Source organism: Thunnus maccoyii, chromosome 18 (genome assembly GCF_910596095.1).
Source record: "Thunnus maccoyii chromosome 18, fThuMac1.1, whole genome shotgun sequence".
NCBI classification, from domain to species: domain Eukaryota; kingdom Metazoa; phylum Chordata; class Actinopteri; order Scombriformes; family Scombridae; genus Thunnus; species Thunnus maccoyii.
This window is the reverse complement of record NC_056550.1, coordinates 1,263,123-1,381,936: the sequence shown is the minus strand read 5'-3', so window position 1 is coordinate 1,381,936 and position 118,814 is coordinate 1,263,123. Positions and strand designations below refer to the sequence as shown.

Genomic DNA, 118,814 nt, shown 5'->3' with positions numbered 1-118,814 from the left:
GACATGCATTTCTCAGCTACAAACAACTAACATCAAACCCTCTAACATACATCAACTAAGATACATTTTCTAAGGTAAATAACTCCTGTCACTTCTATTACTGTCTATAGTCTTTGGTCTACATCTGTCACCATTTTGTTACAACCCTTGTACAGCACAACTTTAAGTAAGCAGTAAAATAAATTCTGACAGTTTACTGATAATGTTGAAATTGAAAGAATTTGTGTTTTCATTTTCAGTGTATTTTGGCCACTGGTGCCTGTACTGATCTTACTTTGACTGAAGACCATCTTTGCACTGATTGTGCTTTAGTAGATGCTCTGGAACATTTTATAAAACCATTGACTCATACCAACATCAAGTCTGTTAACAATTGCCAGAGCCAGATGTGTGCTCAGCAAATGATTTGTATTTCTGGTAACAATGGAAATGAACTCATCGTGTGTGAACCTGTGCTGCTCACACATGCACAAGTCAACATTTTCAATGGCAAGGTGAAATCATGCAAAGAAGGATTGATGTGGACAGATGTGTATTATTAGTTTCCTGCAGCTCTTAAGAAATAAAGTGTAATGAACAAACACCACATGAACAAGACTAGGTCAAAACCTAGTATATGGTCAGTGTGTGGAATTGTGGCCAGTTTGTTACAGGGATAGTCAGTGGTAGTGTCTACAATGTGAATTCCTGTATATTAAATGTTCATCTGTAATTTTCACTAGCGGTCCCAGTAATATTTGCTGGTAAAGTAGCATATCACATGACATGGTTAAGCTATGTTTGAGTCAAAAAAGGTTATAAATGCAGTTGCAAGAACAATACTTTCCACTCATATCTTGGGATATTTGATTTGAAAGAGAACAGATTTTTTTTCTGTCTAATTATAACTATTCTAATTATTATTAAGTCCCCTTGCTCTTTCATCTGTTTCACTCTGCGGATGTCTCTTGTTTTTCACTCTCCATTGAGTGAAAAGTCAGAGTGATTGTTATTTGGGGTGTTCTAGCTATGTACTCTCCTTCATGCCTCTATACACCTTTTTTCTGCGTCTTTCCTGGTTAAGGAGGCTGAGGTTGGAATTATGAATGAAAGTTCTGACAGCATTTTGGGAGCAAATTCAGAAAGCTTATCTCCGCCCAGTTACCGCAGTTACAGTCAAATCAAGCGCACCTGCAGAGCAGCCGCCCCACACTAAACTGATATAACAGCCTACATGAGTCTCATGTTTTACTCGCAAGACTCGTGTTTTAATGGTATTTTTCATAGTTTGTGATGGGAAAACGTCAGAGAAATAAAAAGTCCTGGTATTAGTTCAGTTATAAAAATCCAAACGCACCATGGAGCATCTCTCCTGCCAGCTGAGAGGAGGAGACGACAGAGACAATGGTACACATCTGTTTAAACAGGAGTTTAGCCAACTTTGCTGTATTTAACACCAGAGCTAAGAGCGTCAGAGTTCAGAAGGGAAACATAGTCACTCTGCATCATGCACCTGTCCTCTGCTTCCATTATGTCGCGCTGATTCATTTTGAAAAAGCAACGGCCAATGAGGAAACGCCAACACTCGGCTGGCCGACCAATGGTGAAACTTCATCACTCATTCAGTCCAGCCAAAAAACACTAACTTTAGATTAGTTACACATTTACTGACATGTGCCAAGGACCACATACTAAACAAGCTTTTTCTGGAGCTCTTGACTACATTATCATTTACCAGCACTTTGAACATAAAAGATCCAGTGAGCCAGTGAGGAGGTAGATAGAGAGAGGAAGGTGCAGCAGATCCAAGGGGCACCCTGGGCCAATGGGTACAAGGAGATGATGAAGATAATCCTGACTTGAATGTACAGTGCTAACTCAAAAATCATCCAGTGGGACTCCTTTGCATGACTTTGTCACAACAGAGGAGCCAGAGGAATCAGCAGTTACCACACACCGTTCAACACTTAAGATTTCTCCTGGTACACCCTAAGACAGGACCCCCCCCTGAGTGGAAGACTGGAGTGTTGTATGACATCCAACCCGACCCAATCCATCGGCAGACAAGAATGTTGACAATGAACAGTTCTGTAAAATCCTGGAATTTCTTCAGTGATGATGCTTTGTTAAACATTCAATGGAAACATTTTTAGAATGCTTGCTTTCTACAATATCTTTGTGTTGGCAACAACGGTATAGATATGGTTAAAGAAAGATCACAGGTACGGCAAATAAACTGTGGTTAAGGTGAGGTTAATGTAATGCAACTAAAACACTTCATTAAGGTAAAGTTAAATGATAGGTTCACAGATTGATATCTGCCACATTTACAGTCTTTTTAGCATCAAATTCCCTCTTTGTGTTTCCTCAGACAGTGTTTCCCTGTTGAGCTGTGGTGGAAGTATAGTAACAAAAAGAGGAACTTTGGCACTAAAAAGACTGTAACGTTGAAAGATATCTACTTGATTTGACTCATTTGGACGATGAAGCTTCATATTAGCTTCAGATAAACTTTTAAATACATTTTTGCACAGAAGGAGGACTGTGGATTTTGTCCTCCATCACTTACATTGTAAGTGCATTATGAAGGGATCTTCTAATGGTCAGTATGAACATGAGGAATGATTACAGCAAGACAAACATGTTTCAATGTTCATTTGGGCTGTTGTTTTAATAATAATTAGTTAATAAAAAGACAAACATTAAATGCAGGTTTGTGAACTCTGGTCACCTGCATGAAAATCAAATGTGCTACACATGCACATACCACCTCAACCTCCACACCCTTACTTTTCGCTCCACTAAGGGATACTTCCTGTATTCTTTATTTGGATACTAAAACAAAGCGTCTAGGTCAGAAATTTGTACATCATTAGTGGCAGGAGGACTTGCAGAGCATGAGGACTTATAACCTGTGTACAAAGTGTTTGAAGGAAGAAAGAATCTGTAAGTTTAAGAAAGAGGAGTGAGAGAAGACAGCCTGCATATTGTACTGCAGTCTTTGACTCTCATTTATCAATCTAACATAGAAACCAGTGCAGATCCAAGTGCAGAAATAATCAGGGATCAAATCAGGCATCAAACAGGGTTCACATGTGATTCATGAAATGTTCATATCTCACACATATCACACATATCACAGCATAAGAATGATCGAGTGTTGATAAATGTGGCAGCTGAGAACAATTGTCATTGAAATATCATGCCCCTATATATTCTCAGTTTAGAGGCCTTGCCCCTAGAGTTTATGACATGGAGATGCAGAATATGGCCAAGAAGTGAAACTTCTCAGACCTTGAAACTAAAACCATAACATCACAAGTCCAATTGAACAAGTTAGCTCTATTTGGCAGCGTGAAAAGTTGCATCAAAGGAACTCAGAAAAACACAGTATGAAAAGAAATCACTGCTGTGGTCAATAGCATTGCCGTCAACAATCAAACTCCAGCTGAGGTTTGAATATTTAAGTTATACATCTGTGATATATAGCATATATATATATATATATATATATATATATACATGTGTGTGTGTGTGTGTGTGTGTGTTTGTGTGTATGTATAGGACCACAGCCTTGCATTGACGCAGAATGAGCAGCGTGTGGCCGCGCTCATCGGATTTACTTCAATTTCAGCCGCAAGTGGCAGAGGAGACTGTGTCCAAGCTGGATAATGGTAAATATTTAGTAGCCTAGGCTACTAGTATTTTTTGTAGCCTATTTAAATGTGCTCTCTCCATATCAAAGAAAGAAAGAATTACATGGTTGAAGACTTTATTTCCTCATTTTAATGAGGTTTCAGATCAATCAGAGCTCGGTTACACAAATCATAAGCTGTGAGAGGGGACATGTGTCCTCCACCCCCCGTGCTGGCCCACCACCATGACCCTGGATTCTGACAGCAGAGGTCCTGGAAAAACAAACCAAAATTTGTCTGTCAATGGTGGAGATAATTGCTCACTTATAGCCATCAACGACACTAATAAAAGAGATAAATGAAAACCTGAAACATGCATCACATAAATAAAATGTTTAACAGAACACTGTGCAGTGTCTGTTTCTTGTATTGAATAGCCTACTTGCCAGACATAAGTATTTAATACTTTACATTTTAGACGCGATGAATGAGGTTCTGTCTCCTTCGTATAGCCCCCAGATGCGGCTGTGCTGGCCACAGCTCTCTGGGCATAGGTTCATCTGGCTGCATCGGAACATCAAATGGCACTGTTATCCTGTGCAATATTGTGCAGAACCCCACCTAGCCAAAATAATTTTGCAAAGTTTTTCTGGCGTGCACAGTAGAGTTCCCCCCGCTGATCCTACACAGAGCCATCCGTCCTTAAGCAACCCGATGCAGTGCTCTACCATGGCCTGTGTGTGCTCTATTGATTCTGCGCTCCTGCTCTGTTGCAGGGTTTGCCAGTGGGGTTACCAGGTATTCCGTGAGGGGATAACCTTTATCACCTAGCACACGAATTACACCAAAATGTTAGAGTCATTGGAATACTTAAAGAATATTACTTTAACACAGTAGTTACTCACTGAGGAGATGGCTCTGACCCTGCAGTGCGCCCTCCTGTAGCCATGTCCCTACACTGCACTGAGTCATGCATCCCCCAGGCCACCGGGCTACCACATTTAGGAGCGATAGCCTGGTATCACAAATGACCTGAACATTTATGGAGTGATAGTTTTTACGATTGATGAATGCGTAATCATTCATGTGGGACGGTGGCTTCACACACACGGGTACAATCAATTGCACCAATCACATTAAGACACCCGCAACCTCAAACCCCAAAATTCTCTCTTAATCATGGTTTGCTGAGCATCATTGTATGGAAATGTGATGATCTATGATAAAGAGGCTTGTTATCGCTTGACCCACTGAAATGTCTCGGCTGCCAAAAACCGCAATGTGGAGAGCACTTGCACTGGCACAGGTATGGCATTCAAGCGTTGGGTTTCTCTCGTTAATTGAAGTTCCAAATTGTGGCATAATTCCAGAAGGAGATGCCTTGGGAGACAAAAGCGACTTAATAGCCACCTGTCACTCTCCATAAAAAGATCCCTGCAGTCCCGAAAAACCCTCTCATGTCTTACAGGCACGTAGAGGTCTTCTAACAGAGCCAGATCTGCCATGGCCAAGATTTGATGACTGTCAAGGCTCTTGTTTAAGTATATTCCTGAATAAGCATCTAACCTATCACATTGCAAATCGGTTAGCCTACCCGTTGCTTTCAATTAAGTATAATTGCTTGTAATTGTATCACCTGTAGCCTGGCCTAACAAGTAGACTATCTCAAAATAAAATGAAATGAATCTTACACAAAAAAACCCAAACTGTTAATCCTGTTAATTGCAAACAATTTTAAAAATACCTATTTATGTTAGGGATATATGACACATAGTCAATATATAAAAATCAGCAAAAAGATCGGCACACTGTACCAGTAGCTCCCAGCAATTTTAATTGAGCAACGTTTTGATCTATCAGAGATCTTCCTCAGGCATTGTCAAATCTCCATCACAGAGCAAGACAAACAATATGTAGGCACAAACACATTCAGCACTCAGGTGGTTGTGATCTGCATGACTGAGAGTCAGTCTGCTCCCAAGCTGAACCAATCAGGGCAGAGCTGGACAACACTGTCTGATACTCCCACATGTGGAACAGAACATGCTCTACGAAAAGGGCAAAAACAACTTGAAACAACAACAACATCAATATTATACAGGTGTATATGAAATAGAACACTTCAAAAGTTGAATCAAATATAGATCGTTATCCAAAAAGTTACCATAAAAGATATTACATAGAAAAATACATAGAAAAATAGAAAACAGTAATATATTACTTGCCCAAAAATTTTTTGGGGGAATGCAGGCAAGTTCAACCTAATAATCGCCTAGAATTTGTGTTGAAACCTACAACAGAAAAGGCAACACAATCAAAAGAAGAAAATGAAAAGGGAGGTTGCATCAACAAATATTAACCTACAGGAGAGACAATAATATTTGTTAAGGTATCTGTAAAAGTAAAATGGGGTCTATCAATCATACTTAGAAAAGATGTTTTCTTCTATCAACTATAACCACTTACAAAAAAGGTTTTAGATCAAAATCTCAATTTAAGCCCTTAGTTGATAAAGTATTAAGTATTAAGGGTAAAAATATAGAATGCCTCTCTTTTCAAAAGGATGCTGTTGATGCCTCCTTCCCTTTTCACATGTTCAATCCCAGTGTATCTCAGTGTGGATGGATTATGTTTGAATGAGTTAAAGTGCACAGCCACAGGGTTCTTTTGATCGTTAGTATGTACGCTACTTCTATGTTCTGAAATACGGGTCTTGAGTCAGTGTGTTGTTTTTCCTATGTAAGCCAAACCACAGGGACATTTAATCATGTAGATGATGTTTTTTGTGTTACAAGTAATGATACCCTTGATATTAATTTTTTTTGCCAGAATGCAGATGAGTAAATGAATGACATTTGAGAGTGAAATTACATTGTGCGCAATTTGCACACTTGTAGTTACCATCTGGAATGGCTGATAAGAAGTGAGTAGGTCGTTCAGATGAAAGGTCGGCTATGACTATGAGATCACAAATGTTTGGGGCAGGTTTGTAAACAATGCATAGGGAATCTTTAAAAACTGATTTAAGATTAGGATCAGATTTCAAAATATGCCAGTGTTGCTGGACAATCTCTTGAAATACTTTACCCAAAGGAGAGTATTGTATAATGCAGAGGGAGCCTCCATTATCTGAATCAATCCTTCTCTTGTTGAGACATTCACTTTGGCTGACATTCTTTTTCGAAACATTTTTCGAGAACTTTTCTGAAATATTCTGTTAATTTTAAACCAGTTCGAGGCCTGGAAAACAGGAATTTCATGGCCACAGTAATCAAAACACAAGCACAAGCTCTAGCTCTCACACTTTTTGACGCAAACTACTGGAGATGCACAAGGTGAGTTTGATATTTTCACCAAGCCTTGTGCGATGAGATCACGCAGATAGTCCTTCTTTGCTCTATATAATGGTTTGGGCCAACCCAGTCTGACAAAATGTGTAACAGCTACGTTGGGCCACAGTGCAAAACGTATGAGTTTCACAATAACAGCTCTAAAATTGTGAGATACCAATATTTTTTGGGTTTTTCTTTGTTTTTTTGGCCTATTCTTTTTTATTGGCCTGCATCCACGTCATGTGACTGTCAGGTCTCTGTCTGTCAACCCCCTCTGTGCCCAAAAAAGCAATATTTTAAGATAATCTTAGCATTAAAATGCGTTGATAACATTTCTAGCCAGAAATGTGCATTTTATTTTCATAATCTTCAGTCAGTGAATCTATATGTTTAGTTTGTAAGTTATTACAAGTTATTACTGTTGAGCTTCAGGTCATGAACAGATACCTTGACATTCTCCTGTAGAATTTGCTGGTTCAACTCAGAACTCATAGCTCCATCAATAATTGCAAGCTGTCCTGGTCCAGAGGCAGGAAAGCAGCCCAAACCATGATACTACCACCACCATATTTCACAGATGGGTTAAGGGTCTTATGCCGGAATGCAGTTGTTTGCTCATCACCAAACACAATGCTCCTCATTCAAGCCAAAAAGTTCGATTTTGGTCTCATCCATCCACAGAACATTTTTCCAATCGCCTTCTGGCTTATCCACGTGATCTTGAACAAACTGTAGACAGCAGCAATGTTCTGTTTTGAGAGAAGTGGCTTTTTTCCCAACTCTGCTATGCACACCATTGATGTTCAATGTTTTCCTGATGGTGGACTCATGAACATTGACTGTAGCCACTGCAAGAGAGACCTTCAGTTTCCTAGACGTTACCCTTGTGGCCCTCCAGACTATTAAACACCTTGCTCTTGGTGTTATCTTTGTACCTTGTAACCACTTCTGGGGAGGGCAACAATAGTGTTGGATGTCTTCCATTTGTACATAATCTGCCTGACAGCTGACTGGTGGTGTCCAATCTGTTTAGAAATGGTTTTGTAACCCTTTCCAGCTTGGTGAGTATCAGAAACTCTTCTCCCAAGGTCCTCTTTGTTAGAGCCATGACGCACTTCCTCAAATCTGTGTTGAGAAGCTCAGACTTTGATAGTGAAGACCGAGATTTCTCCTCTTTAAATAAGGCAGGGCCTCCCAGACCCACACCTGATTGCCATTCCATTGATTGAAACACCTGACTCTAATTTCCCCTTAAAATGAAGTGTTAATCCTAGAGGTTCACATACTTTTGCCAAGCACAAATATGTAACATTGTTTCATTTTCCTCAGTAAATAAATTAACAAGTGTAAGGTTTTTGTCTCATTTGTTTAATCAATGTCTCTTTATCTAGTTTTAAGACTTGCATAGAAATCTGATCATGTTTAGGTCATATTTATGCAGAAATAGAGCAAATTCTTAAGTGTTCACAAACTTTCAAGCAGCACTGTATGTGGTAATTTGCATAGTTATGGCATAAAGCGTGCCCGAGTTATTGTTATTTAAATATGACTCATTAAAGATAAGGACCAAGCATCCAGTCTACAGAAACTAGACAATGTTACTTTTCAAATGAAGCCTAATACATACATCTTGGCCTTACAGCTATCTGTTATAAGCTTTTCCATTTGGGTATGCCAAATGGGAGAAAATTCCAAAAAAAAGGGTGGATGTTAAGAGGCTACGCAGGCTTCCAAAAATATGCAAAACATCCACATTGTTGCAGTGTTTTTCCTGGAACACAAATCACAAATAGCATGTGTGTATGCTCTCTGCAATAAGCAGAACAACAGCTTTAATTTGGTGTATAGCTCCCCTGTATTGATTGTGTATTTGGCATTAGGACAGGCCTGAATTTTTTTGTCATATCAACACAAACACACAGTTATTTGACTTGGGACCTTTGAATGTTCATCACCATAGCCTTCTGTAGACCAACCCAAGGCCCTAACGCTAAGCCATCACATGGGGCCACCAAATAACCCAGAAAAATCCCCCTGAAACCTCTAGCCCCACAAAGTAAAACTCGCACAAGTTACCCCTAAACCAGAGCGGTGTGAATTTTGACAAAATAAAGCTTGAAGTTACCAAATTAAAAGCCTGAAAAATGAAGAAAACAAGAGCAGGTAGATCTTGCAACATGATTTTCACGATACTAAGTTATGTTAGTGTGGCGTGATGTTTCAAAGGATAAGAGGAAGGTAACCTCTCAGCTAATTGAATGAACTGCACCCATGGATAGACCAGGTACATTGAAACAATCTATTTACAACAACACTATTAAAACCACACTGTTACTACATGAACTAGGAAATTTAAAAGTGCAATTTCAAAAGCAAACAACAACAAAAACAACAAGCAGCAATGAAATATAAAAAAACAAGTATTTACAGATGGTTAGAAAAAATGACACCTGTGTTGATTTCACCTTGTTTTAGCGATTTCTTCAGCTCCTCCTCCACCTATGCAGACCCCCTCCTCTTTCTCAGTGCGGTCTTAATTTTCTCTCCTGAGAGGTCATCTAGGGAAGTGGCTCCTCTCAGCCTCCGTCCTGCAAGCCAGTTTGCTTGCGACCCTGTCCTTCTGTATGCAGCAGGCCTTAAGAGCTGAGATGGAATAATTGAATCAAGTAGTACACACAGCATGTCAGACATTTCAGTTAGTCATTCATTTTCATTTTGCTTTCATTTGATCAACATGACTTGTCACACAGAATCACATGCCCATTTATCTTTGTTAGTTACCTTTGATGCCAATTTCATCTATTTTCCAGTGGAAAAAGGCGCCCCCATCTGGCTCGGTGCCCCTATCTGGCTCAATACCAAGCCTGCAGTATTCTAATGACTTTTGTGGTAATGAGTTCCTTGACTCATATTCATCACTATACCTAACTCCTAACCCTAACCATAACCATAGAAAAGGGACAAGGTACAAGTATTTTATATTTACATTTTAAATGTCATGGCCTGCATAATCTCCAAACTTTGGGCCTAAAGAGTAACTATGAGTGGTCCACAGCTCCCCTTAGGACAGTGGAGAGGAAATGGATTTGATTATTAAAAAACTGATGGCTTAAAAGAAAAATATTAACAATAACAATGATTATGTTTATTAAAACTAAATTTTATAATAAAGGAAAAATATTTACCTGCCAAGGGCTCCTATCAATTCACTTTTAACATTTTTTTTTAGCAGACTTCTCCTGCGGTGAGGATATGCTTCCCTCTTCTTTCCTTTTTACACTCACCTTTTCTCTCCTTAACACACAGAAATCCAGGAGAAGTTCTCAATAATTTAACAATTGATTATGCTTTTCACCACTGTTCAATATTAAAAATATTTTATATTTTATGATTAACTGATTGTGTATTCTCTTATTTGCATTAATAGTTGTTTGATTCTATTGTATTCATATTTTATGAATTGCACTTAATTGTTCTATTGCATGCACTTTTATAGCACTTATAAAACTAGACAGTGATAACTTAAACTTGGCACTTTAACCCTCCTGTTGTCTCCTCATCGACCATGCAACTTTTGTCCTCCCGAGTCAAAATTGACCCGGGAGGACACACAGATGCTATAAATTTTAATAAAACACCCAAAATTCTATGAAAGTAGTGATCGTTACTTTTACTTGCAAAGTGTGTAGTATGGCACCATCCATGTGATTTTCAAGCAATTAGATGAAAGAAATCCATATTTCTGATATAAAAACATTTGAAAAGGGGTCAAATTTGACCCGAGGACAACAGGAGGGTTAAAGGGTTGGTGTATGCATATTATATATACACAACCCTTCTTTTGGTGATAGGTGGTGGATAGGTGGAGGTGATAATTCTACAAGAAAATATGATACCTCTAAACTTTATCCCTGATATTAACATCCAGGGAGAAGGACTTATGTTAAAAAAAACCTTGAGCAGGGAACTATAATACACTAACAAAATGGTAGCGGATATGGGAACAGTGGGCTGCAGATGATATGTGCTGGTCATTGCATTACCTTTGGCTCCCCATTTCAACTACCCAGTCGATGGACGAAGCAGGGGGGAGTCATCGAGATATATTCAAATTCCTAACCAGCCAGTGCCTCAGAAGACGGGAAGACGGGCTCTCTCTAAACTCCAGACTTATCCTTTCTTTTCTTTGGTCCTCAAATGAGATTTTAAAATGCAGGTGACATCTAATCACAACCACAAAATTGAATTAAAAACCAGTTGGAGGAAGACAATTTAAACTCTTTGCACAGCTGACTGACCTCAACCATCTTCACTCTGTGTTACTGGAAGAAACCTAGTTAAATGGAACTTATTCTGGCTCATTTCAGTGGACATTCATCAGAAAAGGGTACATTTCTTCATATAACAGCTGATGTCTCCTCTGTGATAATTGGAGGTTATTTCATTCCTGTCCACAAGGTGTCAGTAGTATCCAGATAGCACCTTATGGTCCTCTGTGATGGTTATGGGTTATTACACCTTTTGACCACCAGGGGTCATTAGTGAATAGTCATTAGACTTGGGGATATATGTATAGTCAACCTATAGGATGAGCAATGAAGTTTTTGGGGTGAATCAGACAAGAGACCCAGCTTTTCGTTGCATTAGTTAGATTAAATATCAGATACAATCCTTTAATCACAATAAAGTCCATCTAGATAGCGCCTTATGTTTTCTTCCAAAATCAAGTGGTAAATATAATCTCAAGTCAGTTCCAAGTCCACATAGCACCTTTTTTGTCCTTAAAATTTAGTTGGAATTGAAATATAGTCTTAAAATTAGATTCTAATCCAATACCAATTGTAGATTTATTCTTCCTTTGTTTTTCTCCTCTCTTCGCTCCTCTCCTCCCCATGTGAGTGGGGGAGTAGGAGAAGGTAAAGTGTACGGCCCGATCTGGCGGGGGAGAGTTCTATCCGATCAGATGTCTCTTCATGGCTCTGCCTCCCTCTTGCTCTTTGAACTTCTCTATAACCTTAACCTTAATCCCCAACACTGACCACAGCCTTCATATTAGATCAAGATAAACTTTTAAAGACATTTTTGCAGATTGTGAACCTATCCTTTAACTAAATCTCAGGAGTACCCCTTTAAACAATTTTGGTGGTTGTCATGGTAAAATTAACTAATTGGGACCCTTGGGGAAAAAATTGCTGCTGTGCTAGTGGCCCCAACGTACTGCCCTCATAAAGGTCCCTCTACAAGTAAGAGCAATGAGTTTAAGTAATAACGCAGGATGATCCTTGGTGATTTTGTTGAATTCCCTTACAAAGGTGCAAATAATCAAATTAAAAACTAGATGACACAGTGACCCTGGGGGCTTTTGAGACCACTGAGGGTCTGGGGCCCACAGGTAGTTCCCCACTTTGTAAATGATATTACAGCCTTAGTGATAGTGCAGTGAGAAAGGTCACAGGGTGATCAAAATCAATAGGTTTATTACAATGACTTCACACTAGACAGAGCAAGTGACAAGTATTTAATTGTAAATTAACAGTGTTAACATGTGTATCATTAATACTATAAAAACAAAGACAATAGCCATATAGGAACTGTTAGTACATACTGAGAATAAAACACAAGGGGTGGGAGGTTAACACAGAGCTTCAGGATACAGAGCAGAGCTGAGAGGCAATAAGACAGTAACACTGAATGTCAGACATCACATCAGTGAAACGTGACTGTGGAAGGTTTGTTATCATTGTGGATAATATGTGGCTTAAGAAGAAAACTGACATTTTGAACACCAGGTAGTTCAGCAATTACTTTGAAAAAAAGGAAGGTTTATCTTCTGTTCTTTGGTCACACAGTCAAAATGAAGTGACAGAAACAGGCAAGACCAGACCAACACTAAGCCTGATTACGCTCCAGTGTTTTCATGTTTCCAATGTATGTTTGTCATGTTTCCAGACTCCACACTGTGTCTCTAAGAATATGTTTTAACCTTCATTTATCCATGGAAAGATAGCTGAGCATGCTTCACCATTTTAACATTAACAATCGTTAAAATTTCATAAACCATTGTGTTGAGTTCAAATTCGAGTAGCTGATAGGCTTTTTTTTACAGGAGACATGTCACAGTAGAAAAAGCACAGGTGTGAATAATAATATTAATTATGGCTGAATTCCATTTAGCTGCTGGGATACTTGGATAGAATGGAGCCATCGTTAACGTGATTAGTAAGACCTGTGCTTTTCCTACTATAAGTCAAAATGTCTAATCAAACAGATTGTTACATTGATGTAATGTACATATAGAAAAGCCTCATCAAACTGCAAACAAATAATGCACACACATATAAGTGCAACGACTCATTACCATAAACTACACACAAAAGATCATCCCAACAACTCTCAGATCTGCTTTCACTCCCAAACAAATGAATTAGATTAAGAGTGTCCAACCTTTTTTGCACTGCTGGCCATTTTTATATTGACAGCACTGTTGCAACAGGTGGAATTGGGGGTGGAGGGGGTGTCACAACTGTTGTAGATGTTTGGCTTATTTAGAACATTACAGACTGCATGCCTTATGCCTTTTATCTCCACAACTTCCCTGCAGAAATTCTGCCACACACTGCCAGAGCTCTGTACAAGCCTGAGATCCGATCCTGGCCCATAACTACACCTGTAAGACCCAACCTGACTGAACCTGACTTTACTGTCAACTTTAAGAACCAAACCTGACTTGAGAGCCAAAGCTATATTTTGAATTGCATATCTACTGTCATGTGTTGCAAATATGACACACAGGGATGCAGATGATTGGCACAGACAGAAAGAGAAATTACTCAATAAACTAAGTTTGGACCAAGTTAACCTCACATTCTGACTTTAGTTCAACATCAGTACCTTGTTGTGGGCTAGACAGCTACAAAGGAGAAAAAATACAACACAGACAGATTGTGTACTCTGTAATAGCCTTCAAAGTTTTATCATTTTGTTGAATGATATTGTTTTCTCATTGTTAACAAATGTTCTATGGCTGAGTGGTTGGGAACTATTTTGATAACTGTGTTAAACTGGACTTGTTTAAAACATTCCTGAAGCTGTGTTGATAAGCTGTGTCCCTGTGTCCAAAATGACTATGAGGGAGCCAGTAAGTAAAATGTTAATATTTTCAAAACTAAGGCACGGATAGGATAAAAAATTGATACCTTATACATACAGTGTGTATCAACTTATCTGAGGGCAGACATTAAAGCTCCAGCTGCTCAGTGGCCACCAGAGGACTGGTAGCCATTGTGAATGCAGGATGCAAAGCAGAGAAAGCTTTCCTTGGATAAAAAAGTGATCTAAATTATCTTTGGAGTATATGAATAACAATTAAGAAACTGAAGACGAGAGATTACTAAATGAATAACTTGCAAATTGTCCCTCAATAAAATACAATCATTGAAAAAAACCAGTTAATACTTAACTCTCTGCTTGAACTCATGATGGCAGGATGAAAACATGTGAACATTACACACAATACAACAGTCAGAAGTACAATGATTATAGCGTATATTGAGCTGACTAAAGATTATGGAGATGAAAGTAATCAGTGCTGGATAATGAAGTGACAGTGAAGATTTAATGAGGATAAATCTTAAAATGCACTTTTTTCCCCTCCACTTGGCACTTCCCTCTACACTAAGCTGGCCATTTGTGACCATCCATGTTAAATGACCTTGTCATTTAAAGAGTAACTACACCCAGACTGAAAATCCTGCTCATGCTGAATGCTCTGTCCACATGCTGTGCACTACAGCACTCCATGGTATACTATAGCGCAATATTACATGCACAGTGGGGTGTGGTACAAAGTACCATGCACACCCAGCTGTAATGTAGTCAGAAATGCAACAGACAGTCTGTACAACAGTGTTTCTCCTCCTGACAACATGGAGTGTGGAGTTGCTAATACTGGTAAAGTCAAGGGGGCAGAAAGATAGAGAAAGAGAGAGAGAGAGAGAAGTCTTTTTGTTTGTTGAAAGGGTGTAAACCATCCAAACACAGTCCTTATCAGACAATGGCACCATTTTGACATTTGTCAAATGCCTTAAAGTGGACCTATTATGCTTCTCTTTATTTTCTGTCATATATATAATGTTACAATGTCAGATGTTCATATTAAATGTGGCCAAAATTTCAAATGATGAGGTAAACGTATGTAAAAGTGATCCCCGTGAGCAAAAAGCTCAGGCTTCAGACTGCTCTGAATACTAGGTTTCCAATGTTTTTTTATACTTTCACAATGAACTGACGTCAGCTCGTCACAGATTTCTTTATATGGTCATCTGCTCCAGGCACAGCACACATAGCAGTTATGCTCAAGCGAAGATATTCCAAGACAAGGGGCTAAAATGGTCAGTTTCAGAAAGTGGCTGAATGTAAGGGCTGCAACAGTATAAGATAGGAGTTTTTTGAACTGTAAATCATGCAAAGATATTGCAGTAAAGCCCTAGATTAAATATATATACATACATACATACATACACACACACACACACACACACACACACACACACATACATATATATATATATATATATATATATATATATATATATATATATAGATGCAGTGATGTAGAATTGTATTTCAGGGTGTGTCAGTACACCAGTGCTACAGAGCACATCTCTGACCAGACCCAGCGACTGTGGTGAGTGAAACACTGCTTTACATTACTCTTTGAAGTGTAAGTACGTCCTCAATTTCTGTAAGGACCTTTTTTTTAAATTTTTTTTTAGCATATTTAAAAAATGCAACAGAGTGGGAGTTCAGTGGGTGGGCAAATGTCAGTGGGCTTAGTCTCATGGCTACATAGCGTTTGATGACATATGGGGTATGAAGACACTCAGTGTAGGTAGTGTGAATGATGCAAGCCTGCAGTGCTAGTCAGAGCTAATCAACCAAGAGCAGCCACTGATGGGCTCTCTGACCTGCTGGAAAGGCACAGAGGCCAGCAAAGCTTTGGCATCCAATAAAAAAAAAAGATATGTATGGTCTCATTATGCTTCATCAACTTTTCGTCTGACCACAACTAAAGGCAAGTGTAATTATACCTGTTTTGAAACTTTAAGGCGAGGTGAAAAGCCTGCTGCGATGCACTGAAATGTACAAATGGGGATAATAGTGTTGACAGCGTCTCTCTGTCAACATCTGTGAAGACTTGTTAATGTCACCTGTTATGTGCCAGGCTTAAGTAGCATTAGTTCAAAACCACAGATCAGAGCTGCAGTACTGAGAAGATAGCAGAATAAAAGCCACTAAAATCTGCAAAATAATAAATGTGAAATATCACTAACAAAAACTATAGAAAAGCTTATCCCACTCAGAGTAAAGCTTGCAAATGAGAGTGGATCACGATCTTGAAAAATCAGTGACCAAGCCTTCATCAATCTGCTTTTATACTGAGTCTAAAACAGTCTTAGCCTAGAAATTTCTCTTGTACACTCAAACATCTAAAATTAATGCCTTCTGCTCATTTTATCCAGGTGCAATTCTGAGCTAAATTTGGACATTTCGCACATTATTCTCTCAACTGATGATGTAAATGGGCCCTGTTTTTGTGGCGGCACAACGAGCAGCACTATGACAGTTTGGTGGTTTCCTTACCTTGAAACTGGCTTTGCCTGTCTGTGTGGTATTTTGGTGTCTACACATGCAGTCGATTATAACTCTGTATTCTGCTTTTTCTATGGGAGACAATGAATTACCAGGGAACATTTTTCTTATGCATCCATTGCCTGCTTCACAACTTAGTTTTTAGCGAGTGATGTCTCATGTTTTATTCTAGAAATGCATCACAGTGCAAATGCTGCTGTCACATCTATTACAATATGATGTGAAAATTTACTACTTGAGATACTGTAGGATTTAAACTGACCCGATCAAACATTTTTAATAGCTATCATCACTGTACTTTAAATGTTTCTCCATTTGTTGAGCTAATGCTGTCATGCATCACTATCTGGCTCAGCTCAGCGATGAGAGTACATTTATTACTCACCACAACCTCTGATCTATATTCACCTGCACCTAGACCTTGTGCACTTTTGCACACACATGAACCAAGATTAAAAAAAAGTGTTCTTGAAGGCGCCCACACAGTCTGTGCACCCAACATCTAACACTTCGCACTTGCATGATTAAAGGAGAGCCCAATGACTAGTTTTGCTTTTTTCTATCTGTGTCAAATGATAAATAGATATAAACTACTCCAAAACATTTTGGGGTGTAGTTACTCTTTAAAAGAGGTAGAAAGTCAACAAATGAAGTATTCTTCTGTTGTTTTGACATTTTACTAGTGTGGGCAAACATCTTTAACATAAACAGTGTATTCAGTTTTATCCATGTGAGTGTGGACATGGACTTCTGCATGGAGAGAGAAGCTAGCAGACGTTTAAACTCAGCAGGGTGAAAGGTACAATACAGAATGTCCTCCAAACCCCTATAGTCTAATCATTTACTTTATATTTCCTACAGTCAGTTACATCTGCCATTAACTCAGAAAAGGCAACCTTCTTTTCATAAAAAACAATTTCAACCAAACATCATCTACCTCTCCACAGCATGTTGGAAGACTTGACTCTTACAAAGTTAGAGTACTTCAGATTAGAAGCTGAAGACAGTCCTTTTAGAAAGAGACAAAATGAACAGGGCAGCACCTAGCACAGCATCAGCTTCATTTTTTCTTTTTTTTGAGGAGGAGCTAATTGTCCTGCTTTAAATGCTGCAATTATTTTGGATACTGCTTGGTGTTCATAGTTGTTTCTATTGTCAATTGTCAATCGAAACCTTTCCTCAAGCCATAACATGATGGGTTTTTCCTTAGAATCACATTTAAACACATTTGACCTCAGCAAGAATGATACACTGCATTACCAAATGTATATGGACAACCGAACATTCCACCCATATGTGATCTTCTGGGAAGTTTTCCCACCAGATGTAGGAACCTAGCTGCAGGGATTTGCTCTCATTAAGCCACAAGAGCATTAGTGATATCAGCCAACAATGTTTGGCACTATGGCCTTGGCTATCCACATACTTTTGGCCATACAGCGTATCATTAATCTAGAAGATACCAAGATGCTTACATACCATTGGGAGACTTGTGTTTATGTTTCCTCTCATTGTTCCATATTATGCTGCTTGTTCTTCCCTGTCCTATATATGTCACCATACTTCCAGAAAATATATATGAGCTCGCATTCAAAAATATATCCATATCTGATGCATTTCTTATGTCTTACGTAAAAACTCAAATAGAATTTATCATTTAAAAACAATCCACTAGTTGGTCCCATAATGAACAAAAGGGAAAAACAATTAAAAAATCATTTTTCCATCCCATTTTATGTGGGGAAAATAGCTTTCTTTTTCCCATCTCTCATTCTGATTGGACAAGTAGCATCAGAATTCCTGGAGTAGGAGGCTAATGGAGGGATCAGAGGTGGCTCTCCGATTCGCATTTGTCAGCAGTTCCATTCTCCAGAGGCCAGGTGGACAGTCCCAGTTCACTGAAGTTCACGTTGCTCTCGTTGAGCCGTCGTACACGGTAGGTTTCATAGTGGATGTTGTGTGTCACCTCTTTCAGGTCCTGCAGGTGAGACCTTCGCAAGAAACACATACAGAAAGATTCACAACTTGGTATCTGATTAATCTAACACGACAATGATTCAGACCTGTGCAGTTCATAAATGGATCAGGTAGCGAGGAGGTCCTTCTGTAGGAAGTGATAACATTTTACATTTCTAATATGTCAGGAATTGCTTGATGGAGCTATCACAAGAATTAAATGATCCCTAAACTATTTGTGAGCGTGTGCAGTTTTGTATAATCCTTTCAATTACAGAAATGTTACTAAAATTCATTGCATGTTTTTTCTAAAATAGATGTAAACATTTTTGTAGACTTTTTGTTGCAGGTTATTTTGAAAGATAGCGTGCCTAAAAAAGATCTTAAGAAAATTTGGCTCAGAAAAAGAGGGCTGCGTTACAAGTCATTAATGACAAACTTTTAGCAACTGTAGTTAAAAACACTTGATAGAAGCTACGTTGTTTGGCAGACAAGGCCAGCAGAAGCTCTTCATCCACAAAATTCTGTCTATGAAAATCTCAAATGAATGAAAATCTATGGCAAGGCACAACCCTGGCAAAGCCCCATGTCCACAGGGCACATGCTTGACTTCCTGTCGAGAATGCAGACACAGCTCTCACTCTGGTTATACAAGGACCGGATGGCTCATAGTAATGAACCCAGGTGCCCCATACCCCTGAAGTGCCCCCCACAAGAGACCCCGAGGGACACAGTATAAGCCTTCTCCAGGTCCAAAAACACATACAGACTGGATAGGTAAAGTCCCATATCCCTCAGGTATTCTTGCAAAGATAAAAAGCTGATCCACCGTTCCATGACCAGGAATCCTGAATTTGAAGACTGAATAAGCAAGAGTCTCCTTTCCAGCACCAAAATGATCCCACTGAGACTCATTTGACTGGAATAAATGTAAAGAGAACTAAGAAGTAAAAAAGTTCCAACCGCTAAAACTCAATACACTGACAACCAGAGGAAGTCACAGTACAGGCCACACTGCTTGACTGACATATTCCTAAGGTGAATAAAGCTCTGAGGGGCATTGCAAAAGGTGTTCTGTATGAATGGATTATCTCCCTCACACTGCAGTAAGTAGTGAGTAATAGATTTAAACTTATGTAATGGATAATCCACAATGAGCCATGAGGATCCGAGGAGGGTTCGCCTTGGTTTACCTCATCAGGGATCAACCAACTAACACGAAGGTCACTTGCCAGTGATCAAAACAGATTCAAATCAGAATGATTCACTCACACTAGAGGAAAATGCATTATTATTATTACTGAATTAAAGTTAATTGTACACCCCGACTAGTAGAGATGCTGTGGCCTAGTAACAGCTGAAACAGCAGGCTTACACCTATGAGGATTTATTTATGAACTTTGAGGAGAATGCTGCGTCAGAGTTGTGAACACATCTCAGGTCAATAAGAACTGTGTATTTACTGTGCCAAAATATAAGAACTTAATCACCTTTTAAAGGTTTTTGGCAAGAACAATTGTCAATTTTCAAATACAACAACAACATTGGAAAAAGTTACCCCCTTGTATAACCACTTGTTATCACATGACTACATTTCCGTACCTAAGTCACATGATGACATCTGAGCCAGCTCCATTTGGTGATGAAGACCATGAGATGCAGTTGATGATCATGAAAAACTATGATCTGGACTTTTCTGTTACACTTGTGACACATTCTACAAGCCTGAGATTGCTTTAAACAAACCTGTATCCTCCCACCACATCTAGAGACAAAAGTGTTTCTGTTGGTTCTGAATGGCCACTCTAGAAGACGAGGTGAAAAGCCTGCTGCCATAGTCTCCTCGTGGCTGCATCCCACTGCCTCACTGATCTCTCTTCAAAAACTCTTCTGTGTCTTTATGGTCTCAACGCCATGAACTGTGCAAATCAGGGTACTAGCAATACTCTCTCGAGAAAATTGACAGAATTAAGTGTGTGAAAAAAGTTTAAGAAAATTAGAAAAATTGTTGGTCATGGCTAACCTACAACACTTCCACTTAAAACGTGTGCTGTGATGGCACTGCATGAGTAGCAACAAGCAGTAGAGTCACACTCTTGGAGGAATTCATTCTTCGACCCCTCTGGGCAGAGATGCAGGTACTCCTTAATTTTCCTTTGTTTCAAGTGCAATAAATGCACTTCATTTGCACTTAAACTGGACTGCACTGCTAAACAGCACTTTATTATTCTTACTTTGTTATATTATTTTATTTTATTTTTTTGGTTGTCTGCGGTAACTGTCATAATAAGCCATTACCACTGGTGAGCTTTATATGATACACATTTCAGCCACCACAAACTAGCCTGATTATGCCTTCAGCTGCTGCCAGTCACATGATCCTCACTTTGGATGTCATAGTGGTCCCTCCATTGACTTTTATGGTCCTCAAAAATGACCCATATCCCGTTTCTTTTATCTTTCATGATGAGCCAAGTGTAAGAGCACAGTGTAACTCACCTGATGAGTAGATCTCTCAGGTTGGCAAACTCACAGTGTGCCACATTTTCAACTGTGAAAAGAGAAAAACAAGGTTGTTAAAGTCTCTGTCTTATTGTTTATTGCTTATTATTGTTTCCTTTTTTTCCTTCTTGTTCTAGTTTTGTTATTATTATGTTTTATTTATACTTATTTTTACTCACTTATTGTTTTTATTGCTATTGCATGTTACTTCTTTAGCTGATGGTGTTTTATTCTGCTTTTATGTGGGACAATAAAGACTGAACTGAAGTGATGGTCAACATGTACAAAAATGGAGTCCATATGTAAAACTGAGGCAGATTTTCATAATGATGTCTTTGAACAAAAAATCTGTGTCTTTAATATGGCAGAATGTCCAACTTTCATTTTGCCAATAACTGCCACAGACTCAAGTAAGAAGTGCGAGGGATGTATTGGAAGAAATGGTAGTTTAAGAAATAAACTACCATTATATACTTTTTGTGCAAAAGATCAATTCATTTCAGGTTGGATTGAAGCAGCTGCTGCAGCTGTTGAAGCCTTGGCTGCACCTACTTATCTGTTTTGCCAAACATGAGATCAGAATCCACGTACAATGGCGACTGTAAGAATGAATGTTCATACCAGGTGTAAATGAGGTAACGCTCATGTTAAATTGCTGCCTTACCTTCAATGATTCCCCACTTTGTTTTACGGCCCAGCACCTTGTTTCCATTCACCTGGTGCTCCTTGTCGGTTCCCACCACAGCAAAGGGAATGCTTTCCTGGACACACAATATGAGCATGTCTCACTCAGGCTCATTCTTCAAATGAGCCTGAGTGAGACATGCTCACTATAATATGTGATACCCACAGTATCAGCCCACGGAGAATAAATGATTACAGGTACTAACCTCTGCACAGTTAAAACCATTAGCTTAAATAATGATTACATACTCTGTCATATCATATGAGATTATAATTTTCTGACTATGAAATTGACCATCTCCATGACAGTCACACCAAGCATGTTTCTAATGCTCCATGAAGTATTTATGTCTTTAGTTCATTCAGGCAGTCATCTGATTATTCCTTACTTGTGGCAGTAACTTGACTGTATAAATGCCCATCTAAACAAACAAAGATTCCCTTTTCAGGTGTTGTTAAGATACCTGTATATTAACTCTGATTTCCACCTCCCACTCTCTGTCCATTGTGTATAGTAGCTGGTTGCCTCCAAGTTCCCATCAAGTACAGTGAACATGTGTGTGCTGATTTGATTAAACCCAATTTAGGGTTAGGATTGGAGTGGTCTATACGTACATTGAGAGCCAATAGTAACAAATAGAATCTAATCCCTTGCATACATAAACATACTTGGCCACTAAAGCTGGTTATGATTCTGACTAAATGACAGGAGTGGATATGTTACCCTGATCCTGTCGTTGAGTATGCGCTCCTCTGGATCCTCGTCATACTCTTTCTGGGGGTAAACACGAATCCCATTTGCCACCAAGTCTTGCCTTATCTGTCAAAGGGTCAAAGGCCAAACACAGGTCAAACAGGTCAGTAAACTGGTTCACACTGAAGGCTATGTGTCAAGACAGGGAATATGAGGGCCAAATACATGCATGGTGTCAAATGGTGTAGTGAAGTGATTTTCTGAAATCACATTTTGTTCGTGTTTCACAATGAGAACAGCTGGAGGAAAAGAAAGTGATCTAAAGAAAACAAGCTTTAATGTGTGTGTATGTTCCCTCACCCTCTCCTTGAATTCCTGTCTTTCCTCAATGGTGAGTGTGTCTGCTTTGGCGATGACAGGAACGATGCTCACTACCTTTCCCAACCTCTTCATGAACTCAACATCGATGGGGCGTAACCTGGCAACAGACAGATCTCTGGTCAGTTTGAGATCTATGGCACAGAGGTGTAACACTGTATAAGGCTGGATACACAGAAAATACTTAGTTAGTATGATCAAGTCATTGCCAGTGTAAGTCTTTTCATGGGATTGTTGACAGTAAAATAAAAAAGATAGAATACCTCCTCTAACGTTTTAGGGCACTGAAGAAACAGAACACTCAGTAATTACTAACACTTGTCCTTTTACTATTTCTACTTTGACCAAATAAGAATTTTCTGGCCTTGCAAACTGACAAAAATGTTGGTGAGCAGTAAACCCAAACTCTTGGCTTTAAAAACATCTTTTCACAAAGCTGTTGCCCCAGTGAAGCAGCACATACAGTAATATGATGTGCTTTGTTTTTGTCTGACTTTGTCTTTTGGGGGTTATTTCACTCATTTGAAGAGTTCATCACTCTAGCTACAGCTCACCCACCAATGTCTTAATTTTAACTTTATAAAGTCAGGAGCGTGGGTCAGAGAGACCCAGAAGGTGAAGACATGTCAAGAGAAAAAGTCAAGGAACAGTACAGTTGCCAGGATGCGCCTGTTGAGGGACTGAGTGTAATTTTCTCCTGGTTGGCCTACCACATCGCTGCACACCTCGCTACCACGGGAGTGCAGGTTCACATCCAAAATATATTTCAGTGTTTGACATTTGCTGTATGCTGCCAGAAAACATTTTACGGGTCCATCCAACGAACAAGGGGTTAGGTGCTGTGATTATGATAAATATGATTCAGCACTTTGATTCTGATTGAATAACCACGTGTTTGTGCAGAAGTGTGATGCTGGAGCCAGCCATGAGTGAGTACTGACCTGTGTCCAGTGGCAGGGAGGAAGTAGATGCAGCAGTGGACTCTGGTGTCAGGTATTCTCCTCTTACGGTTGACATGCAGCTCCTCTCTAAGGTATTTCTCATACTGCTCATTGACGTACTTCACTATGGGCTCCCAGCTGGAAAGGAGTAACAGAGAAGAGTCAGTGAGTGATTTTATATATATTCTGGTCATTTCTTTAAGAAAATCATCACATTATATTTTTGTTATGTCAAAAAATTACATGAAAAGACCAAAACCAAATGAACCCAAAGCCCATTGGTTAATACATTTCGAAAACCTATGCAGCGTCATTAAAAAAAAAGTTAACTAAGCTGGCCACTGTGGTTTTAGCAAACATTACTCAACCACTTGAACACTGTCTGACTCACCAATGGCTAAATTCTAATTAAGATGCAGGCGATTTAACTTGTTTTCAGTGATACTGGTTATGTCAGGTTGAGTTGTGAGTAAATGCTTGTCTAACTTTTCAACTTGACAGAAGTGTTATATAGTTAGAGTAGGACAGTCACATGTTTTTCATTCTGTACTCATGCACACTGGATTTAAAATGAGACACTGACTCTGATGTGAGTCAAAATGCATCCAAAACTAGCATAAAGTGAAGCTGTGGTAGTTTTTTTTTTGGATTACAACAAGAGAAATTTTCTATAAATACTATGGCAGTCAGTTCTGGAAAGTGTCCTCTCCTTCTCTGCCTCTATCCCGTCATGTCTCCTCTCTTGTGCCACTCACCAATTCTCATTGTTGATCTGGTCTCCAAAACCTGGAGTGTCGATTACTGTCAGCTTCATCTTCACCCCCTTCTCCTCAATCACTAGACAGATAAGCACAAAGGGGGATGGGTTACATGTACATACAAAAATATATTTTCACATATCTCTGCTGTGGCTGAGAGGTGTACTGTTGCCAGACTATCCAGCAAATCATCATGCATGATTTGCTGCCAATTCACACAAATCATCATGTGTGAATTGGCAGCCAATGTGCAGCCTCAAGTTGGAATCAGAAATGGCCTTTTCATAGTTATTGTCATATGGGTTGATTTTGGCAGATTTCACAGAAGAGGCCTGGGAGAATCCTGCCATGATGAGAATTAGATAAAAGGCTCTTATTACACCTTACATTTTACACTGTAAAAATGCATATTCTTTAGCATAAATAACAATTATGTTTATAGGACTTAAAAACACAAATCAGCATTATCAGCATTTAAAGTAAAATTTGAAAACTGGTGCAAACAGTCTCTCTCTGTGCCAGTGGTAAGCAACCTAAAACTAAGGAAGCACAGTGATTGAGAGTTTAGCTTGAGGTTGGTTCACAATTTTTCAAGTTTTAAAACAACACTCAGGTGCCCCTATGAACAGTGAAAGAGGTTTTTGTCCTCCATCACTTCCATTGTAAGTGCATTATGAAGGGATCTTCTAATGGTCCGTATGAACAGGAGGAATGATTACAGCAAGAACAACATGTTTCAATGCTCATTTGGCCTCCTGACTGTTGTTTTAAGACAGACTTGAATAATTCTGAACCTGTCCTTTAAAATTGGGACGTACTATAGGATGTAATAAGAACAGTTTTTGGCTAAGTTTGGAGTAAAGCTGAAGGTTAGGATTGGCCGTGGGAATGGTAAATCCTTGTAAGCAACAGTAAGACAAACGTGTGTGGTGTGTGTACATAATGTGTGTGATGATGAGATCAAAGTGATACCTCCTGTATTTTTTACCTTCACTGAGTCAGTGTAATGTGTGAGCTCACGTGTTTATGTGTGTGTGTGTGTGTGTTTGTGTGGTGATGTGTGAATGTTCAAAAGGAATTGAGCAGCAGAGTAAGGACTATCATTTAAGTCCATTGCTAATGTTGAGTAAGCACACAGGAACCTCCTCTGAGCGGAAGCATGAGAGCAAACATCTGGAACCTGATCATTAAGATTTTCACTAACCTGCAATGAAGTACTACATGCACTGTCTAGACCAGTCAGCCAGTCTAGAACTGGTTTCACTGGTGCAAACACCTTCAATCAAAGAGCAAGAACTAAATATTTGGCTAAACCTGACAGGCAGTCAGAAGACTGTCAGAAAGAGCCAGATTGCTGTGATGTACTTTTCTTTCTGTCATTAGGAGCAAAGAAGAAAAACAATGAAATCACTGTTTTAATACTCACTGAACCTGCATATGATGTGTAATGGCTTGTCATTTTCCTTTACTCGAATGTGTTTGTGATCATGTTTTTGGGTTTTGAATTGATCAACCCATATACCTTAAAGGATAGGTCCATAATTTTTCAAGTGTGTCTTAAAACAACAGTCAGGTGTCCATATGAACAGTGAAAAGAGGTTTTCCTCGCTGTAATCATTCCTCCTGTTCATACTGGCTATTAAAAGATCCCCTTCAAATGTGCTTTCAATGTAAGTGATGGAGGCCAAAATCCACAGTGTGTCCACACAGTCATTTAGTGCAAAAATGTATTTAAAAGTTGATGTGAAGCTTATATTCAGCTTCAGCAGTCTGAGTTAGTCATATCAAGTGGATATCTGCCACATTTACAGTCTTTTTAGCATCAAATTCCCTCTTTGTGTTTCCTCAGACAGTGTTTCCCTGCTGAGCTGTGGTAGAAGTATAGTAACAAAAAGACTGTAACGTTGAAAGATATCTACTTGATTTGACTCATTTGGATGCTGAAGCTTCATATTAGCTTCAGATAAACTTTTAAATACATTTTTGCACAGAAGGAGGACTGTGGATTTTGTCCTCCATCACTTCCATTGTAAGTGCATTATGAAGGGATCTTCTAATGGTCAGTATGAACAGGAGGAATGATTACAGCAAGAAAATATGTTTCAATGTTCATTTGGGCTCCTGACTGTTGTTCTAAGATTATGCTATAACTTCAAAACAAAATTAAATACACCCTTGCAACATACACACACACACACACACACACACACACACGCACACACACACACACACACACTTTACTAGGTTTCTAATGGACTTTACATTTGTTAGAGGGAGACAATTGTGCAACTGTGTTTTGCTTCCCAAAATCTACTGGATTTATAGGCAGTGAGGTCAGAGTGGCCTCTCGGACAGCACATTGAGTTTTGGGAATGTTAAGGAGTTAGTAACTGCAGTATAATTCCAGATTTGAAGCTCCAGGGAAGTTTCCACCATAAAGTTTTTACAGAGACAAGAGCTGGTGGGCAGAGGCGATGAGACTGTAAATGTCTCTCAGTTTGTCCCTGAAGCAGTGATGGTAAATATAAAAACTCCCTGTAAAGGTCTGAGTGAGAGGTGTGACTGGGAAGGAAAATTGTCTTTCCTAACAAATTAGTGAGAATAACCATAATTATGCTGTATATAGTATACCAGAATGACTTAAGTGTTTGACCTTTAGTAAAGAGCTAAATGTCACTTGGGATTACACATATGAAGAGAAACACAGATCTAAGATCTAGTTTCATTCTGACAGTCCTGTCATGTGGAGGCGAGCTTCACTTCCTCACCTCCTCATCACACCACCTTGATTTCATGAACCTGGAACAGTAGTCTGTCCATTGAGCACTGTGGTCCAGAGCGAGCATGCTTCCTAATGATGTTGGGAACCCCCTGACCTTTTGTCTGTCGGGATTTCCCACTGATGATCCCACTGAACATGAATGTCCAGGTTACCATGTCATTATTTCTTGATCTTTATTGCCATTTGATCCCTTCCTCAAGCTCCAACATCAAGTCACATTTTACACTTGTACACAGGAAGTATCACAGTCTAATGGACAAACTTTGCTGAGCACATTCCTGCTCCCCTCATGATGATTTGATGTGATTTTCATGCCATCTCTACCCTGTCTTTACCTCTGGTAAGGCTCTGATGCCAAAGTTATCAGTCTGTCCAACACTTTCTTACCATGGGATGTAATCAATATTGCAGCTTCTAGGTGTTGCTAGCTGCCTTTTTTTTTTTTTTTTTTTTTACAATAACTGTACCCTGTGGTTTGAGTCACTTCACTTCACTTCATTATTAAATTACAGAATTACAGAAATATATTTTTATTCCCATGGTACAGCATTTCTTTCTATTACTGATTATATTTGACTGTATTAATTTCCATGAAACTGTTCAAATAAACCTGACCCCTTATTGTTCCTTTGTTTTAAATCCCTTGTTACATTCACATTGGTTATGCAGACAGATTATAAAGTTTTAACTCTGTCACTCTCTCTAAAAGAAAACAAATGATGTGATGTGCAGAAACCTGCTGTATGCTTCTGAATCATGACCATATTTAGGCTTTTTACTGCAATGCTGTCCTCCTCAACAGCCCACTCTGATGGTTACATTTAGACAAGGCTAGAGTTTTCTTGAGGAGTTTTCAAATGTTTTCTATGTTTCAGAGTGTGCAGAGCATAAATGTGACATGCATTTACACGTTAGAAGATCCATGTAAGAGTGCTGGAGATGATGTTTATGGAAGATGTCATGGTCTGCAGCTTCACATTCTTGGAGTGACAGTTGAAAAAGAGCATTCCTCTGACAGAGAGAGACAGAGATAGTGTGTGTGTGTGTGTGTGCATGTGTGCGTGTATGCGTGGAGGAATTTCAGAACATAAATGTTTCATGTCTGTGGCCCGAGGTGTTCTTTTAGGGCAACACACACACACACACACACACACACACATGCACGCGTACTTTGGATGACTACCTGTTTGTACTGGTGAGCTTTTCACCCCAAGTTCTTGCTGAAATGTTCCCCAGTGATGACAGCTAATCTGTGATTTTCACCACATTTGTAAATCAAAATTCTCAACCAAATAACTCTGCTAATACTCTGACTATGGGCTAAATATCTTGAGTACCAAAAAATTTGAATGTAAGGCCAGGAGGTAAAAAACCCACAAAAACAAAGCTGTCTCAATCAGTCTATTTTGATTGAATGCAGCTAATAAGTCTTCTGAAGTCATTAAAGTGCACAGTAAGATTAGACATTTCCTTATAAAAAAGCAAAAGCTGCAAAAATGTAACTTCAGTCAGGAAGTAGTCTTAGATAAATATGTGAATGTGCACAAAGTGTATCTTAAAGGACAGGCTCACAATTTTTGAAGTCTGTCTTAAAATAACAGTCAGAAGCCCAAGTGAACATTGAAACATGTTTGTCTTGCTGTAATCATTCCTCCTGTTCATACTGACCATTAGAAGATCCCTTCATAATGCACTTACAATGTAAGTGATGAGAGACAAAATCCACAGTCCTCCTTCTGTGCAACAATGTATTTAAAAGTTTATCTGAAGCTAATATGAAGCTTCAGCGTCCAAATGAGTCAAATCAAGTAGATATCTTTCAACGTTACAGTCTTTTTAGTGCCAAAGTTCCTCTTTTTGTTACTATACTTCCACCACAGCTCAACAGGGAAACACTGTCTGAGAAAACACAAAGAGGGAATTTGATGCTAAAAAGACTGTAAATGTGTCAGATATCCACTTGATATGACTAACTCAGACTGCTGAAGCCTCATATAAGCTTCACAGAGACTTTTAAATGCATTTTTGCTTTTCATATGGGCACGACTGTTGTTTTAAGACACACTTGAAAAAAGTCTGGTTATCATTATATACAGTCATACGGGGAAAATACTTTGGAGATCCTCAACTGTGACTTATCTAAAATATAAAGGAGTGCTTTTATTGACTGAATGGAAATGTGATAAGAAAAGGATAGTGAAGCAACACAAAGAGTCTACAGCCATGCTAGGTGGGTCTTTGAGCTGAATGCTAATGTCAGCATGCTAACATGCTCACAATGAAAATGTTAACATAATGAAGCTTTTAGCGCAAGTTCAAGCCGGAAGACAATTGTCTGCCTATGTCGTCATAACAACGAAGCTCCACTTCTCAACTATTATCCAATGATTTCACTGGGTTCTGTGTGCATGCTTGCCTATCACCAATGACCATCTGATCTTAAAAACACCTTACTTATTTTGTCTCTCTACATTCTCATTGCAGTCAATGCCGCTTTGCAGCTTCGCACCTCCACTGCCCCACCGCCACTGTTATTTGGACCATGCCTATTGCTCCCTAGAGGGATCTCTAATTGGCTATTTATAGGGCTCCGTCCCTATACATCTTTCTGATTAATGGGTCAATGCCAAAGTCTTTATCAAATAAAGTTCTCTCTTTAAAGTACACAATATCAGCCTGTGTTTAGTAGTGCACACTGTGAAATAACCCATTCAGGACTCATTCAATAACAGATATGCACACGTTTCGAAACTAAATTTTTTTCCCCCCCCGAAACAGCCACAGCCCAAGCTGGGATTCCTGCTCATGAGACAAGAAGTTAAAGGTAAGTGATATGAAAGTAGGATGTGAGAGCTGTCTCCCACTAGGTCACCAGTTATAATGTTTTCACACTGGCCTGAACTACTCTCATCAGTTGAAAGAAAGAGGAAAACAGAGAATAAAAAAACCTAATCTTTTTTCAAGTGCATACAGTTTGTAGAGTGTCTTGGCTGGGTCCTTGTGGATGCCCATATTCATCAATGTCAAATATGGTGAATGTCAAATGCGTGTGTGTCTGTGTGTGTGTTTGTATGTGTGTGTCTGAGCTGACATCGACTCTCAGGTCAACCATCGCCTGAGCTGTGCCTGTGGAACCTACGCCAGAAAAGAGTCTATGAAGACTGAGACCTAAAGGCCCAAACAAAACTCCTGGTCTACAGAGCTGTAGTCCTCTCCACCCTGCTATATGGAGCTGAGTGGACCAACTACAGCAGGCACCCTAGAGCCCTGGAACAACACCACCTAAGATCCTTACGAAAGATTCTGAGGATCAGCTGGGAGGACAGATGCAACAACTTCAGCGGTCTGGAGGAAGCCAACATGACAAGCATAACGACAACAATAATCTAGCACCAACTCCAGGCCATGTCATCCACATGTCCAACACACAACTCTCCAAACAGATCCTGTACTCCCAACTGAAAGAAGATCAGCGAGCCCCCGACGGGCAAAGAAAACGTTTCAAGGACAATATCAAGACCAGTCTGAAGAAATTCCACATCACATCAAGCAACTGGGAGCACATTGCACTGGACAAGCACTCCTGGAAGAAATCCTTGCAGGCAAGAGCTGCATGTCATGAAATGGAACTATGCCGTGCTGCAGAGACAAAGCTACCACCGCAGGGAGAGAGAGAAGAAGGCTCAACCACCACCAACCACCACCACTCTCCTCTGCCCACACTGCACCAAAGTATGCGGATTGTGATTTGGCCTCTACAGCCATCTAAAGACCCACAGACGACCCAACGGAGAGGATCGTCATACTCGCCTTGAGTGACTACCGATGAGGATGATGATGATGATGACGGTTATGTGTGAGTGTGTGTGTGTGCATGTATTTGTGGACTCACCGTGGCTGACTGAATGCAGTTTGACTGTTTTGGAGATCTTCTCTTCATAGTTGGGCGTACAGGACTTCCGGCTGACTTTGGACTTGAACAGAGTGTTGACCAAGGTGGACTTCCCCAAACCACTCTGACCTGCAGACACATAAAAATAATTCTGTTAAACACGCTTAGTATGCGAGTATGTGTGTAATAATATGCATTATTTATTCTCTGAGAAAACAATAGCAGATGTTTGTTCCAAGTGGCATAAAGACCTCTTACTTTGAATTCTGCCTGCTCCTGTGTCCATATATTTTCAATTATACAGGCATTGATTAGGAGGGCTCCCCCAAATAAAGCTCCTGTCCCTCCTGGCACTCGAGTTGCTTAAGTTGCACTAATCAATATTTTTATATTAGAAACTGATCAAGGGTTACTGATAGTGACAAAACTACACAGAATTATCACAAACTATGCAGTTCCCCTCAGCTCTACAGAGCTTTTTAGCCTCTTTAAGCTAATTGTTTCTGTTAAATGTACCACAAATTTCACTAATTTCCAATTTCCAGCAGCAGCAGGCAGCTGTTTTTAGTGAAAAAGATCTGATAAACTTCCTGTGCTCTACCACATTGGGTACGTTTACATGCGCACTAATATTCCACTATTATTCTGAATATGACAATATTCTGAATTTGATACGGGTCATGTAAACATGCATATTCCGTTTGGATATTCTGATTTAGACCTTGTTCCAAATGTAGCATTTTACGATTAAGACATGTGGGATATGCCGATATTGTTCTGGTTTTAGAAGCATTCTTTGGACATGTATAAAGCGCATTTGGAATATGTGTCTCAACCAAGCGGCAACCTCCAGGGCTGGAAAATGAAGCCAATGCAGAAGTGCCAAGTGCAGTTCCTTGAATGGCCATTTGAGGCTGGCTCCAAAAGCGAGTCAATCCCCATAGACCCCTATGTTAAAATGCCCAGATTTACAGCAGAAAGAAACATGTTTACAGCCTGGGACAAAAATGGTTTTGGTCTGGATGAATTTTTCTTTATAATTCACCTAATTAAATGTTATTAAGCCATAAAGTTATGCATAATTAAGGATGTGGCTACTCTGATTGACAGGTCGCTAGCCACTAGGTGGCTTGTTTCAGCAACAAGGCTTCATTCAGCCTGCCTCAGCTCCATCTCTTTGCACATTTTGGATTAGCCAGGAGTTAGGCAGATTCAGGCACTGCCAAAATGGTGATGGCCAGAGCCGCCCACTTTGAGCTTCAAAACTGCTCTTCAGAAACCAATGGGTTACATCACAGTGGTTACGTCCATGTTTTTACAGTCTATGGTCTCAACTGGGGTTTTTACCGAAGTTTGCAACACAAGGCCCTCGTGCCTGTTTACCCCTGTGCAGACAAGATGACATATTCTGCAGCAGGAAGGCAGACTGAGGGAAGAATGAGAGGAGAGTTTAGAGCTATTCAGGGCGGGCTGGAAAAGCAGAGTGCGCCTTCTCCATGACGGAGGGCTTTGGTTTTTACCCTGACTGACAGTAACGACTCGGAGTGATGCACCACAAACACTCAGTAGTGTAGTAAATATCATGGGCCAACCTAGGTACTGGATGTGCCTGTAACTATAAATTTATAATATCAGTCATATCACTGATAAATATCAGGCAGTAGTTCACTAATGTTTTTCACCTCGCTGGTTACTTCACTGCCTGTGGAGATCTTGTGATTTCCATTCCCACTGGAGCAGAGGGAAACCCTGAAAACCCTCTGCATGTAAACGAGAATATTAGCGGAATATTCATTTTCATTAGACATGTAAACAGCTTTGTAGGAGTATTGCCTTCTTCAGAATAAGGGCAAAAAATGGATTATTTTGCGCATGTAAACGTAGTCATTGTCTATTTTGGTCTTATATGACATTGTACTTGAGAACATGAAAAGATTATTGTTGTTAGCAAAGTGGCGATAGCATCGAGCTGCAGTTAGCAGAGCAAACAGTTAACATTCAGTCAGTGTCCAAGTTGTAATTGTTAAACAGGTGATGTTAGAAACCATCAATATGTAACACAAACAAACAAAATTAGCAACTAGCTGGTGAATATAATATTTAGCCCTTGAAGAGCTAGATATTTTCACAGGAGTTGGTGGAGACCAAACCAGAGATAAAGAAGAGTGAATGTTGGACTTATAAACATCAAATATGACTTCAAATAAAGCTTTAATTTATGGAATCGAAGCCAAGACAGCAAATATCAACTATACTGATCATTTCTTCATTATCTGACTGACAAAAATGGCTGTTTTCACATAATTCTCAACTCAATATATTATTTAGATACTGGTAGAATCACCTCAAAGGTCTTTTGTTCCCACCCGTCCTGGGAACTTATCATATCTAAAGCAACAGACTCTGCACTCATCTTTCATAGTAGTGGTGCAACGGATCGTACTTGATCCGTGATCCGTACAGATCACCCCCCATACTTCGGCACGCATGTGAACCGTGGATTACAAGATTGCTGTGAGTACAAGTCATGGACAGACAGCGCGTCGCTAACAGGGATTTTGAAGAGCAACGACCAAACCAGCATCTAACGGGTCCGTAGTGACATCTGCAGGTATGTTAACATGCAGTTTAATGTGCTGCAGCTGAGCAGCTAGTTAGCTACATAGCTGCTAACTGACATTAGCGGTGCACTTTTCCCCAGTGAATGTTTGTTTGGTGGCTTGTTCAACAAGCTAAGCTGTAGGACAAGACGTGTGTTCATGTTTGTAAGTAATCATCAAGTTTTGATGATGTGGACACAGGCTGTTGTTTCATTCACTACCATGTTTAAAGGAAGAAGGTGTCATGCTTCATATTGCAATTTAATTTAACAATTGAGCTTTGAATATTTTATATATTTTAAGATTTTATTTAAACATTGGACATCTTGAATGTTGTTTTCATTTAAGACCATGAGCAAAAGTTCCATGCTGTAAGTGTTTTACAGAATATATGGAAAACAAAGTTTTATTTGTCTCTCCCTTTTTTCTTCTTTTCGGCTGATCCGTAAAATCATCCGATCCGTGACTCAAATCCGTGATACTATCCGAACCGTGATTTTTCTGATCCGTTGCACCCCTATTTCATAGTATATTACCAATGTGGATAACATTCACATCTGTTCAGAGTAACCCACAGTGTATTGGACTACAGGTCAAGATTTTGGCATTCATCATATACTGTACATGGCAATGAGTGATGTCCAGTTTCCTCACAGACTTGACATGATGACAATGAGCACCTAATCTCACATGTCACAGTGTGACCCAGTCTAAAGGTCTGGAGAGCTGACATTTAGACAGGAGTGTGTGTATGCATGTGTGGAGGAAGTGGCCTAGACACTGTGAATCACACACTTGCCTACACAGGTAGACACAGTTAAACAACACAAACGTACACCTCTTAAAATTGTATTTTTCACTGTAAATGAAAAGAAAGCAATTACCATACTTGAATTAAAAATAGAAATAAAGAGTAAGCTTCCTGTTTTCAGTCAACAGCAGGGGAAGTATGTGGCAGGAAGAAGCAGGCAGCCCGAACTCTAAAAACCACATCCTACTCAAAAGAATTATACTTCCTCCTCCTAGTTGAAAAGCAAAATATATTATCTTAATGAGGAAGAGACACATTTGCAAATTACATTAACGATGTTAGGACTCAAATATTTACAGAGATCTTAAATATTCTTCGACACACAATGCCAGGTTACCTGTCAGAGCAGACATGGAACAAAATTTCTATAGCGGCCTGGCTCTTTTCTTTGGTAAGCTTGACCCTTTTCTTTGGTAAGCTTGACCCTTTTCTTTGGTAAGCCTGACATCATAACCCACTAACAGTCAGTGTGTGAACATGTCCAAGGCTGCCAAATGTCAGTATCACTAATCTGCATTCATATGCTGCTCACTGATGTTTGCTACCAGGGACTGATACTTGATCAGTTTATCAGAAAAGACTCGTACTGGTCAAAAACATGGCCTATCTCTAAGATTAACACTTTTTTTCAGCTTTCAGCCAGAAAAACAAAGTTAGAGGTGTTGGAGATGTGTTGGCATCACACGGGTTCACACCATATACATCATTACAGCTGTTGGTAACACCTCTTTGACAGCAACAGCAACTGTCATGCAGTATAGAGCCCTTACAGCCATTTACAATATGTGCAACTGATTCTAAATGTTAATCTGGCTTTCACAGTAAAGCAAAGACAAGCATGCACGCAGGTACACAGTCTTTCCAGAGTGAAAAGGGAAAACACAAGAACTCTATGTCATCCCAGTGACCTGGTGGCTATCATGCGAGAGTTCCCATTGGTCAAACTGTAAGCTTGCCATAGTGGAGAGCTTTGTTGAGTGGCAAAGAAGAGACTGACCTCTCTGTGCAGCTCTGTGATTGGCCAAAGCACAGCAGGGTGGCTGGTTTGAATCAGTGAAAGAACATTTTAGCGAAGGAATGTTGGCTCACACACATGTGCACATATTAGTGGACACACACACACACACACACACACACACACACACACACACACACACACACACACACACACAAAAACAAGACGCAAGACAGGCAGAGAGCTGGTGTGTGTATATGTGTGAAATGCCAAAGTGGCAGGTGAATGCACTACTCTGCTGAGGTGAGCATAAGTGGTACGTAAAAGGAAAAAGAGTTTCTTTGTTAGTTTTTATATCTTCTAGACAATTTTCTACAAATTAGGTATTATTTATATTACTGTTCACTTGTGCTGAACAATTGTTTTACATCAGAACCCGGAGCCCCCCACAGGTCATATGGTAGGAAAACTGACATGGAAATCTGCAAACTAAACGCACAGATTGGCAAATCATGCAAGTGTGATGGCCAAGATAGCCCATTAAACCTATTCCAGCCTGTCCCGCTCTCTGTGATCACCTATACTGCGTTTTAATGTAGCCAAACTCACAATATAGTTGTTCTCATTTGCATATATTTCTGTTGTTGAGTATAAAATTCGATCACAACTCATAAATACTACAGGATATGTCGACCAGCAGTCATACCAAACTGTTGCAGCTGCAGATAAAATCATAAAAGAAAATAAACAAAATACAGGTTAATGACAGCAGCTGTCAGATTTTAAAATAAGTAATAAGTGATTCTACAAGTCAGTTACAGCCACAAAACATCTGTTACCCCAAAATGCAATGCAGCCTGAAGCATAGATACATGTTTGTCACTAACCTGTACTTTTTGTTTATTTTGTCTGATGGTGTCATGATCATAAAACCACTGATTTTATCTGCAGAAGCACCTTAGTATGACTGCTGGTCAAAATAGCCTAATACGTATAACCTGCGACTGAATTTCTAAATAGTTTGCTGACAAGACACAGAAAAATATGTAAATGAAAACAACTAACAGCTGCATTAAAACACAGTTTAGGTGATCACAGAAAGCAGGACAGGCCAGAACAGAAGTTTAACAGACAGTCTCGGCCTTCTTCGCCTAACACATGTCCCCTGGGGCGGGCTTCGTAAAATCCTGTTTTAAAAGGTGCATTTTTTAAAACACGAGTCACTATTTTTATTATAATTTACATCATTAAAGTTGATGGAGGGCCAGGTTTGGACCACGGGCCCAAATCTTAAAAGAAAAAAAGAGTGCCAAGCGACAGGCTGCAAATCTTTAAATGCTCTATGGGCAGAGCGCGCACACTAGAGACTAACTTCCTGTTAGCCTTCTGCTAACTTGAATGGGGATAAAATAATTTGATCGTGCAGCTCTTCTAGACTTTCCAAATGTTCCATATAGATCAAATTCTGATAGTGAAAGAAGTCATTTCACAGGGGTTATGTGACGCTCAAAACAATTTATCCACCATTTTACAGATGCGACAGTAGTAGTGACGGAGTAGACTACAGCAGAGCCTACGATGTAAGCACGTGTCAACAGTGTTTTTGTAATTACTCTCACTGCCAGATGGGGGAGACAAAAGTTCCGCACGCCAGCTTTAACTCTTCAGTAAGGTAACCAACTGTGTGTCATGCTGTTGTGTGGGAAACTACTTGCACTGTGTGCAACATGTAATCAGATCATGGTTGCAATTATTTTTACTGACTTCTTTATTAAAGGCCCAGCACACCCCAACAGATGTTAAATTGTCCAGTTTAAAGGTGGGCAAAATTATGCAGGGATGTACATGAAGTCACCGAATTCTTCAAACTAATTAAAAGGATTGTTGTATTTTGTATCCAACCCTATCAAGTGCAACTAAGTTAACAAGAGAGTCAGGGCGGATGTCAATCGTACACAGTCTGCACACACCCAAACACACCTGAGAAGAGGTCTTATCGGCCAGAATAAGTGAAATCACCTGTGTGAGTGTACCATAGGTGAGCAGGGCCATTAAAACAATGTGAGTGTGTTTGGTTTAACTATGAACGGATACACCAGCTGCTCTTCTGTTTTATTTCTGACAAAGTAGATGTACAAGGAGTGTTTGCTGTAGCATTAAACCACACTTGCTGCTACCACCAGTGACCATGTGTGTCAACAAATCAACCAGGGCTGAAATCTGAAGGATTACAACTTTACTTCTTAACAAGCCTTAAAAACTTCACCAACAATATTGAGTTGTAGCAACTGTAGCTAATGAATTATTAACAGGAAGTTTAATTAACAAAAGATGGTTTCCTTAAGTAAGAAACACCACTGTATCATTTTGATGTCTGGAAAGATACAGTAGAGTGGATTGTTTGACAACACTTTGACGCTCAGCTATTCATAATCATTGTGTAGAAATGTCAAGTATAGAATAGGTACTAAAGTAATATATAGTGATCACGTTTACAGTGATCAACCCCTTACATGGATCAAAAAGCTCAGGACAGCATCATTCCTATACAAATGCTGTTTAAATTATTTGTTTATAGTAATCAAGAATCCTGCTTACAGTGTTCATTTTGGGTCTTTCATACATAACATATGGAAATTTTTTTTTAAAAACTACGGTAATTCTATTTTTTTTCACTTTACTCCCATGATACACATATGATTAGCACTTAGCGGCTGCGGCACCATTATTGCCCTGCGGTGACCTGTCTGCTTCTGGCTGGCTATCTGAGGTTGGTGCTGCATGCACTTTGAAATCATGACGGGAAAAAGAGTCATTTTCTCTCAATGAAAAACATAGTTACCTTGAAACTGCCAAAAACAAGCCAAGGAGATGCAGCAGTGAAACTGCAGCGAGATGCAGAATCGAAACAAGTGTTTGAAACAGCTGCACTGTATTTTGAAACCGACAATAAAATTCAGTATAATAGCGAAGCTGTCCATTTCATTACTTTATATTCATGTAATGAATTAGATGGTAACCTGCATCAGAAATAAAGAAAAATAAAAATAAAATTGGTTATACTAATCTTCCACTTATACTGATGAATTTGACCTGGACAGATGTGATCACCATAAGCAGTTTTCACCGTATCTCTGAGCTAATACAATTTTTCTGTTTAGAACACAAGTCAACAAGAAGCAATGTATCATTGCATCCATTTTGTTTTCATGTATAGTATAATTCATTATACCTTATGTGGTTTAATATTAAGGAGACAACCATCACAGGACTGAAATTGGACACAATTTCACAATATTGGTCAGAAAAAAATGCTAATAAATATTTTCCTCAAATGATTGAGGCTCACTGGTGAATATCTTCAGCAGCCAGCTGTAGTGTTTGAGGTGTGTGAAGCCACTGGTCTACACTCTTTTCACTTGAAAATCAACTTTCAGAAATGTTAAACTAGCCCTTTTGCACTCATGTGTCACTCTCTTGTCTGCTCTGATTGCTGTTATATTATCACTCCATGATAATCATATTCATGCAAATTCATTCAAAACCTGTGCACAGCATTAGCACAATGATGATGTAACTGCGATAACAAACAGGGAAGGTCTTATCTGCAAATGTAATAATCAAAATAATAATAATAAAACATGTCAATGTCTCAGTCAGTGTGTGTGTGTGTGTGTGTGTGTGTGTGTGTGTGTGTGTGTGTGTGTGTGTGTGTGAGACACTCACCAACCACCATGATGTTGAACTCAAAGCCAGCCTTCATGGTCTTGCGCCTCATCTGGTCCAGCACTGCCTCGATGCCTACGTAACCAAACAGGTCGCTGCCCTGGATGAAGCTCACCTGGAGGCCTGGCACAGACTGGCACACCTCCATCTTCACATCTGTCTGCAGATGCATCTCTTTCTTCATCTCTTCTTCCTCCATTCCTTTCTCCATCCCTTTCTCCTCCATCTCTGTATGAACCTCAACACAGTTCACCTCTTTTTCTTTCGTGGAATTTGGGGTATCGGTGCTGGCTGGTTGTCCTTCGCTCTTGCTCTCTTCTTCTTGCTCTTCTCCCATGATGCCTCTCTCTTTCTCCTCTCTCTCCTCCATCGGGGTGAGCAGGTCCGTGTCCAGCTCTCCAGCAGTTTCTGTGGGTGAAGAAGGAGATGCAGATCAGAGGCTTACTGTGAATTGATTTGGCTTTCTGGAAGTTTGTGTTTATATTTTTGGACTGAAGCGGCTGATAGCTGACATTCTGCAGTGGCAATCAATGTTTTCAATTTAACAGTTGAAAAATAAACTTGTCAGTGCTCTATGGTGGACAAATGATGTCATGAAGAAATTGTTTCAAACTCCAGTATGTTTATTCTGTACACAATCAGAAATGTGCTAACAAAGATCAGGTGTAGTGGCTGTGCATCCTGTCATCACAGTGAGGTTGCCACGTCAAAGTCATGGTGCCTTTACAGGGACCAAAACCAAACCTGTGCTCACCGATTATATCTGGAAACCTGCAATATAATGGAGACTCTGCACTGAAGCACTGTGAGGATGGATAAACTGTTGTTCATCAAGACATTGTTCTAGCACATTTTATGCAATTCAAAAACTGTCATTTTTACATTTCTGTTTGTGTGCAGACAAAACAAACAAGTTACAGTGTGTTAATAAGTAAATGGACTGTACTTGTATAGTGCCTTTCTAGTCTTCTGACCACTTGAAGCGCTTTTACACTACGAATCACATTCACCCATTCACACACTGAATGGGTACAGGGGCTACCATGCAACCTGCCCATCAGAGGAAATCTAATCATTCACACAATTTGTATCTCTCAAGTATCTCGACACATTGACATACGTCCTGGAGAAACAAGGAATCGAACCAATTAGTGGATGACCCACTCTACCTCCTGAGCCACAGCCGCCCCAGTGAGGTGAGTGTGACGTGTTTGTCACTTTCGACAGAGCCAGGCTAGCTGTTCCCCTCTGCTTCCAGTCTTTATGTTAAGCTAGGCTAACCACGTTCAAACTCCAGCTCTATACTGAACACACACACACAAGACTGATATTGATCTTCTCATCTCACTCTCAGAAAGACAGCAAATGAGTGTCAAACACTACACAATTTCATGTTATAAACTCTACTATACATGGTGCAGAGATTTTCTTTTTAAACATGTGGTCATGTGCAGCCTTATATGGTGCACATGATAAAATGTAATTAGTTAAATGTAGACATTTCTATGAACAAATTTCACATGTGTATACACAAATGAATTAGTAGTATTATAATTAGTATATAGTATAGTATATAGTATATTAGTATAAAACTATAGCTGGTTTCCAACGCTAACACAAGCATGTTCACACAAACACACACACACACTTTCCAAGACTTAACTGCCCACTGGAGTTTTTCTCTTCTCTTGTGTGTTTGTGTGTGTGTGTGTGTGTGTGTAGTCTGATCAGTACTGTAAGAGGATTGGATGACACTGACAATCCCCCTGAGAACTTGAAGCTGTGTGTGTGTGTGTGTGTGTGTGTGTGTGTGTGTGTGTGTGTGTGTGTGTGTGTGTGTGTGTGTGTGCGCGCACTCCCAAATACTCTTAAATACAAGTATGACATAGTCGTCTGAAGCCAGCATGACTTAAGCATGTTTGTGTGTATATGTGTGTACGTGTGTTTGTGTGCATGACTCAACAAGATGAACCATTTTATTAGGCCTTACTCTCACAACTTACTTTCACAACACACACACACACACACACACACACACACACACACACACACACACACACACACACACACACACAGGTGGTTAGTTAGTGTTAGTCCACATAATTTAATCAGCTATAAATATCCAACCGTACAACCATTGGAACAGAACTAATCCTCATGAGTCAGGACAGAGAAGGGCAGGGTGAGGGACACAGACAAGTCTAGGTTTTTAAGCATCATTAAACCTTATACTCTACTAAAGCATCAATTGTTTTACTTTTAAAAAGAGAATGAATAATAATAATCAGATGAATAAAGCACAGGTGGAGTTTTTGTTGAATGGATTATGAGTTTTAACACATCCTAAAATCATCCAACAGATTCTGGAACTATCTCTTTGTAGCTGTTTTTCACTATGAGGCTCAATCATGCTTGCATATATGTTAGTTGGTAGAGTGTTATGGATGGCGATTTGGATTTTAAGGTGTCATGTGCATTGGACACTGGATACATAATCTCACAGGGAGGATTTTAAGGCTAAATTGCAGTTAACAGTTAATATGTCTTCTGAGTATGTCTTCTGTGGCTCTGGAGGAGCTTTGTCAAATCATGAGAAAATAACCCTGATGATGTCATAGCAATGTTTTCAGGGTTATCTCAGCTTGGTCAACATATTTCTAACAGAAAACCTGTGTTACAAACTGAAGGCATGGAGTTTCAAATACATTACGTTTACCAGGCAGGGGGGATTGAACAAAAAGATGCAGTTGGTTGCATTATGGGAAATGTAGGATCCAGTGTTTTTGGCGCTTGGCTCATTCTAGAAACTAAAAGTCAGAATAGCTCTGCCTCTGCTATATTCATTTCGACCATTCTTTTTAAAAAATCTGTCGCTTGTGTGTCTGCCATCTTTATAGCAATAGCAAATCACTGGAGTACCCCTTTAAATGCCCATGTATCATACACTTTGAGACATAATACCTGGACAGAACAATGACGTTTTGGCAGATATGGCTTTTTTATCAGTGCCTTGATGAATTCTCATAAAGGTATGTGTCATCAGCTACATTTTATTGCAGTTGATACTGCAATAAAAATAAATATTTAAAAAATAAATATTTAAAATGCACTGAGAAAATACAATTTACACATTGCAGTAATATTCTAGATGAATAATATGTTTATCTAATATAAATAGACAAGTTTGAATAATTGTTTCCGATTATAGCTTAGTTTTACTCATTTCCTATTTTTTTGTGTCTCATTTTTTTGTGATGTACTTTTAATGAAATGTGTGTTGTTAAACAAAATGTCATTGAAAATCATCATATCATGAAAAATGTAATGGAGACATGGAGACGAAAGTAGGATGAATAAAGAGGAGACAGAAAAATTTGAAGACAAAGTAACCAGTGGATACACACTCAAACTCCCACAGAGTGTGTGAGGAAAAGCAAACAGTGTATCGGGAGATAGATAGAAACTCAGGCAGCATTTACTCAGGGAGGCAAAAAAAAAAAAAAAAAGCAGACAAGAAAAGAAGGGAGAGAGAAGGAGAGGTATGATATGCAAAAAAGGTCCACAGTTATGTATGTAACACATCTGCTGTCATTGGTATAATCAATAATACATTTCATGTTTCAGCTTGTTGTTTTATAAATTGTATTTGTTTAAAAAAGATTAAATAAGAGAGAGTGGACACATTTTCTTATTCACTCTGATGGAGCAAGTTTCTCCTCAGATTTGTGTCAGCAGCTGGAAGTAAATACTGTTTGTTTGGAGGTTGATGGTTCTCAGTGGCGAACTGAAACTTCACAGGTAACCTTCCGTTAAACAGTGACATCATGATGTTTATGTTATCAGCAGCTAAGATGGCTGATAGAGGGACAACCCACACAGATCATTATTGGCAGGACTGCAACAGTGACAGTAGCCAGCCCTACAAACGCATCTGTCCCTGACTGACTGACTGAGTGATGAAGTTACATCACTGGTTGGCCGAAGATAAGTATCCCAGAATGCATTTTGCACCAGCCGGCAGCAACGGTGCAGATTAAGCTGTTGTAATTTTCGTTGTAGGACTATTAATATGTAACTTTATTAAGTTAATATTTTTTTCAGGCCAGAAAGTAACCATTTACATTCCCAATATGTGGTCAGTTTATCCAAATAATGGCTGTTTGGAAATTTGCTGCAACGTTTTTGGAGATGTGAAGGGGCTGCTGGCTGGGTGAGACTGGATGTTGTGATCAATACAGTCATGTGATGCAGTTACATGATAGTGTAACTGTACACTTTGAAACTTCTGACGGGAAAAAGAGTCATTTTCTCTCAATGAAAAACGTAGTTTCCATGACGCTTATGACAAACTGCTAAAAATGAGCCAACGCGATGCAGCAGCGAAACAAGCATTTGAAACAGCTGTACTGTATTTAGAAACAGTCAATATAATTCAGTAAATACCGAAGTTGTCAGTTTCATTACCTTATATTCATGTAATAAATATACAAATGTCAATTGAACTGTAATCTGCATGAGAAATAAGGAAAAAGAAAAAAAATCTGTTACAATAATCGTCCACTTGTAGTGATCTATTTGACCTGAACAGACGTGATCACTATAAGTGGTTTCCTTTGTACTAGGTTTTGACCTAGTTTTGTTTATACTTAGCTCCACTTTTTCAATCTGGTTTAGCTTTACACATTAAAGTGGAGATTGAAGTCCTATTCCATGTTGTCCTTGCTGTTTCTTTTACCATTCAAAACTGCAATGATCCAATTTCCTCAGAAGTATCAACAGTGAAAGTTTGAAAGTTTTTGATCCTGATAGGACTATGCTGACAAAAAGCAAAATCCATGTCCCATACAGCACGGTTACAGAGGGGGGAAGTGTTGTTTACTTCACAATACAACATGTTCTATCCTGTACTCTTCACTAACTAAACAATATGATGACAAAGATCAGATAATGACAAAGAGTCAGTTTACCCACAGGACCAGCAGCAACAGCCTCACCCACTGTGTTCTTTAGAGGTGCTAATGCTCTCATGAATATCTAAATATCAACTTGGGGAGTTAAGAGAGGGGGAGGCCATCAGCCATCACAGTGTTGAAACATTTGGGCTGTGAGAATGATTGTTAACAATTACTGTAATGATTACATTTGCCAAATGGTGCAAGGGCACAGTGGTGCAGTATATCCTCTGGCATCATGGGATCAGTTGATCAAGTGGAAAGCAGTGTGATATTGATTAAAACTTTCACTGCTGGTTATAATAGTAATGTCTTATACCCATTAAGACAATACTCCGACTCTGATAGAGAAATGGTCCCTATTCAAAAACATGATTTAAAGGTCTTACTGACATGGTTTAAAAACAATCAGGAGTGAGGCGTAACATGGAAGATACTCTGTTCCACCCATTACATCACATCATTCTGTTTCTGTCTGAATACTGCTTTGGTCAGACTGCCTGCTATGGCATGCCCAAGCCAAACTGAACTCTGCCATGGGTGAGATGAAATGAATTGTACAAATGGGTATAACAGTGCACTCTTTCAGCCAGCCTCTCCTCAAAGACATTCAGGTGCTAGACTTTGTTGTACACACGAAAAATGACCAAAGTAGTTGGGTGATCAAAGAAAAAAAGAGATCCTGTAAAATTATCCTAAAATGCCCATCCCAGGCATACCCACAGTAAACTGAGAGCTGTTCATGAACCATTTGGAGTGCATGCATGGTTTTGGTCTCTTGTGAAAAGTAACACGCTGACGTTTTTCCCTCAACAGTCACAGTCATTGTAAGTGCTGGCATTGAGTAACAGAAGTTTGAACACACGGAAGTAGAAGGTTTTTATTTCCACCTGAATATTTTCATGCAAACAGATTCTGATGACCTATAGCTATGGGACTTATTAGCTGGAAAACACAATGGGACCACAGCATGGAGGCTTACTTAGTCCAAGTTCAAATTTAATAACATTATCCACTGAAAATGAATATTTTAAACATTTTTTTGTAAGGGTATGTCTAGGCGTTTTCCAAAAAAGGCCATTTAGAGACTCCAAATGACCCTTGCTTCAGAGTAACTGAAGCATAAACAAATTATAGTGCTTTGTTTCCTTCTTGAAACTAACTCAGTGCATATAAAAGAGTCAAAACAAGAAACACACAGCCAACTATTTGACCTCTTCCACTCCCCGAGGACGGCGGCCTCTGCAGGCAACATTACTGTCTTTCAGAGGCTGTAGCAGGCTCAAACCTACAGTGAAGATACTGGTGTCATATGAAACTAAGCGACCTAAGGAATCCATTGGTACCAACCATGCCATGCCAGCTTGTCGGGAAGGGGGCTTAATAATGCTCCAAAGTTAGGCTAAATTTTGGCAAGGGAAAAACTGGCACGACCATTTTCAAAAGGGTCCCTTGACCTCTCACCTCAAGACATCTGAATGAAAATGGGTTCTGTGGATACCCACGAGTCTCCCCTTTACCGTCATGCCCATTTTATGCTAATCCCATGCAGTTTTTTGCATGCAGTATACATGTTATTTGCGCCTATTCTACAATGGTGTATTTGAATATTTCTACATACTGGGGTCCTAAACAGTCTTAGAATTGCATAAATTTGGTATGACTGGAAAGCTGAGACCAATTGTATTCATGTGTGATGATGTCAGTCCCCATAGTAGCCATTTCACTGTAGTGAGACCATTTTTTGAAACTTGCCCTCACTGTATAAAATGATCTATTGTGACCTCTAACATAATCACAGTCTCACTGAACTTTACAACCACAAACTAGAGACCGAGGGCATTCAGAGAATTTATGGCTTTCCTTGGTATATTGACAATAAGGGGGTTTCTGAAGTATTTCCAGAACAGATGTGCTCACCACCTTGTCACCGAAAAATCCAATTCTTACAACAATCTCATCCCATCATATACTTCCATCATTATGTTCTAAGCCTTTCTACACTCTAAACTTTCAAAATTTGAATAGGCACCTAACCAAAAGACAATGTTCATTAGAGATTTGTTACTAGAAAAACTTGACACACAGGTGCTGAACTGCATCTCAAATTAAGCTACAGCCACATAAATGGGAAGAATCTTGGGGTCCTTTTTGACAACATCTGGACTCAACTTAACCTTATTTGTATGTATTTGTAGATTGGGTCCCTTTTTTTTTCTTTTAAATTTTGCGGGGCTGAAACTGATAGTCACTTGTGGATGATATGTGTTGTTTTGTGCTTTTGTGTCCTCGATATGTGGCCAGGATGAAATTTTCTTACTTTACTTGTATTGCCCATGTAACAAGACCATTTTTGTCAGAGTTTTATCGATCGGTAGAGTACTATGAGACTTCATAGGTGAGTTGCCCCAATTCTGTAATTGTTTGTTTTTTGGTGGTCTGACAGAGGCGAGTGCTGAAGTGTGCGTTAATGTCAGATTGTCTCCCAGGAAGGAAGTTACACAAATCATCATATGTGGCAAAGAACTTGAGTTTCAGATGCTGTCAGATAATTCAACAGGCACTTTGTTTGAAGCAGGCTGAGGGCTTTATTCAGACTCTCAACCATGACATGCCCAAGCCAAACCCGGCTCACTCAAGTCTTGTCAATGACATCTTATGGGTAAACCCACACTACCGCAACTCATTTCCCCCAAGGCATTTAAGTCCTGTTTAGCTTGACCTGACCCTCAGCATGAACTTCTGACACATGATGAGTCATGATTAGCAATAGCATATGTGTAGTTCCAAGGGGTGGAGCATTTGACTAAAATCCTAAAGAGACTAGAGTTTGGGATGAGGATTAAGTCTGAAGTAGACAAGATCAGACCTTGTCTGAACAGCTAGTACTAAGCTGACAGAAGTTCACAATGATTTGTTTTGCAGAGAACCTGCTAAGGTATGAAGCATGGATTTACATGTCTATAAGAATTGAGGGCCATGGCTTAGAGTGAAGTTCCCTGCTTCATCTGAACTCAAGCTGCACAAGTACATAACAGTCCAGTATCTTTATAACCAACTGTTACAGTTCATAAGTGTATGTTGTCAAAGGGTCTGTCCTCTGACAACAGACTTCCTCTTGCACATGAGTAGGAAGGAACCACACGCGCACACGCACTTTCCCATTTTAAGGGTTGCACAAGACAAACTGTCATCGTGTTTAGTGCTGACTTGAAAAAGTTTACAGTTAGCTATTACACATCTTGAGTCCTCCCAGCACAGATGACAGTTGACTGGACATTTTCAGAGATAATCATAATAATCCCTATAATGATCAGTGGAGAATATTGGCTTATAATTAGGTGCATCAAACACAATCAACGCCCACCATCGGCTCAGACTTTTGCAGTGATGATAACATGTGACTTGCAGAAATATAGTGTACAGTAAACTTTCTCAAAGTGTGACTACTTTGACCCAGACAAAGAAGAAACCAGATGGCTGATTTTATCTCTTAAGAGAAGTGGGGTTGTTGAACTATTTCTCTTTGGGAAAGCAGTAGCTTGACAGTTAATTCTAATTTATTTCAATCTACAGTAGGTCTCATTTTTGTGCTTTTGGTTATTGTTTCTTTAAGCTTTGATTCTATTGTACTCCCCAAATTAATTGCTGAGATCTGGGAACACGATGACCTCACTACAACTTAGTTAGATGAGGCAACAAACACGAGCAGTGAGGCCTTTTTACTGGTTGTAAACAACCCAGATCCAGATGATCTAAACCACTTTATTTGGTGAGGAAAACTGAAAGTGAGCACACCTGAACAGATGTTCATTATCCCATTGCGCAGGAAAACTGCACATAACAACAGTAAGTAGGATTTTTCCTTTACTTGTCTTAAATTGAAGTGACTGAATATCACTGAATATGAACTGAATATCATTGGCTTCTGGACTGTTGGTCAAAGTGTTAATTTTGTCAGCTATTTTTTTTATTTAGTCTTAGTCCTGTGTCAAATGTCCTTGTTACTTTTTATTATATTTAGTCAACCTCATTCTGTTTTTTTCTTTATTGGTCAAGTTTTAGTTGACTATCAGTTGGCCATTTTAGTCTTAAAAGAAGAATCAAAACTATTTTAGAATAGTTTTAGTCAATGAAAACTGTTGACATTTTAGTCTTTGTTAGCCATCAGATTATACTGAACATTTCAGTCAATGTAGTTAAGCCAAAACCATCATCTTTTGTCATTTTAGTCAAACTTATTTCACATAAGATTTTATCTTATTATCTGATGAAAAACACAGGTTGAAAGATTAAGAATGCAGCTTTGCAGAAAGTGTCTGGTCTGATGCTATCAATTTAAGGAATACATCCAGACATGGAACATGTTCTGATTTACATATTTATTTTGAACATCATTCAACAAATGGGGCCCAATACTCTTTTTCAAACTATTATAAAACAATAAGAGTTGTAAAGGCAATAAAATATTTTGAAACCAATTTTTTTGTTTGCCCAAAGAACAAACTTACCTTTCTGTTCTGAACAACGGAAACAGGAGTAGATAGCTTCATAAAATTGAAAAGAATACTGTCCACACACCAAGTGCAATCTGCTTGCATTAAATAAATAAATCTGAGCTTGATGTTTGCCCCATGGACTTAATAATGACATAAGGTTAACAAAATTGCTGTCTAGCAAGCTAGTTCACATGCATCAATATTAAAGGTTAAAGGCAAGGTTTGCTAGGATAACAACAACCATGATAAGGAAAGGTAACGTTATACACTGCTATTTTAATATATACAGCTCCTCCTCCATTTTGTGCATGTAACTACAGTCATTGGGCCTCATTCACAAACAGTGTGTATGCACTACTCTGTGCTTAAACCGTGCATACTAACATTTTAAGCACAAGTCCGGGATTAATTAATATGTTCTTACCTGACTTTGTTCTTACTCTGCGAACAAATTTAGAACTGCCTAAGATCATGCATACGCACAAATAATAAACGTCCCATGGTCTTAAAAAATGATATAGTCAATATTTATTCAATGTAAACAGTATAATATAACCACAATTATTTCAAACATGATTGGGCCTAAATATACAACATTTAAAAGTGTGAAATTGCTAATAATACACTATTTATTAATTAATAAACTTAATAGCTAAGACGTTGTAATCCATAAATAATCATTATAAATGTAATGAAATTATTAATATATTAAAATTGCCCTGTTCCCACTTTTAGATGACACTAGCTTACTGTATATATCCCGAATTTCCATATTGGAATGTGCAGCATCAGATGTGGCTGTGATATATGCAGCTGGTTTACCAGCAGCCTGTTCAGTGTCCTCACAGCCTGACAGTTCAGTAGTGGTACAGGGAGGGATGCTCTGCTTTCACTACATCACAACCTCTTGTGCACAGAGATGAAACACCATGTGCACCCGGTGCTCCAGTCGAGATTTATTTAGATCAGTTCAGATCTACATATTTACCAACTTTTTATTTTGTTACAGACGTACTTTGTGGTAGTGGTGGAACAGGTATGCAGGCTGTATACAGGATTCACAATCAGGCTGCACATGGTTGTTCCAGTGACATGTTTACCAGCCAAACCTGCCTTTTCTGGCTTCTACTTCTGAAACTATTGTTTGCTAGCAGCAAAGTTTTTCTATATTTTTACCATCACAGCCCTCTTTGTAATGAGAGACAGCTCTCTCCACTAGTGCACCGCTCCAACAGAGCTTTCCTTATATAGAGAAATGGGGGTGTGGTAATATGCACACACCTGTCAATTTAGAATGATTCTGATTCACTAACATGAGCATGGTGGTAAGAACAAAACTGGCCAATGTGCACGTGTCATGATTCCAGCGGTAATTTTGTGTGCACACTTATTTTGTGCGCAAAGTAAGAACATTTCTACGCACATATTAGTGAATGAGACCCATTGTTTATTGAGCGCTGAGTGCTTCCAAACATGGGTGACCTACACTCAACACTGCACCTGGACGCCTTCACTGTAGACACACAGACGGAGCACTTGCTAGTGCTGCTCTGCTAACATGCTCCATCTCCTCTTTTTTGTCAATGAAAATAAGAGATTTTGGCAAAGTTTTTATTTTTTTTAAACTATATTTTCATCAATAGTATTACATGTTGATAAAGTCACAGTGCTTAATGATGTCTCGTCATCGTCTTGTCTTAGTCATGGAAAAAAAGGTAGTTGACGAATATATGTAGTCATAGTTTTCAATAACAAAAATTAACATTAGGTCGAACAAAACAAGACATTTGATGATATCACTTTAGGCTCTAGGAAGTTGTGATGTGCATCTTTTAAAACTTTTTCTGATGTTTTGACTAAACAATTACTTGATTAATCAAGAAAAACATCTGCAAATTAATCAATAATGAAAATAAATTGTTAACAACAAGATAACTGTTTCTACTATATACTATGTTAAGGGAAAATATCTTAATAAAGAACCTTCCGCTTGATAGATAGTACAGAAATTAAAGAAAAAAAGCTTAATATTTATACAATATATATTGTACAGTAACAGTACATTTGGAACATGTTACAAAGAGTTGGATATGGATAAGTGTGTGAGGCATATAAAAGGAAATGTGCTTGTATTCATACAGATACTACAGGGTTCAGATTGCCCATATGTGTTTTAAAACCTGTCAACAGACCATAAGTTATAGCAATTACTGAGTCTTAAAAGCCACAGTGCACCTCACTTTCAAACAACTTTAAGAATCCGTTTGATTCAACAGTTGGTAAGAATTCAGCCAAGGCCTAACAACCCCCTCCCCACCTCTCAACCCCCATTCTGACCGCCAAAGTGGACCAGTCCTGTCAGCTTTCATTGTTAGCTCAGGAGACTGAGCGTATCCCACTGATCCACGGGGGATGCAAGAAACAAAAAGAATATTCCTACCTTCTCTCATTCACAAAACCCACTTGTGTGACACCCTCGTTGGCAGTAAAAGGCTCTCTGAAAACACCAGGGTGGAAGAGCTCTCTCTGGTGTTTTTAACTTCTGTTTCTGCAAAGTTTGTCCGCCGCAACAGTGATGGTCCTGCACTCTCTTTCAGTATCTTTCCCTCTCTGACCGCCTCTCTCCCTTTCTCTCTCTCTCTGGTTCTCCCTGATGTCAGCAGGAGTGTGAGGAGTGGAGAGAGGGTGAGAGACCAAAAGAGAGACATGAAGAGAGAGCGAGAGAGAGAGAGAGAGAGGGAGGGGGTGTTGGTGGCTAAAAGCAGCACCAAGATCCATTCACATGCAAATGGACCAAGGAGCTTCCACTAATCCCTGAGAGGAGAAGGACTACGCCTCCCCTTCGCCTCCTCCTTCTTCCCCCTCTCCTCCGTCAGAATCATTTACCCTGCAGTGGCTGAGCTGTCAGTCAGTGTGGATGGAGGTGCAGGGCTGCAGCCAACACACTAGTGGCTCTGTAACTGACCTATAAAAGCAGTTAAAGAGACTTGCTGTTTTCACTCCCTACATTTAATGCTTCTTCTCTCTCTTTATCACTTCCTCTTCAAAATTTTGTTTGTGACTCTCAAACATTTTCAGTTTTGATTTGGTCGGTAAAATATCTCTGTCTCCTCTTACTATCAAGCTCAGAGTATAAAAATGTTCATCTGGGTGTACAGTTGATGATTCGAGGACATTTTCCCCTGGGTTACCACTCTCAGGCTACATGCAGGCTGTCCTAACCATGTGTCTGGTGGAGAATGTTGGGGCTATTTGCAGGCAGAAAAGAGGAACTGCAGACACTACTCAGGGCTGAAAAAATGATTGCAACCTCTTCTGCATGCTTACCCACGATAAATCGATTTCAATCTATCTTTGAATTAACATATTACATGTGTAAGTGTAACCAAAATTGAACATCAACCAAATATAAAGCAGTATGGGACAGTAATTTTTGTTAGATGACCATAATAATGGAAATCACAATAACCTATTTCATCACAATTTCTTATTCCTAAATTGATACGTAATTGCATCTATACACTGCTGCAACAGAGATGTTTTGTTCACTTGGAGTTGTTCAGTATGCAAATGTAGCTTCCTGTTCAGTCAACAGCCTGTTCAGTCAGTCAGCACTGTGAAAGTAGGTTCAAGAAAGTGAACGATTTAGCTCCTGCTGATCCTGCGGCTAGCAGCCAGTTAACATTAATCCTATAACTGCAATGCAAATAAATGAACAAAAACTACAATATGTTACTTGTGATCCCTTCAGCAAGTTCTGGAGTTTCTTAGGATGCTTTCAGCCTTCTCAGTGTCGGAAGTTCAATCATTGTTTTTTGGGAAACATTTCTTAGGCTTTAAGAAGATTCATAAGTTGGATTGATTTTACAATCATTTTAGCCTTGAATGCTTTTGGGAAATGCACCCTGATCACTCTCACACATGTGGTAGTGACAACATCGAGAAAGACATTATGGTCAGGTCATGTGACATGGTTTCTGCACTTGCAGAGAGAGACAGTTGGCTTTGGTATGGATGGCCCCTGAGCAGCACTTACGCACCACTGATGTGTGGTTTTTGGTGTGAAGTTGGGGTTACTTTAATCTTGAACTATTATTTTTGAGTGTGATGTATTCTGATAGAAAGAAAACAGATGGACATGTCTCTTTAGACACAGGAAGGCACAGTGACAGAGAGAAATCTGAAAGTGACAAGTTAGAGAAGTAAAATAGGGAAGTGTGAAATGAAAACGATTTCCGTTATTTTCACATCAACTGCTGCAAAACTATAGTCACCATCACACTCATAAAACATCTCATTTCCAATAAGTCTGGTGAGCTGTAAAAAACAAGAGGACAAATGTTTCTACCTCATTCACCCACACTCACTGATTCATATTTCCAGCTAATTACCTCACTGCTCTGCAACAAACTGATCTGTCACATCTCACCTGATTACTCATCACTAGGCATTAGTGACTACAGGTTCTCACGTTCCCATCATGTACGGTAACTGTGGTCTAACTTAAGAAGCAACATAATACCATTGTACATCATACCAATCATTAGCTGTCACTGATGTGTTACAGTACAGACTGACAGTCTGACACGCAGTAATTCCATACATTTCTCTCTGTGTTATGACTGAACACAGCTCAAAAAATGATGCTGAGACACACTGAATTGGATTAATATCACAGGGGCATGAAATATTTACCCTGTTCCTCTGTAATTAAACTCATTCTTAAAAGCTGCACAGGAGTTGGTCCTGTATTCTGCCATGTGATATTATTAGTATATTATTAGTATTATTGCAGCATTTACCAATAATTAAGCAGGCAGTTGCAAACTGCTCAAATAGCACTTTCTGATTGCCTGTTGCATGCTGTTGTGTCATGTTTGAATCCTTCACATTGCAGATATTGCACAACTTTTTGGTCATTAGCAAATTCTACAGAAACCAAGACTCTTAAGATGATTTATCATTGTGCATTTTTTTTTTTTTTTTTTAGAAGATCTCACTTCTGCCATGTTCTTCAGAAACTAAATATGTTGATTGTGACCTTGACCTTGGGAACATGCTGTGATAAAAATTCTAAACTCAAGGTTCACTTGCACACATAGCTGTCCCCAAAGCCTTCAGCAGGTGCTGAAGAAGGCTGTGGGATATGGTCAAAAGCTTTGGGAAAGTAAACTTTGAGTTTTAGATTTTTTATCACAGTATAAATACTGTATATTAAGTTTTTTATAATTTCATCCAATTTGCTAACATCATGTACACAGTGTTCTGTTGTAAACCCACTTTGAACAGAGTCTTTCTCTGGCAAGAAGGTTAATGTGGAAATCCTCACCAACACAATTTAACATGGATCAGGATCATTTTAAACTCAAGTTGAAACAGTTTGTCAGCGTGATCAGTCATGTAGTCATAAATGATCACTTTTTTATTCTATCACTGCATTGTTCTGTAGGTGCTTTCCTGTTCACTGGTGTGTATTTGTATGTAGGGATGAGTAACTAAACTAAAAACTAGCTCAGGCTATAAATGCTGTGTATGTGGCACTGGTCCATGCTACGTACCTAAAAACCATTAATATTATTAAAAACATTCACAACATATTTACCCTCCCTTGACATGTTTAAAAATATGTTAAAATCAGTTTTTACAGGACAATGTTATTGCTTTTAACAAGTGCCATTATTTGCCATGAATGTCTTTAGCTCCTGACCGCTGTATGTTTTGTTTTGGTATGTTTTTTATGATGTTATTTGTCCTCATATGTACGTTTATATGAAATCTTTTTATTTTTTTCTGCTGCCATCTTGGGACTCACTTGCAGAAGAGATATTTTATCTCAATGGGACCTTTCTGGTTAAATAAAGGATAAAGAAATAAAAAATAAAACATTAAATAATAAGCATACACAACCACAGATTGACCATTTTAGCAGCCCAGCTGAGTTTCCGGGGTTGCTCTTCTCTTTTTTTAAATGAATGTTGGCGTTAACAAGCTACCATCTGTCAAGTGGTAGTCGTAGGAGTAGATTGAGGCTTTTTGTCCATATTCTCTATCTTCTGCCAACAGTTTGACCATGTTTGGCCATGTTTTCAGATCTTGTGTAATTAGTTGCTATGGACGGCTAACCCCTTACATCTTACAAAGTTAAACTCAGTTTTATAATAGAATAATACAAATGAAATAAAATAGAATAATGAGAGTAACCAAAGCATTCAGCACATCCCCTACACCCCCCCCCCCCCCCCCCCCCCCCACCACACACACACACACCATTACCCAGCATTACCATGAAACCACAATTAAGACAAATTAATGCATACAGTAAATACCTCCTTAGCTGAACAATATTTGACATGTCAAAATATTTATTTTATAGTAAAAGCATTAAAAAGTAATAAAAATAAAAGCTCTTATTACATATGCATTACTCTAACTTCTCATAACATTCTGTTAACACTACAGCTGAAAAATCAATATAGTGTATCCTGACAGATGCCAACATGCTCACAGTTGACAAGCACGCAAACTAGTTTTCACATGTTCAGATCTGAAGTGCCAACCCAGAAACACTTTCATCACAGAGCAACAAGTGCCAGACCAGCAGCGTAAAGCAGAACATAAAAAGAACGTGGTTAATGTAATAGAGACGAGTGTGGTCAAGTTAAAAAACAGTTTAAAAGGGCTGACAACAGGAAGGAAAGAGTGGTTCTTTACCTGGTGTGGAGACAAAGCAGTCAGCAGTGACACACATATACAACTGGGCAGGATGTCATATCACTGCCTGTGTGTGTGTGCAGGGGCGTGGCACTGTGTATAAGTGTGTGTGTCAGAGAATGACACATTTCCTGGCCTCTGGGGAAATCTGTTTCCTGGTTAGATCTTCTGCAAGCTGTACAACTCTGTCTCATACATACTGTTTGATATACGTACTCCAATGACAATATTACCTAATATTATTATTGTATGACAGTTATAAGCTCACTTTGTGACACTGTGGCCATTCAGAGGCTGCAAATGACTAGCAGTGGGAAGAAAATCCAAATTCAGTTAAATTCAACAAATGAATACCAATAAAACCTCTTCATCTTCTTCCCCTTTTCCTTCAGAATAGATTATCTGACCACCTGGGAGCAACACTCTCCTTTTAGGTCTGGTTTGAGCTCCACCAACTCCTAAGAAAAATATTAGTCTCTTCAGCTTCTAAATGCTTAACTATAGTTTCTAACTCTGTCTACTGTTTGGTGCTGAGCAGGTAGTGTACAGTGAGTTTATCAGAGCTTTTTCACTGAAAACAGCTGCTGCTGGAAACCAGCTTGATGAGAAGAGAGTATGTAGACTGGAAAACCAAAACAGAGAGCTAAAAGAGGCTCAAAAACTCAGTAGAGCTGAGGGGATTTGCAGTTAGTTACAATTTTTTGCGGGTGACACCTTTAACATTAACATATAATGATGATCCATTCGATCCGCTGTTGACAGAAAAACATTGATCAGTGCAGCTTTAAAGTTTGAATCCTCCAGACTTCAATCCTGGTTGATTTGGCGACACCTGTGGTTACTGGTTATATCTGCAGAACCTAGAGTTCCATTCCAGAGTTTATTGACTGCTGGGGGCAGCAAACATCCATTGAGCATCTACTCTGTCAGAAATGTAACAGAAGAAGAACAGCTGGTGTATTTGTTTTCAGAGCAGCCAAACAAACTGCTGGCAGAGAGGATTCATTGTATCTGAGAAGACTACACAAGACAGTGAACTATGTTTTTCCACAAAGTAATACTGATGATCCAATGTTGTCTTCTGCATGATGTGAAATGTGAGCATGCACTGGCCTTCATCTCCTGCATCATCTCCTGTATCCCTTCTGGATAAACCATGACCTGAATGACTGAGAATCTTCACAGACATATTGTTATAAATTAATTACCGCACACACACTGAATGCTTGCTAAAAAAAAATGACAGCCATTAATAATATCAAAAATGGGGTTTGAAATAATGAAAATCTTGATAACTTCAATCTGATTTTCAAACAAATCATGTATTGGGGAAATCTGATTATTGCCCACATTTATAAATGCTTCCATCAAAGTATTAGCTTGATCTTGTTATCAACAGTAATCTGATTGTAGTGTGTGTGCTTTTTAGACACTAACTATGTAGCTCCAGCAGCAGCTCCATACAGACACTTAATGTGAGACTGTAACTTTTGCTGAGCAGTGGCCATGGTGGCCACAATTAAGTTATAATTGTCAATGCTAAAACATAGTGTAATAGTAACAGTAGAGATCAGAAAATCATTGAATTCACTCAGTAATGTCAGTTACACATCGATGTAAACTTTGCTAATTAGTTAAAATTAGCCACCACAAGCTGCTGGTAATACCAGACAAGAACCCTTTCGAGGCAAATCCTCTGACATACTGAATTGGGTAGGGATATGTTTTGTTTTTTTTGTGCTTATGAATTCATTTCAGTTGTAAGAAGAAAATGGTGTTATTCCTTCTTTTGAACTTTACATAGTCTTGCTTTAATATTCTTTCCATGTTGAAAATGTTGTAATCTGGTGGAACGTTCATTTAAATGAAGCAGTGCAAAGCCAGTTATTGGTATTTTGGTGGAAATTGGGGCTTTGAGAATAGATGTCTCAGAACTACGTCTGTTTCCGGTTCAATGATTTTATCTACAAGAGCAAAGTTAATACCTGCAGCAAATGTGCAGCAATAACAGAATAATGCTTAAAATATAATTAACCATTTTAATGAAACATTCTCCAACCCAAAGATGCATTTAAATCAGCATGTGATTAAAGCAGGAACATCAGTAAATCAGTATGCATTGATCTATAAAGTAATATGACTGATTCTCACAGTATCTGTTGTCCACAGCTACTTAAACTGTGTGAGAAGTTTCTTTAGTTTGTTAAATTCCTGCAGCCTCTGACTTGAGAAGTACCACTGTGTTTATATTTGTCGTTTCTAATGTGTGATGGACTTTTTGTCAGTTATGTTTCTCCATGTCTCTTTGACTTTCTTTCCCCAGTGCTGCCTCTGCTGCAGTGATGAATATAAACACATGTCCAGTGTTAAGCCTGTTGGGCCTTTTTCTTCCCATAAATGACATAGAGTTGACTTAAGGCTCTCTCTGCTGGCTAACTGAACACTGAGAGGTGACAACATTCCTAAATCACCCACATTATACGATTCCCAGACACCTCACATTCCCATCCCACTCCTTCATCCCACACCAGATACAGTATGCAGCTGCTCCATTAACTTCCCATGGATGATCACATGACATGTCCAATACTTACTGAATATTCTGTGTAAAAATGTAGATACCAAGAGAACATATCATATAATTTATCACTTAAACCATTTCTTTCCTCTCATAATCTGCAACAGTCTCCAGGCTCTCCCGTGTACAGCTTCAATGACTCTTTTTGTTAGTTTTCAATAATACTGAATAATTGCAGAGTCCTAACACACACACACACACACACACACACACACACACACACACACACACACACACACACACACACATACACACATACACACACACACACACACACAGTGTGTGCATCCACTGATGATCTTTCTATTCTCTCCATTTATCCATCCAGACCAGTTTTCCTGGGTCTGGATGGATCCTGGGAAAGTCCCATAACTCAAACTTCACGTTGGGTGAAGTTGCCAGATTAGATTATAAAACTTAATTCACATGCTAAACTTCAATTCAACCTGGCATCCCAAAAATGACTCACTTTCAGGAGAAACATAAAAAAACAAAGTTTTCAGCTGTGTCATGTGCTCACTGTCAACAACTCAGTGTGTGTGAGGAACAAGCGGTAGAACACATGCATACTGTTCATTTCTATGTTCAATCCTATGATCCTTTCCCTCCTCTGCCAAAGAGCTTCTCTTCACTGTCTGTCCTGTTAGTTAGCGGGATATTTACATTGGTTTTGGATGTGGATAGTACTACTAGGTGTCTATTCATAAAGCATGTTGCATTTTCACTTTTTAATTCTAAACAGCAAGGCATTTGGTCTAACAAATATCCGTGCTTACTGTATGCTTTTAAGCTATTAGAACATTTTTTCATCCTACTACTAGGATGTTTGCCTAGTGTTCCCAGATGTTTTCATCCTACTGTTACATGATGAATTCAGCCATCACTCAGTGGTCATGAGTCTGACTCTACTGAAATGATTTCATAGTTCTTTCCTGTATAAATCCCTCATTTTCTGAAAACATATTATAGCAGAGGTGAAATAAAGACTGCCTCCACTAACACAGGCAAGCTCAATCCCCTTTACTAAAAACTCCCCAGGTTCTGAACACATGGTTTTCTTATCACTGTTTGCATTTTGAGGAAGATTTAAATCCAGATGCAAATTAAAAACTTTTCACATTTTCTGTCTAGTGTAGGAAGATTAGTATCAACAGGAATTCAGTGCTTCCCCCGAGTGGTGAAAAAGTATACCTGCACAATCTCTCTCTGTCCAACACACACACACACACACACACACACGATGAGTAGAGAAACGTCAGCGATCGCAGCTTGGATAGTGCATATTCTGTGTGTTATCTAAATGATCTGTAAACTCTCTGTGGAGCAGAACTAAACACACATATCATCAATGACAACATCAGCCCACTCATTCAAAATGTTCTCACTGGGTTTCACTATATACTTATCTTCTTCTATCTTATATCAAACAACATGGTATAAAATGAGAATGTGTTAATGACATGAAACTCTAAAGATTTTTCTTTCACTTTAGTCCTTCTCCCTGATCTCTTCTCAGCAGCAGGGTCATTAAAACCTGATGTACATTGTAATAATAATAATAATTCATACTGCTATGCTATTTATATAGCACTTATCAAAAACAAGTTACAAAGTGCTTTACAAAGACATAAAAACAAGTGAAATTCCCATATAAATATTAAATAAAAGTAGAATTGATACAGTAATGATAAGTGAGGTATGAATTACTAAAACATAGAGTAAAAGCAAAAAGAATAACTGATTCAAGAGAAAGCAATTCTAAAAAAGTGTGTTTTTAAGAGAGGAAATAGAGGTAGCCTGCCTGATCTCCTCCAGCCAACCCCAGACATGCTTTACAAGTAATCACTAAAATCTTACAATCAATCCTAAAACATACAGGTAACCAGTGTAGGGATGCTGAAATAGGCGTTATCTTTTGTGAGTAGTCTTGCTACAGCATTTTGAACTAGTTGAAGTTTGGGCAGGTTGTATTGGCTGAGACAGGAATACAGTGAGTTACAGTAGTCTAAGCAGGATGTATTCCTGCTTCTGTTTTGTTTGGTGGTATATTTTCATCTTACATGCGCCACCAGTGGCAGAATATAAAAATGATGAAGTCAGTCAGACTGTCCATGCAACACTGAAATATATCTTGACAACTACTGGTCATACTTCTCATAATTAGATAAAAGATCTCTAACGTTGTGGTTTGCACTGTGTTTCAGCAAAGCATCTCTCACTCCCAGTCAGTCAGCCCCCATTTTCGTGAAATATCTGCACATAAAATCTATTTTCTTTCACATTCTTTTATTCACAGATTTACTTGTGATATAAAGAAAAATGAAGAAGCCAAGTGCTTACTCAGTTGCATATGCAGTTAGTCCAGGAAACCTTAAAGTACCAGGTATAATAATCCGTTTTTCACTGTTTCCACCCTGACAAAGATTCTGTGACTGTGTGCCCGACTAAATAAAGGCTTTTAATATTACTTATATCCCTGCTCTGCCTGAAGAAAATGTTGTTTTCTATCACTTGTGATATAACTTGTGATAATGTGATATTTTCTGCAGTTGTAGTGACATGTTGAGGCAATGACTGATGCATGTATCATGTTTCCTTTAATGGGCTAATTTGTGGCTCAAGATTCTCTCTTCTCTGGCTTGTTCTGTGTCACATCAAATTATTTTTTGGCATTCAAACCATGCTGATTATGCCTAATTTTCTGACACTTGTCTATGCAAGTATTCACAACAAATATGTGTAAGACAGAGAGTCTGCGGTGTTCACTGTAGTGTTATTTGCAACTAAAGCCAACACATGAACAGTTTCTTATTTCTAGACATAGTGACCACAGTCACATTATGTCAAGACTGGAGACAGGTCTGGTATTTTATAACATATATTCGTACCTGAATATCACATACCTGCTTATTCCTACTCACTGTCACAAGGATGCTGAAGCGTATCCCAGCATGCTTTAGGCAACTTGAAGAAATACACTCACAAGTCTGCCACAGGGATAAACCAAGCGTGCATTGTGTGGACATGTTGCAATAGAGGCTACAGTCAAAATTGCAGGTCATGTGACCATATCAAGACCAAACATCTATCTGAACTAAGATGAACATTTCCAGAGCTTCCTACACAAATTATTATTTAAATAGATTACAGTGTAAAAAAAGGGGAAACATATCAAAACCTCCATTCAAATGTCCAAATGCAGCATAATCTTCTTATAAACCTCTCCACTATTCATCCATATGTTCAGTGTGCTCCAAAAGACGAGTGACTTCAGTAAGAAATCACTAAATATACAATGAGCAGCCTGACACATTTCCATGTTTTGAGATTTTTTGCAATCTACAGTCATAGCTGCTGTCCTCTGCAAAGGAGCAAGCTAGACACTTTTCAGAGCCATCTGTCAAGCCTCAAATGTAAATATTTTCAGTGGAATATCCCTTTGAGGCATTTCAACATCAGCGTCACCAGTAGACAGGGACTGGGTAGCCACTGATCCACTGTACCTCCCTACAAAGGAGACTCGCTGAACCTTAACCCTTGAAGTAAGAAGACAAGTGGAATCTGATCTGGACCATGACAGGAAAACAAGATTCAGATTCAGGAAACAACATGTGGTGGATGACCCAGTGTTTCCTTGGCTTTGAACAAACCATTGAACACTTTGTTTCCATTGTGTGTGTGTGTGTGTGTGTGTGTGTGTGTGTGAACACAATTTGCTTTGTAACATTTGTTCATTTGCTTTTGTGCGTATGTGCTCATGTTTCCATGTGCACAATGTGTACTTTGTGAGGGTTCTTCTTGTGTGTGATGGAGGACGAGACTTTTATTGTTAGACAAATGGAAAGACTAAAGACAGAAAGACCCTGACCGCTCTCTGTCTCTCTCTCTCATTCATAAACACAAACTATGTGAGAGGTAAGATGTGTGCATATTTGTATAATGAGTTAAAGTTAATTATTTCCCTGATCTATTCTCACACAGGTGCAGCAGAGGGGCCACAGAGGGCCAGAGTTGGATAGAATGACAGGTGAATGGACACCGTTTATTCATTAACCTTAATTCTGTTGAATATCCAACAAATCCTCCAAATTAAATGAGCAGATATGTGGTTTGAACATGTGACTTCAGAATGACACAGAGGAGTGTTTTCTAATCTGGCACACCTATCAGCAGTAATCAGCAGGTCAACATCATCTGTTTGTGCTCCAAAACCATAACAAATTATGTTAAAAAATAATGATGTTTTATGGTGTGAGAACGCTGTGGTTAAGGTCTGGGTTTTTAGGTTAGGGTTTAGGCACAAAAACCAGTTTGTTAAGATTAGAGAAACATGTGGTGTGGGTTACCTCATTGTCATGGCAACAATAATAACCATGGGGTTAAGGTAAGGAAATGATCATAGTTATGTTTTTTAAAAAACTGTCCTGACTCATGGTTGGAAATGTGACACTTGCGTTTGGAAACAGGAAACAAACAGTGGTCTCCTGTGACAAAGTCCACCAAAGTCCACTAAAATCCACTGTTGGGTTATTCCATCCACCCAACACACCACCTCCAAAGGAGGAAATTTATCAACTTAATTAGACAATATCTAAACTGCGCCACTGCTCTCGGTCATAATTACTAGACTACTAGATGGCATCGGTCACTTAAACGTAACTATATGTAATTTTTGGGCACCTGACATTACGACATATTGTGTTATTTTTCTTGGGAGGACAGACTCTCAGTTGATTAAATATAGACATCACAAGGTAGAATTGGAAATGGTGACAGATAAACCTGACTCATTGCATACTCTTTGACCTGTCAGTAAACTAAGCTAATAAATAAAAATGGAGGAGCATCTGAGAAGCAGCGTGTGAAAGTATTTTCGGGGCTACACCGTAGATTGCCAACAGGGGCTATTTGCCAGCTGTGTAATAAACAACTGCCTTATTCTACAACAACAGCAGCTAACTTACCACATGAGTGAGGCAGCGGATCAAACAAGTGGAGCAACATCAACTCTACAACTTTGTCTACTGCCTACTTAAGGAACAGTGCAATTTCAATACACATAGAGTTGACAGATTGTATGATTACCTTGCCAGGCAGCTGAATTTGCATCATGAGATCAAGAGACCACGTGAGAATGGTTATGCGCTTGTGTCTGAACCACAGGTGGTTCGGACCAATCAGTGTCCCATGAGGATTCTCGCGTGATCTCATGATCTCACGAATTCACCTGCCTTGGCAAGGTATGATGTTGATAGATGGTGATAGTATTTTTTGAAAGTGCCTGCCCTTTTCCAAACAGTTGCCAAGGACAACTTCTCAGATGGCTCTGGTGCGTCAAGTTAGTAGCATGACACCACATGGGAAAATAAAAGACTATATGGTAAGACGCTCTGACCGCTGATGGATGAACATCGCTGGCCATATATGCTGATGACAATCAAAGCATAGTGAAGTACAGAATCTGATAGTTGGTAAGTATATTTCAAGCAAAAGACTTAACAGGAGGAAAAAGTGCACATTCTCTCTTGGCAGTAAAACTGCTAAAAGCAGTGTGGCTCTGAGGGTCAAGGAGTTGGTGTGGCTGTAGACAAGAGCACACACACTGCATACAAACAGACACACCCAGGACTCTGCTGATACAGAGTATGTACACATGCAGCTTCACCTCCCTGCTGACCTACAACACACACACACAACAAAATGCAAATGTCTTATCTTGGGTATTTCTTCATAGTCAGGAAGTTTACGACCTGTTGATAGGCTGAGAGGTAATCTCTCTCTGTTTCTCCATCCATCTTTCTATCTCTCTATTATTTTTCTCTTTCTTTTCCTTCCTCATCCTTTGTTTTATCATTCAATGGAAGCATAACCTACAATGCAAACTGGGAGCGTGTGTCTGAGTTTGCTGAATGAAATTGTCATCATGTCCAATTCACCATAGTTTGCTGTTTGCTCAATCGACTCCATTGTCTAAGATGGAAACCAAAGAGCCAGAGATGAACACAAACATACACCCACATGTACACACACCATTCACACAAACATTTCTGTTTGGGATCTCTGCGCCCATGGTGGCATACTACAGTGTCAGTCTGTATCTCAGTGCAGACAGTGAGAATCAAGTACTAATTGTGGTGTATAAAAGAAAAGTAAGTAAAAATGCTTACTAATGAAAGGAACTTACTGCTATAATAGCAGTGCTGCTTTGGGCTGAACAGGACACTGCACTTGAAGCAGGGAGCTGCTCCCTGTTCACCTGCCTCTTAATAGAGCAGCCATCATAGTTTGCTAAATTCATTTGTCATTTTTCAGTGGCGATACAGCATATTTAGTAGTATGTAGTGTTATAGTGTTTATACACAACACTAATACTTTAAGCACTGCAGCTGGTTCACTGCTTTTTTCACTAGTAAACAGGACTGAGGGAGATTATATTTACTACTATAAATTACCTTGAGGAGTGTAACATTTTGTCTCAGAGCAATCTCTCAGTTTTACTTCTCAATCATTCAGCTACTGGGGTGTCCCAATGCTGAGCATGTTCTATACATGTTGCAAAGAAAATGTTCTTTGCTCCTGACCCTAGAATATTGGTTGAACATAAAACACTTTTTCACACAAGAGGAGGGTTACATTCAAAGAAATATTTTCAACTGCACCTCATGGTCTTCATCAGTAGGTGAAGTCTGTTTCAGTTGAAATGGCTCAGGCGGTGACTAAAAATGGTCTTTGGTGTCAGGCATGAATGTCCTCCTTGATTTTCTCTGGTCATCCACTGACTCCTGCTCGATGACCTTTGACCTCTTCTCAGTGGATGCTGTGAGTGGTTTTGCTCTGGTGTTCACAGAGAGCTGATGTGTTCATTCAGTGTCTTGCTCAGGGTCCTTACTGTCTCACTGATATAGTGTTCCCCACAGCTGTCACATGTGATGTAAAGATAATGTCATACACCACTCCAGTCTTCCTCTCCACTTTTTCTTTTTTACTCAATTTCATTTGCATCTTATCAAAATGCTCTAACAAGTCTAGTGTCCAGCCTTCTGTGAGTTCATTTAAATAAACTGTGGTAAAATATGTTTGATATTTTGTGTAACTTCAGATGCTTTGCTGAGCCAATCAGATGCACAGATTTGGAAAAATGTGACCTAAATCAAGTTTCAAAGAGTGCTCCTGCCAGTTAGTATTGCATTAGTATCCCATAAAGAACTCTCGAAAGATTTTAAGAACCTGATTGAAGCAGCAGAGGCCGAGATATCCTGACTCTGATATGGGTTGAACTCCAAAAATACTGGCTACTACACTTCCCATAACATAACTCAATATTGTCCCATCACCGGACCCTATCTGCCTCATAAACACTTATGTCTCTCCAACTCACTATAAATGTGTAAACTACAAGCCCAAGCTGAAATAAACCTGAGATATCACTATGGTATCATCGGGGCTTATTTTCTCAGACAGCCAATTAGTACTAACCATGATGTGTAAACCCGCTTTGATGTGTAAAGTCTGTGGAGTGCCCAGTCCATGTTTCAAGTCTCTGCTGTGGACATCAGAGCGGAGCCAGTTTGTCCTGTAAATGTCTCCGTACAGTTTGAACTCAGAGAGAACCATTATTAAACCAAAGAGGTTTTCTCACAAACAAGTGTCTGTGCCCCAGCCCCCACTCGACACACACACACACTGACAAATATGAACACACTCAGCTCCACAGTCAGAGCGTCTATTAAAGATGAGTCAGTCTCTAAAGCGTTGCTCAGAGTGGTACTTGAAGCTTTACAGTTTCCTGTTGATGTCAAGTTAAGTACAGTACTGTGTGGCCCTGGGCCCACAAGAAAAACCTAACATTAATACATACACACACACACACACACACACACACACACAGTCATTGCAGCCATTTTCTCCAGAGCCGACTTTCCTTGTACAATGCGTAACACCTTCTCGTGGCTTTTGGAGGACTGGCGGTCCTTGATAGATATCAACTTAAAATTTTTGGTGCCCACAATAAAGCTGTTATTTGTAGAGATGCACCGATTGATCGGCCAAAGATCGAAAAAGGCCAGTTTTCAGCTGATTGGCCATGATCAGCTCCGATCAGTGTCATATATACGATTTTTTGCTGGTAAAATTTACACGCACAATTTACATAGATGCACAAATTACATTGCTGCACAATGGTTCACGTTGCGCACACAATGGCACAGATGTCACAGCCACACACACACACTATATATAAATGATATGAACTGGAGCAGAGACTCGCTGTCAACTGGTAACATTACAGCACGTTGGCCACTGTGGCTCATAGGTTGAGCGAGTTCACCAGCCACTTCACAAATTCACTGACTCATTCACGTGACCGGCGCTAATTTCCATCTCTGAGACACACGCACACACACACAGCTCAGCAGCTGGACAACCTCCAAATATTTAATAATTAGGATCTTTCAGTCACAAGTCTATTTCTCTATTTCTCTGTGAAATAGGCAATAATTGTGAAAACAATCACAACTAGTAATAATGAAATAGTATTGAAAAAGCAACATCAAATGAACAGATTTATTCCAGGGCCATCTAAATATGTAAATATGCCCAAAACTTGCGTAGGCAGAGGTGGGTTTTAGTGAATGACCAAATGAACATTGAAACATGTTTTTCTTGCTGTAATCATTCCTCCTGTTCATACTGACCATTAGATTTAATGACCTGGTCACTGGACATCACTGACCCTTTATGATACACTAACAGTGTAAGTGATGTGGGACAAAATCCACAGTCCTCCTTCTGTGCAAAAATGTATTTAAAGCTGGAGTGAGGGACTTTTATATATAAACACCTGTTACATTCAAGCCCTTGCCAAATGAGTTCACACAATTAAGCCTCTGTATTTCACAGTATACCTGAGTTTTTAAATCTGGTGTCTGTGGCAATATTCCCAGTGCTGGCACACCAATAGTGGTGAATTTTGTCAACCAGCAATGATTGGTTTGCCAGAGCTGAACAGCACCCATAGAGCATGTGTCTGAGACTTACGCCAGCCAAGCCGGCTAACTTCTGGTTTAGCCCTCTACTAACTTGAGGGATAAAATAATTTAATCATGTGGCTCTCCTTGACTTTCCTAATGTTATCAGACTGAATGAATCAAATTCTGTTAGTGAAATGAGTCATTTTGCGTTCGGTTGTGATGCTCAAAACAATTTATCAAGTGTTTTACAGCCGCAACAGTAGCGACTGGGGAAAATGTACTTATAAAACTGCTGTTACTTCCAGGTAACTACTATTTACTCTCACTGCCAGAAGCGGGACAGAGAAATTCTGTACTGCAGGTTTAAAGGTTTATCTGAAGCTTTGAATAAATCAAATCAAGTAGATATCTTTCAACGTTACAGTGTTTTTAGTGCTAAAGTTCCTCTATTTGTTACTGTACTTCCACCACAGCTCAACAGGGAAACACTGTCTGAGGAAACACAAAGAGGGAATTTGATGCTAAAAAGACTGTAAATGTGTCAGATATCCACTTGATATGACTAACTCAGACTGCTGAAGCCTCATATAAGCTTCACATCAACTTTTAAATGCATTTGTGAACTAAATGACTGTGTGGACACACTGTGGATTTTGGCCTCCATCACTTAGACTGAAAGTGAATTTGGGGGATCTATAGTCAGTATGAACAGGAGGAATGATTACAGTGAGGAAAACCTCTTTCAGTGTTAACATGGACACCTGACTGTTGTTTTAAGACACACTTGAAAAATTGTGAATGTGTCCTTTAAGTTAATGTCCATAATTTCCTGAAAAACTACTGTAATTTGGTGCTAATAATAGGAAAAATTGAATTTCCTCCAAAGAGAACCCAAGTAAATCTATATTCATGAATTTATTACTGGAACCTTTATTCCTTATATATGTGGAATTTTATGCTTGTTTGTAGACAAAAGTCACAAGTTTGCATGTTCAAGTGACCTGGACTGATTGAGCTCATAATCATTAAATCTGTTAACATTACCTTATGGGGTATTATAATTTATATTCTACAAAAGTTCCCATTTTTCACTATCTGTGACCACTGACCCATAGCATAGCCAAGTGCAGCTTTACTGGGGGAAACATTTCCACTTGCAATCAGCAGCCTTCTGCAACCTGTACCACTGCTCTGAACATGAACAGACGGGGTGAAAAAGAATTACGCTACAATTTATGATGTTATAAAAGCAATTAGTTCCAGCAGGACAGGTTGTTGATGTTCCCTGCAGCCCATTAGGTGGGTGTCACTGATAGGATCCCACTGAAGAGGATTATAAATCATCAGGTTTTCCACTCCATACTAAATCACACACACTGTATGAAGAAGTGAAGATCGTTGCGACAGGGCCAAGTATTCTCGCCAATTTCTAACAGAACGTTACTTCCCCTGAGGCTCAAGAGGAAATAATTTAACTCTCTTTCTTTTCCAGTCATTTCTTTCATCCTTTCACTTACTCTTCCATTCCTCTCTGTCTCTTGTACTCCACTCTGTCTTTCTTCTTTCCGCCCTGCTTTCTCATCTACCTTCCTCTTTAACCCTCTGTCTGTCTTACATTAGAGGGATTAGAATTGAATGCTGGCCCCCTGGGGCCAAAGACCACATTATGAGGACCTGCCGATGCACATCATGGGAATGCCCTTGTGTGAATCTCAGTGGAAAAGGGATAATCGTTAGGGATAATGGTAGCTATGTAGGTTAGGGTGGGGTGGGCATGAAAAAGGTCAAACAGGGGATGAAGAGTAGAACCATCAGTGATGTGACATATCTGAAACATGCACAGATGCACATACATGATGTTCAGCAGATTATCAGCACTCTCAGTGTCTTCAAGGAGCACTCACCTTCTGTCTGATATGATGCTTTTTTCCCCACATTTTCCACCCTGAGTTTGGTCTGGACCTGTATCTATCAAAGCACTGAGAATTACACTCAGGAATACAATAAATAACCAACTTATGAGTAGAAAAGTTTCTCAGTAAAATTGAAGAATAAGACATTTATCAAACAATTCAATTCTTCTTATAGCAAGGGAGCGACCTTTAAAGCTGTAAGGGCCACTGTTGCAAAATTATATACATAACTTTTAGCTACCCTAAAAAAATATGTAAATGTTTTTTTTTTTTTTTTTAAAAAGACCACATTTACATAGTCAATGGGCCCTACTGTTTATCCTCACAACGCTATCGGATAGTAAATACATTTATAGGTCCGGCCATCTGGCCATGAAGTCACACAACCTGCAAACTTACCTTCATCTCCTTGTTTTATTGGACTGGATTTGTCAAGGTTCAAGTAAGTAAAATGCCTTAAATATTTTTTTTGTGATTATTACAAAGTTTAGAACATGAAGATACTTAGTTATTGTGGAATACATTCATTAAATTTGATTTTGAGTTTGTTACGTCTATGTTGCAATTCTACAATGCTGGGTTAGGGTGGTAGTCAAAATAGCAAGTGCACCTTACACATTACACGAGGACATTGCACTTCTCACATGTTCACATATCATCACCTTCCTAAAATAATGGCCTAAGTAAGTTTTTGGCAAAAATTATTATTTTTTGCCTAAATCATCTCATGATGCTGGCCACCTCTGGTAAAATCGCCTACATCCTCAGTTGAACAGATCATGCCATTCAACCGCTGTAGTATAACGGCCTATGTGTTTATAGTTTAGATGAGAATTGAATAAATGGATAAATTATTTCTGGTTGCAGTATTTGAAACTCTATCTGTGGCAGTATTTCAAACTGTATCTGTATCTTATTAGTTAAAAAATACATTGAACTGATCCTGTGCTTTTTTCTGGGCTTTGTTTGTTTGCCCAAATAGTTGCCTGTTCCATTAGGCAGAAACAGCTTCTGAATGTTTTGTTTTGGGGGATGGTTGTTGCATTGGTCAGGTACAGGTGAGAATGGTCCTGAACGAGGGGATGTATGTGTTCTGGGGGGGATGCAAGTGTTCCTTTAAGTATAATAAGTAGAGAGCATAATAGGCTAGTCAGACATTTTAGTGTGAATTTAGTAGAATGTGTAAACAGGATTAGGATTAATTTGCATCGATATTATTTAGCCTGGAAAATTACTTATACTAATACTCTATCCTGAACACTTATTCCACCAGCATATCTATTCCTTCAGGTTATCTAATACAATATAATACTCATACGTATTATTTATACACATTTATTATTATCTTTTTACTTTTTCCTTTCAGAATGCAACCAGCAAAGAGAGGTCTTCTATACAGTGTGCAGGATGTGATTTTTGCCATCCAAAATGGAGAGAGTGATTTTGAATTGGAATCAGACAACACTGATGTGAGTGATGAAGAGGCAGATGAAGATGGATGAAAAACACCAACAACCCACTGACTTCCCAGCCAGTGATGATGTGGACATCGAGCCTCAACAAAACACACCATCTCCTGTGACAAGGTATGGCTGGCTGAAAAATGAACATGGCTGAACACTGGGATGAAGACGAAATTCAGTTTTGTAAATATAATTTTATCCTGTTTTTTTTTTTAATTGATAAATGATTATTCATAAAAAATATGACTGTTGTGTGATTATCACTCATAATATATACTGTTATGGGGCTAAAAAAGCAATCAATCCTGCAAATGAACCCTTAGTTGGTCTGTATATTTGTTTAGAGAATGTGACAAATACAGACATTTTGCTCCCAACTAGGGCCAATGTTGCAATATTACAACATTTCCCTAAAAACTTACTAAAATATAAAGAATTTGAAAACCCTCTAATTTTTTTTGCTATATTTGGGCTTTACATGGTTAATAGTTACAAATGTTTTGATTGTTTTGTCTGATTTTGAAGGTAAATTAAATTAAAATGATTTAAAAATACATAATTTATTCTTATTTATTGAATTCTTACATATCTCTAACAGCAATTAGCACAAATGAAATGAACAAATGGGTTGGAACGTATATCATTCAAATAATAACAATAATCATATAAATAAGTACAGACAAAAAATTTATATGACTATTACATTGTGCAACGATCCAATAAATGTTTAAAAATTCAGCTCATCATTACTTTCATATGTGGACCCCAGGAAAACTAGCAACCACTGTACGAAATGTATGAAATGTTATTGTGTAATGTGTTAAGGTAAGGTGTTGTTCAAAGTGACCATATTGACCAACCTACAGAGAATTATCAGCGACTCTGCAGCTCCTCTTGGCTTTACAGAGCTTTATAGCAAGTTTCAGCTCATTGTTTAGCTGTCCAGCTGCAACTTTACTGTTTTTACTCACTCTCAGCGCTCTCATAGCGTCATTTTCGGCCGCAGCAGGCAGCTGTTTTCTGAGAAAAAGCTCTTAAAAACCCACTGTACACTATCTGCTCAGCAGCAAACGGTAAACAGACACAGTTACAGACACAATTAAAATATAACACTGAAGTCAAATTTTTGAAAGAATATTTTATGACCCATGCTTGGCCCCAGACTACACTTAGAGAAGCACACAGGACTGTTTCCATGCCTCCTGCTTTCAGCTGGACAAGCCAAAGGGCAGCCATGTTAAAGACAGCTGAACAGATTGGAAACAAATCTGAGCCAAGCCCAGCTGCAGGCGCCTGATGCAGACGCATATGCAGTGACCAGTCTGTACAAGCCTCCAAACAGAAATCCGCTCTTCTTTCACACATGGCTGCAGTGAGTGAGAGAGACACATCCATGATGAGGTCTGTGTTTTCTGACCCTGAAGTCTAAAACATTCTCTACAAAAGTTTAAAACTACCACTGGGACATGTACTAACCAGCCTCTAAACCTGCTGTTTGGCAAGCAAACAACAACACAGCAAATATGTGAGAAACAAAAGATCCCTCAACAGTTTACCAAACAGAAAGGAAGAGGAAGGTGAGGGAGGAGGATTTCCTCACTGCTGACTGTCCTCCACTGCTCTGTGTCACTCCCCCCCCCCCCCCCCCCCCCCCCCCTCCCAATCCTCTAGACATTTCATTCTAATATCTATTTTCATTACTCTGAAGAGAGAGATGGGAATATTGACTTTTGAAGAAAAGTAAAACCAAACAATGTAACACATTCTTACTGCTGGACAGTGTGTTTACCTCAGGAACATGCACAGCTGGTTAGCATGCAAAAACAACTAAATAGGGAGGATATGATGTCATGAACAGCTGTACAATCTCATATGATGGCAATTTACACTTCTATTAAGCTTGTGATATTTATATTGTGTTGCCAGTGAGGCGCTTAATGATTTCTGTGTAGCTTGTGGTCTTATTGTACTGGATTACATCATACATTTTTCCTATAGTGCAAGTGTCTTGGTGTTTATACGCAAGAATGCCAAGGACTTGACTATTCAACGCTTAGATCACCTGAGGTAATGGAAATGCATTTCTTCAAACATATCCAATGTGACAATATTAGAGCTGTAACTGAATATGGACAGATTGTTTGGATATGAACATCTGCATTTGTGCAGATCTACTCTTTTTTCCCCCAGTTCACCAGTCACCCAACTGACACCATTAGCCTCAAACTTATATCTCATCTTCTCAGAGTCATAAAACAGTCAAATCTGAACTCACTCTTTCCAGTGATAACGGTATCCATGTGCATCACAAATAAATGCCTACGACCTCCTTAGAGATCATGTCAGTAGCTTCCCTTTTGTAAACACACAGACACTTCAGACCGGCTATATTTTCATCTGGGCCTCATCCCATTAAACCTCTAGTTTCTACAGAGAAAATAATGCAATATCAGCTGTACTTTTTTAAGCTATTCATTTCTACCATTAACAATTACACAGCTTTTGTTTAGATTCACTTTAGACTGACTTTAATGCTTTATAATTTGACAAATGTACATACATGGTTCAAATGCTGTGGTATTTTCTATATTTTGCGAGGAGCTAAATTCATACATTTATAAATAGTATGAATGGCAGAAGAAAACAATTGAACAAAGAAAATTAGGCAGTTTAGATGATTCAGGCCGTGCCTAACTCTGGTATGAATGACAATACAGATACAAATACAGATATTTCTGTGATTTAAAACAGATGCAGGTACGCATACAGATGGTAGCTTGGCGTCACATCCCTCGTCAATATCCAACATCTCACTATCTCCTCAAATACAGTCTGCAGTTGGGCTTGCCCTCTGGCGATCACATTACCTGTCCTTGAACTTTTAGCACAAAGCATTGTTTGTCAGTGAACACTTTGCCACATGACTCAATTTTCCTTTGGTAAAAACTAAACCCAAACAAATATCACAGCCCAAGTCATTCTATAATGACAGAGGTACATGTTTATGTAGACACACACACACACACACACTGACCCTTATGACTCATCACCACAGGACTGTTGTGAAGTTCTACTCTTTTAAAGCCTCTAATCCACCATTTGCTGATTTGTGGTGCTTTGATTTACTGTGCACTCATTAACTCTGGAGTCTAATCTTTACTTCTCACTGCTTGTCATGTCACATCCACCCTGCTGCCTGCCTGCCTCACACCTTTGAACCACAAGTCATTGAGTCATTCATTCTGACTTTTTCTTTCTTTCTATCCCTGTATTTAAAATGGAAGTTGCCTTTAAAGATTATTCAGAGACCTAATGTGTGTGTGAATTCTTGTGAGAACCGTTTTACAAAGTGAGGTCATTCTGACTGACCCTCACCTTGTTTGAGGTTATAGTTAATCACTGGAAGTCTTTCAACTTTGCCTGTCACCCTAACCATTTACCAGTCATCAGTGTCTTCATCACTTGTGCATCCTGATGTGTGTGTGTGTGTGTGTGTGTGTACTCATATGACAAGTCAACCTAAACACCCAGGGCGAGCTAATCTTATCTGGTGCAGGAAACACATTTCAGGGCCCTGCACCAAACAACTGGACAGGAAACGGGAATCTAATCTGAGCTGGTGGGAAGGACAAGCGAAACAGCAACAAACAGCAGAGAGGAGGTTCTCTTATGAAAAGACCTGATTGGTTGTTTCTTTCATTATTTGTATGTGTTGGAACACACATTTCTCCTCTCCTGACCTTAAAGATGAAACACAAAACTGTACATCACAAACACTTAACTTTCCTTCTGCTTCCTGTCATAGATCCACACTGTAGATTTAGAAAAATATATATATCTATAATTAGTAAGTCAAAGAAGCCTATAGAACGAGTGCAGGAAAAAAACAACAACAACAACAACTGTTTGGTGACCTTTGACCTCTTCTCAGTGGATGCTGTGAGTGGTTTTGCTCTGGTGTTTACAGACAGCTGATGTGTTCATTCAGTCTCTGGTTCAGGGTCCTTACTGTTTCACTGAGGTAGTCTCTAGCCAATTGCTTTAAGTTACAAGCCATTTAACACCTTGAGATCTCTGCTCGAACACCCTAAAGACAGAACCTCGCTGAAAAGAAGACATCCTTAAACACATCAGTCAAACACCAAGGAGCCTAGATGGTTCAAGAAAGGTCGTTCACATCAGACATCAAACACGTCCAGTAACTTCCAGGGTTTCAGTAATAGACATGACAACTTATCACATGACGTAAACCTGCTAATGAAGACTGTGAGAGGAGGTTGAAACCTCTGGAAAAAGCTAGTAAGTGGACCATGAGTTAAGATGGTCAAACAACTATTTCGGTTCAAGAACAAACTCAAGAACAAACTTTTACTCTCACAATATACATTGCCATGGAGTCAGTCAGTTAGCGGTGGGCTACACCTGAGCCACTTTTTTCACCTAATGTTTTGCATCAAGTCATGCTCCTGTTGCCATGGATGTACAATCACTGCATTACTGTTGATACTACGATGATGATGATGATAATCATCATCATCAGGACTATGATGCAGAATCTGAAGTTATAAGGATTGACTACTGTGCAAAGGTTTTAGGCACTGTAGATGTTTAAGTTCTTTCCATAATGCAATACCATCATGGAGGCATCTGATCAGTCCCACATATTTTCTGCAGCATGACAACAAGCCCAAACATCCAGCCAGAGCCATAAAGAAATATCTTCAGCCAGAAGAAGTGATTTCTGACACAAATTGTATCATTTTATTTAGAGGGTTAAAGGTGTGTTTCAATTTCACCTTTCTGTTGTATGCATAGGCACCTTTACCTTCAATAAATAAGAATCTGTCCATTAAAGATCTGGTATTGTGGCCCTTTTGAACTCATTTTTATAAATACTGAGTCTATTTTAAACATATCTGTGACATTTTATTCAACCAAAGTTGTTCAGATTTCTCTAAATCCATCTTTCGTTGCAGCCAAGATTCCCCTCAGTCCTCTAGCAGGCTGTTTCAGAAGCTAATCACATAAAATCAGCATTATTTATGACCACTTGCTCCAACTGGCTGGAGGTGCAGCCCCCACCTTCAACCCCAGCCAATCAGTATACCACATACATGAATAATGCAAAGTCCCTTAGGCTCCAAAGTTTGAAGATGAAAAAGTAGAAAATTCAGCAATGTACTGAGTCTCATTAAACAGACAGTCAGCTGTAAAATGTGGCGAACACACACACACACAACCGCTTGCCGATAGCGTTGGGAAAATTGTCTCCAAAAATGAATTTCAGCCATTCCTGACATAATTTCCATCCTCCAGAAGGCTGTAAAGGCTTTTTAGCTGCTGAACAACCAGCAACACTTCCAGTGTGCTGCTTTGCACATCATCTGGCTGCGATGCAAACTGCGACTACAGAAGCACACCGCCACCCAGTGTAGCGCTGGGTGGCGGTGTGCTTATGCTAAAGCTGCCTACATATTTTATTTGATTTTCTGGTGTGATGTTGTAATGAGTGCTGCTTCAACACCCCTTGCTCTTGAGGCGCAAATTTCAAAATTTTAAATAACTTAAAAAGACAGTTGAGACAGACTTGAGTAATTTTACAGCACAGGAGTGCCCGCCATCACCCTAATCCATCCCAAAGCTCATTTTTCTTGTTTTCCACAATTCCAGCCCTTTAACTCTCTGCCCTAACCCCTTACCCTTCAAGCAACATCCCGTCTTATCGATCTACAAAAGTCCCCTCTTTGTGACAGAGAGGATAAAAAGTGAGAAGAGTGGAATGGGATGGTGGCTTAGACATCTGCTGGGGAGGAATTTATTCCCTAAATCACTGTCATTAAAGCTTGAATCAGAAATAGAGAAGGGATGGGAGGGGGAGTCCAGACAAGCCTGGGCAGGATAGCTAAAGAGAGAGAGAGAAAGAGGAGGTTGGAAAACTAAGAATGAGTGAAAGAGCAGAGAGGGAGGAGAGAAGGAAGTTATTTCTTGATAATATTGGTGCTGGTTGTGGTGTTTGGACACTACACATTTATCATGACAGTCATGCCTATTGAATAACTGTTTAGTTGACATACGGGATGCAGCATGACGTGAGAGGGGAAGATATAGAGGAATGCAGAACCAATGAAGCAAAGAGATGTGAAAAAATGAAAGGAGAGATAAGAATGCTTTCCCAGGGAGGAGATGTGGAGAGAGATACGAACAGGGAATAGTCTATGGGGTGAGGGCAATAGAGAGAACAATACTGATCTTTATTCACTACATGATGACATACAGTGTTGACTGCATTAAATTATTGGTTGGATTCCTACAGTTTCACTACTGGCTGATAAAATAAAAAAAACGTATTTTCTACTTTAAAACACTTCACTTTAAAACTCTGTGTTCCTTTTTTAACATCTGACTTCTCTTTTCCTCTGTGTGTTTCTCTAAGAGCAGAGGAAGGGAGTAGAGGAAAAGGCCCCGGGGCCTCTTTTCATGCTTTTTATGGGAAACAAACCATCTGAGTAAAGCACTGGGTAGAGCAAAACAATCATTTCACTGTGAACACCCATTACCACACATTAGCCTTTTATTTACAATGTGAACAGAGATGACAGCAGCGACGTTCACGTGGGCACTGATGAAAGTGTTGCCAAAGCTCAGACTGTAGCTGCACACTTCGAGAATGTTAATTAAAAATCACAACACAGGTTTTCAACAGAGAGGAATGTCCCATCCTTCTAGTGAAACTAATGGTGTCATGTCCATTTCACAACTCTATATCTCCCAGTTAAAACTTTAATTCATTACATATGAATAAGCTGATCACCTTCATAGTTCTGATTTAGGACCTTCAGTATCTGGAGAAAGCACCTTAACCCTAAATCAACATTACACATGGGCTACTAAAACCTAAAACTATGGTAATAGTTAAATGATCTGAGTTTTATTTAAATACTGTACAGTATAACTCTAGTTGCAAATGTTGAAAGATGAACATAATTAGATTCCATAATAAATTTTAGGGATTCAGATTGGCTAAAATGCTCCTGAATCCCAATACCACTGCATATCACATAATGCAGCTTTAAATCCTTAAGATTAATCAGTTACTTCTTATTGCTACTTGAAGTGTGCTAATATAAGTCTGCATTTGATGTGTTTGTGTATTACTGTGTGTGTGTGTGTGTGTGTGTGTGTGTGTGTGTGTGTGTGTGTGTGATGAAGCTCAATACAACAGGAAACTATTACGAGGGGTGTGGCTTCTCAGCTCATCTGCTAACCTTGACTTGTCTTCATACACCAACATGAAAACATAAGGAAATTCCCTGTCATCGTATGTTGAAAAGACCTTTGCACTCACACAAGCTCATAAAATGGACCCTGGAATTGTATTACAAATGTTTCAGTATTTCATGATATGCGTTTTCCATGTTTTGCTTCCCCAACCTTTTCAATGGTCTTTCAGAGTTTCCAGGCACCAACAGCTCTTCCAAAAGCTGCATGTGCAGACAGATGGATGTTTGCAATAGAGCATTTAATATCAGTTACACAGTAGCATAATATATTTAATATGAGTTATTTTGAGTTAATATCTTTTGAGTGGGTAAGGTTTTCAGTGATTCGTGGTGGGTTGTATTATGACATAGGAAGCTGCTCCAAGGTTTATGGCACACAATGGGAGCAGAATGTTTTGTTCTCATAAAAAATTGGAGTAAAATTATAACTTACAGGGTAAAAATTGCTTTCAATATTTTTGAACCACTTAGTTTTTATTCCCTGTGGACCTGTACCTGGTGACTGTCGGTGAAGATGTTGTGACATAAACAGATTTCTATCTTCAGTGAACTCAATCTGCCATAAGCGTTTGTCTAAATTCAAGAATAAAAACAGCATGAAAGCAGTTTTTATAACAGTACAATAACTATGCCTATCAACAATGAATTGCTGACATGGTGGATACTTTTGTACTATAAAATTTAAAAAGCAATATTCTGCATAAATACCATTACAAACACACAAGTACCTTCATACAGTTGTAACATCTGACATCTTATCTGCATATAAATCTGCATATACATGAACATGAAACTGATCATCAGATTTCTCCCCTAACCCAACACTATTTCAGAAGCATTATGTTCATCATTTAAATGTGGGGGTAATGGCCAGTCTCACCAGGAAGGCATTCAAACAAGTCATGACACAAAAAGTACCAGAATGAAAACATGAATGAAAAAAGCGCTTGAGAGAGAAGTTAAAACCCTGCTTACATTCTCAGCTCCACACACCTGCTGGAGATGAGAAATTGTTACAGAAATTGATAGCCGTAGGCTCCTCAAATTCTGACGTCAGTAAGGTGTGGTGGGAGGGGGTTTCGGAAGCTGTGTGACCATCAAACCAGCAGTTTTGATGGAGTATACTGGTGCCTTTACTCTGAAAAAAATGTGCTACGTGTTGTTTTTGTGTGACAATGATTGTAAAAAAGGACAAATGTTGCAAGGCAAAAACTAAAGTTTACAACAGAGAAAGTGAAGGTAATCACATTCACACACATGCAGATTCTCCTGATCTTATTCCACTGTCACAAGTTATTTACCACAGACTGAAATCCCTCCTGCCCTTTGGATTGTCTGGCACAGAGAAATGCACATGCAATCATTTATGGCGATAAAAAAGGGGAAAAGAGAACAAATGTGGCTTTTTAAGCACTTTCCAAAAACCATCTTGTCCTACCTTCCTGTTTCTTCTTCCCCTGTCTCCATGTGGGCACAGGCATGGTCTCAGCAGGACCCTCAAATGCAGATGACAACCCTCCATTGCTTTGGACTTTAGGGGGCTGGGTAACAGCTGCTGGGGTGGCATCAGTGGTGACAGGCCGGGAGAAAGAGGCGATCCTCTGTAGGATGGAGCCTACACTATCTCTGACATTGCCTGCACCATCCTCCAAAGACCTAATGGCTCTGGGGCTGGAGGGGCTGGAGGGGCTGGAAGAGCTGTTATAGTTGGGAGGATTGGGGACCACTTGAACAACCTGGGGCTGTGAGACGATCTCCAACTGGGGGGTCTGGGCTGGAGAAATGGGCATCGGTGAGCAGCTCACCACTGGGACAGGGAAAGAGCCATGTGAGGGAGTTGGAAAACGTGTGGAGAGAGGCAAAAAGGGATGATGGAGAGAAAGTGGTGGAGTGTCAGAGGAACTGTCCAAGCTGCTGAGAGAGGCTGATGGGCTGGCTGAGGTGGATGGTGGGTTGGTATGGTGCTGAAGGCTTCCTGTGCGTCTTGGAGGAGGCTTGGGGGCATTACGGCTCATGGATCCTCCGTGAGTCTTCGAGGGGGAAGTAGCTGAGATGGTGCTCACCAAACTGTCCAGGTCCAAGGGAAACTTGTTGAGACGTGGAGTCTCTTTGGCCTTGGGCTGGGGAGCCTGGAGGACCTGGGGCCCTTGCTGCTGCTGGTTGTTGGAGCCCTCCTCTCCAAGGGCACTGGCATTATGGAGACGACCATTCCAGTTGGCATTAGCATTGGCATACCTCAACCCTGGAGACATCCTGCCTCCACCTCCACCTCTTTGCATACCCATCATTTCTCCTCCTCCATCACGGATTTGGAGGTCTAGGCTGGGCATGGAGCCATGATTAATCCCGTGAGGCTCTGGAGCCCCCAGCATCATTCCTGGCCCCTGGTCCAACTCAGAGTGGAAAACGCTCCCATGGGAGGAAAACTTCTTCAGGTTGTGGTTGCCTGTGATACCTCCTTCTTGGTGCTGTTGTGGGAGCTGGGGCTGGGTTCGATGGTACTCACCCTGAGGTGGAGGGCTGGGATATGATGCCAGCTTGTTTAGATGGAGGGGACCCCCACCCCCCCCAGAGTACTCCAAGCTTGACGTGGAGCTGTGAAGGCTGTCGTTGTCACTGCCTGGCCCAGAAAACATGGAGTAACTATTTGGGTTCAACCTGCTCTGGAAGGATGCAGCTCTGTTCACTGAGGAGCTGTTGTTGTGGATGGCCGGCTTGTTCATGGTTCCTCGATTGAAGGAGAGGCTGCTGACCACCGTGCGGGACTTAAGCACTGGGCTGGGATTGGAACTCCGGCTGATGCGGGAGGGGTATACTGCAGAGCCCAGGCTGTTGTTGTTGTTGTTGAAGGCTAATGAAGCGGACTGGCCACCTCCTCCTCGCCCCTCACTGGTTTTGTTGTGGTTGAGGAAGAAATGGGAAGAAGAGGGGCAAACCGGGGAGGAGACAGGAGAAGCTGATGAGAAGGATGGTATGTCGTCCACATCTTCAATGTCAAAGGATCTCTTCAGTGCTGCAGGTGGGAAGAAAGAATATATGAGTTCATAATGAAATCAATTCTAACTAAGACCTAACCAGTGCATCATGGCGCATGTCAAACATGCATCTGAGTAAGTGTGGACTTGTTGAAATAGAACATATTCTGTCAGATGGACAAATGACAGACATCTAAAATAACTACTGTATATCCATGTGTCTGTCAATCTTATGCCACATCAATGACATGTCAGTGCTACTGTAATTCCCCCTTAAAAAGTCATTAAACACAAATTTAATGAATATAGTGTAATACTGCCCATGTTTTTTAATGCCTTACACCACCAACTCTGTAATCATATAACCACCTTGTGTTGTCCAGTGATCATCTATGCCATGATATGAACTACATTAACATGTCTCCTGCTGCACTGCAGCTACTCTTCTCTGCTCCCACTGAATACTCAGCAGCATATGACCCCTCACACAATCTGAGCTTCCTGTTTCAGCCTTTGTTGTTATAAATCTGGGTTTAGAGAAGACAGTGGTCAAAGTTACCAAATGGACGCAAATGACATGGTGGGGCATGGTCTATAAACTGTGATGGATGTTTACAACAGACAGTTTAGGTAATAATTTTGACAGTGGCCTTCTTTTCAAATAAGTTCAACTAACCTGACAGTTTGTTTACAACCTGTCTGATCGTTTGACTGATTGTGTTTGAGGCCTAAAACAGGAATCTTTAACTTTTCATATGCGGTCACCCTCTGCAGCAATAAGACACATCTTTATCTTTCAACCTGGACACAATTAAGTTTGTTTTCAAATTCAACTATTTTATCAACTTGAGTGTTTTAAGCATGTTAAAAAAAACTATCTACTATGTACTATCAAAACAAACATGAAATACAGAACATAAAATCATACTGAGATAGTCTTGTTTTTTAGACACCTGTGCTGCCAGCCACTACACTTCACAACCATAGGATCCACAGTGTTTAACGGTTGCAATAGTTGTAAAACCCACACCAGAAATGACACACCTGTATATGAGGTATATTCAGTATATACACTCTAAATCATATATACAGTATGTGTCTCTGCTCACAAGATTATATTTAATCTCTCTCTCGGCCCTGAATGATATTGGCTACTTGCCTTTGTATGGGAAAGTGTCTCTTCCTCTGTTGAACACACACTCACGCACACACACACACACACAATTCCTTCATACTGCAAACACAAAGGATGGATTGAGGTCAGAGTTGGAGTTTTTGTGTGGTTTTGTGTTACAAAAACCAACCAGTGCAACGTGACACACCATGAGAAGGACTGGGTGGGTGGATCACAGGAGCTGCTTCACAGCTGCTACCTGTAACATTTTGTGACATTTGCACCTAAATATCTTTCTGATACAAATTCATCACAGTTGGCTAAGCTGGTTTATAGTGATATAATCGTCTTTCTTGCCCTGTTGGACATATTTTTAGTGTTCTGAGTTTTCTTTGGTGAATATCATAACAGAGAATCAAAGGCCAGAGCCATAAAAAATAAAACCTAAGTTGTAATACACCACAAATTTCCCTTAAAGCACCTTTAAAAAGTGAGAAGCACTACAAAATACACACGAGCCAGGGAATTCACACTGGTTAAGATGAGGCGAGAGTGTGTGTATGTATCCATACTGCTAAGCTTAGAGAGCAAGGGTGTAATTACAGGTCTCCTCACGTCATTAAGACTCAAAGACAGTCTCTATATGTTGTATGACCAGACCAATGACCTCTCAGTGACACACACACACACAGCATTCACTGGGTGTTGAGTGCTATGACCAATGCTGGCCTTTGAGCTGCCTCTGGAGTGTCTTTGTTTACAGAGGTGCATTCACATCCTGTTTGGTAATATTACAAAATGGTAAATGAAAGCTGTTTAAAATGGACTGAAGACTGAAGTCATAAACAGAAATAGTATTTGGATGGGCTCATTTTCCATTAAAGTAAATGAAAATCACATATTATTAGACTGTTAAGTGGTATAACCCAGCAGATCACTGTAGTCCCAGTTTGAATGTCTACAAGCTGTTAGGTGTGAACGACTGGTCGCTGTATTCTTATGTTCTACTGTTTTATTTTGTTACTGTTTTAGTCAGAGAATCCAGCAATTAGCCAGTATAGGTAATAATCATATCCTCATAATGTTGAGTTGCCGTAATTTCTCCAATAGTGACTAAGGTCTATATTTAGAAAGAGAACCATTTATTTGAAACAGGCTTCATTTCTAATGTTGATTTTATTTCATTATATTTTAGTAAGAAGCCTCCCTGTTTCAATTTGTTGTAAGCTTTGCACTTTCTCTTTATTTACCTATTTTCTTGATGCAGCATAATGAAAATTTCCACTGCCCTTTTCCACTTGCTTCCATTCTACCTTTATTTTTTTTAACCACTGCTGTGCTGCCTACAATGCGACTCAATACCTCCTTCTGCCTTCCAGTGGTTCAAAGAGCAGAATCCTGTGTGATAGCAGAAGAGTGGTGAGTATGACATGACTCTGTTGTTGTACTGATGGACATGAGGTGTAATAATACAGGTAATTCATCCATTGTCGATACTTTTTCTTACCTGGCTTTTATTTGCTCCTATCGGGCATTATTTCAATACTGGCTTTTATTTGAGAATTTGTCAGTTTATTGTACCTGTACATTACTGTACCTGTACATTACTACATTACTGTACCTGTAATTTCACAGCATTTGGCAGCTGATGTTACCCAGAGCATTTTACAACAATGTTTAGTAATCATGATTATGTGGCACTCAAGTGTGTGCAAGGACAAATTAAGGCACATATTTAGTGGCAAACAGTCAGACCTGTCATTGGTTTGTAATCATTGCAGCATTATTTCCATTTGAGCTGAAATGATAAGTGGGTCAACAGAAAATGATCTGTTTTTTTATAAAAAGCCTCATTGTTTAAGTAATTTATCGAGCAAAAATGCCAAACAATCAGTGGTTGCAACGTGAGAATTTGCTGTTGTTCTCTGTTGTATATCATTATAAATGGAATATCTCTGTGTTTTCAAGCAAAGAAGCAATATAAAGACATTACTTTGGCACTGGCAAATAGGGATGAAATATTAAAATATTTTTGACAGTTAATGGACCAAGCAATGTAATGACATGAATAAAATCAAGAACAAAAATAAACATTGGTTGCAGCCAGGCCTTACATCACACATCTACTGTAAAAATTCAGTTGCTACCTGAACAAGCTTATAGCTCATGGCCCCAGTAGGCTCCAGGCAGGCTGGGAAGGGGTATGTATGTATGTATGTGTGTGTGTCCTGGGGGGAGGGTTATGTGGACTCGGCTGGGTTCGCTGAGGCTACAAGTGTGAACCTGCCCTCCATACAAAGATAAGGAGCTCTGGTATCAGGTAATTGCTGGCACCCTGTTAAACACTGGAGAAATAATTACGGTGGCAGTGGTGTGCCCTGTCTCTGCTCTGCTCTATCTGTGTGTGTTTGTGTGTGTTGTCTACATTTGGCTCCACTCCCTCTGTTCTCACAGTTGTGCAGACCCTAATCCTCTCCTCTTACACAATGCCTCCTAAATCTGATAAAGAGAGATGCTCAAACTCTCTCTCTCTCACACACACACACATGCACCAGTGCACACCCAAGCATTCTACATTCCCTCACAACCATGTCTGAGTTTCTGGGAAAGTGTATGTATGCACATGTTCATGTGTGAGGCATCCCTTTATGAACACTGCAGGTCAAGTCACCAGGAAAGAGGTGTGTGTGTGTGTGTGTGTGTGTGATGATAGCTTGCTTCCTGTAAAAACAGTCTTGCATGTGCACAGTATCATGCTTTGTGCCTCATCTTCCTCCATTATGCTTCACTTGTGAAGTTTATTTTTTATCTAGTTAAGCAGGGTTTTAATAGAATTTCTGCGTTTATGATAGGAGAAAAATCTTTTAGTGTAAGCTTCATATCACAGAAACACTGACGATACAATGAATTTAAAACACACCCCCTTTGTGTCACTTACACATACACCACGTATTGTCACCAGTCAGCTTAATTTGTGTCTGAGAAGTTCTAAACTCAGGAAGGTGGAATTGTATTTTCAAAATGTGTCCAATACCAAACATTTCATGTTTGACAGCTGCAGTTTCATAAAGATATTCCCTCATTTGGTGTTTTGATGATGGTGGTGGAGAGCGCTGTCTAAAATGTCAGTCCAAAATCTCCCATAGGTGTTCAACTGGTTGAGATCTGGTGACTGCAAAGGCCATAGCATATGATTGGCATCATTTCCATACTCATCAAACCATTCAGTGACCCCTCGTGCTCTGTGAATTGGAGCATTGTCATCCTGGAAGAGACCACTCCCATCAGGATAGAAATGTTTCATCATAGGTGATGAGTCAGAACAACTTTGTATTGATTTGCAGTGACCCTTCCCTCTAAGGGGTCAAGTGGACCCAAACCATACCAGCGAAATGCCCCCCACAGCATAACTGAACTACCAGATCCCCTCACTATAGGGGTCAAACATTCAGACCTGAACCAGTTTTTCCTTTAATTTGTCACCCGTCTGTATGTACAGTATACATTGCTGGTCTCTGTTACGTATATGTTCGTTATGGCTTTAATCAAACATAACAGGACATTTACAGAATGAACCATAAGGCTTGGTGATATTTGGCACCTAGTGCATGACATGTAGCAATGTTACTGTTTGGAACAGCAGTGAGTTGTAAATTAAAGATATGAAGGAAGAAGAGTTTTGTGTTCTCTATCAGTGATTAAATTTAAATATCTTTTTATCCATTGAAGCCTTCTGCCAAATTTAATGTCCTACTTAACTGAACTTTCAAATCCAAGGAGATGCAAACAAGCTTCTTTTGAGCAGAAAAAGCAGTTTTCACAAACAATGTGTGTATTGTTGGAAAAGAACAAGAATCTATGTGACTCTGTGTACAGAACAAAAACATAATTTAGTGTGAAGTTCCTCTTTACCACAGCATGCTGTAGCCTTTATGCTAATCACTTAATTCACTCGTAGCGTGTTGAAAGTGTTCCAGAAATGTTACAGATCTGGCTTCATCAAATTGTCAGGACTTCAGGACTGTCAGGACTTACACATAAAGATGGTGTGGTCGCTTATTCAGACATGACACCAGCATATGAAATTGCCATTTCAGTTACGTCATGAGGTTCATGTCTGAAATGGGTCTTCTTTCTGTGACGTCTGTAAACACTGGCGAGTGAAGAGCTGCAGTTGTTGCACCTTTTGGCAACAAGCCAGAACCCCAGAAGGAAAACATGGAACAACTGGCCTCTAGTTCAGTTGGACAGGATCACATTCCCTTCAAGAGGAAATATGCTCTGTGGGTGTATGTGTGTGTGTGTTTTCATCTATACTTACAAAGACCAAATGTCCCTGCATCTCCATTAGAAAGATACAGTAAAGTTTCACAGCAAAGGCATGTTTTTTTTTGGTCCACAGACTGTGGAGGTCTGAACAATATAATCATGTGTTTCATAGTATTTGGCAAGTCATTACAGTAAATACATGAAAATGTACTCAATCAGGTCATTCAAAATGATAAAACAACAGATATGGGGTCATTATTTTACGCAGAAGTCCTCTAAGGTTTACACAATTGTTTGTCGCCATTTTTGTTTCATGTTCTTTTTCATTCAGTCAACATTCTTGATTAATGAAATCTCTTTTCTGTGACCCCTCTGCTTCTCATTCTTCATATGTTTTGTTTTGACAAAAATGACCAAATTTCAAGTACAAAAAACACTTTTTCACTAACCAAGATAATCCCAAGTACAATATGGATTTCGATAGTTTAATTGAGATAATGAAAGAGAGCTGAAATGTTAATGGATGGGTTGGACCACCTGATGAAGGGATTAGGGATGGAGGGATGAAGTGATGGGGGGAGGAAAGGGTGAGGGTCGAGGGATGAGGGGTGAGAGTCGAGGAACATAGGACGTAGGGTTGAGGGGATGAGGGTCGATGATGGATGTATGGTATTTGTCGATTAGACGATGACTGCTGATGGTGGGAAGGTATGAAGGAACAAGGGGGAAGGTCGAGACTCTGAGTGGGGGAGCTGTCTCTCCAGTCAAGTGCGAGGACTTGGTGGAAACTGTGGGACAACCGCGTACAAGAAAATGGATGATCTGGCAGTCTGGATGGTTCTTCGGGGGCTAGTAGTAATTTGCGCTTTGGGATATAGTGGTGTCATGAAACATGCTTGGTGGGGTTGTGAGGGCCACTGCGCCTGACATGGGCACCGCTGCAGGAGGGATACTGTTACGCTGTATTTGCTGAGGAACGTTGACCACGAAGCACGGGCGGGAGGTAAGTGTTTGCTATGCAAGTCTGTCACAGGTCGCTTGCAAACTGAGACAAGATGGGAGAGGAACGGATATGGTGTGCCTAAATACTCTGTTGTGCGGAAGTGGGATGTGTAAGACTTCTTTTTATCTCCACTGTATTGTCGTGTGTTGCAAAGTTTTGATGATGTCTAGCTACAGAAGTTAAAAGCACTTATTGTAAGTAGCTTTGGAAAAAAGCTTCTGTCCAATGTATGTTATCTGATGTAATGTCCTGACATCATCTCCAGTTTAAACTGCTGTTCCACTAGCTTCTGTAACTCATGTCATTCGCACACTGACCATTTCTTTCATCAGTTTTTGTGAAAAAGTATAATGTTCCTGGGGTTTACTATCCATTCTTAAATGTGTGTCTACAGAACTCAGAAACCTTTGTGAAACAACCATTCATTTATTAGCATACATTCAGAACAGACATTTAACCCTCTCTGCCTGACCTAGCTACCACTAATCTCTTCAGACTGAGTGACATTAAATGGGTAAATGCACTTAAATTGCAATTAAATGTTGCTAAAAACAAAAATATTAAATAAGCATTGATATTAGATTATTTAAAAAGTATTCTTTATGTATACCTGTGTAGTGAACCACATGGCATACAGTTGGGTATAGTAATGAAGTAGGACTGGATTCTGGACTTGTGTACTTACAAATGTCCATGGAATTTTTAACATTTTCTTTACAGAAATGTTTTCTAGAGCAGAAACTGCAAGTTCTGGTTTCACAACAGCTCTCTGTCGGGGTTGAGGCAGAAATCTAAAACATGGATATCTCAAAACCTGGGCAAATAAAAAACAGCCTATAATTTTGTTTTTATTTTCTAAGTGGGAATGGAGTGAATTGACCTTTTAAACATGAAGCACATATGTAACACACACACAGCACACACAGCAGTAGTACCATATGTCTCAGGATATTTATTTAGTTAAGTGATAATCAGAGCAGTACACTTGAAAATAATGTACATGCTTGCTTCAACCAATCAGAACCGACTGCTCGATGATATCAAACAGTTGTGGAAAGTAACTAAGTGCATTTACTCAAGTACTGTACTTAAGTACAATTTTGAGGTACTTGTACTTTACTTGAGTATTTCCATGTGATGCTACTTTATACTTCTACTCAACTACATTTCAGAGGGAAATATTGTACTTTCTACTCCACTACATTTATTTGACCACTTTAGTTATTTTTTAGATGCAGATTTGACACAAAGGATAATATAACAAGCTTTTAAAATACAACACATTGTTAAAGATGAAACCAGTGGTTTCCAAACTTTTTGGCTTTTGACATCTTACAAAAAGCAGTGTGTAGTCGGGGTCACATTTCACATGTCTATGAATTGTTAACAGCTCCAACAAATAGTGATTTTCCCTCTAAACTTCTCACATGCTTTCATTTCAATAAATGTTCAAATGATCCAATATTTCACCAAAAATTAAAGATCAAGGAAAAAGTTCAAAAACTGAAAACAGATTTGTGTATCAGAACTGTTTTTTCTTCTTTCCTCTCCCATTAATCATCTCACAACCCCTCAGATTTAACTGGTGACCCTTTGGAGGGGCCCGACCCCTAGGTTGGGAACCACTGGACTAAACTAGCTAACTGTATATAAAGTAGTTGAAAGTAGCTCCACCTCCAGCAGCTACAACAGTAACATGCTGCTCTAACACTGATGCTTCACTATTAATAATCTAATGATGTCATATATAATAATATATCAGTCAGAGGGACCAAACCACTACTTTTACTGCAATACTTTAACTACATCGAGCTCATAATACTTATGTACTTTTACTGCAATACTTAAAGTACATCAAGCTCATAATACTTATGTACTTTCACTGTAGTAGGATTTTTCATGCAGGACTTTTACTTGTAATGGGGCATTTTTAAATCGCTGTAATTAAGTTAAGGATCTGAATACTTTTTCCACCATTGATATGGTAAATGGACTTTCTAGTCTACTGACCACTTGAAGCACTTTACAACACATCATTCGACTAACATTCACCCATTCACACACACATTCGTATACTGATGGCAGAGGATGCCATGCAAGGTGCCCACCTGCTCATCGATGTATAGCAATATAGCACTTTTTTATCCAAAGCGCTTTACAATGTTTCTAATGTTCATTCACCTATTCACACACACACACACACACACACACACACACACACACACACACACACATAAGCCATCCTACTGTTGATGGTGTTGCAATATTTATGTATATGGTAGCGTCAAACTGTTCAAACATAGCTGATATTAACAGAATGAGGAAGGATTCAATGGCAAATACAGAGGAAAGAATTCTCTTCGTCCTTAACAAAATGAACTACTCTCATGATTAACCAGCTGTGGGCCAGTGAGATGGGTTGATTTGGGAACCAGTAAGCACTGGAGGCCCAGTCTGTCCTGTGGACACAAAACGAGGGGAAGCCCCGTCTGGGCATGTCCACATCCATCCTCCCCCCTCCCTACATTCCATACAGGTAGAACTCTGACAGACGAGACAGCATGTGCATCGACACGTGTGAACACACGCCCGCACACACACGCCTACAAACCAATACAATGCTGCATCCATACTTTGCAGCCACAAATCTGTGATAACACTCAGTCACTCTCTCTCTCAGCCACACACATGAACAACACACATTAAAACAACTTCCACTTACTAAAAGCACATCTGGAAGACACATTCCAAGCAACTGTTTGCAATGTTGTAACGCTGAAAATAACACAGTGCCTGAGGACTCATAAACACGCGCACCTACACACACACACACAACAAACTAGCGCTTACATCACCGTGTTTCAGATGTCTGGCTACTATTTGCCTCATAAGCACCTGTCACCTGAAAAATATTAGACAGAAGCTGGAGTCTATTAAAGGGACAGTGTGTTCAGATTTTAACTGCCAGTGCTTCGTGGCTATTTCAAGGACAGAATAGCACAGTGGTTACAGGCAGATGTTGCATAAATGTCTCCAACTACCCCCAGTGGTACTCAGCCATGTAAGAAACCCCACCTCCCCAGAAATACAGTAAGGTTTTCATTGAGAGGATAAGATACACAGATGCTCTCTCTAAGACATTATTATGGTGATGACACCAATCAGCACCACAACCAGTGTTGGGCAGTAACACATCACTCTGTAACACATTATAGTAATTTAATGACATTTTTCAGTAACGAGTATTGTAAGGGATTACAATTTGAAATTCAGTAATTATATTACAGTTACTAATTCCAGTAATACTCCATTACTTTTACACTTGGGGGTCAGTGTGCTGTCTGTACCGGGATTAATGGAGGGTTGATATCACTGTGGTCTCAGCAATCAGCTGATAGACGTTTCAGAGGAGGAGAAATGTGACTCGTGGTAAGTCCAAAGTAGCTACATCCATATCTGAAGAGCTGTTCTGAAGCTCAAAGTGGGTGGCTTTGGCCATTGCCATCTCTGGGAGTGCCTGACTCCGCCTAACTCCTGGCTAATCCAAAATGGGCAAAGACGTGGAGCTAAGGCGCACCAAATGAAGCCTGGTTGCTGAAACAAGCTACCTAGTGGCTAGCGACCTGTCACTCAAAGCGGCCACGTCCTTGATTATGCATAACCTTATGGCTTAATAAAATTTAAACTGGTGACTTAGAAAAAAATTCACCCCCTGTACAGTTGTCATGAATGGGGAAATTAGCTATAGAGACCCAAACCGTTTTTTGTACCAGGCTGTAAGCGTGTAAGCGTTGGGCATTTTAACATGGGAGTCTATGGGGATTGACTCGCTTTTGAAGCCTCAAGTGGCCATTCAAGGAGCGGCACTTTTTGGCACTTTGGCATTGGCTTCATTTTTCAGCCCCAGAGGTTGCTTCTTGATTGTTCTAAGCAACCGGAGTCTGCCATGCCTGCAACATCAAGGCAGGTCGCCATGTCATCGGACAAGAATGCCTTTCAGTGCTGGAAATGAGATTAACAGTGAGGCTTAAACTGCCTGGTTTAAATTCAACTGTAATAAATTACATTACTTGGATGAAGTAATTAAAATAGTTAAATTACATGTTTAACGGGGTAACTAGTAATCTGTAACCTATTACATTTCAAAGTAACCTTCCCAACAACTGGTCACCTGACACTTGCTTAGTTCAGAGTTGGAGGGTGTGTGACTCGTGCAGCTGAGGTCAGGACTTCTGTAGTACTGTGTGCAGTAACTGAGGCCACACTAACGCTAGCTGTTGGATGGTCAGTAAATCCTTCCAAACTATTTTCTGCCTGCTTGTTAAACCACAACGTCTCATTTTCTCTTTCTACATGTGTTAAATACAAAAGATGGAACGTGTGTGTCTGTGTGTGTGTGGAGGATTCTGAGTTGTTTAAAGGGAACTTTGACAAAGCTGACGGCCAAGTAACAAAAGTAACATAACAAGTAATGCAATGTGTTACTTTTGCTGCTGAGTGATACGTAATCAGTAATTATCAAGTTTACATTTTTTGGTACTGATTAGCCACAGCCGCCATTTATCTTAGTTACCAGCAAATGAGTATATTTGGTGAACATTTAAAAATATATGTCTGCACAAATAATTTAGATGCCCAAGGAATACAGATGTGCCAAGGGAAAATTACAAAGTCCGTTGATGATACTGAATTTGAACAATACAGATTTTTTCTTTTCTGATCAATTCAGTTCAGGTCAGTTGGAGATGATTGTTTTCAGACCGGAGTCTTCGTACTTTACCTGCAGTAATAGTTTTGTCTCCATGCTCTCATTGGTTCATTAGAAATGATCCACTGTGTTTTAAGGGCCTGACAACTCCAGACACATCTGAGTACCAGACAGCCTGCACTGATATCTTGCCAAATTCTAATCCATTATGGAAGAATGGCTTGGCAGCAAGCCACATCAAGTGCTACCTGTCTGTACGTGTGTATGTGTGTGTGTGTGTCTGTTTTCTGTATGACAAAACTCAGATGTCTACTTGTGGTGTAACAGAACATAGTTGATCTGTGATCTGTACGGATCGCCCCCACTGTTCGACACGCATGTGAACTGTGGATTAATTGCGAAATTTAAATGTCTCATTTGAGACAAAGTAAACAAACTGCTGTAAGTACAAGTCATGGACAGACAGCATGTTGCTAACAGGGATTTTGAAGAGCAACGACCAAACAAGCATCTAACGGGTCTGAAGTGACATCTGCAGGTATGATTACATGCTGTTTAATGTACTGAAGCTGAGCAGCTAATTAGCTATCTAGCTGTTAACTGACGTTAGCAGTGAATGTTTGTTTGGTGGCTTGTTCAACAAGCTAAGCTGCAGGACAAGACGTGTGTTCATGTTTGTAAGTAATCATCAAGTTTTGATGATGTGAACACAGGCTGTTGTTTCATTCACTACCATGTTTAAAGGAAGAAGGTATCATCCCTCATATCCCTGCACTTTAACAATTGAGTATTGAATATTTTATATATTTTAAGATTTTATTTAAACATTGGATATCTTGAATGCTGTTTTCACTTAGGACCATGGGCAAAAGTTCCTTCCTTTAAGTGTTTTACAGAATAAATAGAAGTTATATTTGTCTCTTTTTTTTCTGATCCTAAAAATTATCCGATCTGTGAATCAAAACCGTGATACGATTCGAACCGTGAGTTTTGTGATCCATGGCACCCCTAATGTCTACTACTGAACAGAAAACACACACTGGCAGGTCTGGGTCCTGGATTGCTGTGCTCCACTGCGTTAATGCAGACTGGAATGTTAGAGGGGGACCAGCACTTTTGTTTTTGATTAGAGTACCACTTGTCATGAGCAAAGACAACGGGCTGTGTGTGTGTGTGTGTGAGTGTGTGTGTGTGTGTGTGTGTGTGTGGTCACTGGGTCAGTAAGTCATGGGACTCTCTCTGATCTCTGCAGAGTTCGCGCCCTGCTGGAGTGCAGTACCAGGATGGGACAGGGCTGGGAGGAGGAGCAGCTCTTACCCCCCCCCGACCTCCTCTAATCTCCCATGTCACCCAAAGGCCCAAACACACACCTTCCACTGCCTTCACTTAGTTTTTTGACTATTTGACTGTCCAAAGGCTTTTATTATGTACAGCACCAATGCAAGAGAAGTCCCTGATTGTCCAAATACCATCAAAATTCTGATAAGACGTTATGGATCTCTGTGGCCAGGGGACTGAAGATGTAAATTAAGTGTGTGCATTTAATGCTACACTATGATGATTTAGCGATGGAGCAACTTGATGTTTGTGACATCACTTACAATCTTCCAATAAAGGCAAAGTCTCACACATGAAACTGCCGATTTAGAGTTTAATCAGTAAAATATTCAGCCAGAGGGGAACTGTTTGGTATTTTTGATCTGATAAACACAACACAGTGATACATCCAAAGCAAAGCCACACTTTATAAGTTTAGACAAACACTTCTGTTGCTCAGCAAAGCCCTGATCAGAGAGCCTGGCAAGCTGTAACAGTAAGCAGATATTTATGACCTTCTGGACAAAAGTATCTGGCATTTTATTAAAATTCAACTCACTACATGTATACAATTCTGTGCATTGATATTGGACAATCCTGGAAAACCTCAAATTACATCTATTAACAGTTTTGAATGCCAAGTTCATTTTTACAAAGTGGAATTAATCTTCTGCTCTGCTTTGAGTGCATACACACACACACACACACACACACACACACACACACACACACACACACACACAAAACCCCACCATTTTAATTCTTTTCCTTAAATCACATGTCTTTAGATGGTGGCTCCTATCCATCTGATTAACACACAAGTCAGCAATGGAGATGAGGCGCCATCTTTCACCCAGCATTCCACAGCTGGCTGGCCAGCCCAGCATCAACAATTGCTCCACTGTTACTAAATCTAATTTAGATCCACCACATCTGATGATATTCTCCCGCTACATGGACTCTCAGCCAAAAGCAAGCTGCTGAGAGGACGACTCAGTGGGAGGTAAACACAGGTTAATGTGAAGCATCAGTGATTGTTGAGTTGTAGCATAGAAGATTCAGATCTGTCAAGTGCTCAGAGTTGACACCATATGTTTGATTCTCAGAGCTTATTTTTTTTGTTTTTCAGGCATTTGTTTTTGTGTATTTAGGTAGTACTTTATTTAAAAGATAATTTTTCAAAAATGATAATGACTAATCTGTACAAATCTTTTATTTCTTTGGCACTTGGCATTTTTAGAGACTAAAAGCACTGATTGTCCTGTGACAGTAGTTTGCGCTGTCAAATAGACTTCCACAGTTGTCCAAAAAGCAGCTAGAGTGGCAGTCTGTAGCTGAGGGCTAAACTAATTTGTTTAGAAGCACAGATCAACACCTGTCTAAACAGAGGAATGTGGAAAGGGAGTAGGAATGAAAGGAGAGAGGGCATCTTTTGTTGCAGTGTCCCTGCAGGGTCCTGGGACATGATGGATCACCCTGAGGAAGAACAAAGTCCATTCTAACATCTTGTCTCTCTCTCACTGCCCTCACACCAAAGATGCTAATATGAACATTTTTGTTCTTTTTTCCTACAGGTTTTCCCTCAATCTTTGCAATGGTTCAAATATGTCTAAAAAAAAATACCTTTAATAAGACTGACATCAGCTGTATTCTGTGATGAGTTCTACTGAAATTCTGAGTAAGTGCTGACAGATAGTGAGGGGCGACAGGAAGCATTGCTGGGAAGCGGATGTACACTGACTAATGTTTTTGAAAGGTTTACAACATGACAAACAGATCATATGTCATCATGTATGTCATTTGTATTTTTTTTCCGTGTCAAAACTGTGACGTAAGACGTTAAGCTTTTCAAATGTACAAATGTAATCGCTTGGGAGTGCCATTTTCAAAACATCGTGCCAGGGTGACCAGCAAAATACAAACCCCTGTATATTGTAATGTGGTCCAACAATCCAGCATCCTATTTTTTCTGTGTGTGTGAAATGTTGTTTTCAGACGCATATTATAAAAGGGAGGTGTTTCTAATATTTTTGCTTCCACACATGTAAATGGGGTGCAGTAGACAAATTATGGCTCATTATGATACTGAGCAGAAGGCCAAAACTGAGAGAAAAATATCATTTTTTACACGTTATAATTATGCTATTTTACACTAACTGCTCTCAAGAACAACTAGTCCTCCAAATTCAATGTCCGATTACAGTATTTGTGCATGCCCTCTACAACAACACAGCAAAGTGTGTCCTGATCTGATTTGTCAGTACCTTCCAAAACAAGTCACTGTTGAAATATGTAAATATTTTTTATGATCTGACAATGCAATGGTTAAAGTTTGGTTAGATTTAGTGAAAGATCATGGTTTGGGAGCATTGCATAATACCCATGTGGTTAAGTTTAAAAGACTGTGGTCATGCCTAAAACAAAAATGATGCTGTGGGTTGGAAATGGGAAAGGAACGTGGTCTCTTGTGTTTAAGTCTGATGTTTTGTTGAACCAGCCATCCATCCTGACCTCCTCCCTACACAGACTCCATTGCTTGATAACCATGTCACTTTACTTCCTCCTTTGATCCTATGTCACTTGAATGTAAACATATTTCATTTTGAGGCACTTCCTGAGATGAGTGATGCTGTAATTCTTTTTGGGAGGACAGTCTTCTTCGCAATGCAGTGCTGGCTGATGCAGAGTAGATTTAAACTAGAGCAGACCAATACTAGAGAGGTGCCGGTTCGAGCTAAATGCAGATAAATTGGCATTGGCTGGTTAAATAACCAAATATATAAAGTAATGGAGATACAAAGACATGTATTCAAGCTATTTTATTACCATCTTTGCTACTGTGTAGCTTGTTCACCAGAGAGCACTGCGACTCCACTGTTGGCGAGACACTAATAATCTCCATAAATTCACTGAACGCATCACAGCTCAGCTGACTGCTGCAGAGCAGAACAGAGTCAGCGCTTGTGTGTCTGTTTTGTGTCTTAAAGGTAAGGTGCTCATGATGATAATGAACCACACAACCACTATAAGCTTAAGAATCCTGACAGCAGTGTGTCAGCCGGGTTTCGCTGCAGTAAGCGGTACGATCAGTCACCTCCCCTCAATTGAGTGGTGTAGGTTTATTTGTGAAACAGTCAATAAGACAGTTCTAGTGAGTAAATGAACAGTGGTGCTATCACTTACAGTCACCGCAGTGGAGACCAGTAGTTTTGTTTTACCGGTAGTTTGTCTGAAAAGTTTAAGGCTGAGAAACAGTGCCTTTTCAGAATTACTAATCCCCTCATTTAACATCTGATGATCACATCATGTAAATGTCAGCTAAAATATTGTTAGTAGAATTTTTAATCCCTAAAATACCAAAATCAGCATCAGTCTTAAAAGTCCTGTATTGGTCAGGCTCTAATTTACACAATATTAGCTTAGAAAAGTAATTCCAGTAATTCCAAGTTTATGTTTGAAGTTATTTTGAAACAGTGGGCCCTATTTTAACGATCTAAAGTGCACGGTCTAAAGCGCATGGTGCAAGTGCATTTAAGGTGTGTCCAAATCCACTTTTGCTAGTTTAACAGCAGAAAAATGGTCGCAGCACCAGACGCATGGTTCAAACAGGTTGTCCTTAGTCTCTTAATTAATCATGAGTGTGTTTTGGGCATAACATGCCATAAACCAATCAGAGTGTCATCTTCCATTCGCTTTAAAAGCCAGGCGCACTTGCACCTTGGCATATTGCTATTATATTGGCGCATAAGGAAACGGATCTGCTTGTGCGCGAAGTGAAAGCACACAATCCATTACAAGCACACTGGCCCCTGCTGCTCCTGGACCCTCCCTCCCCAAAGTAACAGGTCAAATCAGCAGGGTTTTAATTGCTGAAAGTATGGAAACCTGATCACCGTAATCTCAAAAATGTTAAAGAATATTTGTTAAATATTGATCAAAAATGAAATCATTCATTTTAATCATGTAAAAAATCATCATACACAGTTGTCAGGACTTGATCAGCTCTCAAAGATACTGGTCCTGCTGCTGGCAGCAGCTAGGAGCTGTCCACAGTTCTTTCCTTCTTTAGTTTAATAATTGTTTTCACCTCATTTATTTCCCCATGTGTTCCTCATGTCCTCCTGTATTGATGAAGCAGGAAATCGATCTGTGTCTGATCTGTTGTTGATATCAGATTGCCTTGACAGACACCCTCAACCTGACAGGTCTGTTTAAATACCTACATGTATTGCCACAATTTGGTCAAATAATTAAACAATTTCATCATTACTGCGATTAGTTAATTCTGATAAATATTATGACTAACCATTATGACATGTATTTTTAAAAATATGTTAATGTACACAATAATAATCTTTAACATTATAATCCTTTTATTTTAATCTTTTGCATATCTGTGCGCTGCTGCGTGTCTGTGTGTGTGTAACAAGCAGAGTGTACACGTGTTGTGCAGCCGCCTATGAACGCGCATATTACTGTCTTGATAATGCGCCCTTAAAATAATAGTGAAACACTGCACCATTGACTTCAGACCAAGTTTTTGTTGGTCAATGGTGCAATCACTTTCTGCTGCCTCAAGATAGCAATACGCCAACAACGCGCCTGTCCACACCTGATTTTAAGACCAACACGCCCATGGGTGCTCTGATGGGTGCAAGTGCATTTGCTATTTAAACAATGTGGGTGCTGGATGGGAAAATGACAACTGTGTCGATCTTAAACTAGCAAAGACACTTGCCGGGTGTAAGATAGGGCTCAATGTCTCCATTGCATAGTTTGTCCAGCAGAAAGCACTGACAGAGTTTGTACTTTGCTCACTACATATCATGCTAGCTATTCTTAATTAACCACACAGTCTTAATTCTTTATTAATGGACCTTATTCATTCATCAAAGCCAAAAGGGGTTCATGTTGAGCCTCTTTTGTAACTTTTAATTCACTCATTCCATTAAAAATGACACTGTAGGACACTGTTGAGGTTAATTTTGATTTGTTTAGTTTTTTGTTGAACATTCTGTGCATATGTTTTTGGGTGATTATTTTCTAGTTATTTTCTCCTTTTAACCATTTTTACGTACATATGAATTTACTGCATTATTGGACTGTTTCATGTACTGTATACTTTTATAGGAAATAATAAAAATGATCAAATAAAGAAATGGAACTGATGTTTAGCTGAGGGGCTTCAAATTAGTCTCCTGGTCACTCCTCATTTAGTGCACCAAGAGCCGACTCATTCACCAAACTGAATTTACTGCCTGAGAGAGAGAGAGAGAGAGAGAGAGAGAGAGAGAGAGAGAGAGAGAGAGAGAGAGAGAAGCCCCTGCACACACAGAAAGCTTTTCAAAGCTTTGCTTACACTGTGTTATTAGTGCTGCTCTCTCTTACCTGGCTGTTTAAATCTGACTCCAGTAATTATACTATAAGTCTCCCTCAGAGGCATACAAAACCAAACAGTTTGAAGTGACTGGAACAACGAATGAAATGAACTGGAATGCTTGTAGAACAGGGATATAGTGAAAGTAAGACAAAAATATCTAACCATTTATTCTACATTTTCTTTCTTTTTTTGCATACTACCACATTTTTAGATTACCTGTTGCATCCATGTAAGCAAGTGTAAATGTAAACTGTGACTTATTGTAGCTACACAATAAGTGGTAAAAAAAAACTAATGATTTTACTTTGGTTGCGATTGACAATTAGCCTGTAGCCTCCTCATTATCCATTAATCTGGCAACTGTTTTCTCAATAGGTTATAAAATGTAAGAAAACTATGAAAAATGTCTTACACTGAAAATATTCTATTTACAACCAAAAAAGTCTGTGAAAACCATCAAATATTTACATTTTTATTTCATACAATTTTCTGTTGAATAACTAATTCCTTAATCGTCTAATAGTCTCTGCTCTAGGTCGAACAAAAACCAACAACATTGTTATTGCAGGCTACTGGTGGTTTCTAGTATATTTGAGTGTTACTGCGCACCTGTCAACAAATAGTTCATTTCGTTGGAAAAGTAAGAAAGAACAGCAGGTCACGCTGTTGTAACTCAGCCCTGCTGCAGACACGAGTTTTCTCTTTGAAAGGAGAGGGTAAAACAGCCTGAAGCGACCCCCATTTGGTTTTATTACACGCCAACAAAACAGGCAGCAGTAAAGTAATTCTATATTACAGCCTACATACCTTCAAAATCTGATAAAATCCCTTCGAGGTGGTCATTCACGGAAAGTTCCGACATCCTGTCTGAATTCCGAAGGCTCCGTGATGCCGCTCCAAGTCAGATAAGAAAATCGGAACTCTGAGAAAAACTTGAAATCCCTCTCGAAAAGTAACGAAAGTCGTCCGCGTTGATGACCAGGAGCGGCAGGAGTGTGTGCAGGCGGGGAGCCGGCTGAGCAGTGCTATGGCCCGGCTGTCCTGTCGGTACTGTGTGTCCTCACCGTCCAAGCGCGCTGAAGGAGCATCAGTGAGGCGGCGTATCGCTGGCCCAGCCCCCCTGCTCGGCTGCCTGCAGCCCAGACCCAGGGGGACAGGGGGCGGGGGACGGATGGCCGGTGGGCGGAGCCGCATGCAACACCTGGAAAAAATCCTCAGTCAAATTTCTCTTTTCTTCGCTTTCTCTCCTACTCCCGACTGGCTTTCCTCAGGGCAAAGATGTCAGATGGACCTTGAAGTTTGTAAGAATCACGGACTGCTCAGTTTCCCAACTAACCAGGCAGCAGTGAAAGGCAAGTCCCAGATAGCATACGGTAGTGGGCCACTTCAGGCAATGATGCGGCACTGTTTGCCTACTTGTGGCCTGGACAAAATGGATGTGAGCCTGAAATGGCCCACATGTAAAATAGTAAATATGGCCCAAATATCCCAAATGAAATGGGGGCCTTTTTTGGTAAAGATGTGGTGCTCTCGCTGGATGTGGGCCAGTTCTGGTTTATCTGGTTTGTTCTTGGTTGACATACGGCATTGCTATGGCTTGTTTGTGGCCCACATCTGGGAAACAGGAGCAGACCTTCCAAGTGCCATCATTCCACACAGTATGTGGGTCTGGTGTGGGCCGAATCTGGGCCACAGCAATTTTGCTATCTGGGATGTAGGCTATAGGCCTACCTGTACTCCTGTTTCTGCACTAAAGGAAGGACATGAGTAGTAAATTGTTTCAATCCATTGACTTACTCCTAGTTTTACACTAATGACCAGATTGTCATACACATGCTGTGGCTATTTCATCATCCCCAGAGGAATCATACCCAGCAAACATTGTTTGGATGGTGACATCATCTCCCTGGCCAAAAATGGTTGCCAACTATTTTCAGTGGGAAGTAGCTAAAGCTTGCAGAAAAAGTCGCTAGATGTCGCTAGATGATGCCAAGTGCTAATTTACATATCTATGATGTCATGACATAATTACATACATACAAGATTTTAAAAATTCTAAAGAAAATTAAGTTAAATTTAAGTTAAACTAAACTGACTGTGACTAGTTACATCATTAGCTATTTTTTTCAAGCAGCTCCTCAATGTACATCTAAATCTACCTCTAATATTAAAAAAACTTTTTTATGCAGGCTGTTGTATCGACTCTGTTACTTAGGCTAAGTATCATGAATAGAGAGATGATCATGCACTGGAATAAATTCACTATTGTTAACTCTGTTTATTTTGACAAAACAAAATCAAATTTAGATAGTAAAGTTAAACGAATATGCAAATATTGTTCATATCAAAAGAGGAACTGCTGGACACAAGATGAAAAGGCTGGAGGCTTTAGGTTTCCACATCACTTTTGTGTAAATTGCATACTGGACCATGTTCTCTCTCTCTCTCTCTCTCTTTCTCACACACACACACACACACACACACACACACACACCAGTCTGTGCAAATCATGAAAAGCCACGGTGACGTTAATCCTCCCCAATTCAGAGCCACAGGGCTAATGAGAGCCCCCCAGCCCTCAGTACTATTAGGAGTGTGTGTATATGTGTGTGTGTGTGAGAGAGAGAGAGAGAGAGAGAGAGAGAAAGAGAGAGTGACAGAAAGCAAGAGACCAGAATAACTTCAATAATAAAATTTTAAAAATCATAGAATCATGAATTATGAGGTGCACATCTGCAGACATAATTAACAAGTTGACGCAAGTGTGTATATTTCCGAGCACAGGTAAATGTGACTTTGTCCATGTATGAGTATGTCTGTGTGTGTGTGTGTGTGTGTGCATGTTGTGGTGCCTGTGGGAATTCAGTCACATGGGTTTGGCTCCTCTCTCTCTCTCTCTCTCTGAGACTGCTTAATTGGCCTGTTTCCTGTGATGGGCTCGATAGTTCCAGACGGTGCATCTGTGTGTATATACATGTCTGAGTGTGACTGCAAGTGTGTGTGTGTGTGTGTGTGTGTGTGTGTGTGTGTGTGTGTGTGTGTGTCAGAGGAGGCTGGTCCATAGAGGCAGAGGAGATTGCCCCTCCTATTTTTGAGAGGCCAGAGGAAGATCAAAATACAAAAAAAGAGTAACTGGTTCAAATAAACCATTTAAAAACACAAATCAGTATCATTTATAAATATTTTTTTCTGTCTTCTCTGGAAAAAATCAAATATTTAAATTCTGATTAAAATGCTTCAACAGCGACACCTGCAGCAAGGCGAGAGGGAAAAGGGCAGTGTGTGTGAGATGGTGAGAGGAGAGCAAAGGAGGACGGGCTCCTGCTGTTCTCCTTAGGGTGGGATCTTCTTCATTTTTCTTCATGCTAATCCGTTATTGGCCAAAACACAAAAAATGAAAAACTCCAACAGAGGAGGTCCTCCCTAATCAATCAACAATCAATTAAAACTTTTTAAATACTAAAAGTAACTAGAATAACAACAGTAGTACAGTCAGCTTTGTAAACTACTGTCTTGCATATAGATAAGAGTGTGTAAATCATATATTTGATACATGTATTAATACTTTTTGTTGAGAACATAAATCTGTTGTCACAACAGAACAATACTAAACATAGCACAAAAAGTAAGGAATTTTGTGTTTGGTAGATTATTTCTTTGTTTTAACAATGTTTCTTGGCAATAAATCTTAAACCGTTGGAAAGCCTGTTTTCCCTTTTAAATGGTGCCACATTTGTAAGGAACATGCATTTGTGGGATGAGCAGCAGAGCTGAGAATGTGGGTTGCACCCATGAAAAATATGCCTTCTTCTCTGCCAATGCCAAACAGCTTACTCTGCCATTGACTCTTGTTTGGCGTTTGGTGGATAGGATGATTAAAGTTTGAAGAAACAAGATATGGGATTGCCAATGGTTGCAGAATCTCATCTCGATATCTCTCTGCATTGAGGTTGCCTCCAATGATGACAAGCCTCGTTTTTCCAGTGAGGAAGATGCCGCCCCACACCATCACACTGCCTCCACCAAAAGATGTTACTCTATCGGTGCAGCAATCAGCATAGCGTTCTCTGCATCTTCTCCACACTTTGACCCCAACTGCCATAGGCAGAATCTGGACTCATTGCTGAACATAACGTTTCTCTACATGTTTAAGTTCCAGTGCACATGTTGCCAACACCAGCACAAATGGGCCTGACGGAGAAGGGCAGTCATGGCAGGCCTCCTGGCAGCCCTATGAGACCAGAGATTGGCTGAGTGCAGTCTGTTCCGGGTTGTCTGGGCAGGGAGCCGTTGGCCATATCTTCCTGCAAACCTTGACTGCAAATCTGTAGAACACAGCCAACGGTACCTAAGTGCTGACAGGATGAGGAAACGGTCTTCTGGGGTACCAGAAGCTCAAAACAAGAGTCAATAGCAACAGCAAAAGAAGCTGTTTGGCATTGGCAGAGATTTGGCATATTTTTCATGGGTGCAACCCACATACTCAGCTCTGCTGCTCATCCCACAAATGTATGTTCCTTACAAATGTGGCACCATTTAAAGGGGAAATAAACAGGCTTTCCAACAGTATAAGATTAATTGCCAAGAAGCATTGTTACAACAAAGAAATAATCTACCAAACACAAATTTCCTTACTTTTTGTGCTATGTTTATAAATTTGAAGTTAACTTCGTTTAACTTTGTTGGTAAAATGACACATTCTGAACCACTGCAGGGCTAAAATGAGCACTTCTTTGTTTAGAAACAATATATATAGATGTCTTTATAGAAGCAGCCTTTTCACCACTCAGGGTTTTTGTTTTTGAAAGCTAATTGTTTTATATGCAATTCAGTGAATGGCATATAAAATTGTCACCCCCTCCGATTTGTTCAGCTGGGGGACAATGATATAGTATGATGCGGTTTGTTGTAATATTCTTTTACATTCTGTTTGAATATGGGTTGCTATAATTCAGTAGGTCATGCTATAAATTATGTTGGTGTGTGGTGTTTTAAAATCTTGTTCCATGTGCCCCTTTTTAACTTTGAACACCTGCCTCTGTGAAGGTCTCTGCATAGCCCTGCATTTACACATAAGAATATAACATAGCTAACTAACATAAGAAAGTAGAGATAAGTAGCCAACTAGTGTAAAATAACATGACGCTGTGGGTTGGTTTTCCTCCTGTCCTCCCCAGTTTTTTGAGTCACCAGCTGGTACTGGTGTGCTGGTGTGTGTGTGTGTGTGTGAGACAGAGAGTGTGTGTGTGTGTTTGCTCGTGCTCTGACTCGCCTGAAGGAATCTTCTTGCACAGTGCTTGATGTCTGTGGTGAATTGTCAGGGCCAAAAGAATTCAGGCACCACATACCAATTTAGATAGGCTCATAGATATGATGGAATATGATAAATGAAGCATAGCATTAGCTTAAAGGAAAATTCCTATTATTCTTTTTTACAACCTGGGTATTATTGTCACAGTTTTTTCCATCAGGTCTATTGGATGATAAAACTTCATCCACCAGTTTCATTGCACAGTTTGAACATAGGAACACCACTACACACAGCTCAGCAGCATGTGCATCAGGGCAAACCCCCCCCAAAAAACTCTTAACAAGTTCAATTTAACCCAGTTATCTTAAGCAGTTTTCAGGTTTAGTTTTCAAGCATAAAGCTTTCTCCTTTGAGTCATAACTGAACATAACTGTCATCTTCATCATAAACATCCACCACATATCTGCGTAGAAATAACAGAAAAAAGACGGTCCCTATAACTCCTGAGAATTGTCATGTTTGTAAGTTTTCTTCAGTATCAAAGTAATTCAGTGATAGTTGTGTGTACATCCATAGCTACACTGCCAACAGAAACTGCTAATAGCAAATTCAGCAGACCTTTAATGGAGATAGTTTGCCAAAATGTAAAAAATTATGGGCCACAAAAACAGGGCTCAAGGTGTAGTCCACAGTTAAGTCACTTAATCTGAATGTTATACATCCTGTTTACATCGCCCAGAGCATTATGGAAACTGTAGTTCCAAAAGCATAGAAGCATGATTATCCTGCAAATCCAAGTAAGACATGAAAAAAAGAGTTTGTGAGCTCCACCCATTGGGATGGTCTGCAGCTGAGTGTAAACCAGATGGGATGAGAATCAGGAACTCTGCAGGAAAATAGTGGACCGCTCCCATCAGGTTGGAGTGAGTTGCTGCCTCAAGTGAAGATGAAGTATCTAGGGGTCTTATTTACAGGTGAGAGTTAGATGGATGAGGAGACAGACGGATTGGTGCAGTGTTGTGTTTGGTGTACCAAAATGTTGTGGTGACGAACTATGTCCCAACTATCACCTATCTAGTGGCTTCAAAGATGGCAACAAAGAGGACTAACTTACAGGACAAGTTTACAATTTTTCAATTTTTTTCTGTCTTAAAACAACAGGTGTCCAAATGAGCATTGAAACATGTTTGTCTTGCTGTAATCATTCCTCCTGTTCATACTAACTATTCATACTAACTATTAGAAGATCCCTTCATAATTTTGTCTCTCATCACTTACAATGTAAGTGATGAGAGACAAAATCCAGTCTTCCTTTTGTGCAACAATGTATTTAAAAGTTTATCTGAAGCTAATATGAAGCTTCAGCGTCCAAATGAGTCAAATCAAGTAGATATCTTTCAACGTTACAGTCTTTTTAGTGCCAAAGTCCCTCTTTTTGTTACTATACTTCCACCACAGCTCAACAGGGGAACACTGTCTGAGGAAACACAAAGAGGGAATTTGATGCTAAAAAAATGTGAATGTGGCAGATATCCACTTGATATGACTAACTCAGACTGCTGAAGCCTCATATAAGCTTCACATCAACGTGGACACACTGTGTATTTTGGCCCCCATCACTTACATTGAAAGCGCATTTGAAGCGGATCTTAATAGCCAGTATGTACAGGAGGAATGATTACAGCAAGGAGAACGTCTTTCACTGTTCATATGGACACCTGACTTTTGTTTTAAGACACACTTGGAAAATTATGAACCTATCCTTTGAAGTACTCCTTCAGAAACCTCTTGCTGTTACACTTGTCTCTCTGTTTTGCTACTGTATTTGGTGTTCTTGAGTGCAGTTCTGCAGTAGTGGACTGATGCCAACATACAAATCTTGATGTTAAATGGCTTAAACAGAAGTATATTTGTGGCAAATAGCTAAATGACACCTATGGTAACATCACATGCCTGTTTGTGAATCAATTCAGCGTGTCCACTAGAAGCAGCTGTTGTCTTTGATCTGTTCTTTTAGGGATTGGACCTCAGAGTCTGCATTTGTCATCTCCCATGCAGATATTTTACCAGAGACCATATCCAAAATAAGGTGAATGCACAGTAGCTCACTTATTGGTGAATGGATACTCTTCTCTCCTGTAGGCCCATTTTGTGATTGAAGCCGATTAGACAGCTGGATTCTGACATAAAAATCTTACCTGGAGCACCTTTACAATGCATAAACAGCTGCTCGGGGGCCTTGTAAAAGATAATAATAAATTCCTAACCTCACACACACTGCACACATGCTCTTTGTATGTACTGTTCATATGTAAATAATCTCACATTTCTGTCCCATCTGTCCAATGATAGGAATCTAACTAGAAATGTCATGAATTTAAGTAAGACAAAACTTTACCCTAAAAGCACTGAAAGGAGAAACGACACAAGATATCTAAATACATTGGAATCAAATTATATGAAAACATAAAAAAAACTGTTCTTAAGTCTGCCATGCTCAAATTTTATTTCACTCAAAAGACTAATTTTTCTTATGTGTGTGTGTGTGTGTGTGTGTGTGTGCATATGGGTGACAAATTAAAGGAAAAACCAACATGAAGTAAGGTGTTGGGCCAACACACCCTGCCAGAACAGCTTCAGTGCATCTTGGCTTGGCATTGATTCTACAAGTGTCTGAACTCGCCTGGAGGGATGAACACCATTCATTAAAAATATATGTCCTCATTTGGTGTTTTGATGGTGGTGATGGAGAGCGGTGTCTAACACGTCAGTTCAAAATCTCCCATAGGTGTTCAATTGGGTTGAGATCTGGTGACTGTGAAGGTCATAGCATATGATTCACATCATTTTCATACTCATCAAACCATTCAGTGACCCCTGTGCCCTATGGATGGGGGCACTGTCATCCTTGAAGAGACCACTCCCATCAGGACAGAAGTGTTTCATCACAGGATAAAGGTGATGACTCAGAACAACTTTGTATATATTTGCAGTGACCCTTCCATCTATGCCTGACGAAGTGTTCATTATCAGGAATTAATGGACGATGGGGAGGCCAGAACGATCCGACAAACAGCGGAGGCCTTTGCAGAGTCCATTAATTCCTGATAATGGACACCTCGAAGGGCTTTATCCTGGTTATACCATGGTCACTTGCCAAAGAAAAAAATAATAAGACCATTAATTTATTTTGCAAGTTTTTCACAAGCCATAACTCCGTTTCCCTGGTAACACCTGAGAGTTTGACTAATACCTAGAACAGTCATTACCATAACGTATCCCATAAGGTGCTTATGCAATGGAGACGTTGTTCACGATTCTAGTAAAGAGAAAGAAGCTTAGATACGACTTGGCAACAGGAGATATTTCTAGTCCGCTCAGCTCATAGAACTGTTTGGCCCAGCTATGAGTCCAGAAAGCTTATGTTATGCTAGCAAGATTTAAAATCAATAACATTGCGTACAGTTGACAAACAGTAAATATAATTTGACAGTATGTTTAACAGCAAGACTAGCTAGCTATCCAGCCATGTCATTGTCCCCAAATCAATACCAAGATTTTCACAAACAATTGATAGACCATGTGTACTGTCAGCCGCAGCTTGTTCAGCAAATCGAATATGAGATGATCGCTTTAAAGTATCAGTAAGTTCAGAGGGCAGTGTACCTCTTGCAGCTTGTGTGTTACAGTCGCCATCCTGTGCTGAACATAGGATAAGTCATTGAAAGACTACACTCTGTGTTGCAAATAACATATTCAAATTATTTTTAATTTACTTAATTTCTATTTTGAGGTGTCAGCATGCCTTGTTCAATAATTCTCATGGTGTTAAATCCTTGTGCTGTTTCTCCCTTTTCTTTTCAATTTCTCTTCCTTCAGCTGCATCCCAGTTATCAGAGTTGTCATATTTTCCAAATAGGTTCAAAGAAATGTTGAAGTCACTCATTGTGGTATTTAGATGTTAGCTTGTTAACGTGTTGCAATAAATTGCAAACGGAGGCTTTGACAGCATCCATGTTGCTATGGTTACTCATTTTAGCCAGCGCATTAATTTAGAAAGGTGAACAGATGTTTCACTTGAACAACTTAGTAGGTGTCCATTATCAGGAATTAAACCCTGCAGCCAATCAGAACTGAGTATTCACCCAGACCATGATATATTATCTTTTTAGGGCCAAATATTTGTTTCTAGTTTCCAATAAGTGATGCATTTTTCTTTTTCCTTACTTTAAATCTGGTTAGGTCTAATCTGAGTGAAAACGATTTTGCTCAATCATTTTATAGTAAGGGGCCCCGTACCTCACTGCCATACAATGCAATTGATTCTATAACTGATTTAAACATTTTAGCCATGTCCTAGTTGGAATTTGGATTTGAACAGAATTCTAGATGGCACAGAAAGCCCTTTTTGTCTTCTCTTTTAGTTCCTTCACAGCAGAGCAGAAGTTTCCCGTGGAACTAATTTGTAAACCTAAGTAAGTGTGGGTATTTATTTGTTCTATTTGGGTCCCACCTATTTAAATGTTGGGTCATTTCTTTGTAACCTTGATCTTTTTGGGAAGGTGATAATTTTGGTCTTTTCCATGTTAACTGTGAGGGCCCAGTCTGACAGTACTGATGGAGAAGGTCCAGGCTCTGCTGAAGACCCTCTTTAGTAAGAGACAGTATGACCAGGTCATCTGCATAAAACAGACACTTGATTTCTGTGTCTTGAAGAGTGAGACCAGGTGCTGGTGATTGTTCTAATAACAATGCCAGTTCATTAATATAAATATTGAAGAGGGTGGGGCTGAGGTTGCAGCCTTACTCAACCCCTCTAGCCTGTGTTTATCTCCCATTTTGACAGCCAATTTGTTATTTTCATAATGGTTTAATTACATCAAAAGACTTGCCCCCATACCACTTTCTATTAGTTAAAAAAGTAATCCCTCATTAACAATTAACAAAACAACTAACAATTAACAAAACATGCATGAATCATGTCTTTATTTTGATTTACATATTTATCAATTAGTGTGTGTAGGGTGAAAATGTGGTCAACTGTTCTATAATTTGGAAGGAATTCAATCTGACTTTTGCTTAAGACACTGTGCTCAATGAGGAAGCCTATAATTCTTGAATTTAGTATACTGTCAAATAACTTCCCCAGGTTATTACTTACACAGATGCCTCTGTAGTTGTTGGGATCAAATTTGTCTCCATTCATTCATTCCTTTCAATTGGAAGATCAGCGGTTCAAGTCCCGGCTTCTCCAGTCCGCATGTCGAAATGTCCTTGGGCAAGATTCTGAACCCCGAATTGCTCCTACTCTTTTCCATCAGTGTGTGAATGATTAGATTCCCTCTGATGGGCAGGTTGGGACTTGTCATACAAAGTGATCTGATAGAGGTGTTTGTTCTTTCACCTCTCAAAGAAGTTTGGTCTAATTCTGTTATAGCATAATCAACAGTGCTGCTGCCAAGTTTTGAACAATATGTATAACGTCCAAAGGAGTCCCCTCACAGCCCTCCATTGACAATGTACAGATCCAGCACTCTGCAAAGCTGCAAGACTTGTTTTCCACTCTTGTTTGAGTTTTTGTCATAATTATTCCTGTTGGGAAGGATACGGAAGTAAAGGTTAGCTCCAGTACTAGCACCTTCAGTGATAGTAAAGTGTAGTTCCTCACCAGTTTTACCATTTAAATCTCCAGTGACCAGCACAGATCCTTGGGCCTTGAAATGACTGATCTCTTCTTCTATGTTGGTGAAAATCTCCTTATTGTAATATGGAGATTCTATTGGGGGAATATAAATTTCACATTAAAAAAGATATAATTTCCACTGAAAAACCTATTTTAATCTTTTACCATATATAATGTTTCCCTTTTTCATCATTTCAAGTGAGTCTGCTATCTCTGACTTATACCATATCAACATTCCCCCTGAGTCTTTACCCTGGGTGACCCCATTTAGTTTTGTTGGAACTATAATCTCTCTATAGTTAGGGTGGCAACCAGTGGGGGCATCTCCTTTGCACCAAGTCTACTGCAAAATAACAATCATTCAATCAATCACACAAACATCATTAATTTTGTCTAAGAAATCAAGGTTTCTACATTTTAAACCAAATAAATAACAAACTGTAACTTGCAACTGTAACAGATTGTCACTTGAAAAAGAAAAGAAAGAAATAGCTGTTTTGAACATAAAATAAATGTACAATGTGATGGTTATATAGATCATAAATTTCAAGTTTTTAACTTGTGTGTACAAAGTGTTTAGTTAAGTTATGGAGCTTTTGTTAAAGAACCACTACTTTCTTATTGCCACTGACGATGACTGTGGCCCATAAGATAAGAGCATAATGTACTCAGTATGTCCTGGATGGCTCTGGGTTCACTGTGAGCAGGGCTTACTGCTCCTCTGACCACCTCAAAATAGGACAGACTGCCTGGCTGGATCTGTTCCTGCTGCTGATGTGGTGGTGGTGGTGGTGCAAAAGGTCTGGGAGGTGGCGAGGTCCTGGGCCTGGGGTTGGTTTGGGCAGAATGGGTATGGCTGATGATCTCCTGAGGTCTGAGCTGTGGTGGTGGTTGTAAGTGCTGCTGCTTGGGCCTGGGTTGGTAGACTCTCTTTAGCATGCTGTTGACAGGTCCTGGGAGGTACCTCTCTGTTGTTGGAATGCTGGGGTTCCTGTGTTGCACCTCCTGTTGAGTGTTCCTATTTGGTTCAGTGTGACATCTCTTTCAGTGTCATAGTGAACAGTGGAACTGCTTCCTTGAAGAGGTGTACATGATCATAAAGATCTTGTACAGTGAGAGAGGGATAGTGGGCAACACAAGCATTTGGTGTCATGAAGAGTAGAAGGAAATGGATCCACATACAAGAGACTTCAGGCTCAGCAAGGCTGAAGAATACATTTTTTATTAAGGCTTGAGTGGAGGTAGAGCTAAACTGAATAATGCTGAACAGAGCAGAACAAACTGAGCTGGCTGAACAAAGTAGAACAAACTGAATAGAACAGAGGATCCAACAAAGACTGAACAGAAAACTAGGGCTAAAATACAAACTGAACTAATGAGGAAATACGGAACAAGTGACTAGACAGGGGAACAGGCAAGGAGCTGGTTCACTGGGGGAATCACCAAATGGCAACCTCTGGGGCTGTAAAATGAAGCCAATGCGGAAGTGCCAAAAACTGCAGTTCCTTGAATGGCCACTTGAGGCTGGCTCCAAAAGCGAGTCAATCCCCATAGACTCCCATGTTAAAATGCCCAACTTAACAGCAGAAATAAACATGTTTACATCTTGGTACAAAAAACGGTTTTGGTCTCTATAGCTAATTTCCCCTTTCATGTCAACTGTACAGGGGGTGAGTTTTTTTATAACTCACCCGTTATAAAGTTATGCATAATGAAGGACATAGCTGCTTTGATTGACAGGTCCGCCAGCCGCTAGGTGGCTTGTTTCAGCCATTCAGCCCGCCTCTTTGCCCATTTTTGATTGGCTGGGAGTTAGACAGCGTCACGCACTGCCAAGATGGCGATGGCCGGAGTGGCTTGCTTTGAGCTTCAAAACAGCTCTTCAGAAACCAACAGGTGACATCACGGTAACTACGTCCATATTTTTATACAGTCTATGGGAAACACAGGGAGTAGGGCAGAGCTAACGAGGCTGATACAGGGCAGGTGCGGGGAAACACAGAGCAGGGCAGGGTAATGATGCCAGATGCAGGGCATGTGTGTAGATGGGCAAAAGCAAGCATAGGAACATAGGAGATGCTGATGTTCACTTTTTGTATTGTGTGTGGGTGGAAATCGTTCCTGAGTAACAGAGTGGACATCACAATCTTAGAGTTAGGGAAGAATAGGCTTTCCCAGTGACAGCTGTTTTGAATGGCTCATTGGTTAGGGTTCTTTGAATAAAAAAGGTAAAACAAAATGCCTGCTTTCCAACTGTTACTGTTAGCATCCACTGCTAGCTTCCAACTGCCATTTTGGGGTTCCAAATATCACTGTCTGACCTCAGCTCAAATGGCTTATCTGAGTTAGTCTTGGTAGTCTATTTGTAACACTTGAACTAAAAATGATTATTTTTTTCAACAATCCAGGGGTGTTGTTTCTTCTATTACTTATATGTAGGCCTACCCACTCCCTTTTGTGTACTGTTGTTTGTTGATTTTCCTCATTTCCTCTCTCCTAGCAACAAGCTCCTGCTTGCTCTTGTCACACTTTCCTTGGGGAATTTTCTTGTTTTCTCATTTTCTTCCTCTTGTTTGGTTTGACTTACCTGTTGTCCTTAAGTTGTCCAAATTTGACTGTGTTCTTCTCAATTTAAAATGACAAAAACTATATGCAAATTTAGGAGCTCATTTAGTACATATCTTCCCTCTTTGGAATTCTCGTTGTCACTCATCTTTGACCATTTGGAAAAGTATATTTAACAATATAAGGTATAATCAGAAGTCCACTAACTCAGAGCTTTCAGCTGCATGTCACCAAAGTTCTACTTACTGAATAAAGTCCATCTGTTTAGATTATGTCATTTATAATATAAACATACTTTAAATTAAAATAAATTTGTTTGTCTTCTGGGGAATTCTCAGTATTACAACCATTGCGGATCTCCATAGTTCTACCAGAAACCTTTTTTTGTGAACCCGGATTCCATGAACCTCTAAGTGGAAAATAATGTCTTATAATTAGTGATCCCAAAGTGCTTGTTGGTTTCAGTTGAATCTTATCATAACCTCATTATAAAAATGTTAAAGTGACCCTGATGAAGGCACAAGCTGAAATGTGTTGGTCTCATAATAAAGTTGTTCTTCATACTAAAAGTGTTGCTGGAGTTTTTACCCCTTCAAACATTATCATTCACCCTCAAGGGTTTCCCGGAGGCCACCCAAGATGTGTTTGCATCACTTTTGGACAGCCCCTCAACAGGCACAGGGACCTACCTTTTAACAGTGCAGTATGCAGACAACAGTATACAGTATCTAGTTTAATGATCAAACTCTAGTTGACCCTTAGTGTGTGTTAGTGCTAATAGCCTATTTAAAGATCATTGGAAACTTTGTGCTTGCTGTTACACTGCACAAACAAGTGCTATCACTCTTAATGCCTGACCACATTTCCCACACTAGTAATCCTACAGGAAAATCTCCAACTGCAAGTGTTTGTACATATTTGGCCTGACTGGAACTTTTCTCAGTTCAGGGTATAGAAACACCAGTGTTAGAGTGGAATTACTTGTGCATTGGTACATGAAGAGAAACATGACTCCATCCCTTCATGATGGTGAAATACAGTGTGTGTGTGTGTACATCAGTATGAATAAATTGTGAGAGACAAATTTCTTTTCATACTTAGTATAATGTCTGTGGATTCTTTGTTGTAAATACAGATGTTCTCTATTTGTGAAGAATCCATAAAAACTGCCTTTATCAATAGCAATTAACCAGCAATAAAGTCAAGTCAAGGTAAAGATATTGGTATAAAGTCATTTTTCACTGTTCAATATACACTCACTGAGCACTTTATTAGGAACACCTGTGTAATCTAATGCGATCCAATACAACGAAGCTTATACATTTTCAGTTTTTGTTGACATATATGTTTATTATCAAGGTCATAGTGGGTGGTGGTGGTGTACTGGAGTGCGTTATATTGATAAGTGATATTTTGTCTACCCCATTAACATACATGAAAAATATTGGATTTAGCCAAGTCAAAAGGAATTCCTGTAACTGCATAAAAACTGCAGATAAACCCTAAAACAAAGAAAGAAACCAGAAAAAAACATAATAGGCAATCAAATGTCAGATTGCTTTATTCATAGATGACAATTGTTCAGATATATGGGCCTTACCTGCGTAGTCTTATGCCAACAAGCCAAACTCCTCAAGTCTGGAAATTGTAAGATGATTAGCACTAAAGCAACCATCAGATTACTGAGCTCAGTAGATCAAACAATCAAAAAGCTATGCAACCATGTTCCCAAGGTAAGTTTACTTTAGTCACCAGTTTTGAAATAACATAACACATGATGTATTCAGTATTAGTGTAATGAAGAGGCTCAGACCAGGATATCTTTTGAGGCAATCTCCACCATTCTCACAACAGAAATAAATAACAAAACCCTCCAGTCAATCATGATATGTAACTTGAGCTCCTCTCCCATGGAGTACAGTAACAAAAGAGCATGTTGCAGCCAATACATTAAAACACAGAAAATATACCTGACAACCGAAGTAAATAACAGAATCTTCTGATCAATTGTGATTTGTAACTTGAGCTCCTACACAAATTAAATGACACAGGAATATGTTAGCATACTGCACAATAAGTTTAAGCTAACAAGTAAATTTATAACTGTAATTTAACAGAAAGACCACAATGTCACTTACCTCCCCCATGGAGTACAGTAACAAAAGGGGAGAAGTAAAGGCGGGAGACATCATTTATTGGGGGAACCCACCGAAGTGATCGTTGGGGTACAGAAACTAAGACTCAAATGTTCCATATATTGACTCTGGAGGTGTATGTCAAATTATAACTATTTACACAGATTTTGAGTAGTTTAATACTACCTATTACTGATGTATATTTGACTCTGTTACACATAGGCTATTTTTACTCTGTTACACTCATCCCCCTAGAATTACACAAAATTCTGAGTTGTAAAGCAACCCATATTCACAAACATACTGGCCATAAAGGAAACAAACACAACAAAGCAGAATGGATCAGCAATATGAGCTTCCTATCTAAAGGATAAGAGGATTAGAGATCTGCTTGGTGCCTAAAACTCGTAATACTCTACAGACAAAGCGAGGTGCCTTATACAGCACACATACTCAGGCCAACCAACATGAGTAAATGAAAGAGAAAAAATTGGGGCTTTACACAGCAGCATATTACCATAAAAACATAAAGAGTGGCCTAAGAATATACCTGCAAGTAGCATGCCACTCTGACTCACACATCTCACACATGAATAACAGAATGGGGACTTGGCTCAACCCCATGAATGGATTCAAGTTGTGCCACGGACTCAATCAAATGACACACTGGCCTAATGATTCTGCCAAACCATGAGGTAAGTTGGCTATCTGCATTTGATGCATGAGGTGGATTGGAATGGGCGGAAGTTGGTTGCAGTGGGGCAACAGCAGTGGCAGGACCATCAGATGGAGGGGAGGCTGCCACAGAGGGAGGCGGTGGACAGTCAGAACCAGGGGACTCATTAGTGGAGGACTGCTTATTGACCCATGAGGTGGTGCAGACTTCATCCCAGTCATCAACACTCGAGAATGAACCAGCAAGGGATGGCTCAACCGTTGCAGCTGCAGTTTCCAATCCAGACATTTCAGGCACGTGCCAATAAGTTGTAGGAGGGGCATTGGTCATGTTAGAGGCAGGCAAGGACACAGGAGCAGCATCACCACCCAAAGCTTCATCCAGAGGCAGGAAGTTGACCTGAAGCAGCAGGTTCTTTTGAACAACATGTTCATTTCCTTCCCTATCCCTGATCTGATAGATGTGCAGGGCAGGTTTCGATGCCACCACGGTGTAAACAACAGGCACTCACTTATCAGAAAGCTTACATTTCCCCTTGATACCCTTGTTTGCTAGCAGCACCTGGTCACCAAGAGACAGAGGCTGACCTTTGACCCATTTGTTGTACTTGTCGCACTGAGTGTGCAGGTCTTCCAAAAGGGCCTTCACGTAACCATCATAGTCACACACAGTCACATCATGGAGTATGGTCTTGAAGAGGAGGTCAAGTGGTAGCCTAGGGACTCTCCTAAACATCAAGTAGAAAGGCGCAAACCCAGTGGTCTCATGAGCAGCGCAGTTGTATACAAAGGTCATGGTCTGGATCATTTGTGGCCAATTCTGTTTGAAACAAAGGAGTAGAGGTCTCAGCATGTTGTCTGGGGTGCGGTTAAACCTATCTGTACCACCATTCCCCATTGGATGGTAAGGCTAGGTACAGGACCCCCGACAGCAATCAGCTCACTCTGAAATTTTGCTCCCTGGTCAGAATGAAGGTGCTGAGGGAAGCCACAAATGCTGAAAAAGTTGTCCCACAGCTACTTGGCTACCATCTTGGCAGTCTGGTCCTGACAGGAAAAAGCATGTGCCAATTTATTGAAGTGATCGGTGATCACAAGAACATCCACAGAGTTGTTGTTACTGTCCTCAGCTGAAACCAAGGTCATCACACATGAGTTCCAGAGGAGCAGAGGTCTTAATGCTCTCCAGTGGGGTACTTTGCAGAAAGCTCAGGAGTCTTGCTGATGACACATCTGTGGCATCACTTCACATGATTGTGTACATCCTTCTCCATGTCATACCAGAAGAAATGCTGGTGAGCCAAAGAAAGTGTGCGGGGCCAACCTTGATGACCAGTGTGGTCATGAACACCGGTCAATGCGTCTACCTTCAGGGACTTAGGCACAACAAACTGAAACCTCTTCTGTTTGGGTCAAGGGATCCCTTGTGACTCTGTAGAGGATGCCGTCCAAGAGTGTCAGTTCATCCCACTACTTAAAGACTCTCAGAGTTTGCTGACTCTCATTGCAGCGTTCCTTTCTGAATGGCCTGTGTTTTCTGTCAACATAGTGACCAACCCTTGAGATGACTGACTCCTGTTGCTGGTGTGACTGTAGCTCAGCAAGAGACAAGGAAGGCGACATGTCCTGGCCAGGGGGCTCCAAGGTCTTGTCTTATTTATTTATTGGGACCATGTACAGTGTTAAACATAAATGTTACCATTTGATGTACTGTAACAGAGTTAGCTTATAGTTATTTATTATCCACAGTCCCTTTGGCAGGTCACAATTAAAACATATAACAGAACAATAACAAACAGTACAAAGCAAAAAACACACACGACACATAATACAAAATACAAAACTATACATAATAGCACATCACATACATCCACAATGTCAACAAGAAATTAATATGGTACGCTTGTCAAATTAAAAGCAAGATTATTTGCATTCATGAGAAGACCATGAGATAAAATGTAGAGTCAGTGGTTACAGAGCTGAGTAAGTTGAGTGAGGTGGTCAGTGAGAGAGGCTGCACACTGCCCAGGAGCAGAGTCCCAGCAGAGAGAAGGAATGAGACATCATCTTCAGACACTGAACACTCAATGGCAGCAGAAGGGGAGGGACCTCTCAGTGTCTGTGGCTGGCAGGTGAGGCAGAAGGTGCCCTGCACAAATCCATCATTGACCTCACAGACCTGGCCCAGCAGCTCGCACAGTAAGGTTCGCACAGCAGCTGCTCCCTCAAAGGCTTCACGAAAGGGTTGAGGCTTTCCCTCAGGTAAATACTGTTTATATCTCTATGTCACATAATGTCACGTTACTATTTATGCTCTATCAACTATAATCATAAACTCCACAGGTACTGTACATCTCTGGGGAATGTGTTACAAAGGTCTGTGAAGAAAGCCTTTGTTGAAAATGTTAATGTGTTAACAGTGATGTTGCTGTTCAGGAAATACAATATGTAATGTACACACATATAGTGGTTGTCTGGATGCCAAGGTGGAAGGCATGATATGTAACAATAGAAAAAGTGACACATGAAAGTAAAGTAGAATGTAAAGAAGATTATTGCTGCTAAAAACAGAAAATTTTCTTTAAGTGTAGCCACTGTTTGTGTGTATGTTATCTTGACTGTACTCATTATGTCAGTGCAGTGATTTAGTGTTGTTTTACTGTGATCTATCAAGTGACAGTTTTCACATTTTCCTAGATGTAAGAAAAAGGAACAAGATGATTATGGATTTCAGGCACAACTTCACACAGTGTTTCCCCTATAATAGTACAGGCCTGGCGGCCCCCAGGCCAACGAGAACCCTGCCAGGCCACAAAAATATTTTTTTAAATGCCAAAAATAACGCCAAATATCCATTCATTCAGAAATCAATAGCGTTTGGGATTCTATGAGCAGCACTGTTTCGAAACACGAGTCAACGTCTTTGTCGTTGCCTGGGAAACTCCAGATAGCGTAACCCCTTTTAAGGAATAGGGCAGTACGTGAGCGAGTGGAGAGAGCGAGCGTCAGAAAAGTGACAGAGAGTGAGCAGAGGAAAAGGTTAGCAGTAAGGCCATATTCAGACTAAATCAGGCGGTGTGGCGTTCAGAGCAGAGGTGTGTGGGGTTGTGGGCGTGTTTATTTGTCCTCCGGAACGTAACCACTGTGAAACAATTGGAAAATATTGATCTTTTGTTTTGTTTTATTGATCTGATTAACCGGCATTCTCGCTACCAGCACTCCCTCTCTTCATTCACTCTCTAGCTCGCTCGACCACCGCTGCTCTCTCTCTCACTCTCTCTCGCTGGTGCTCTCTCTCTCTCTCTCTCTCATCTTTTTTAAAATGAGTCGGGGAGAGGACAGCAAAGCCTAACTTTACTTTTAACGTTAGTTGTTGTTAGTTAGTAAGTTGTCAATCTGACAGTAAATGTACAGTACAGACTACAGTGTGTCAGTTAAATGCTGCAGCTTGTCAAGACCAAGAAAAGTCACGTCTGTTGTTTCCTCAAATGCTGGAAAACTGAAGGGGGTTAGCTCCGAAGTTAGCAAATATGAGTTAGCCTAACCTAACGACACTAAACAGAGAAATAGAGAACGGAGAAATGTGTGGCTGCCCCCCACCCCCAAACCCCCAGGCCAAACCACTCAACTTAGGGGAAACACTGACTTCACTGATATCTCCGTCTTCTCCCTCATTAAAAAATACAGAATCTATGAATATGCAAATATATTTCATTTCAAAAGTTGAACAGCTGGATACAAGAGGTCTCCTTCTTCACTGTGAAGTCCATTTTCAGTGTATGTACATCATACTCATGAAAGTTGAATATTGGACCAGGCAAGAAACTTTGCACTTTCAGCAGATTAAAACAGAAAACAGCCGTCAAGTGTCAACTCTGAACGTACATCATTCTGCACAGCAAAGCTGAAACATCCAACTGTAGGAACAAGAAGAAAAATATATTTTCAAGTAGAGGGAGACTTTAAAATATATTTCTGCATATTTCATCAGACCTTACTGTGGAAAATCCCCCCCCTCCAACCTGCTACGTTTATTACTAAACTTAAAGGTAACAAAGCCCTCATTAAAAAATAAAGCACTTTGTTTATAGCAAATTA

The 118,814-nt window shown here is 39.7% G+C and overlaps 1 protein-coding gene across 3 annotated transcripts; it reads right to left on the bottom strand.

The window, feature by feature from the left end:
• Positions 1 to 15,555: 15,555 nt before the first annotated feature.
• sept12 (septin 12) lies at positions 15,556 to 99,483 on the bottom strand. Of its 3 annotated transcripts, XM_042392632.1 has the most exons (11): positions 99,215 to 99,483; positions 79,080 to 80,654; positions 39,277 to 39,684; positions 31,185 to 31,313; positions 24,508 to 24,589; positions 23,753 to 23,890; positions 22,794 to 22,911; positions 22,464 to 22,559; positions 21,720 to 21,816; positions 21,053 to 21,104; positions 15,556 to 18,588 (listed from the first exon to the last, which is right to left on the bottom strand). In XM_042392632.1, the coding sequence occupies exons 1-11, from the start codon at positions 99,267 to 99,269 to the stop codon at positions 18,423 to 18,425; spliced, it is 2,916 nt and encodes a 971-aa protein (XP_042248566.1). In that variant the 5' UTR covers positions 99,270 to 99,483; the 3' UTR covers positions 15,556 to 18,422. The 3 variants fall into 3 exon arrangements, with proteins under 3 accessions (XP_042248566.1, XP_042248567.1, XP_042248568.1); XM_042392633.1 differs by lacking the exons at positions 79,080 to 80,654; positions 99,215 to 99,483 and adding an exon at positions 55,439 to 55,635; XM_042392634.1 differs by lacking the exons at positions 79,080 to 80,654; positions 99,215 to 99,483 and adding an exon at positions 51,168 to 51,380.
• Positions 99,484 to 118,814: the final 19,331 nt, after the last annotated feature.

Excerpts from the sequence above, each read along its gene's own strand:
- sept12 (XM_042392632.1), bottom strand. The coding sequence starts at position 99,269 with ATGTCGGAACTTTCCGTGAATGACCACCTCGAAGGGATTTTATCAGAT. Across the intron at positions 22,912-23,752 it reads CTCCCTGCCACTGGACACAG|GTTACGCCCCATCGATGTTG; the intron begins GTCAGTACTCAC and ends GTCTGTTGCCAG. Across the intron at positions 22,560-22,793 it reads GACAGGAATTCAAGGAGAGG|ATAAGGCAAGACTTGGTGGC; the intron begins GTGAGGGAACAT and ends ACCCTTTGACAG.